At 54.9% G+C, this 137,714-nt stretch overlaps 5 protein-coding genes across 7 annotated transcripts; 1 reads left to right on the top strand and 4 right to left on the bottom strand.

Annotated features, from left to right (window-relative positions):
* Nucleotides 1–21,456: 21,456 nt before the first annotated feature.
* Socs3 (suppressor of cytokine signaling 3) lies at nucleotides 21,457–24,776 on the bottom strand. The gene is made up of 2 exons (XM_021640128.2): nucleotides 24,238–24,776; nucleotides 21,457–23,687 (listed from the first exon to the last, which is right to left on the bottom strand). The coding sequence occupies exon 2, from the start codon at nucleotides 23,597–23,599 to the stop codon at nucleotides 22,922–22,924; it is 678 nt and encodes a 225-aa protein (XP_021495803.1). The 5' UTR covers nucleotides 23,600–23,687; nucleotides 24,238–24,776; the 3' UTR covers nucleotides 21,457–22,921.
* Nucleotides 24,777–41,612: 16,836 nt separating this feature from the next.
* On the top strand, nucleotides 41,613–78,293 carry Pgs1 (phosphatidylglycerophosphate synthase 1). Of its 3 annotated transcripts, none has more exons than XM_060386310.1 (10): nucleotides 41,613–41,782; nucleotides 52,896–53,085; nucleotides 55,955–56,032; nucleotides 57,336–57,435; nucleotides 58,136–58,325; nucleotides 58,880–59,058; nucleotides 61,032–61,553; nucleotides 70,289–70,437; nucleotides 74,377–74,506; nucleotides 78,160–78,290. In XM_060386310.1, the coding sequence occupies exons 1-9, from the start codon at nucleotides 41,649–41,651 to the stop codon at nucleotides 74,494–74,496; spliced, it is 1,662 nt and encodes a 553-aa protein (XP_060242293.1). In that variant the 5' UTR covers nucleotides 41,613–41,648; the 3' UTR covers nucleotides 74,497–74,506; nucleotides 78,160–78,290. The 3 variants fall into 3 exon arrangements, with proteins under 3 accessions (XP_060242293.1, XP_060242294.1, XP_021495753.2); XM_021640078.2 differs by having other exon boundaries at nucleotides 41,614–41,782; nucleotides 74,377–74,502; nucleotides 78,160–78,293; XM_060386311.1 differs by lacking the exon at nucleotides 78,160–78,290 and having other exon boundaries at nucleotides 70,362–70,437; nucleotides 74,377–74,502.
* Nucleotides 76,716–126,102, bottom strand: LOC110549932 (dynein axonemal heavy chain 17). Its single transcript, XM_021639429.2, is given in 42 exon segments — nucleotides 76,716–78,252; nucleotides 79,416–79,641; nucleotides 79,983–80,126; nucleotides 80,395–80,577; nucleotides 81,516–81,698; nucleotides 82,015–82,194; nucleotides 86,694–86,885; nucleotides 88,106–88,333; nucleotides 88,580–88,707; nucleotides 90,398–90,546; nucleotides 92,197–92,390; nucleotides 92,945–93,067; nucleotides 93,937–94,107; nucleotides 94,295–94,435; nucleotides 94,946–95,110; nucleotides 95,958–96,050; nucleotides 96,052–96,134; nucleotides 96,137–96,162; nucleotides 97,587–97,709; nucleotides 98,238–98,473; nucleotides 99,334–99,526; nucleotides 100,998–101,113; nucleotides 101,347–101,554; nucleotides 102,872–103,089; nucleotides 103,170–103,265; nucleotides 103,974–104,138; nucleotides 104,903–105,136; nucleotides 106,417–106,578; nucleotides 108,348–108,614; nucleotides 113,298–113,489; nucleotides 113,846–114,010; nucleotides 114,402–114,563; nucleotides 115,499–115,590; nucleotides 115,960–116,107; nucleotides 116,887–116,989; nucleotides 118,411–118,576; nucleotides 119,022–119,229; nucleotides 119,358–119,531; nucleotides 119,626–119,908; nucleotides 123,991–124,139; nucleotides 124,924–125,051; nucleotides 125,974–126,102. Coding segments are annotated over 41 exon segments (6,828 nt in total). The 5' UTR covers nucleotides 125,035–125,051; nucleotides 125,974–126,102; the 3' UTR covers nucleotides 76,716–78,004.
* Nucleotides 126,103–126,340: 238 nt separating this feature from the next.
* Nucleotides 126,341–133,035, bottom strand: LOC132655069 (dynein axonemal heavy chain 17-like). The gene is made up of 7 exons (XM_060386197.1): nucleotides 132,851–133,035; nucleotides 132,155–132,311; nucleotides 131,158–131,262; nucleotides 128,119–128,276; nucleotides 127,623–127,761; nucleotides 127,224–127,451; nucleotides 126,341–127,070 (listed from the first exon to the last, which is right to left on the bottom strand). The coding sequence occupies exons 1-7, from the start codon at nucleotides 133,033–133,035 to the stop codon at nucleotides 126,759–126,761; spliced, it is 1,284 nt and encodes a 427-aa protein (XP_060242180.1). The 3' UTR covers nucleotides 126,341–126,758.
* Nucleotides 133,036–133,517: 482 nt separating this feature from the next.
* On the bottom strand, nucleotides 133,518–137,010 carry LOC132655068 (dynein axonemal heavy chain 17-like). The gene is made up of 5 exons (XM_060386196.1): nucleotides 136,804–137,010; nucleotides 136,531–136,683; nucleotides 135,554–135,679; nucleotides 135,002–135,109; nucleotides 133,518–133,784 (listed from the first exon to the last, which is right to left on the bottom strand). The coding sequence occupies exons 1-5, from the start codon at nucleotides 136,963–136,965 to the stop codon at nucleotides 133,518–133,520; spliced, it is 816 nt and encodes a 271-aa protein (XP_060242179.1). The 5' UTR covers nucleotides 136,966–137,010.
* Nucleotides 137,011–137,714: the final 704 nt, after the last annotated feature.

Here is a 137,714-nt window from a genome sequence, read left to right as displayed (position 1 = left end):
ATTTTGTGTGTGAAGGAGCATGGTTGCCTTCATATATGTTTGGGTACCCTATGCACAGTGCCATGGAGGCCAGAAAAGGGCATTGAATCCTTCTGGGTTTGGAATTCCAGATGGTTGTGAACCACCATGTGGTGCTGGAATTGAACCTGGGTCCTCTGAATAAGCAGCCAGTGCTCTTGACCCCAGAGCCACCTCTCCAGCCCCCTCAGTTAGGTTTTAAGTATTACAACGTGTGTCTGTGTGTGAAAGCGAGCGAGCGAGTGCGTGCAGATGTGTGGAGGCTGCTTGTCTCCCCTGCATGCTCTGCTTGCAGAGAGGACTGGTGACTGGTGACAGAACCCAGGTGTGAGGGGCACATCACCCTCCTGTCCCAGGTGGGTCCACCTAGCCCAGCCCAGCCCAGCCCTTCGCTGGTGCTGGGGCGTTGTCAGGGTCTCCTCCCAGCCTTGGGCTTTAGTCTACCCTGCCCTTCTTCCTTCTGAGTGTGCCCGAGATGCCAGACAGAGTCTAAGGTGTGGCTGCACCCGTGAGGGGCAATTGATGTCACTTCCCTTGTAGAAGGATGCCATAGCCTCTACTGCGGCAGAGCCTTGTACTTGAGTATGCAGTGTGTGTGTGGACCCTTGTATATGAATGTGCAGTGCGCAGACGCTTGTGCGCAGTACGCACTGTGCAGACCCTTGTACAGAGTGTGCAGTGCATGCTCAGTGAGAACAGTTTCCATTCTTTCTTCCTCTGTCCCTTGAAGTGATTGGTCTTCTCACCCCAGACTGGACCTGTCTTGGGCTCCTTTTCCAGCCTTGACTTAGCACTCCATGTTGCTTTGTCTTCCTGGAACCTTAATGACACTCTCCACCCTGCAGCACCCTCCACCCTGCAGCACCCTCCACCCTGCAGCACCCTCCACCCTGAAGCACCCCCACCCGGCAGTGCCCTCACTACAGCACCCCCACCCTGCAGCGCCCTCACCCTGCAGCGCCCCCACTACAGCACCCTCAATGCTTCACATTTAGTCCAGGGTCTTCATTCTTTCCTTTTCTCCCTTGTCATTCTTACTTCCCTCTCCTTCACTTCCTTTCCTCCTGCTCTTCCCCCTCCCTTCTCCATTTCTTCCTCCGCTTTCTTCCCTTCCCATCATTCTGAAGTTTGCTCTCTCACCCCTGGCTATCAGTGTTCCCCCCACCCAGCATTACAAACATAGATGCTTTTTTCTCACAGACATTTTCTGATTGGATTGTCTTGATTGTCTGATCCTTCCCCCCTCCAGTCTTCTATTTCCCCTGTTAGGACCTATAGCTTTTGTTTTGTCCCCCTTCCCCCAGAGTTCCCTGGACTTTCATGGGGAAAATTCCCCCCAAAGATTTTCAACTTGCAGTCTCTCTTTCCTGAGCTGTCACCCACAGGGACTCACCCTGCATGTAAGGGCAATCCTCAATGGAATTCCTGCCAAGGCGTCAGATGGGTGACAAGTCATTAGATGGAAGGTTTGCCCTCTGCCAACCAGGCAATACCAGAATGCCAGAGTCCTCTGGGAGGCTCTGGGCCCAAGATGGCTGAAGCAGGGGCCAGTTAGTTATCAAGGAGGAAGGCTGTGGTGACTAGCCTTCTAGAGCAGACTCTGAACGAATACAATAGGGTGCACTGAGCACCTCCGGGAAGACAGGAGGCCAGGAAGAGCCAGGAAGACAGAGAGGCTTTGTCACACTGGAAGACCTTTGAACCTTTGGCCTAAGCTTTCCGATCTGGGGCTGGGGAAAATGATCTGCCGTAAAGGAGGGACACAGCTCCTGGGGTAGAGAGCTTACTGGAAGAACTCTGAGTCCCAGCTTTTGCCCTGGATAAATAAGGTGTGGAGGGGCACCACTGTAATCCCAGCACCTCAGATAGCAGAGGCAGGAGTTCAAACTCAGCCTCAGCTACCCAGTGTGTTTCAGGTCAGCCTGTGCTACAGACCCTGCCTATAATAAAGGAAGAGGAAGGAAGGAAGGAAGGAAGGAAGGAAGGAAGGAAGGAAGGAAGGAAGGAAGGAAAAAAAGCCAACTATTGTGGTTAACCAATGATCTTAGCACTTGGGAGGCAGAGGTAGACAGATGTTCATAAGGTCACGACCAATCGGGTCTACATAGAGAGTTCCAGGCCAATTGGGGTTCCATAGAAAGACCAGAGACCCTGGCCTAAAAACGAAGGGAAGGCATAGCTGGGCTCCTGGCTAATACTTGAAATACAGCATTGAGCAGGAATATGACGGACCGGTTCAGGTCAGCCTAGGCTACATATTGCATTCCAGGCCACCTGGGCTACCTGAGGAAACTCCATCTCAAAAAGAAAACAATTTAAAAAGAAAAAACAAACAAACAAAAAACCAAAAACTGAACGAATGTGAAGACTGGAGGGGTGTCTCTGAGTAGTTTCTTTGTCCTTGAGAATATAAAACTGCTGTATTCCTATTTCTTCGTAAGGGCTTAGTAATTTCCAGTCAAACCCCAGGACAAGAGCTGTGGAGCAGGCATGCAGGAGGCCCACTCCCAGGAGGCAAGTGCTGTGCTCTGGGGGAAACAAATGGACTGTATATCAATTTCATAGGGCAAGTACCCAGACTTAACAGTGTGTGTGTGAGGGTCACCTCGAGTTCCATGTGAGGGGCTCAGGGTTGGGTAATCAAGAGTGGAAATCTCTGGGAAAACCCTAACACCCCTGTCGCAACATTCTAGGAAAGTGGCCCGTCTGTCGAATATGAGTGAATGACTCAGGGGAAGGCTCTGGCGGTCAGCTCTGTCATACACTGCTCATCTCCACCCTTGGTTCCCCAGTGATGTTCCGAGGACCTCTTGGGGCCTCAGGAGAAGTGGGGAAAAGCTCTGGTTCGGATTTCAGTGAAGACACATGCAAATGGACCTTTGGAGGAAGTTATGAGACCAGAGAGCTGTGGGCAGCCAGTGTTTATGGCCTGAAAAACAGAAGTGAGACCCAGTGAGATTTCCCAGCGCCTCTCCCTCCCCCTCCGGGCCTCCCCCATAGGCCTCTCATTCCTTCCCTCTTGGAAATGAGACCTGACGCTACTCAGAAAATGCCCATCTTAAAATGAAACCAGCCTGGTAGGGCCCCTTGCAGCCCTCAAACTGAGTTATAGATTTGGGGGACCAGAGAGCAGAGAAAGGGAGCCAATCCCCCTTGTCAAGCCCAAGGTCTCTCCAGAGCCCCCACTTTGTAGATGGCAGCCTAGTGGATGAATGAGAACCAAGACCTAGCCACAGAGATGAGGGAGGTCCAACCAACTTCTCAGGTTGCACCCCTGACCTGTTAGCCACCCCCCCAACACACACACACACACACACACACACACACACACACACACACACGCTGGGCAGACACACTGATGTACTGCAGCTGCACCTGCTGCTCCAGCACACCCACACCCCTGCAGGGCCCTGCCCACACCTGATAACTTCCATTAATCGCCCATTGATCCCCCTTTCTTGTAGAATGAGGCTTCCGACTTCTCAGTGAGGAAGCTAATTCCTGCTGATGAATGAGTCAAAGCGCTAGGTGGCTGTTTGTTAATCAGAAGGAGGGTGTTGGCCAGGCCTGTGGGTTTCCAGTCACCTTCTTAGGCTCACCCAGAGACAGAGGAAGGGCCCTCCCTGGGGAGAAAGTGGTTTCCCCTCTTCCTGAGCCCTCAAACACTCACACTCTCTCATAAACCCCTCCCACCTTCTCCTCCCAGGAGACTTCCATCCCAGGTCTTAGCTAGATTTTTTTTTTTTTTTTAACCCATATACTGCAACATTCAATGCTTTATTTTGAGATAGGTTTTATGTAACCCAGGCTGGCTGGCTAACCCTGAACTCTGACCCTCCTGCTGTTTCCTCCTTCTCCTCTGGCACAGTGTTGGGGCTACCATGCTTACCTTAGATCAAACCCAGGGTTTCTGGCATAGCAGGTAAGTGCTCTACCCAAGGAGCCACTGCCCGAAAGGGTTTCATTTTTAGCTCATATAGAACTTTCTCTTGTCCACATTCAGGATAGCAGTGTTAGTTTAGCACTCGTGCATTTACTGATTCCCACACATTACTGTTCCTTGAAAACAAAAAGGAAAGCTGCAGACATGGGTCAGTAGTTAGGAGCGCCTGGCTGCCTTTGCACAGGACCTGGGTTTGGTTCCCAGCATCCACATGGCTGCTCACAACTGTCTTTAACTCCAGTTCCAGAGGCTGACGCCCCTTCTGGGCTCAGTGGGTACTGCATACACATGGGGGAGCACATACATAAGAGAAGGATAGAAACTGCCAGGGCAGGAGAGAGGCTCCCATCCCCTGGTTGCTGTGGCTCTGAGGACTCTCTCTGAGGACCAGTTATCACTCAGCACTTGCAGGAGCCACACCTTCCTCTTGACCTCAGGATTTTCATCGGAAGACCAGGTGATGTGTACATGGCCCTGCCTTGGCAATTCTCCCAGCAGCTCCACAGACACAACTTAGTACCAGAGTACACGCCTAACATGTATGAGGTCCTGTGCTCCATCCCAGGCACAGGGGGCAGGGGCGCACCGGGACAGGCTGCAAATGTAGTATGACTGCCTGGGGCTGGTGGATCAGACTCCAGAAGAGTCATCTGCCTGGGGCTAACGTCCAGGCGTATGGAGGAAAGCAACTTGCTTGACTATGGAAAACATTTGCCAAAGGGCCGGGGCTAGGCTGGGTGGGTAGACCTTGCTGAGCATGTGCAAAGCCCTGGGCTCCATTTCCAGCCTTGTCATGAACCAAGTGCAATTGTGCCTGCTTGTAATCCCAGTGGTGTGGAGGTAGAAGCAGGAAGATCAGGAGTTCATGGTCATTCTAGGCTACCTAGTGAATTCAAGGTTAGCCTAGGTTACACGAGACCTGGTCTCTTAATAAAAATAATTGAAATAGTGAATTTTCTTATTAATTCTCTTTAAATATAATTTATTTTTTTATGTACATTGGTGTTTTGCCTGTATGAGGGTGTCAGACTTTGGTGTTATAGACAGATGTGAGCTGCCATGTGGCTGCTGGGAATTGAACTTGGGTCTTCTGGAAGAGCATTCAATGCTCTTAACCTCTGTGCCATCTCTCCAGCCCTGAAACACTGAGTTTTAAAGCAAATGAAAGCAACGACAAAGAATCTAAATACCTAACCTCTAGTGTTCTGGAATGCATCTGGCTTAGTCTTGGGCAGCCATTTGCTTTCTGGTGACAGTGGCAGATGTTTGGTCTCCTCCCAACCCCTGATGGAAATGAGCAGTCCCAGAGAGTCCAGCCAGGGACCCCTGTGTCAGTAAGTGAACCCTAAGGGACCGGTGTTCCTTGTATAGGGGCCGTACATAGAGGTGGACTCTCGGAGCTGAGCATCAAACTATCCTGACCCGTGGAAGGTACAGTCAGAAAGCGCAAGTAAACAGGTATGGGGCAAAGATCAGGCCAGGTAGGGTGCAGAGGCCTGTGCAGAGTGGACCTGGAGGCGGAACCGAGTGGCTGAAGGCTCTGGACACCTGGTGTTGGGGAGCAGGGAATGTTTTAACCTAGGAAAGGTCCTGGGTCTAGAAACAAATAAACAAAACTACCCCCCAAAACAAAACAAAAAACCGGGAGGAAGCTGGGCGCGGCCTGGGAGAAAGGTGAAGTGGCGGGGAGGGAGGGGAGCCCTGCCCTAGCGTGCCCTCTGTCCCCAGCACGCACCCTGCCGGGAAGCCCTGGGGTCGCAGCTACTCCGGCGGCCCAGCCCAGAATAGCTTTCCTTCCGGGCAGGGCTGCCCGGCCCGCAGTGCCAGCTCCCGAAATAGGGCCGGGAGGCGAGGGTGGCAAGGGCGGGAGGGGCCGCCCCAGCTCGCAGGCTCACTAAGCCGCTGGGACCCTGGCACCAGATTTGAGTGCACGGACCAAGAAGGGGCTGCGCGCAGAGGCCGAGACCCAGGCTCGGACACTAGGAGGCACGGGCTAGGATGGAGAAGAGTGGGCTGGCAGGAAGTGTCGAAGGCGGGGACCCCGGTGCAGGGACCTCGGAGGAGGGGCGGGCAGTAGAGACCCGGGGCCGGGATCCCCGGCGAGGCGCGGGGCCAGCACCGAGGCGGGTGGAGCGGGCGCTGACCTCACAGCTTGCGAGGAAGCCCGTCGGGGCTGGCTGATGGAAGGCCTGAGGAATTCGCAGCTGGCGGCCGGGTCGGGTGTGAATGCGTTCCCTTCAGCTCTCAGCGTGGCGAGGCGATGGAACAACAGCTTAGCAGTTGCCATGGCCACGGATTTAGGCCAGGGGGACCAGCGCCCGCCCAGGCAGGCACTGGAAAATCCCCTCGGTCCTGTGGGATTCCAGGTCCCCAAAAGTGCCTAGTTGTTAAGGGGCTGTAACCCCAACCCTGGGGAGGTGGAGACACCAGGATCCAGAAATTCAAGGTCATCGCCTAGTAGTGAGTTCGAGGTCAGTCTGGGCCTATCTCAAAAAGCAGAACAGAGGGATGGACATGATGGTGCTTATCTTTAACCCAGGCCCTCAGAGCTCATATCAGATGGATCTCAATATGAGTTAGAGACTAGCCAGGCCTCCATAGTGAGTTCCAGGAGAGGTGGGCCAACCTGAGGTCAATGCCTGGGGCCCTCTTCAAGATGGAAGGAGAGAACTGAAGCCACAGTGTCATCATCCTCTGAGCTCCAGATGAACAAGACAGCACGAGCTCCCGCATGCATCCCTCACAGATACACACACACACACACACACACACACACACACACACAGGTCGATAGTCTTGAGGCAGAGCCAGGAGGATGGATCTCTGTGAATTCCAGGGCAGTGTGGTTTACTTAGAGAGAACCTGTCTCAAAAAGAAAAAAAGGGTTTTAAATTAAAAAAAAAAAAAAACAAAAAAAAAACAGTGGGGCTAAAGAGCTGGCTCACGGTTAAGACCACTGGCTGCTCTTCTGGAGGACCCAGGTTCAGTTAACAGCACCCTCAAGACGGTTCACAACCACCTGTGACTCCAGCTCCTGGAGATCTAATGCTCTCTTCTGACAGCCAGTGTTCCCTCTTCACCCTCCCATAGATGCTAATGGTTGGAACTCCCGTAATGGACAGCTGGCACTTCAGCGACCCAGCCCAAGTAAACAGGACCCAAGGGGGAATCACAGAGAAAACCACTGGGCAGTCACGCCCATCGCCTCTCTCCCCCATTGGCTCACCTCTAACCTCTCGGCTTCCTCAATAACTAGCCAGGGATCAGTCCGAACTGCCTTCCAGGGGCCTACGATGCAAATAGCCTGCTTGTATCATATGCTCTGCACTCTGTGCATGTGGTCCTCTATCCCCGGGGCCCTGCCTGCTTCTCTTCCATCTTGTCCAGCTATGAGTAGGCCCCACCCAAGTGTGCGTGTGTCCTCATGAGTGTGTGTATATATGTATGTGAGGGGGTGGGAGGGTAGCCTGGAGATGTCTTACTCCAGAAGACAGCCTAGCTTGCTGTCAGAACACGCAGGGATCCCAGGATGAGGTCCAAGTCTGCGAAGGGCAGGTCACCTGGCTGGAGTGGGGCAGCCTGCCCTTCTGAAGCTAGTTGCAGCAGCTCCAGCTGTCCTTTGCAGCTGGGGCTACCAGGATGTCACAGCCCCCTGGAAGTGACTCCAAAGGCCATTGTGTCCTGGGAGTGTGGGATTAACAATAGTGGGCTGGGAAGGGGCTCTGAATGTCAGCCTCCTCCTCAGACAGCCAAGTCTTGGGACAGCAGCAGTCCCTGGATAAAGCAGGGCGGGCCTGACTTACTGTAATTCCCTGGCTGCGAGCCTGATGGCACCGAGGTTGGGCAAGCCAGGGGGAGAGGCCCCTGGTGGAGGGAGGCCTTCCATCCCATTACCAGGGTTCAGCATGTGACCTGCAGAGTGGAGGGAGTTGCTTCAGTGCCTTGCTGTGGAAATCTGCCTGGGGGACAGAGGATGGGGGTGGGGAGAAAATTCTAACCTGAGCAGGCCAGGTCATCATTGTAAGGGAAAAGAGGAAAACAGTCCAGGGACCCTGAGGGCTTTGGAACTCCTCATGGTGACAGAGCACTCGCTGTGACACTGGCTCACCCAACTGTCGCCATCATGCCTGGACGTAGGAGTTATTATCCCCAGGATCAACCCAGGGAACAGATCAAGCAGGTAGAAAGCCAGGCTCTCACTCCCACTCCATCTGGCCTTCTGAGTGTGGGAACCAGTGAAGCCAGGCGGAGCAGTGAGTGGCCCAGTTGACTGCCTGGTGCCTGCCACCTCCAGTCACAGCACCTGCTGGCTTGGCACTCAGCTGCCTTCCTGTCCCTGTTGGGGGGGGGGGCAGGGCAGTCCCCTTCCTGTGCTTCAGGGAGGGCATAACACCATGCCTCTTCCCAAGCTCTGTAAGCCAGACCTGGATACCCCCAGGGAGCCTCTCCAGGCCAGGCATGTGTCCAGCATCCTGAGCTACATATGAGGGACAGACTGGGCAGAAAGAGGGCCATAGGGTTAGGAGTAAGCTTGGAGGGAACCTCTGTCAGCTATCCAAGGTCACGTAGAGGCCTTCTGCCCCTCTGCCGAGCTCAAGGATGCAGAAGTGAATGGTGCTCACGTAGGTGTGTAGGTGTGTGTATACGTGTGTGTGTGTGTGTGTGTGTGTGTGTGTACGCATGTGAGCATGCCAGTGGGTGCCACAGGATCGCCTCAGTACCATCACCTGGTTGCTGTTCGCTCGCCCTTCGTTGTTTTAAAGGTTCGTTTGTTATTATATATGTGTGTATGTGTGTATGGTGCTCCTCCTGGATGTACGTCTGTGTACACTTGCTGGTGTTCACGGAGGCCAGAAATGGTCACTGGATCCTGGAACTGGAGTCACAGATGTTTGTGAGCTGCCAGGTGGGTGCTGGGATTCAAACCTGGGTTCTCTGGAAGAGGGGCCAATGCTCTTACCTGCTACACCTCTCAAGCTTTGCCTACCCTTTATTTGAGACAGGGTCTTGCCCAGCACTGGGACACGCAAATCCACCACACCTGGATTTTTTGTTTTTTTTTTTGAGACAAGGTTTGTCACCCACATCCTCAATTCAGCATCTTGAACACCTGGAAAAAGTCTCACACCTGGACTTTTCTAAGGGGATCCTGGGACTAGAACTCAGGTCCCCACGCTTGCAAAGCAAGAACTTTACTGACTACCTCTCCAACCCAAAAGATGATTTTTCTAAAAAATATTTTTATGCACATTGACCTTTTTGCCTGTATGTATGTCTGTCAAGGGTGCTAGAGCCTTTGGAGCTGGAGTTACAGACAGTTGTGAGCTGTCATGTGGGAAATGAACCTGTGTCTTCTAGAACAGCCAGTGCACTTAATGGCTGAGCCACCTCTCTGCACTCCCCTCCCAAAAGGTGCTTTAAAGAAATAATTTAACCAAGTATAGTGGCTTTAAGCAGTTGGTAGTCAGAGGCAGGCTGATCTCTGTGAGTTCAAGGACTGCCTGGTCTACATAGTGAGTTCCAGAGAATCAGGGCTACGTAGAGAGACACTGTCTCAAGAAATAAACAAACACAAATTTAGATTTATTTGTTTTTATTCTATTTTATGTGTATGAGCCTGCTCTTGTGCATCATGTGCATGGCTGTGCCCGAGTTGGTCAGAAAAGGGTATTGGATACCCTGGAAATGGAGTTAGGCCTTTGTGTCCCCAACAGCTGTGAGCCACCTTGTGGGTGCTAGCAGCTGAGCCTCTGGAAGGACAAGCATTCCTAACCACTCAGCCATCTCTCCAGCCCTCTCCCCCAAAGGCGCTCTTGAAACCCCTGAATCCCCTCTCCCCAGCGCTTCCCACCCTGGCTGTCTTGATTCAGCAGGAGCCATGAGTGTGCCACCTCACACCACCTACACCGACCAGGCAGGCCTCTGGGGAGATCTGGCTGTCTGCTGATGGTCACCTCAACGTTCAGTGACATTGTCACAACAAGTGTGGCTCTGTCTGTTTCCTGTGTGTGGCTCCTGGGTTCCTCCTCCCTCCCTCTTGCCTCGGGAGCTCAGCACTTGGAGGCTGACGCTCCTGTGAGGGGTCATCTGAGGAGACCGGAGCTCCAGAGAAGCACAGGAAGCACCCCTGTGGTGAGGTGAGGCAATGTCTGGGCAGCGCAGCCATGCCAGGCGGGCTGTAGATGTGGGCTCCCTCCCCCACATAAGCTTGCCTCCTCCCTGCTGCAGCCATGCTACCTGCCTGCACCTTCCTGTGACGCCATGTCAGCCTGTCCTGGGTACCCAAGGCTTCTCTAGTGGGGATAAGAACAAAGAAGAGTGTAATTTTTCAGAGCTTCCTGAAAGACACATGAAGATGTGAAAAAGACGTGGTCCCTCTACAATACAGGCAGGCAGCAGGTTTAGAGACAGTAGCTGAGGCTGGCCTTGAACTCACACTCTCCTCCCAAGTGCTGGCATCTCTGTGTCTGCCTCTCCTTGTCTCTATCTTCCTTCCCTGATGTCCCCCTCATAGACAAATGGGTTTTCTTGAACTCCTGGGCTCAAGAGATCCTCTTGCCTCCAACCTCTAGTTTCTGGGACTGCAGGTGCATATTAACCCAGAGAGAGAGAGAGAGAGAGAGAGAGAGAGAGAGAGAGAGAGAGAGAGAACTATGTAGACCAGAATAGGCCTGGAGCCTCACAACCAATATGAATACTGGAAATTGAACCCAGGTCCTCTGCAGGAGCAGTAAGGTTTTTTAACAGTTGAACCATCTCTCCAGCCCTGACAGGAGATCTTGAACAGATCCTACAGGATGGCTCTTGTGGGTTGGCCCTGTCCTCATTTGCACATGCCTTTGGGGTCTTTACAGATGTGCTAAGGTGGGATTGGGCTGACTTGGCCCTAAGCCAGTGGCTAGTGTCTTTCTAAGGGGGGCAGGGATGAGGGGCTGGAGAAATGGGTATTGTGTTTCCTGCACAAGCATGGGGACCTTCATTCAGATCCCAACACCAGTGTGAAAGGTGAGGCAAGGACATAATCCCAGCACTGGGGGATGAAGACAGGGGAATCTCCGGGGTTTGGTGGCCAGCCATTCCAGCCAATTGGTAAACTCCAGGTTCAGTGAGACAGCCTGTCTCAAAAAATAACAGTAATAACAGGGGATGACAAGATGGCTCAGCAGAGGGGCTGGAGAGATGGCTCAGAGGTTAAGAACACTCGCTGTTCTTCCGAAGGTCCTGAGTTCAATTCCCAGCAACCACATGGTGGCTCAGAACCATCTATAGTGAGATTTGGTGTGCAGGCAGAATGTATAAATAATAAATAAATCTTAAAAAAAAAAAAAAAGATGGCTCAGCAGAGAAAGGCACTTGCCACAAAACCTGATGACCTGAATTTGACCCCCAGGGTTCATAAGGTAGAAGGAGAGAACTGGTTCCCAAAGTTCTCCGATCCCCACAAGAGCACCATGACAAATGTCTACCTTCCCCATACACAAATTGAATAGGGCTGACAGTGATAGAGAAAGACACTTGATGTGGTCTTTGGCCTCTACCCTCACACACGTAGAGACAGCCAAGCCTGGGAGAAAGCCGTGAGACTGGAGTGGTGGGTACCAAAAGCCAGGGCATGCAAGGACTCCTAACAGCCTCCTAAAGCTGGGCAGGGCAGGGCAGGGCAGAAAAGGACCACACTGGGTTTGGAACTTCTGACCTCTCGAGTGGAGAGGGGACTTTCTGTTGTCTTAAGCCGCCTAGTTGGTGACACTCTGCGATGGCAGCCCCTGGATGGTGGTACTGTGACTCCAGGTCAAGCGGGTCCAGTAAGGAAAACAAGAAGGAAATGCATCAGACCATGAAGCAGAGGCTTGAAAGGGAAAAGCAGGGAACCAAAGGGATGTTCTGCAGCTTACTCCTCACCCCTCAGACAGGAAACACCTTAGAAGAAGCGGCTGCTTCCTTCCACATGGACAGGGAGGCAGGGGGTATCTGGGTCTGGCTGAACCCTTGCGATCATAAACTCCCACATTGCCTCATCCACACCGCAGCCCAAGAGTCAGGTTTTGCTGACACCCCCAGGACCTGCCCAAGGTCATGTGCCTCACGTGGGTGTGGGGCACACCTGAAACCCATTGAGTCTCCTGGGCCCAGTGACACAGTGAGTCCTCTGGCCATGGTGAAGGTGCTGAAGCGGAGATGCAGCGTTGGGCCCCAGATTTACCTGAGTTTGCCTAAGCAACCTTAGGCCGGCTATACTGTCTCCCCATTCCACAGTCTCCTCCACCGAAAATGTAGGCACAGGATGGGCACAGTGACTCATACCCGTAATCTCAGTACTCAAAAGGCTTGAGGCAGGAGGATTGTCTCAAGGGAGGCAAGATTGTCTCAAGGATTGTCTCATGGTTTACATATGGAGTCCCAGGCCAGCGAGGACTCCATACAGACTCTGTCTCAAAATACAAATCCAAGCAAACAAGAGCGATGAGGTGGTTAACACGGTAATCCCCGCACTCAGCAGGTGGAGGCAAGAAGGACCATGAGTTCAAAGCCAGCCTCCGCTCCCATAGCCTAGTAATACTTGACTCTTGGCAAAGAGTGAGGACAAGTACTGGGTTTGGTGACGTGCATCTTTGATCCCAGAACTCTGGAGGCAGAAGCTGGAGGATCTCCTTGAGTTTGAGGCCAGCTCAGTCTATATAGTGAGTTCAGGGCCAGCCAGGGGATCCACAGTAAGACCCTGTTGAGAGAGAGAAAGAGAGACAGACAGACAGACAGACAGAGGTGTAACTCATACATTGACTGGAGAGTCACATGTTTCAAGTACTGAAAGTAGAGCTGCCCACATCGGGAGCACAGCTGCAGAAATATTTGGAAAATAAACAAAGCAGGCTGGGTGAGCAGGGTTAGGACCAAGAAGGGCTGTGTCATGGTGACCTATCTTCTCCCTCCACGGGCCAAGAGGAGACCAGGGCCAATGATATTCTCCCACACTTCTCATCAGTTTCTAATGGAATCTTCCATAGGCAGGAAACAGAACACTCAAGCCTGAGCAGCCAGGTTAGCTGCCTAACCTGAGGTGGGGTGGGGGTGGGCTGGGGCGTGTGCATATATATGTATGGAGGGCGGAGAACAGCACCACTGTTGTTCATCATGATGAACATCATGAACCTTCAATTTATCATCACCACCATCACCATCATCAGCACCACCACCATCATCACTACCATCACCATCATCAGCACCACCACCATCATCACCACCATCACCATCATCATCACCACCGCCATCACATCATCACCACCATCACCATCATCACCACCATCACCACCACCATCAGCAGCAGCATCACCATCATCATAACCACCATCATCATCACCACCACTACTATTTGAGACAATGTCTCAGTATGTAGCTCTGTCTCTCCTGAAACTCACTCAGTAGACCAGGGTGGCCTGGAACTCACAGAGATTTGCCTGCCTCTGCCTCCCAAGTGCTAGAATTAAAGGCATAGGCCACTATACTCAGCTTCTTTTTTTTCGGTGAGGGGGGGTTCTCACTGACTCTGGAGTTCACTGATTTGACCATACTAGCTGACCAGTGAGCCCCAGAGACCCCCCCCTGCATCTGCCTCCCACCGCTGTGATTATATGTGAGTCGTGCTGTGCCTGGCTGTTTACACGTGTGTTGGGAATCTGAACATGGTTCTCATACTAGCATGGTAAGCACATTACCAACTGAGCCAGCGCCCCAGAGTTCCTGAGGTTCCTTTTTGATCCTGCTCTGAGCCAGCTTTCTCCTCCCAATGGAAAGCCTGGACCCCTGCCAGAGCCTCCACCTGAATGCTGGCTGGTGTCTCGGGTTGGCTGTCCTGCCCACAAAGGGAGCTTAGACCAGGGTGATTCATAACCACTCACTGCCAGTAGAAAGATCATGCAGAGTGAGTGCCCTGTCTGTCTGTCACCTTTACACAGGCTCTCAGAATGCGCTGAGCAGCAATGTGGGTGCAGCCGCATGCGTGAACACCTCGGAGCCTTGCCTGGCCTCCGGGAACTTCTGTCATCCCGGCCACTTCCCCATCTTTCTGCCAGGGTACTGCAGCCTCTGCCTGGCATCTGGCTCTATGAGTTGGCTGCTGTCCAGAGTCTGGCCTGGTGACCCCAGGGCCTTGCTGTGTTTCGCACTCAAGACTGACAGCTCAGGCCCTGTCCTGAGTATAGGCACGGTGTCTCTTCCTGCAGCTAGGACCCACAGCTCACCTTTTGGTTCTTTCTCTTAGGCTGGAGAGGCCTGGAAGAGGGCCCAGGGGAAGGTCTCATCTGGGCCCTTGCCCCAACCTTTCCGCTGCAAGGCTCTAGCCCAAGCCTGTTCAGGGTCCTTGCTGAGTTGTGAGTCAAGTCTTGGCTCTGCAGTGGCCTGAAAAGTCCAGGAAGGAAAGCTGGGCCTGTGATTTGCAGAAATGTAGTCCAGCGCCACTCACAGCCCTCCCTGTTCCTGGGTGGTGCTGACTGAGCAGCCGCCCTGCCAGACCCCCTCGCCTACTTTCACCAGGTGCCAAGAGAATCTGAAAGGACAATGAATGACTGGGGACCACGCTTGGAAGCCAGCCCGCCTCCATGCAGGACTGGCCAGCTCCTCTGCCACTCACTGCTTTGGAGGTTTCTAGAATGGTTAGGAATTTGGAGGTCATTTCCCAAGCCCCACCTTGGTCTTCAGAAAAAATAACTTAGAGGGGCTTGGGATTCCCTGGGGCTTTGAGCCAAGTTCCAGATAATGGGTGGCCAGAACCCTTGCTGGGGGAGGGGTAGATTTTTTTTTTTTTTTTTGCCTGTTGGGAGCTGCTGAGGCCCCCACTAATAAGACCAGCTGGCAGTTCTTCTGTTATCACCCAAGGTCCAGGAGGGCAGGGCTTGCATCTAAGGCTGACCAAGGCATCAGTGACAGCCAGCTGCGCCAAGCCATCACCTGGAGTGCTGAGAGGAACCCCTGGCTGGTGTGGATGGAGGATCTCCATGCGGGTGCAAGCTGCCGTGGGAAGGGTCTGAATACTACGTCAGATCACAGACTTGTCTGTGATGGGAGGCATGTCCAAACCTCTACAGATGCTGGTCTGGAAAATGCCGTATTCTCTTCTTATTGGCGACCGAGATGACCTGTTAATACCCCGTCCCCGTGCCACCGATAACGAAGAGTGAACCAAGGGCCTCGCAAATGCTTTGGCAAGGCACCCTACCACAGGACTGTGCCCCTGGCCCTTTGTTTTGTTTGTTCTTTTGAGACAGGGTCTTGCTATGTGGCTCTGACTGGCCTGTAGCACATAATCCTCCTGCCTCAGCCTCCCAAGTGCTAGAATTTACAGCCTTGTAAATTTGACCCCTTCAACACCTGACTTTTTTTTTTTTCCACTGCGCTATGGTCCTAGCACTTAGAGTAGACGTGACCTGGTAGGACATGGATGCTGCCGGTACACACGTGGGAGGCTTGCGGTGGAGAGAGGTCTCCAGGGCTGTGACCAGAAGGGCAGGGCCCGGCTGTAGGATGGGAAGGCTGGGCAGCAAAGGATGTGCGTGTGTGCGTGTGGGACACAGGTATGGAGACCATCTCGTTGTGAGGACTTGTGTCTCACGGTGCAGGACGGAGTAGGATGGCAGGGGGAGGCAGCAGAAAGCTTTCTTCGGTGTTTAGAGCCTGCAGGGTTTGGAAACTTGGCTAGGTAGACAGTGTCAAGAGGACCAGCACTGTGGATTCCATGGGCTGGGCTGCGCGTGTGCCATGACAGAAGCAGTATTTTTAGAAGGTGAGGTGTCATGAAGGTGTTGTGGATATGCCCGCGCCTGGGTCATACCAAACTTCTCCAAGTCCTCCGGGCTTCCCCTTCCTGGCGTTTCCCCCGTTTTGTGTTTCGAGTGCCTTTTCTTCCCCCAGGCACGTGGAAAGAGAACCTGCTGACTGTCTCAGCTGAGCGTCTGTTTCTGGGAAGCTGCTGTAGGTCACTTCCTTCTGGACACCCCAAGCTGTACCCTGTACACTGTTTTATTTTTATACCCATTCCCTTTTAGGGTACTTCTCAGCTTTCATTCTGGTTCCCCTTTCAGGCTGTGAGCCTGAAGTTAGGAGAATAGACTGCTGTCGCTCAGCTCCCACATCGAAAGGGAAGTCTACATGTAGTTATGTCCATGCGTGCATGCGTGTGTGCGTGTGTGCATGCATATGCATGCATCTATGGCCATCTGAGACTGTATGTGCACCTTAAAGCTCAGGGCTGCAGCGCACACCTCCGAGCCTCTTAGTATCCCGGCCGCAAAGATTCTGCTGTGAATAGCACTCCTGGTGGCTGTGTGGCCTGGCAGCTTCCTGGAGGACAGGGTCCTAGTGGCTTTCATATTGACACCTTTAATAGTCTGTGCTCTGCTGACTAGTGTTTCTCAGGCTGGGGTGCGGCTCGGCTGGTAGATGCCTTCTCTACCACGCATGAAGCCCTTGATTTAACTCCCAACAAGCATGAACTGGATGCGGAGGTAGAAGCCTATAATCCCATCACTCACGGACATCCTCGGGGGGCCAGCCTGCGCTAGCTGTAACAAACCTGCATGTAATGTTCTTTCTTTTTTTTTTTAATCCTTTTAAATTTAGGGGCTAGGGAGATTTCTCAATAAGTAAAGTGCTTGCTGTAAGCCTGAGAACCTGAATTCACATCCCCAGCACCATGTAAAAGCCAGGTGTGGTAAAGAGTGCCTGTGGCCCCAGCACTGGGAAGTGAAACAAACAGCCAGAGTCCCAGAGTTCACTGGGAAGCCAGTGTTACCAAACTGGTCAGTTCTGAGGCAGTGGAGAAATCCATCTCCAAGAGGGTCACGGAAATGGCTCAGCAGGTAGAGGCCCCTGACACCAAGCCTGATGACCTGTGCTCCACTCCTCAGACCCACAAGAGGTAAGGTAACAGTTGCCTTCCGATCTCTGCACACACACACACACACACACACACACACACACACACATGGACGCATGTGCACACACGCAAACATAATAAATAAATGTAATTTTTTGTTAGATGTAATTTTTTGTTAGATGTAGAGCCAGGTGTGGTGGCACACGCCTTTAATCCCAGCACTCCGGAGGCAGAAGCAGAAGAATCTCTGAGTTTGATGACAGCCTGGTCTACATAATGAGTTCAAGAAAAGCCAGAGCTACACAGAGAAACCCTGTCTCAAAAAGCTAAAAAAAAAAAAAAAGTAATAGGAGCTGCAGAAGAGAGCCAACTCAATGTTAATCTCTACACGTGTATAATGCACATAAAAAAAAACATTTTGAAATTTAACTATTTATTTATCTATGTTTTAGTTCTAGGAGAAAAGGTCTCACTGTGTAGCTTTGGGTGACCTGAAACTCACCTTGTAGGTCTGGAACTCACAGCGATCTCCCTTCCTCTCTCTCCTGTGTGCTGGAATGAAAAGGCCTACACCACCACAGCTGGCAGATAGACAGACAGACAGACAGACTGACATGATTTTTTAAATCTGGGTGTTTCTAGGGCCAGTGAGATGGCTCAGCCAGTAAAGGCATTGCTGCCAAGCCTGGCAATCTGAATTCTACCCAGAACCCAGACTGTAGAGGGAGAAAACTGACTTTTGAAAGTTGTCCTCTGACCTCTCCAGGCCCACTGTGGCACAAATAGGCAAATTCGCAGCGGATGGCAACAGTTACTGCCCACAGTTCCTGCATCCAGAACCCTGGCTTTGTTTTTGGAAAAGCCTGGGGTCTCAGCTTCTTTCTGCAAGCTGCCTTCCAGGCTGCAGCAATTGCTTAAGTCTGTGCTGCAATCCAGAGAGCCCAGGAGTGGGAAGTCCAGAGTTCTCCCTGCTTCTGGGAACAGCCCCCCATCCCCCCTCAGCACAGCTTCCACAGGCCGTCCTCATGAGAGTGGGTCAGGCTCACCCAAGGATTTCACAAACGCCTGGCCTGTTCCCAGCACAGCACAGCTGGGAGGGCTCAGCGCCTGAGGAGGATGGACCATCCTCCACAGCTCCTGCTGTCCTTGGGCTCGGGGCCTCTGGGTCTGGAGCCTGGGGACAGAAAAGGGCTGTGCCTGTCCAGGCTTGCCACAGCTGTGGTGAACTTCAGGCCTCCCCTCCCTACTTCACTTCCCAGCTTGAGCTTAGTCAAGGTGCTAGGAGGAAATTCCCTTTCCAGGAAGAGCGGAAACACAGGCTTGGCTTCCCCAAAGTGAGCAGCAGGTGGGTCAGCTAGGAGGGCCTGGGATTCTCAGACTCTGATTCTCAGGCCCCCTGATTCACAAGAGCTGTGGTTGGAGTTCGGGAAATCAGCCCCGGGGACCAGCCGTGGTTCTCTTTGCCTTCACGAGGCCCGGGAGGCACTGGGAAAGCTAGGCAGACTGAAAGTGGCTTCAGGTCGTCTCATTGACTCTGTCACCCTCTTCCACGATCCTGGAGGGGTTGCCCTTGGATTCAGCACCTTACTTTCTCTATCAGGAGTGTTCTGACTGAAGGTGGCTCAGACCCTTTGTCAGGCTTTGGGGGATAACTCAAAACAAGCCAGTGGCTTTCCATGGCCAAGTTGTGGGTGTGTAGTGAAGAGTTGATTTGATAGCCATTTACACGCTTACTAGTTTATTGTTGGCTTTCTCTCTCTCAGACTTAACTCCGGTCGTCTCCCGGAGGGGGTCAGTGACTCTTGTGACCAATGACAGGCTCCCTCCCGCCCCCACCCAGGGAGGTGCGCCGGCCGCCTCGCGGCCGAGTTTCCTGGCACTAGGCTGAGAATAAACAGCGCTCTCTGCGCCTGTAATCCCGTTGCCGTGGCGACGGCGCTCCGCGGGAGGGGGCGTGTCGGAGGCGTATCTTGGTCGAGTGGGCGTGTTGGGAGCCGGGCCTGAAGGGACCGCCCTCCCTGCGCACAACGCGGACATTCTTCGCATAGCTGCTCCCGGGCTCCCGCGGTGGCCGGGAAGTGACTCTTCCTGGCAGAGGGTGGCTCTCAGCGCGGAGCTCGAAGCGGGAGGAGGATGGGCGGAGCGCAGAAAGGGGCTCTGAGGGGCTCTGCCCACTCTGGGCCTCGGTGGGCACCTCACGTCCTCGTGCATGTTGCCCCCAATCACTACCCAGCCGTCGTTTCTGGGGCCCTGACTGCCTTGCTTCTTCGTACCCCTGCGGTGGCCCCTCCCTGACTGACATCCTTACTCATTCTGTACGCGAGGACACTTCGCGAGGGCTTATTTTCCATCGCCAGCTGCCTGTCTGTGGCCTCCCTCTCTCCCTCTTATCCCAAAAGCAGGCTTTGGATTTCCCATTCCTGGCTCAAGTCTTCAGGAGGCCAGCCCAAAGCAGCACCAGCAGGGAGAACGGGGCCTCTCGGGTGGATTCTTGCAGTCCTGGAAGCGCGGTAATAGAATACAGAGGCAGAGGGCAGCTTCATTTTCTGCCGCTCCAAGTACATGGATTTGCCCCACCCCTTGCAAGCCCTTTATGGAGCATTTTGGGTCCAGGAGCACCTCTCTGGAAAGCAAGACCCCCAGGTCCCCACATTAGGAGGAGAGTTTTACCCTGAAAAGACTGAGCCACAGAAGGGCTGTGTGACAGGGATGAGAGGAGGAGGGCTCAGGGAGGGATGGAGTGACTGTGGCCGGTTGCTCGCTGTGAGGGTGTAAGTTGCTCTGCTCTTCTGAACACTGATTTTCCTGGTGTGCGCCGGTCCTGGGGTGTGCTCTGAGCTGGCGACACAGAAGACCCAGGTAGGCAAGGAGCTGCAGGCAGGGAAAACAAGCCCCTTCTTTGTTCTGAGAACCCCCACCCCAAACTAAACTGAGCTTCCGGGCCATAGGCAGAGAGAAAGAGGACCCATGTCCGATGCACACAGACACGTGGCTAAACAGCCACCTTCTGGCTCAAGGATAGGGGCCAGCTGCATGGCCAGGTTCCCTGGGTCCGTGGAGGCTGTAATTTCCACAAAAGTGGACCTCTCCAGCAAGTGGCAGGTGGACACCACTGGGCAGGCTTCAGGACAGGAAGGTTTCCTGAGACCCTGGGAACTCCAGGCGAGATGTGCGCTTGCTGTAGCCTGCAGTCCTGGTTTCAGGGTTGACAGCCCTCATGGAGGGTCTGGGATTCTGTCTACCCGGGTCTCATGCCTGCTCCAGCCCCTTATCTCTTTGGATCGTTTCCCCCCACGGCCCAGGAAACGGGTAAGCAAACAGGTCTGTTTATTCTTCCAGTTGCCTTTTAAACACTTGACTCTTGAGGCAGCTGTTTCTCAGGTGTGCTGAGGGACCAGAGGAGGCTCTGGCACCTTTCAGGTACTTGAGTATCAGACAGGGAGACTGAGGAGCCCCGTGCTGGGAATAACACTCAAACCTCAGAGCTCTTTGGGTCTGGGCAGCCGGAGAAAAAGCACCACGGAACAGTGTTTGTTTTCGTAGCAGAATCTTACCACAAAACCTGTGTGTAGGAGGGACATCAAGCACTTGCTTTTGTTGTGTTTGTTTGTTTGTTTTTCTGTGTAGCTCTGGCTGTCCTGGAACTCACTCGGTAGACCAGGCTGGCCTCGAACTCACAGAGATTCTGCCTGGCTCTGCCTCCTGAGTGCTGGAACTAAAGGCATGAGCCACCACTACCCAGTTTAGCTCTTGGTTTAGGAGACAGTGTGGGAAATCAATGCCCCTAAGCACCAATCCTTTGTTGTTCCCACATTCCTGGTGCTGTGTCCTTGGCAGGTTGCTTAACTTCCCTGAACCCGAGTCTGCCCCAAACTCAATGAATAAATATTTACAGATCACCTCTTCAGGCACCAGAAATGACGAATCCAAGTCGTGCTGCGTCCTGCTCACACAGAAGCACAGCTATGTCATGGGGTTGCCTGGGAGACTCAGCCTCCTTAGTGCCCAGAGGTAGCATGAATCCACGTGTGGTTTTCCAGAAGCCAGGTAGTCCATGGCCCAGTTGGGACTTTTAAGAATACAAAATGAATGTATGGAGGAGCATGGCCAGAAAGCCAAAACACCATCCCAGGGCCCCACCTGCTTTCCAGCTTTGTATGGGGATTACCCCTCCCCCTCCGTGCCATGATGTCTGTGACGCTGTGCTTAGGTCACGAGTCACCGTCAGGACCCCACATCCAGGCTTTCTGGGAACCCCTCCCTGCCAAGCAGCCCAGCCGGGACTGATCCCAGCCGGACTGATCACTAATAGCTCGGCGCCTCTAACAGCTTTTGACCACAGCGCAGCCTGCTCCCTGTAAGCCCTTTGAAGCAGGCACTTCCTTCGCAAACTTGCTTTGCATATTCTGGTCAGAGCTGAATCAGACTGGCAGGAATTACCCATCGGTAACAGTCTAGGTGGCTGCCTTAGCTTGCCAGTGACACAGAAGGGCTGCTGGTGACGTGAGGGCCCATCTGATTCTACCTCAGAGCTGGAGGCAGGGATCCAGAAAGCACAGTCAGACTCGACCCCTCCCCTCGTTTGCACGTGGGCGGAAGAGAAAAGCAGGAAAAGAAGGATCAAGCCTTTTTTCATTAAAAAATAGTGCTCTTTATTATAAATTACTGAAATGTTTCTTTTTGAGTATAAATATAAATATATGTGCAAAGTCTGAGTTGAACTGGGATTTGGTTGAGTTTTTCAAGCATCTTCAAACAGCCTCAAAGGCCTGAGTGGGGAGTAGGGGCGACTGGAGGTGGATCTTTAAAAAAGTGATTGAGGCAAATTGTAAACATTATTCAAAAACAACAGAGGGAAAATGCCACCCCAACACACAGCTGCCCCACCCAGCCCCATACCTGACTCAGAAAACTTTGTTGTTTCTCCCCAAAACAAGACCAGTTCCAGGTTAATTCCATGGCTGCTGCATTCCTGTGAGTGGCCACCGTGGGCAGCCCCTGAAGGCTTCTCCATCACCTTCCCCTCCCCCAGGTGAGAAGGGGTAAGGTTGTGCAGGGCCTTAAGGACCCGGGACCTGCTGATCCCCCTGACCAAGAGGACTGGCCAGTTTCTTCCCAGCACTCACCAATAAGTCTGAGTGACTGGCTCTCCTCTCTGCACCCACTTCCCCTGGCCTGCAGCCACCTGGTGAACCCCTCAACTCTCTGCCTGTTGGCTGTGTTTGGCTCCTCGTGTGCCAATCCCCATCCATGGGACAGAGGGCATTTAAGGCAAGTCTCCCAGCCTGACACAGGAGAAACAAAGTAGAAGCCCCATCCGCTCTGGAAACCTTGGCTCCAAGGCAGCTCATCTGTTTACCTGCCTCCCTCTGGTGCTGGAAAAGGTAGCCAACCACCAGCCCCATCCATCTCTCTTCCAAAAGCCTCTGCCTCCTTACAAAGGGGCTTTGGGATCTATCTGGGAGGTTTCATTAGCTGCCCCAAGGGAGAGGGGCCTGGCACCAGAATGGCTCTCTTCAGGTCACCCCTTCCTTGCCTCTCCCTAGAGGCAGTAGTCACCACTCCTCACCTAGGCTGGGCAGTGGGAGTGGTCATTTCTTTGGCCAGCTGAAAACCCTTCACACACCCTCTTCTCTCCCATCTTTCCCCCAGGCCTGGCGCCTGCTCAGGATTAAACCAAATCAAAGCGCAAACAAGTTCCGTGGGAAAGTTTGAAGATTCCCCTCACAGTTCTCATTAAGTCCAGCACTTAGAGGTGTCTTCCCCCTCTCCCTTGGGAAGGAAGCAGAGGGGGGTGTGGAGGCAGGGGAGAAGAGAGTCCACTTGTCAATGCTATTGTCCCAGCAGGCCAGCTGGACTCTCCAGAGAGAAGCTGGAGCTGAGGGAGAGAAAGCAGGTGGCAACTCTCCCTCCCCTCAGACACATTCCAGGTCCTGCCTGTCCCACTCGGCAGAGCGGAGGCCCCCAGGAAGAAGCCTTCCGCCCCAAGCTCACTGGGAGCTACCGCCCATCGGGGCTGGATTTTTGTGCTTGTGCCATGTGCCTCGGGGGAGAGGCGACCGACCCAGGCCCCCCTCTGACCCCTTTGCTCTTTAAAGCGGAGCATCATACTGGTCCAGGAACTCCCGAATGGGTCCAGGCAGCTGGGTCACTTTCTCATAGGAGTCCAGGTGGCCGTTGACAGTCTTGCGGCAGAGATGCTGGAGGGTGGCCACGTTGGAGGAGAGAGGTCGGCTCAGTACCAGCGGAATCTTCTCCCCCCCTGAATAGATGTAGTAAGCTCTCTTGGGGGTGCTCCCGGGGAGCGCCTGGGCAGGTGGCTGCTCCGGCACCTCAGAGGAGGGTTCCGTGGGTGGCAAAGAGAAGGAGGGGGCCCCCGACGGCGGCATGTAGTGGTGCACCAGCTTGAGTACACAGTCGAAGCGGGGCACTGGCTGCGTGCTCCGGGGGTCACTCTGCAGCGAAAAGCTGCCCCCCTCGCACTGGATGCGTAGGTTCTTGGTCCCCGACTGGGTCTTGACGCTCAGCGTGAAGAAGTGGCGCTGGTCCGAGCTGTCGCGGATTAGAAAGGTGCCCGCGGGCTCGGCGCTGAGCAGCAGGTTCGCCTCGCCGCCGGTCACCGCGCTCCAGTAGAATCCGCTCTCCTGCAGCTTGCGCACGGCGTTCACCACCAGCTGGTATTCGCTCTTGGAGCTGAAGGTCTTGAGGCGCAGGCTGGTGTCCAGGGGACGGCTCATCCCGGCGGCGGGAAACTTGCTGTGGGTGACCATGGCGCACGGAGCCAGCGTGGATCTGCGCGGCGGTGGCTGCAGCTGCTTCGCGGCCTCCGCACAGCGGCCGCTACCGCATCCCGGGGTGCTGTGGAGAGCAAAGCGCGAGGCGCGTGAGTGCCCGGAACTCTCCAGCGTGCCCGGCCCTCCAGTCCCCGCCGAGCGCCCGGGGCTCCCCCCGGCCTCGCAGAAGGCCGTGTCTCGGACCCAGCCACCTCACAGAGCTCTCCGGGCCTCGGTCCTGGTGGGCCGACCCCAGACAGTCCCTTCTCCAGCGCGCCCAGGGAGGACGCCCGAGAGAAACTCGCGCGTGAAAGTTGGGTCTCCAGGAGCACGGCCAGGATGGGGAGAGACAAGAGCCCCAGGGACGCTCAAGGCGCCGCTCAGTCCGGTGCCCTCGGCGGCGAGGACGAAAGAGGGGTGACAAACACAAGATCCGAGGGAGAGGGGACTGCAGAAGCCCGAGGGCCCAGTCTGAGTGTTACGGGAACCCGGGATCTTCGGTTCTCATCCGCTCTGCCCCCTACCTCGTCCCCTCCCTACCGGGAATGACCCGGGAAGGGGAGGAGAAACCGGGAAAAGCTCCCGAGCTGGATCGAGGCCCCCACCCTTCCCCACACCGCGCCCCTCCTTCCTACCTAGTCCCGCAGCGAAGTCTCCGGCCTTGGGGTTGCGCCTCCTACGGTCCCCAAGGCGAGGCGGCGGCCAGCAGTGGCCCGCGCTGCGCCCAGATGTTGGCGGTCGTGAAGTCCACAAAGGGGCTCCCCGGGCGTGCGTCCCCTCCGGTTTCGCTGCCCCGGGGGCCGATCAGGCGTGCCCCGAGATGGATTAGGCAAAAGACCCCGGGCGAGGGGCCACGACAGAGAGCTGGGCCGGGCAGGGGCCGTCCGGGAGTCCGGAGAGACAGCGGCGGTGGTGAGAGCAGGCGAACCAAGAGTCGGAGTTGAGAGCCGCCCCGGAGGCCGCGCGCGCGGGTATTTACCCGGCCAGCACGCCCCGCCCCCCCGATTCCTGGAACTGCCCGGCCGGCCTTCTTGTAATGTTTAGTCACTACTCTGCACTGAAAGGCTGTGCGCGGAGGGCGAGGGAGGGGCCGCGGGCGGCCGAGGGCGGGCCTGGAAGCTGGGGGCCTCCAGGACCCGCGAGACGCACGGAGAGGGAGACAAAGCGCGGCGCGAGGCTGCCCGAGCGGCGGGCGCGGCGCCAGCCGCGGCCGAGCGTTCCTGGCAGCGGCCCCTCCCCCCCGCGCTCCGCCCCCAACTTCTCATTCACACTTTCCCCCCCACCCCCTCCCTTCTAAGAAGGCTGGTTTCTGGCAGAGGCGGGGTGCCGCGATGGGAGCGCGCGGGCAGTTCTAGGAGGCCGGCCGGGAGAGACTCCCGGCACCCCTTCCCTTTTTCTTGGACCCCTGCGGGGACGCTCCCCTCGCCCCCACCCAAGCCACCCCGAGGTCCGCGTTTACAGTTTCAAGCATCCCATGCCAGCCAAAAGGGAGGGAGGGCCGTTCCGCAGCCAGCTCACTAAGGACCTGGGAAGTGGAGGTGGGGGGTGCGAGACGGTTACCTGTGGACAGGTCCGAACGACGAAGCTGGGAGATCAAAAGTGGAGGCAGCTGCGGGGCCTCGGCTCATCCACCCATTGCCTGGCTCTTTGGTGACAGACGTGGGTGCTGATGCCCTTTGCAGGGGTGGGGGCGGGGGAAGCAGCTAACTGCCACCCTATCACTCATCTGGGCCTCCCAACCTGCGTGGTGAATGGTGGGTCCGCCCAGGTGCTCTCGGCGCGTCCTGAGAGCTTGAGGAAAGAAACCATGATTCCCCCCCGCCCCCCGCCCCGCGCCCCGGCTCGCGCCCGAGTCCACTAGAGGGCGCGCTGGAGTCTTGTAGGCACGCAGCGTTTTGGCTGTGTTTCCCAGACCCTGGAGAGAGAGGTTGTGGGACTCCTTATTCAAGAGCAGGAGTAGGGAACCCCTCGGAGAAGGGAGGTTCACCTCCCAGGCCAGCAGGCATGCCCACTGAGCAGTTGTTATGGGTTCAGCCCACTGCCAGACGGTCGCTGAAGTGTTCGGATGGGCCCTCCCTTGCCTGTGAGTGTTAGGGTATCTGAACTTTTGAGAAGGCAGGGTGGAGGAGGGAGTATTGATAACAGCAGGTTATTGGGGTGAAAGGTTGACTTACTCCTGGTCACGTGAGTACCTATAAAAGCCTAGTGGCGAGTTTTGCAACAGGCAGCAGGATGCTGGTGTGCTACCTCAGAACCAGCGCAGTGACGCCCAGAGTGGCTGCTCTCTGTGGGCTTTCTGCCCCAGGGCTCTTAGATACCACAGGCTTGGTGTTGCACCGGCCTGAGGGGAAAGTGCTGATGACACGCAGTAGCTCGGGCTTGCAGGGAGGAGGGCCACCTGCTCCCTTCTGGGGAATTGGTAGGCGGTAGGCACGTCAGTATCTTGGCTCCCTGTATGCTCCTCGGATGCTGAGGAACTGACAGAGGCTCCTGCCCAGCCTCTCGGCTTAGTCTTATCAACGGTTAAAAAAGAGTAGGTGATTCAGTGGGACAGTCCCAAGAGGCTCAAGGGCCTTACTGAAAATATTTCACAGGCTGATGACCAGACATTGTTCACATGTGGGGATACCTCAAGTGAGGTCCGGGCCTTGCCTTCCGGTCATTTGCAGGCTCCCCTGAAATGGATTCTCTCTTTCTCCGCGAACAAGGCCTCCTGGTTCTCATTCGGGGAGTGTTAGGCAGCAGCTGCCTGGCCCATACATGTCTGTGCTGAGGGCAGTGGAGGACAGGGAGGACTCTTAGGAAATAGCCTGGAGTTAATGGATGGAAAAGTGCTTTGTAAATTACAATGCTCTGACACAAGTCAAGTTCATTCATCCATTTCACAAACCCTCACTTCAAGCCTGCTTCTGTCAGGCCTGGGGATAGCACTGCTGCTGGGAAAACCCTGCCTCGGGGCAGAGACCTTGAGCCAAGAGGGAAGACTAGCCTTGGCTGGAACCCATTGAAACCCTGGGACGGGTCCTGAGGTGGGTGCGAGAGGGAAGTGAGGAGGCCAGAGAGCTGGCTCAGCAGGTAAGAACACGTGCTGCCCTTCCAGAAGACTGGGTGTGATTCCCAGCACCCAGGTGGGTGGGTCACAACTGCTGTAACTCCAGCTCTGAGGCATCCTTGGCCTCCATGGGAACCCACACTCACATGCACACAACCCCCCCCCCCACATACACATAATAGATAAAGCTCAGGGCCTTGTGTTGGTAGTGCACGCCTTTAATCACAGCACTCTGGAAGCAGAAATGGACAGATCTCTGAATTCAAGGGCAGCCTGGCCTACGTTCCAGGCCAGCCAGGGCTACATAGACCTTATATAAATCAACTGAATGAGTTTGAGAAAGGGAAAGGAGAAGAAATGGTGCCGAAGCTTTAGGAATCCTGGCCTGGTTGGAGAGATTCATTTTTCTGAACAAGTCCTAACAGGAGTTGATGCTCAAGAGAGCCTTGGCTCTGCAGGGTCAGCAGGGAACTTCACTCAGAATAGAGGCCGAGAGTGTAGGGCTGTTTGGAGAGGTAGGACAGGAGCTATCAGGCACGTCTCTGCGGCTGGCTGCTGCAGCCTGAGACTGATGGGTAAGCTGGGCGCCACGCATGTTTTTAGGAACCTAAGCTGCTCCTAGGCTCCGCTGCACAGTAGCCTTGTGAGTCCAATCCACCAATCCTGTGTAAACTGGCCTAATGAGAGCACCTCCATGAGTTGCCGTGAGGACTAAGGTGCTTAGAACGGTGCCTTCGAGGCTTCAGACGTCCCCCAGTTGAGAGGGTGCTTACCCAGCATGCAGGAAGCCCGTCCTTAGCTCCTGCCTCCCATCCTGCAGGTGGCATTTCTCCAGGTAGCCCTGGCTGTCCTGGAACTGGCTCTGTAAACCAGGCTAGCGTGAAACTCAGAGATCCACCTGCCTCCGACTCCTGAGTGCTGGGATTAAAGGTGTGCTCCACCACACCCGGCTCAACCGCTTAAAATATTGAAGATTCTTTCCAGATTCTGTAGAGACGCCTTGAGGTGGATTTTAGGTGGCCAGGTCTTTTAATAAGGTTGTCGCTTGCACTGGGAGAAGCTGAAAAAACCCACAACAAAATAAATTCCTCATGTTTATAGGCTTTCAAGATAAACCTCCTGAGCTCAGTGGGAGAAGGGGCTGAGTTTAGCAGCCCAGCAAAAATCCTAGGTGGGGCCTAAGATTATAATTTAGGAAGCTAACCCTACCATCCCTCCCTACCTTTCAAAGGCTTGGACTCCAGAAGTTTAGGGTGGGTGTTAAGGAGGGTACGAGGCTGACCTCCTTTATAAGGTCAGCCTCCAGGATTTAACAGGCATCACGTGGAACCCATACTGGTGGCTCAAGTCTGCAGTCCCCAAAATCAAAAGGTCCATGCCAAGTTTGAGGCCAGCTTGAGCTTTGTGAGTCCCTTCCTCAAACAAAACAACCAAAGAGCACACTCCCAGGGCCTGGAGAAACGGTACTGATTGCTCTAGCAGAGGATTCAGGTTCAATTCCCAACACCTACATAACAGCTAACAAATGTCTGCTAACTCTAATTCTAGGGGATCCAATATCTTCTTTTGGCCTCTACAGGTATCAGATATGAATGTAATGCATGCAGCCAAAACACCCACACACATAAATTAAAGATGAGAAAAATGAAAAACAAAAACAAACAAACAAAAACCTCGCAACCCTGTGTCAAGATGAAGCCAAATATCTCCTTTCCCGGTGCCAACTTTTAGAAAGTGGTATCACTGAAGTGGCATGTGAACACAAAGCTCGTACTTTCTCTGAGAAGGGCATGTGGCCAACGGTCTGGGTGAAGAGCAGAAGGGGTCTTCAGTCCGAATCAGCGGTGGGAATAACAAACCAGGCTTTTCTGTGGAGTAAGTTTGACCTAGGGTAAAGTGTGTCTGCTGTTGAGTCAGGGGCATTCCTGTTACAGACCAAGGAGAACTGGAGAGAGGAAGCCCAAGTCTGTGAGATGCATTGTGTGTGCCAGTCTGAATGTTCCTTCTCAACTTGGTTATTGTAAAAAGAAAAAAAAAAAAAAAAGGAGAGAAGGAAGGAGATTTCTGGACTGAGAGATCTACTGAGCCTCCACAGTTAGAGCCTAAAAGAGCTTGCAGAATCTGAAAACTTCAGTCTCTCTAAAGACAATTTCCACCAATTTGCAGTCAGACAGCCCTTTAAAAAAGTAGGAAGCTCAGGCCCAAGGCACCCAAGAGTCAGCGTCCTATTACTCCCACGTCCTGCAACACAAACATTGATGTATGGCTCTGAAGAAACAAAGCACCAAGACACAACAAGGAGGAGGCTGCAAAACATGCAGAAACTTTTGGCCAAGAGAATGAAGGAAGCCAAAGAAAGACACCAGGAACAGATTGCCAAGAGACAGACACAGGCTGTCCTTGCTGAGAGATTCTGCTTCGAAGTCTGAGTCCAGTCAAAAATAAGTTTTTAAGAGGAGCAGATGAACAATCAGGACCTGACAAGAAAAAGAGAACCTCCTCCTCCGTGGAGTGCTAGGCTCCTGTGGGAGCCTTGCCCCATCTCTGTCCACCTCCAGGTGTCCCGACGTGTGCTGTGTGGGCTGGGCTGCCTCTGTCAGCTGGCTTAGCCTACCTGCTCCCCTGGGGTAAAACTGACTTTCCAGCTTGGTTGATTTGTGTTTTCCCGTCACAATAGGTGTTGAAACTGCTGTACTCATCAAAGTGTTTTGACCTCTCAGTCAGTGAGAATCTTGAGAATCTTAAAGGAAGGGGTTGAATATATTGTCCTTTTTTTCTATACATTTTGAAATTACCATTGTTTTAAAATTATGAGTATATGTGTGTGCCTGTGTGTAGATGTGTGTGGTATGTGCACGGAGGCCAGAGGCATCTGGACCTCTGGAGTTTACAGGGCACTGTGAACGGTTATGGCTCTTCACCACTGAGCCCTATTTCCTTTGTAAACCTGGGGCCTGGTGGACAGGGCGCCCTCAGTGAATCTAATTCCACCTTGCGTGGACTTGTATTGTCTATCAGTCTTGGATACCACAGGCAGCTTTCTTCTTGAGTGGTTGGTTTCTGAAGCCTCTGCGCGGACAGGCTAGGCGGCATGGGTTCTGGGAAGACCCAGCAATGGTTTACCGGAGATTATTACCCTGCTAATCTGAAGACAAACAGCCCAGGAAAGTGGGAAGAGACCCTGGTTAATGCAGGCGCATTTCCAGAGACCCACTTTCAGACAAGGACTAGAACTAGAGATGACAGACCACGGCAGAACCCAAACCCTGTTTGCATCCTCCTCTTATCTGCTGGGTAGCTGAAGGGGGAAAAGAGCCAGCTATCTAGATCTGGCCCTTTAGCTCCACCTAGCCTTTTCCCGTCTCAGGGATTGGGAGGCTACCACCTTCTAATCTCTCCACTGCAGAAGTTGGATGCATTCAGAATCCCATTTCCAGGCAAAGGTGGGGGTCATAAAGATAATAAAGATAAGCGTTTGACACGGACAGGAAGAGCTCTGTGGTTTCAGCTGCCAGCCTGTGGCAAGTGACATCTGCTGAGCTCACTCTCTGAGCCCAGATAGGAAGGAATGCTGGCGCCTAGGCAGGCAGAAGCAACAGCGTGGCTTGGTGGCCCCAGGTACCATACTTAGCCTGGGCACGGATGTTGTGATGTGATTGCTATTCTTGATGACTAGATCTGCAGTCACAGGGTTGGGAGCCCTGCCTCATCCCATGATCGTGCTGAGAATCAAGTGCAAGGTCTCTGTCTTCAAAGCTGTGAAAGGTTGTTTGAGTGTGGGCATCAGGTAGCCTGACATGGGTCATTGTTTTGTCAGCTCTGTGTTAACTTGTCACCTAGGCCTGGGAACACAAGATGGGAATCCAGATGCCCTGAAACACAGTCTAGTGTGAGGCAGGAGCCTGTTTCCCTTTTACTCCTTCTCTGGGTCAACTTGGAAAGTCTCTCCTTTACCCCCTGAAGCTGTAGTGAGTACAGGCCTGCCATGGTCCCTGAGGGTGCGGCTCTTAGCTGTAGCCCAGCCTCTCTCTCTCTCTGCCCTTCAGGACGTCTTGAGGAACAGAGGGAAGGCTGGGATGAGCTTGTCACAGATAACCTCTTCCCTTCTAGGAGAAGGGCTCAGGGGTCACCGATCAAGTTGACCCCAGTTTCTTGTTTTCCGGTTGCTGACAGTCTCACAGGGTGGAGGGTGTCTAGGACAATGGCCTGAGGCCAGGAAGTAGCATTCCAGTTGTCGGGCCTTTGTTGCAGTCAGGCGGGGCCTGAAGCTAATGAAAAGGTCTGCGGGTCCAATGTTTGCGAGGCGGCAGCTAAAGAGTCTTTTCAAGCCTGACATTCCAAGCCAGGCGGGCCTCTGGCGTTTCCCAGAAAACTCAGAGGAGGGGAAGAAAAAGAAAACACTTCACCAACCCACCGCCCACTCACTCAATCCTCACTTCTCAAATTCCTGGTACCCTCCGGGGACTGGGTTGGCCTGAGTGCCAGGACCCTTGCCTCTGCCCACAGAGGACTTGGGGGTGGGTATTGGGTATGTGTGGGGCGGGTGTTGGAGGAGGTGCAGAGTGAATGGAATGGGGTCCTGAGGAGTTACTTCCTGCCTATTGGAGTCCATAAATTCTGAGTTGGGGGTAGAGGATGGGCTTCCAACACTTTTCCTGCCATCCCACCCTCCATTTCTGTCCAGGGCCAGGGTGGGAAGCACCCACAAGGCCAAGCTGGCGCTGGGCTGGGGAACAGACAACAGGGCAGCTGGGCAGTTCTGGGAAGCCAGGCTGCGGTGAGCCATCTGGGTTGCAATGCAAATGAGGCCTGGCCACAAGCCGAGAGCAGAAGTGGCTGTACCCAGAGAGGAGAGCCCAGCCTGCGAGGAGTGATGAGGTAAAACCAGCTGGGAAGCACCTCCTGAGAGACCAAGGCTGGAGGGAGAGCAGGTGAACTCTGCTGCCCGGCTCTGTGCAGCGCACGGCTGGGACCCTTGTGTTCCTCAGCTGGGTGAGCCTGACCTACCTTCTGCAGGTGAATCTCAGGTAGCCTCAGGAGCCCCTGACCTCTGCGGACATCCGCAGAGGTATGCTGATTATCTGGGCAAGTTCAAAGCAGAAAGATAGACCTGTCTGCCTCCCAAGGTCCCCAGCTTTAGGGTAGACAAGGGGGTCAGGAATGAGGATAGAGTTCTCCATCAAGGATAGGGAGGAGTCTAAGAGCTGACCTTGAAATGGATGTTGTTTAGGAGTCTTAATATATTTATTTGTACATGTGCACATGTATCTGTATGGCATTTGCATATGAGGGCAGTGCCTCAAGGGGGCAAGAAGAGGGCCTGGAATCCCTGCAACCAGAGTTTGGGTCATGAGGCACCTGATCTTGGGTGCCTGGAACTGAACTCAGGTCCTCTGGAAGAGCAATGTGAACTCCTAACCCCTGAGCCATCTTTTTAGTCCCCATAGAGTGTTTTTGAATTCTTAAAAAAAAAATCCCAGCGCGTCCTTGAACTCAGAGATCCTCTTGTGCCTGTCTCCCGAGTGCTGGGATTAAAGATGTGCGCCACCACTGCCCAGCTGTTCTTTTTATTGTTTGAGACAGGCCGTCTCTCACTTTGCATCCCTGGCTGTCCTGGAACTCACTCTGTAGCCCTGGCTCACCTCACACCCACAGAGATCCACCTGCCTCTGCGCCACTAGTGCCAGGATTACAGGCATGTGCCTGGCTTACAGTCATTTCTTGCCTCTTGTTTCACACTTACTTTACAAAATCAATCATTTATTCCTTAAGTGGTTGTGTGGGTCAGGGATTGGGCTCGTGCCAGTAATTTATCAGTCTGGGCTTAGGTTTTTCCTGGCAGGACAGGAGTCCTCCACAGTTGATATCCTAGTTGATTAATTTGGAGCTCGATAAGTGCCATAAAGATGTCATAAGGCTGGCTGGGTGAACTGAGTCTGTCATCCCTGTTCCTGGGGAGGCTGAGGCAGGAGGGTTGAAAGTTCAAGGCCAGTTTGAGACCCTGTCTTAAAAAGAAAAGTAAGAAGAGGGCTCTCTCTCTTTCCCTCTCCCTCTGTGTTTGTGTGTGTGTGTGTGTGTGTGTGTATGTGAGTGTGACTGCCTGTGTGTTAGAGGGCTTGCCTAGCATGCAGGAGGCTCTAGAATCTAGACTCTAGATTCAATACTTCATGGAAAAAGAAGTCAGAGTTGTTCCCATTATAAGGAACCATGCAAAGGGGCTTCCCTGAGGAAGTGACAGAGATAGACTGATGGGAAGCTGGGGTCTAGAGAAGAGTCCGAGCGAGGACCGCCCTGGGCTCCAGCCTGCTGACCAAACCCCTGGGCTTTTCCCGCAGCCTTGCTCCTCTGTTCAGGCTGACCCGCATGCCTAGGCAGGGGAGAGACTCAAAGGGCACCCAGGACTGGCTCGGCAGCAGCTCCCAGGACTCTGAGCTCTGTTGTCCGGTGTCTTCCAGGCTCACATCTGCGCTCGCGCCCCTCCCACTTGCTAGGCAGCTTCCTGCTTCCATGAGAAGCTTCAACTTCGTTCCGTGTGTGGGTGTGGTCCTGGCCCTCTGTAGCTTAGTCAACTGAAAATGCAGTGGGGAAAACAGCCTCTTGGGAGTAAATTTTTGTTTTTTGAGACAGGGTGTCTTTGTGTAGCCTCGGATGTCCTGGACTCTCTTTGTAGACCAGGCTGGCCTTGAACTCGCAGACATCCTCCTGCCTCTGCCTCCCTGAGTGCTGGGATTACAGGCTGCACCACCATGCTCGGCAGTGGGAGTGTATTTTAAAGCAACAAACTAGTGGCTAAGTTCTGTTCAGTTGTGTGCTTCTGTCGTGTGACAGCCAGAATATAAGTGGATTCCATGGTACATACAGGAATAAAAACTAACTTTTTAAGAAAGCATTTAAAATATAGAAATGAGCCAGCAAGAAGGCTCAGCAGGTCAAGGAGCTTGCTGCCTGATGATTTGAACCTGACAAACTGGGTTTGATCCTTAAACTTGTGTAAGGGTGGAAGGAGAGAACCAGTTTCACAAAACTGTCTTCTGACCTCCCTGTTTATGCTGTCCACGTTTGTACACACACATGCACACACACAGAGAGACAGAGACAGCGACAGAGAGAGAACAAGCTGGGAATGGTGCTACGTATCTGTAATCCCTGGAGTTCAAAGTCACCCTTGACTACACTGAGGGTGAGCCAGCCTGGACTACATCTACACATAAAATAAGGATGAATAAATCCTCAGGAAACAAGGCAATGACGAAAGGCTGGAAACCTCACACTTATGTTCTGGGGCTTTGGCCTCTGATGGGAGGTCTGTACTCCAGCACAGTCTCTTGACCCTCTGGTGGGACATTGGGGTCTTTAGCCTTGGGCCTTCCCCAACCCAACTGTCCTGTCCTTGCTCTCCCTTCTTTGTCAGGAGCTGCAGGGAGCCAGACAACCTCGGCCTGGCCCTCTCCATGCTGAAAGTTCTGTCATTCCTCCTGCCTCGGCCTGGCCTGCCCTGCCTCTCAAGCCAGACCATTGCTAAGAAGCCTCTCCTGCTTCACTGCATGGGCCAGGTGGGCCAAACTGGGGAAGGTGGTGGCAGGGTGGGGTGCTGAGGGGACCCCCTTAGATTGCTCCTTAGCTACGGAGTGGGAGGCCTTGGGACAACTGGCCACAGACGGCCGTGTTTCCCATGTGCTGGGCTGCTGGGTCATGAGGCGCTATGGGGCTGGCTGTCTGCCACACCACAAGAGGCCAAGATTCCCCTGAAACCAATGGTTGCAGTTATCCTCACACTGACAGGGAAACGAGCAGGATGCTTGGCCCCGGAGGCATTTCCAGAAATTTGGGTTCTGACTTCTGGTTGATTAAATGCCAGAAAGCCCACGGCTGCTCTGTGGTGAGGCAGCCATTGAGCAATAGATGTTTTGTTTTGCTGATGACAAGATTTTTTTCAACACTGAAAAGCTGTAATGATAAGTGGACAAACCTTGACTGGTCTCTTCTCCCGCCAGGGAGGTAGCTGATTTAAACCTATATGCTGGGAAGGAATTTTTTTTATGGTCTTGGGCTCCTTCAGACATTCCTACAGCTTTGAAGGACACAGGCCCTGGTCCCAGAATTCTAGAAGGCCTCTCTAATTTCTCCATTCTGGAGCTGCAGGCCAGAAGGGTCCTTGAGAGGCACCAGGATATAGATATGGGAGAGCATCACCCTTTCATTTGTGTGTGAGTGAGTGTGTATGTGACACAGGTCAGAAGAGCGTGAGGAGTTTGCTCTCCCCTTCAGCCCTGTGGGTCCTGGGGACCAACCAAGGTTGCTTGGCTTGAGAGCTTGGCTGGACGGTGCCCTTACCTGATGAGCTATCTCTCTGGAGCCAAATATGAACGACCAAATAGAAGGGGTTTCAGGCTGCCCTGAATATCACATTGTGATCAAAATTCTCATTGGGGGTGGAGGGACTGGAGTTCAAGCCCCAGAACCCACATAAAGGTGGAAAGAGAGAAATGACTTTATAAAATAGTCTTCTGACTTCCACACACATGCTATGACATGTGTGTTGTGTGGGTCATTCCCACAGGCATACATACGACAGGGATAATTACAATAAAATGAAGAAAAAATTGATTTTTTTGACAGATTCTCTTGGAGCCCAGGCTGGCCTCAAAGTTTCTATGTTCTCCCAGTGCTGGGAGCATGTGTTTTATTCCATGCTGGAGATGGGACCCAGGGCTGGTGATTGACATGCTCTTTCTCTCAGGAGCTATAGCTATCTGTAGCCCATTTCTTTTTTCTTTTCAATTTAATTAAATTGTGTTTATGCGTACGAGTGTTTGCCTGCACTGTGTTCACGGCTGGTGCCAGTGGAGGCCAGAAGAAGGTGTCAGATCCTCTGGGGCAGGAATTACAGATTGTTGTGGTTGCTGGGAATGGAGCCTGGGTCCTCTGGAAGAGCAGCCAGTGCTTTTAACTGCTGAGCCTTCTCTCCAGCCCCAAAGCCCATTTCTTGAGGTGTTTATTGTTATAGAACAGAAGAAAGCTGTAAGCCACAGTGCTTATTGGTGGGAGCTTCAGGGAGGTGGGTTATGGCAATGGGGAATTCTCTGCTGTAGGTTTCGGGTGTGGTCTGATGACAGTTAGCTTTTGGATCAGTGGAATTTAGGGCTCTGTTAAATGAATGTGTCCCCAAAGGTTGCATGTCGTAGCCACAGGTATGTTAGGCCAAGCACACAGGCGGATGATGAGTTGCTACTAACAAGGCTAGAGCCAGCCCAAGATGATGTTACTGGATATGCAGCATTCCAACTTTCCATAGTCTGTTGGTTCTAGTCAGTCAGTAGGTCTGGTAGAAGCCTTCACAGAAATGCCAAGTTTTTTTGTTTTTGTTTTTATTTTTTCTGGCAATTAACCAGTCTGCCCCCTCCTCCCCCCCCCCTTCCTCAGCATCTATTCTGTAGCCCAGGCTGACCTTAAACTTGTGGCAATATTCCTGCCAGGTGCTGGAATTTATAGGTGTAGGTAGCCATGCCTGGCTTTGGCAAGCTATTTTTTGTTTTTGTTTTTCAAGATAGCATTTCTCTGTGTAGCTCTGGCTGTGTTGGAACTTGTTTTGTAGGCCAGGCTGGCCTCAAACTCAAACTTTGCCTCCTAGGATTAAAGGCATGTGCACCATGTCCAGCTTGGCGAAGCTGACAATTTCTGATATGGACATTAGAGTGCTTTAAAAGATTCATTCATTCATTCATTCATTCATTCATTTGTAGACAAGATCTCACTGAGTAGCCAGACTGGCCTGGAACTTGATATGTAGACCAAAGTGGCCCCTAAATTTACAGAGACCCACTTGCCTCTCAAGGGCTGAGATTAAAGGTGTGCCCCTGGCGTATATGGTGCTGGTATTGACCCGAAGGCCTCATGCATGCCAGGCCAGCACTGAACCATCCCCCACCCCAGCACCTTATTTTTGCTAGTAGCTCTTGTCCGGGAGTGATTGCTCTCAGGCTTGGGAGCAATGGCCTTCCTTCAGCATTGGTGTGGATGTTGGGCCAGGGAATGAATCAATGGGCCATTGGCTCAGGATTTCCTGGCGCTTCCTGCCTGGGAGAGCAGCCTGATCTGGGGGCATCAGCCACTGCTCCTTGACGTCAACTCTGCTTCCAGTGAATGGCTTTCCTCTTCCGTTTGGGAAGACATACTGTCTGTCATCAGGCCCACTGACCGTCTTTCTCATCCTGGCATCTCCTGTTTGGGAAAGAGTGAGGGAGCTAACGAGAAGGCAGTGGGAAGAGGCAGGGGGTTGAGCAGGACTCAGTGGAGGTGTGAGTGGCTCTCCCAGGACCACACTTTCCTGTCTGGGCTCAAGCTGCGCATCAGGGAACCCCAGGCACAGTAGTGAGCTCTGCCCTACCTCACGCAGCTCATCTCGGCCCCGTTGTCATCTGGGCAAGTCTCATCTCTCACCAACCAACTCAGACAAGGTCTTGGAGCAGAAAGAATGTACTTTCTGTCACTGTGCAAATGGAAGCAGTTAAAAATTGACCCAGGGACGATGCCGGCCTTTAATTCTAGCACTCTAAACCCCCTGTGAGTTCAAGGACAGCTTGGTCTACAGAGCAAATTCCAGGACATCCAAGGCTACACAGAGAAACCCTGTTTCAAAAAACAAAACAAAACAAATAAAATTGCTCCAAGATCAGAGGATCCTATTCTGGTTCCCAGCTCTCACAGGGTGGCTTACACCAACCGGAACCCCAGTTCTAGGGACTCTTAGCCCTCCGGACAGCAGGCGTGCAAGGTACACATAAACGTGCAGACAAGACACTCATAAATAACAAATAATTTTTGGAGGGTGGGCTTTGAGACTGGGTTTTTCTGTGTAGCTCTGCTGTCCTGGAACTCTCTCTGTAGAGCAGGCTGGCCTTGAACTCAGACATCTGCTTGCCTCTGCCTCCTGAGTGCTGAGATTAAAAGTACACCATCAGCCCCGAATTTCGAAAACAAAATTTAAAGATTATTTCGTGAGTGTTGACAGTTAATAGCTGCCGAGGTAGCAGGTGTCATTATCGTCAATGGTGAGACCACTAACAAGTTGCCCCGAGGCAACTCAGGGGCTAACAGACATGAGAGTAGGAGGGGCCGTGTTGGGAAGAAGGCTTTCAGTGGGAGAAGAAAGAGGAGGGGAGACAGGGTGACACGGAAGAAGGACTAACATCTACTGTTTATGTGTGTGAAACTGTCAATGGAAAAAAAAAAGATTATTTTAAAAATAAAGGCTTTGCTGAGTGTGGTGATGCAGGCCTTTAATCCCAGCACTCAGGAGGCAGAGGCAGGTAGCTCTCTGAGTTTGAGGCCAGCCTAGTCTACAGAGTGAGCTCCAGGACAGCCAGGGCTACACAGAGAAATCTTCTCTGGAAAAGCCAAAAATAGATAGATACATGATAGCTAGATTGCTAGCTAGCTAGCTAGCTAGCTAGCTAGATACAGATATAGATAGATAGATGACAGATAGATAAGATAGCTGGAGAGATAGCTTAGCAGTTAACAGCACCTGTTGCTCTTGCAAAGGACCAGGGTTTAGTCCCCAGCATGCACCGGATGGCTCAAAACCATCTATAATTCCAGCTCCGGGGGATCTGATGCCGTCCTCTAACGTACATAGGCACAAGGCATGTGTGTATGTATATGTGTGTGTGTGTTTGTGCACATCATGCATACAGACATGCAGCAAAACCCTCTACATATAAAATAAATCAAAAAAAATTAAAAATGAATTTTAAAAGTTGCTTCATCTTTGAAAGTCAGCATGTAAGATTTGGAATCTCTAAGATATCCATGTCCTGGAAGAGTCATGGCTGCTTCACTCTGCTTATGACTCTTGTTTCAGAGTACCCATGAAGCTAGAGGCTCTTGGTATATGGTTTTGGAAGGGGCTGGGACCATCTCCTTCTCCTGTGTTTACACAAAATGGAACCATTTATCAGTTTCATTTGCCATGCAGTCAATATCATTGTTTTGAATTACAATTTGTTTTAAAGGAGAATTTCCCAGCGAGCCAACCCTATGGTCCAGGTGCCGCCTCACACAGCAAAGAACCACCAAGAAAGCAGTGAACCTTCTTCTCTTTCAGGGTGATGAGGATGCTCTGTGGTCCCCTACCCCCACCCCTGAGCATGGTGGCGACAGTGCAGCTGTTAGCTGTGTGTTTACTCTGTATCTCCCGTGACAGGCTGAAGGCACCGACATCTCATCCTGGTTACTGGAAGTTAGGAAATCTGATGATTCACCATCTCTAATATGGAAGAGCTAAATCAGATTCTACCTGGTATTTGTACAACTATATGTGCTTAAAAATTAAAGGCAATCTGAAGTAATCACTGCCTGTAACTGATCCAGAAGGTCACAGACATCACTAGCTGATCCTTGAGAACATCCCAGTCTCCTAAATGAAGTGGATGAAGTGGTTTTCTATCTATCTATCTATCTATCTATCTATCTATCTATCTATCTATCTATCTATCTATCTATCTATCTGTTTTTTGAGGTTTCTCTGTGTAGCCTTGGCTGTCCTGGAATTCTCTTTGTAGATCAGGCTGGCCTCGAACTCTCAGAGATCTGTTCTCCTACGTCTGCCTCCCTGAGTTCTGGGATTAAAGGCCTGTGCCACCACTGCCCAGCTTGTTCTGTTTGTTTGTTTCCTTGCTTTTTGAGACAGGGTCTTATTATATAGCTCTGGCTGTCCTGGAGCTTACTTATGTAGGCCAGGCTGGCCTCAGACTCAAAGTGCTCTGCCTGCTTCTGTCTGTCATGTGCCAAGATTTAATTTTTTCAAAATTACATTTTTTTAGGTAGAGGTTCATGCATCCCTAGCTGGTTTTGAACTCACTTTGTTGCAACAAATGATTTTTAACTCCTCATCCTCTTGTCTTCTATCTCCCAAGTTCTGGGTTCTGCCCTATTCTTTCTTTTGTTCTTCCTTTTCTTTTTTTCTTTTCCTTTTCTTTTTTCTTTTTTGCCTCCTTAGGGCTGGTGAGGGGCTAGAATTACAATTGTGGGCTACTATGCTTGCATGAGATTGTCTTTGTACTACTTTTTGCTAATATTTTTGTTATTTTAAAAATCAGCATAACATTTAAAAACCAGTATAACATATATTGTTGTTGTTAGGTGTGTACATGTGTGATCTGAAGGAGGTCAGAGCACAGTTTCACATGGCAAGCACATTTATCCATTGAGCTACCTTGCTGGCCTCTCCCTTTTTATTTTATTTCATTTAAATTCCTCCATGTTCGTTTGTTTCCTGTGAGAAGCAGGCACACACAGGCTGTGGAAAGCATGTGGAGCAATGGTAAGCTGGTGAGGCAGCTCTCTTTCCTACTGTATGTGTTCTGGGCTCAAACTCAAGTTTTTAGCCTTGGCAGCAAGCACCTTTATCTACTGAACCATTTTGCCAGCCCCTGGCAGTTTTGTAAGTAATGCCACTAAGTAGCCTTTTAGGATACCACTTTTCACGGAGATATGACCATCCAATGTACTGATACACCTCAGCGTATCTAACCAACTCCTTTAAAAATTATTTTATGCACATTAATGTGAAGGTGTCAGATCCCTTGGTATTGGGGTTACAGACAGTTGTGAGCTGCCATGTAGGTGCATGGAAATTGAACCCAGGTTCTTTGGAAGAGCAGACAGTGCTCTTAACCACTGAGCCATCTCTCCAGTCCCTAACCAGCCCCTTTACTGCGATTATTTCTACATTTTTTTTTTTTTTGAGACAGAGTTTCGCTGTGTAGCTTTGGCTGTCCCGGAACTTGCTCTACAGAGCTGAGAGCCAGGCTGTCCTGGAACTCATGCTCATGCTGCTGGAATTAAAGATGTGCACTGCCATCTGGGCCAGCACCACCATCTTCATGCTGTTTCCACTTTTTCTTTCTTTCTTTCTTTCTTTCTTTCTTTCTTTCTTTCTTTCTTTCTTTCTCTCTCTTTCTTTCTCTTTCTCTCTCTTTCTTTCCCCTTCCTTCCTTTCTCTCTCTCTCTCTCTTTTTTTTTTTTAAATAGGGTTTCTCTGTGTAACAGCCTTGGCTGTCTGGAACTCACTTTGTAGACCAGGTTGGCCTCAAACTCACAGAGATCCGCCTGCTGCTGCCTCCTAAATGCTGGGATTAAAGGCGTGTGCCACCACCGCCTGCCTCCGCACTTTCAATAATGGGAGAAATGCTGAGATAAATATTCTTGTGCGAATGTGTCGTTAATTCCCTGGGATATTTTGGTGGAAGTTAATTCAGACTTTTAGCGTGAGAGTCACAGTTTTAACCCCACATCGTCTTTGGGGTAAACAGAATTCTGATGTTTTATAATGTTTCTAGTTTCTAAGTTCCAGCCTAAGTAAGCCAGGGAAGGAATCAGTGGCAGTAGGTCTGACAGGTGGCAGAGGAGGGTCAGGCCTCAGGTGCTTAGCTGACACCATCCTGGGGCGATGCAGGCGAATTCGGAGCGCAAGTCAGGTTAGGGTGCTGGGCTGTCACTAGAATCCTTCCTCTGGGAGTCAGGCAGGTAAGTGCAGGGCGCAAGGCGGCCAGCTGTCAACATGACAGATGTCAGGGCGCTGGGATGTCACTAACACCCTCCCTCCTGGACCCTCGTGTGAGCGCAGGGCAGCAGTTGAGTCTGACGGGTGTCAGGGAGCTGAGCATCCTTCCTTCCTCTTGGAGCAAGGTCGGTGAGTGCAGGGCGCAGGGCAGCAGCTATCAATCTGACAGAATTCGGGGCACTGAGCTGTCACCAGCATCCTCCCTCTTGTACCCTCAGGTGAGTCAGGACCGGGGCCTACTCTGCCTGCCCTTGACCTCCGTCCCTGGAGCTACACCGTGCCCCAGAAAGGACACAGAGGCTAGGACTAGGCAGTACAGTCTCAGCGCAGCCCCTGTGGTCGCTCCTGCGCCTGCGCACTGGATCCGTGTCCGCGCTCCCACTGTCAATAAAGTTCTCGCGCGCCGGAAGCGGAAGCGGCGGGTCTCCATGGCGGCGCCGGCAGCGGGCCCGGTGTTCTGGAGGCGGCTGCTGGGTCTGCTGCCTGGTCGGCCCGGGCTGGCTGCACTCCTGGGCCGCCTCTCCGACCGTCTGGGCAGGAGTCGGGAGCGCCGGCGCCGGAGGTGAGGGATCGGACGGGACGGGACGGGCAGGGGCCTCGCCGCCTCCTCGCGTGCTGGCGGCTCAGCCGTGGTCCCCGTGGGCGTGCACCGTGCAGGAGCCACCCGCGGCGCGCTTGGGGCTGCGGCCGGGGACCCCGGGGCGAAGGCTGTTATCCTCCGGCCCCGCGGGGTGAGTGGCAGGCAGTCTGTGTTAACGCGGTGACTTGGCGGGAGTGAATCAGCCTGGCGGGGACCGGGTGCGAGCGGCCTTTCTCACATCCTGCCGGGGACGTTTCTCAATCCTGACTCAGTCGGCACTCAGGCTGGTGAAGAGGAAACTCTCGGAACCCTTTCTACGCGCTTTCAAAAGGCCTGTTTCTGGAAAAGTACTGAAGTGGGTTGTGTAAGCGCTGAAGTAGGCTTTGAAGCAGCTTGTTCGGGCTGTGGTCCTTCAGAGTAAACATTTGCTAAGAACAAGCTCAACCAAGAGGCCCGATGCTGTTGTTAATATTTAGAAAAAAGAAAAAAAAAAAAACTGTGATTCTCTTGTGAGCATATGTTTAGAGACATTGGTTTGAACGAAAGCTTTGAACCTACTTCATTAGTTGAAGTATTGTTCAGCGTTTTAATTTTATAGGTATATATCTTTTGGTGTTGGGTCTCAAACCCAGACTCTTATGGACGCTATCACAGAGACACATCTGGCACTCACTCTCTCTTTCTCAAATAATTAATTTTTGCATGCGTCATGCCGCTCAGGTGGTGGCAGGGGATGACTTTTGGAAGTTGGTTCTCTTTTACCATGTGAGTTCAGGCAAGCTCGCTAGCCCCCAGTTCTCATGTATCCCAGACTGGCCTGAAACTGGCTAAGTAACTCAGGCTAGCCTATCGCTCCTGATGCTCTGGAAACACAGGTGTGACCAATAATGGTCTATGTTTGTTCATGGGTACAATCTCTTGTGTTGGTTCTAGATGTGCAGCGCAGAGTAACAGAGGGAACTTGCCAGCCAAAGCCCAGATTTGACTTAGAGGAACTTCCAGGTGACAGAATCGAGGCAGAAAGGAAGTCTTGGATGCCTACAGATCAGAATGGCTCAAGTTTCCCTCTGGAGAGGGCCCCCTGGAGGTGGCCACTCTGTTCCCTAACTGGCTCAGCCAAAGACCTGGTCACTTTATAAAGTCAGGTGATGCTTACATCATGCTGTCAGACCACTGAAAAGTGGAGTTTAAGGTTTTGAAAGTTGAGCCTGATGAAAGATGGGCGCTTTAGGAAGCCTTGTTAATTTCCCCTATGTTTTTAGACATTACCAATCATTGTTCAGCATTGGTGTTGATGACTGACCTTTTCTTTTTAAAGGACCGGGACTCTTGTAGCCCAGGTTAGTTTCAGACTTGCTTTGTAGCTGAAGATGATTTTGAACTTTTAATCTTTTTGTCTACAACCCGAGTGCTGGGATTATAGGCATGTTTCAGTGTGTCACTGTGCCCAATTTATGTTGTGCTAGGGGTCATTTCCAGGGCTAGGCAGATACTTTACCAACTGAGCCTTGTCCCCATGTCTTGTAACCCAGGTTAGCCTTAAACTGTGTCCTCCTCCTCTTAGACTAAGAGAGGACTAAGACTCCTTAGCACAGGGGTCACAGGCTTGTCCCACCAGCTGAAAATGTCTTTCTCTCCCCTGTTCTATCTTTTTTTTTTTTTTAAATTGGAAAGTCTTTATTGTGTGTGCATATGTGCATCCCAGGAATTGAACATAGGTCATCAGGCTTGGTTGCAGACACCTTTACCTCATTGGCCCCTTTGAAAGATAGAGGAAAAAAAAAAGCTAATTAGTTTGTTTGCAGGTATATAGCTGGCTGAACTCTGTGTAGACCAGGGTGGCCTTAAACTCTTACCTTTCTCTGCCACAGAGTCTGGGGTTAAAGGTGGGTGCCACCGCACTCAGACCAAGCTTTTATTTTTATTTTTAATTATGTGTGTCTCTGTGTTATTGCATGTGAGTGCAGAGTCCCCTGGAAAAGGACACTGGATCCCATGGAGCTAAAGTTACAGGCAGTTCTAAGACTCAAAGTTAAGTCCTCAAGAGCAGTGGCCACTGTTAACCACTGTGCTCTCTCCAGCCTGTTAATGTATGTTAAGACAGGATCTCACTATGGAGCTGTGAGGGCTGTCCTAGGGCTGTCCTAGAACTCTGAAGTAGTCCGGGCTGTCTTCTTAAATTGTTTTTCTCTTTTTTTTGAGGCAGGGTTGAAGGTAGCCCAGCCCGACTCAGTCTAGCTGTGTAGTTAAGGGCGGCCCACCTCACCTTCTGGATGGGGGTTGCAGGTGCAGTGAGGGTAGTGTACCTTGGTTTTACAGGACTCTTGTTTGTTTGAGACAGCATCTCCTTTTCCTAGGCTGGCCTTGAACTAGCTGTGGCTGAAGGTGCCCTGGAACTCCTGATTTTGGGATTGCAGACATGCGCCCCACACTCACTGACCTTCCCACAGCGGTTGCAGCACATGTGGCTCCGTATTTCTAAGCCAGAAGATCAAGTCTACAGTTAGTGGGGTCTCGGCGGGGCTTTGAGTGACAGGTTTCTCTGAGTCAGAGAATGAGTTCTTGGCTATGCATTCAGAAGCTCTTGTTTTACAGTTCTTGTGGGTAAGGATGGGGATTCCTGTTTCCACCAGTGAGTGACCCTGCAGGTTTTTGACCCCGCCTCTGCCTTGTTTGGCTTGCAGCTTTTTCTGGTTCTCTGGGGCCCTCGTGTTTGGCATTATTCATGTCAGTTGTGGCCACTCACTCTCAGCTGCTGGCTTTCGAATCTTCTCCATTGTTCCACAGCACCTCCCAAGCCCTCGTTCCCCGAATGGTGTGGTTTCTTGTAATTCTGTGATCACTGATTCATTGATAATAACTCTGTGTAGTCATGAGCTTAAGTTATTTTAGATTCTGGCTTGCCAGTCTGACTCAGCCGTTGGGGGCTTGGTGAATCCTTGTGGCCAGCAGGAGGAACGGTTTTTCACCGCGTGGTTTCCTTTCAGGCTTAGAGGTGCCTGTAGAGACTGGAGAACAGAGAAAATCATTTCTTATTAGTGATCTTGAAATACTGTTGCTTTCTCTGAAGCCAGTGTCTGACTCACCATCAGCAGGAGAAGTAGATAGTTCATTTCTTCCTCATGGGGTTGGGTCACTGCTCCTCTAGGTTCTCAGTGAGAGAACGACACAGCCCTGCCTTTAAAGTGCCCTGACCTGTGAGCAGACAGTTCCAGGAAAGCGGGGTGGAAGGTCTTGGTGGCACCCAGGAAACGCTTCTGAGGTTATAGAAGGCCCCTGGTGGCAGATCCCAGAGCTGTTTGGAGTGAAGGGAAGAAGGGAGAGTAGAGAGTTCAGGGGGAATGATGTGAACAAGAGGGACAGACAGTATTTGAAACGTTTTTAGCAGCTGATGAAGGGTTGCTAGGTAGGAGAGGAGCTTGGAGCAAGTCAGCCTCCCGGGCCAGAGACCTAGGGAGGCAAATTTTAGTCCTTGTGTTATTTCTTTTGTGAATAGTACAGGCCTGAGATTTGGGGGTGGAGGTGCTATGTTTCAGGGACAGTGGCAGTAGAAGAGTCAGTCCTGCACTGGGTGTGTGGAGTGATGTTGAGGTAGGTCAGGTGACCAAGTGCTTGGATTGTAGCACCTCACTGAACTGGATGATGGTAAGGTCATCTGTGGCTCCTGAGCTGCATCCATGCAGGTGGACGTGCTCAGTGCTCAGGAGAGGCCTAGGCCTCGATGGAGGGGTTTGGGGCTAGTAGTGCACAAAACGGGCTCCTTAACGAGAGCAGATGGGAAATGAGAGGTTGTTTGTTTACCATCTTGAGTTTGTTTGCCACACAAGGGCCTGTCCCTTTGGGGCTATAGATTTCCCTTTAAGACTATGTTTAGTTTAGCTACAGGTATAACAAAATCTTGTTTTCTTTTGTTTTTCGAGACAGGGTTTCTCTCTGTAGCCTTGGCTGTCCTGGACTCGCTTTGTAGACCAGGCTGACCTTGAACTCATAGAGATTTGCCTGCCTCTGCCCAGTTGCTGGTATTACAGGCACATTCCACCGTGCACAGCTGTATAACAGAATCTTGATCTTTTAAACTTAAGCCTGTTTTCTTTATGGAGGGACCAGAGAGACAGAGACACTGACTGTTCCTAATTTTTCTGACTTGTGAGAGGGAAACAGGTACGACAGAAGGGTCTTTCAATGGGAGCTTCTTACGTTGTGATGGAAGGTTAGTGGACATTCTGACAAACTTCTACGCTGAGGAACCATCACATTCCAGCAGTTACTGTTCTTTGACCATTTCTGATGTGGGGGCTTAGCCTTTCCAACTCACTAGAGCTCTGTCTCTTTGTTTCAGTTTGTGACAAAAGGTCTCAGGTAGCCCAGGCTAGCTTCAAACTCGGTATGTCATTGAGGATGACCATGAATAACTGATCCACTTGGCCTGCGAGTGCTTATGCTTTAGTGGACGTATGGCTTTAGTGAGTTCGTCAAAGTTTTTTGGTTGCACTGGCTTTGAACACAGGGCCTTTGCACATGCTGAACCAGCACTGTACCAACGAGCTTGTCCTCAGTCTCAGTCCACTCTTGGTGTATTATTTATGGCAGTTAGAGAGGGTTGGTGGGAAATGATCTGGAATCAGAGAGTTCAGATGTGACCTTGTTTGAGCTAATCCTAGTACTGGAGTTTCAGCTGCCTCACTTGCTGTGGCTTGGTAAGTTGCTATGACAGTGCCCCTGAGTGTGCTTTAGCTGGGGTAAATGGCTTCCAGCTGGACATGTGCTGCCAGGCAGATGGAGAACAACCTGGGATTAAAATGCTCCGATAGCTAAGCCTCTTGTAAATACTGAGAAATGAGGAAGGGAGGCAGCCTGGCGGGAGCCCAGAGCCAGTGGACATGGCTGCTGCTGGCATGCCTCATTAGCTTTGAGGACGGTTCAGCTCTCCAGTCCCCCAATGCCATTGATTTCCTTTTGGCTTGTGGTCAGTGTGTAGCTGGGTGCTGGCAGCTGGGCCTCTGGAGCAGTACTTGCTGGGGGAGTCCAGCGGCCACGGTCTTGAGTAACCTGCAGCATCACTTCCCTTGCTGGGGCTTAGACTGCAGAAGCCAGGAAGGGCCTCTGCTGTCAGGGCTGCAGGAAGTGCAGACTTCTCAGGAAGTTATGACTGTTGCTCTTCTCATCAGTTACATTTTACATTTAAATGTATGACGGGTAGGGGGGCGGGCAGAGGGTGGACTTTTCTTAAAAAGTAGTTTCTGAAAATGGGATGACCAAATACCACAGTTTCTTCTAAAGACTTTTTTTCCCTCGGGGGAAAGCATTTGGGCAGATTTGACTGGGATCCTGTCAGTATGTGCCAGGAACCCTCTTGTTTCCCAGAGGGAGTGAACCCTGAGGCCTGTGTGCAGGACAAAGCATTCTTGGCCATGGTGGGTTCTATGTTAGGCTCAGCAGGCAGGCTGGCCTCTAGCTTCACAGCACTCTGTCCAAAGCTGTGCACGTTGACTACAGCTTGTGCCTGTCTGAAGGCCTGTCCTCAGTCCAACAAACGCCATCTTGGGGCATTCAGCTGTGCCCGCTTGAGAAGATCATCCCGGCTGGGCTTGTTGACTGGCCACACTCCTCACAGAAGGTCAGGGAGGGTCAAGAGACCCCACCTGAGTAAACAGTCCCTCCATTAACACCTGCTGCACGCACTGGTGCTCACGCTGCACACGGCCTTGGAGAGGGCAGGGGCTGTAGCTGGGGAAGGCTACGGATGGGGGCTCCAGCCATTTTCCTTGCTTCTGGTGGGGGCTTTGTGGCGAGCACACACACTTCAGTGAGTAACCTCTCCCCTGTGCTCTGTCAGGAAGCCCACTAAATTCATTTACTCACCTAGACTGCCCTTTGGTGCTTTTGTGTCTTGGTTTGTTGTTGGGACTTTGCATCTCCCTGGGAAGGAACTTTAGTCCCAGTGTTCCACTGGTGGTAGGTAGCACTAGGGACTATGGCTGCAGGGGTGTTGAGGGGCCACAGAGGGTAAAGTGAGACAGTAGTGTGCCTGTAGGGTTTGCCTTTCTGCATTGCCTCCCTCTACTGAGAATGGAGGAGCTAGGCTGGGTCTTGCCATGGCCCACCCACGGGCAAGGCAAGCAGGAAGCCCTCAGTGCCCCCGTCCACTCAAGGGCATGTGGCTTTCTGTTGGCTGGCAGGTTGGCAGTTCTGAGCTCATTGATGCTCTCGGAGGGGTGTTGAGGGGGATGCCGTCCTGCCTGGACTCTGGCACACCAGGCTGATTCCGTCGTTGTTGGGGCCCAGAGAAGACTGTCCATACTGTGCTCTGGGCTCTGTGCCCTGTAGATCTTGGGATGGTGGGGAGAAGCCTCTTTCTCTGCTTAGCCCACTCTTCTGCTCACCGTGCCCCTTCTGCAGGACCTTGCTGGTAGGGTTTCCTGGTCATTCCTGAGTTCAGGGAGTTTGTTTGCAGTGTCTACGGGAAGCTTTAAATCTGTTGGCTGAACCTTCGCCTAGAGTCAGGTATCCTATGGGTGTGGCCTGAGCAACTAATTGTGAGACCATGCTGTCCTCTGTCCTTGGGCTTCAGGCTGAGGGTGGCTTTGTGCTGTTGGTCCCTAATGCTGAGACGCCTATCATGTATGCTCCTAGGCGTCAGGTGGAGGGGTCACCAGCCTGCAGGCCCTGTTTTCTGTTCCCTGGGCATTCCAGGGGGAAGGAGGGGCCTTCAGAGAGACAAGGCCCACAGTACCTTCCTTTTCCGAGTGATTAGAACTGGGTGCCACTTCCTTCTTCGAGTGCTTAGAACTGGGTGTTAGATGGTATCTAGAAAGAGATGACTTAGGGGAATCAGCTGTAGATGTGGAAACTGCCTGTGTGGTGGCTTGCTTCCCTGAACGTGAGCATGATGGTTCAGTTCTTTGTAATCATGCCTCTGCCTCAGAGCTCCCAGGCTTAGTTTTCAACGGGACATGTTTGCTTGTTTGTTTGTTTGTTTTTCCTAAATTCCTTTTTTATATTGTGTTTGTCTTTCTATGTATGAGTACCACCAACTCACTATAGCCAGTTCCCTCCTTCTGGCATACGAGTTCCAGGGTATTGAACTCAGGTTGTCCAGCTCAGCAGCAAGGGGCCTTTACCACTGACTCAGGGCGTACGGCGTGTGGTTTCTTAGTAAACCTCCTGGCTCAGGAATCACTTGTGCAGGTGGGTGGCCCCTGGAGACTTGATTCCTGTACAGTGGGGCTGCTGCTGGTGTGGGGACAAGCAGGAGTTTCATTATGGGAAGCCAGGAGTCGGCCTCCACGATTCTGGTCCTAGAGTGGACGGAGCTGCTGCCTTTCACTAGGACTTGAGCTCCTCCAGTCCAGATGGGTCTCTTGTGTGTGCTGTAGGGGGCTCTTGATGCTCACTGCCTTTGCTGATGTGCTGCTCCGTGAACGTTTGAAAGCCACATCAAGTCTGGGGTGCCTCCACAGTGAATTGGCAAACCCTAATTGGCTCACAGCTCCTTCTTGCTCACAGAAATAAACCTGTCAGTACACAGATTAAACAGGAAGCCAGTACAGAGCCTGCAACTTTTGGACTGAGGCCCTGGTGGAACATTCCCAGGGAGAGCTCGCCGGCAAGGGAGAGACCTGCTCAAGGTTGCCACCCCTTCAGCCACTGCCTGCCGTGCTGGCTGTTTAGGCCTGCCCTGATACTGTGTGGGATATGAGTATGGGTGCATACCGTCACTGGACTGCTTTCTGGACCTTTCCTTCTTTGTTTTCTTTCTTTCTTTCTCTCTTTCTCTCTTTCTCTCTTTCTTTCTCTTTCTCTCTTTCTCTCTCTCTTTCTCTCTTTCTTTCTTTCTTTCTTTCTTTCTTTCTTTCTTTCTTTCTTTCTTTCCTAATCTTTTCTTTCTTTTCTATATATATATATATTTTTTTTTTTTTTTCCTTGAGACAGGGTTTCTTTCTGTAGCCCTGCTATCCTGGACTAACTTTGTAGACCAGGCTGGCCTCAAACTCATAGAGATCTGCCTGCCTCGGCCTCTGGAGTGCTGGGATTAATGGCGTGTGTCACCACCTGGCTAGAAGTTTTCTGTTACTCAAGTTTCACCTTGCCCATAGCCCCCTCTCTTCAACGTGCAGTTTGAAACTTGCTGGTTTTTAAGATACTTTGAAGGTCGGCTGCCACAAGCCTCCAGCAGCTCCAGGTGTCTCCTGCCCCCTTTCCTTTGACCATATGTATCTTGACATTCATCCAGTCACCTTTAGAGTTTCCTCTTTGAGCTCTGTAATCCCAGGTGTGTGAGTTGGTGAGGCCTTCACAAGAAGGGGAGGCAGATGCTACCAGCTCTTCTTGGCTGTTTCCATAATGTGTGGTGAGTATTCACTCGATGACTTGAGTTTGGTTCCTACGCACTCTGGCCCTGTTCTGGATTGCCTGGTGTGGATGGGAGTTCCTCGTCTTTCTCTCTGTGAGCTGGTTGGCATCTCTCTGCTCACATGGTAGCCGTGTGGGGACTAAGGACTAGGCCCGGAGTGAAGCAGGAGAGCCCTGGTTCTTCCCCATACGATCTGCAGGGTGAGGGTGTGCTGTGGGATGGAGGCTCCTGCTGCACAGACAGGTTCCACTCACACATGTACCCAGTGGGGGCCTCCCAGGTTAGCTGTGACATTTTCCTATTTCCATGTCTCCCTCTTCCCTTTAAGGCCGGTCAGTGTGTGGGATATGGAGCAGCAGTCTCTTGTTCACGCTGTGGACTTTTATTTGCAAGCCAGCACCAAGGTGTGCCCTCACCTGCCATAGTGAGAGCAGGGAAACTGCTGCCCTCGTTCTCACCTCTGCATGAGTGGCCAAGGGCCCAGAGAGCTAGCATCTTCCACTGTTGACTAAAGTTTTCTTGGCAGTGAGTTGGCCATGACAGGCCGGTGGGCTTTCTGGGAAGTGCAGCTGGGGGCCATCTGGAGTGCAGCGCTGGAGCCCTGGGAGAGTCATTGCTGGAGCATGGGCCGAGCAGTGAGGTCATCTTCCTGGAATCCTCATTGAGCCCCAGGGTGCTATGGACATGCTGGACATGCTGCCCAGAACCCTCCTTGGCCACAGCTGGAAAGTGCTTCCTGCTGCTGTGCACAGCCTGGGATTTAGAGCAGTGTGTGTGGTTTTGGGGATGTGGGGGCAGGAGAGGCATGACTCAGTCTGGACACCTGAGGCCTTCCTGGGGTGTAGCTTTGTCTTTGTGCTGACAGGCTGGTGTTGGTGGAACCCTGGGAGGATGTGTGTCCAATAGCCAAGAGGCCCCTTGTCAAGCCAACACCTCGTAAGAAAACTCTTTCCCACTGTGTACTGCACACCTTCTTCCAAATCTGTGTAGTAAAGAGAAAATTTAATCTTTTTAGGTCCTTTAACAGAAGCCCTGTGAGTCATGAGTTTCTTCCAGGCTAACCTTGTTTCCAGTATCTGTAGGCAGGATTTAAAAAAAGAAAAAAAAAGTGTCTGAACCTGGCACAGTGGCGCATGCATGTAAACACAGCACTCTGGGAAGCAGAGGCACGTGGAACTATGTGAGTTTGAGGCCAACCTGGTCTACAAAGCAATTCTAGGACAGCCAAGACTACCCAGAGAAACCCTGTCTTCAAAACAAAACAAAACAAACAAGAAAGTCTATCTTTTATTTCTTCTTTGGCAATTTCATACTTTTATATACTGTGTCTTGACCTTGTCTATTCCCCAGAGGATCTTCATATCCTTTCCTTTTTTATTTTGATTATCTGAGCCTGTGTGTGCATGGGCCTGCAATGGACAGAAGAGGGTGTCGGATCCACTGGGCTGGAGTTGCAGCTGCTATGAGCTGCCTGGTGTGGCTCCTGCGCTGTCCCCCTAGCTGTTGAGCTGCACCCCAGCCCCCCTCTTCCCACTTCTCCTTTGTTGATATGAAGACCGAGTCCTTAGTGCTGCCTGCTGGAATGCTGACTGATCTTGGTGGTTTGATCTTGTGCTGGTAACTGTGGCTGCTGTGAGCAACTTCAGGGGTGCAGCAGCCATGTCACGTCCAGAAGACAGTATGTCACAGCACTCCTCATCACCAGCTCTTCAGTCCTTTCTGCTGGCTTCCTGGATGTTATGTTCTCTGAGCCTTGGTGGGATTGATAGAGATGTCCATTTTAGGGTTGAACACTCAGCAGTCACTTATTCTCAGCTCTCCTGTCAGTTACAGGTCTCTTCATTAACAGGTGGCCACTACAGAAAGGTTTCTTTGGCCAAGGCTGAGAGCAAGCCATGGATATTTAGAAGGCTATTTAAAAGCATTTCCATTTAGTAAATAAAACAAAAACAACAAGACCAAGAAAACAGTAATAGTTTCTCCTTAGGACCCATGACTTCCCAAGCCATGGGAAGACCTTTGATCAGGTTTACAGGACCTCGAATGAATTCCTTCCAGTGGCACAGGTCTCACATCTGAACATAAGGTTTCCCCTAACTTTTATGCCACTGTTGCATGGTGGGCACATTTTGCCCTACAGGTCAGTATAGTAGCCTGCAGGAGTCACTCCTGGGTAAGACTGTTGATGCTTTTTCTTCCCCAGAGATAAGCATAGCACCTTTCAGCACTGTTAAAGCCACCCGGAAATGGGGGTGGGGGGGGCGTTTCAGGTCAGTTCCAGATGGGTTTCTTTATGTCCTACAGCGAAGTGTCCTCAGCACTAGGGTCTTGCTATGTGGTTATGGGGACAACTAAGAACAGAACAATAGCCTGTGTTATTTGGGGGCCTCTGGGTCTTCCCTGACCAATAACCAATATAAGAGGTAGCCCACCAGTAGGCAGGGTTTTTCTGAGGTGGATTTGTGTTGAGGGGAAGATGGAATCGGGCAGGAACTTTGTGAGCTTTCTTGTTGCTGCTCTCAGTTGGTCCCTGAGTTATTGGGGAGTGACTTTATTTGGGTTTGTATGTAGGCATTGCTGCTTTGTTTGTGTAACACTGACCACTTAAGGTGCTGGGAAGAAGGAGGGCTTAAATTATATGGAAAAAAATCTGAAATGGCCAAAATTCTGTCTTCTGACAGAAATGGTCAGTCCTCAGAGGTATTTGACAGAGGTAACTCACTTGCGTGTTTCTTTAAACAGGTCACCATGGCTGTTACTGGCTCCCCTGTTGTCCCCAACTGTCCCTCAGGTGACCTCCCCTCCTTGCTGCCTTTGTCCCGAGGGCGTGCACAGGTTCCAGTGGATCAGAAACCTGGTCCCAGAGTTTGGAGTCTCCAGCTCGCACGTGAGGGTGCTTTCTTCCCCTGCAGAGTTCTTCGAGCTCATGAAGGTGAGTTGTGTGAGGGACCACGGACAGGAATTGGAGTGGGCTTTCAGGGTTTGGCATGTCCCGAACCCCTGTTGTAGACACTTGTGACACCCCTCTACTTAGCTGTGAGGTTTCACCCTCATCTGGAGTTGACTTGAGCTCCAGGCAGAAGCCTCCCTGGGTGGCTAGTGTCCCAGAGCAGGGAGGAATGACAGGACTAGACCCTGAGACTGGTGGCCAGCAGTCCCTCCATGCTAAGGATGATGGGGTCGTGCGTGAGGACTCTGCCCGGGTGGCAGCTTCATTATGGTAGCTGTACTGACTGGGAGATTCGAGGTGGGATCAGGTGAGTGTGTGCAGTGCCGCCTGGTGACTTCAAGTCAGGAGACATGTACTTTTTGGCCTCGAGTCCTGGCATCCTGCATCGCTGGGAGTCTGTCAGTGGTGTGTGCTTCCCTTTTTTTCCCGGTGGTGTCACCTATGGTTTGCTTTCTGTCATACTCAGGTTCACATCACGTGTCTAGTTCATGGTTTGACTACTAGCTAGAGTGAGGTAGTTCAACACTGATTAATCTTAACTATGTGAACTCTGAATCCATATTAGCAGTAGCTCTAGAATGGGGGTCTGCTGAGGCCGGTGGCCAGCAGGGTCCTGGGAGACCGCAGCACGGGGGTCACGGGGTGGTTCATCTCTGTAGAAAGTGAGCGCTTATCTGTGGAAAGCCCGCTGTCTCTCTCCTCTCATCCTCTGTCTGTGCTGATACACTTAGCTCCATTTCTGCCTGGTTTGTTCTTTCTCTTTTGTTTTTCTAGTCAGGCTTTCTCTGTGTAGCCTTGGCTGTCCTTGACTTACTTGGTAGACCAGGCTGTCCTTGAACTCATAGAGATCCATCTGCCTCTTCCTCTGCCTCCCCAAGTGCTGGGATTAAAAGGGTATGTCACCACGCCCGGCTGGCTGGTTCATTCTTTATGTGTGTGCCCATGGGCAGGGCTGAGCTGGGTTCATGCAGCATGGACCACAGACCATGGGTGTTTGCTGTCCTCACACCCTGCTTCTCTACCCTCTTCCTCATTGTGAGGACGATCCTGCAGTGTGCTCTCTGCTTGTCACTTGGAGAAACGGGTTATTCCAGGTGGTGGCTGACTGACAGCCTCTGTTGTCACATGGTGCTCTTCTGGTCAGGAGGCCGTGCTCTGCACTTGCCCACAGTGGTGAAGTGGAAGAATCCAAGGAGCAGCAGGGGCTGGCTCTGGGCTGAGAAGAGGCAAGGCCTTCTTTTCTTGTCCTTGTTCAAGAGGGCAGGCTGGAGGCCAGCAGGCTCTCATCACCTCAGGGCATGTGTGTGTGAAATGCCCTGGACAGACACTGCTCCCACTGGCCTCTGGCTGGTCCTGTGCCTGCCTTATGCAGGGGTTGACTGGGGTCCTGCTGTGATGTATACTTTGGTGGCTGGGGCCAAATTGACTGTGCTTATTGCTTTTTTCTTCACCTTCATTTCTACAAACTACATTTTAATAGACAACAAAACAAAGGAAGTAGCAGCCTGAGGATGTTGTTTGCTTTTTCCTGTGCCTAAGCATTTTCCAGGGGTGTGTTCATGCGTCTGTCTGGTCAGTGTGCCCAGCTTCCTGTGTGGGCAGTACTAGCTGGGGTGACATCGCTCCTTGAGATGCAGGCATGAGCCAGGCTGCTTGGCTCCCTCCTTCTAATTATGCTCTCCTGTGTCCTTTGACGTTGGTCTTATGCTGAGTCTTAAGCTGCCCCATCTGGCCCCTAACACAGTGTTAGCTGATCCTGTCTTGTCTTCCAAGAGCTGGTGTGACAGGTGTGATAGGTGTGCACTGCTGTCCTTTGTGTGCTTGCTGCCACCTCTGGGCGTCAGCTGCCTAGGATCTTGGAGGTGGAGTCTTTATTCTCCTGGGCTGGAGCAGAGCCTAGGGAGACTGGCTCTTGAGACAACTTGGGATGTGTTGGTTGTATTTTCCTGTGTGTGTGTGTGTGTGTGTGTGTGTGTGTGTGTGTGTGTGCGTGTGCGTGTGTGCGCGCGCGCGCGCGCGCATGCATTCATGCACCCATGCTTGATTACAGACAGCTGGGCCTCAGAGGAAGGCAGAGGCAGCTGCATACACACTCTTCTTCCTGCCAGTCCTGCAGCTCAGAGCCTCCATGCTCCTTTGGACCCGGATGTGCATACACGCATGTGTGTGCAGCTGTGTGCCTGTAGGATTTATAGGTGAGGTTGTGTGTAATTAACCTCTCTTAGCTCATTGTGGGGTGAGTTCTCATCAGGGTGCACAGACCTCATTCATCCTGGGGTTGGAGAGAATGCTCAGTTGGTGGGGTGCTTGCCTCACAAGTGTGAGGATTTGAGTTCCACCCTAGCACTTCGGGAAAAGGCTGGGCCTGGTCATGTGCGCTCCTAACCCCAGTGCTGGCCTGCAGAGGTGGGTGGACTCCTAGGGCGTGCTGACCAGCCAGCCTGCTTGGTGAGTTCTAGGCTAGTGACACCCTGTCCCTAAAGTAAACAAAACACATGGTGGAACAACCCAAGGTAGCTCTGTGTCCTCTATGCATGTCTACACACTTGTATGTGGCCAGCACTTACATGCATGCACATAAATATATAACACACACACACACGATCTCCCTCACCCATGAGTGGTTTGTATTGTATTTGGTTGTTGGATTAGACTGTGCCTTGCTTTGCAGAATAAATGTTTTGACTTAGGGTTGAGGGTCCTTTGGGAAGTGGCTGTGTCTGTGCTGGGCACATTGGGGTGTTATGTGAGGATGTGGAGCTGTTCACAGCTGTTCACTGTTTAAGTGTGATCTGCCTCCAAGTGGGCTGTGAAAACGGAATATAATGTGGAGTTGTTTCTCCTCTTCCAGGGGCAGATACAAATAGCCAAGAGGCGAGTTGTGATGGCGTCACTGTACTTGGGGACGGGACCTTTGGAACAAGAGCTGGTAAGATGGTCCCAGCAGCCGATGGAGCCAGCTTCACAGTGTCACAGCTGACCTCCAGATGTATGTGTGTTAGTAGTGCTTGAAGATGGGGTAGGAGGCCCAGTTAGGTGCTGGCCAGTACCGCCCCAGCCTCACAGGGCTCTCTGGGCTGCTCTGCCTGGCTGTAACTCAGAGGCTGTATCAGGTTGATGGCCCGCTCTTGTCTAGTTTCTGAAGAATGGCACCTGGTTTCCAGGAGACTGGAAGAAACCCAAAGGAGGTGCAGGATGTTTCCCTGTCAGTACACTTGTAGGGGCGTGGCCGCACTCCTCCTCTCCTGTGACAGTACAGCTGCAGTGGGGCGTGTCATCTTCTGTGACAGCCACACAACTGAATCATCCTGACAGAGACCGTCTCTGGCTCACAGAACCTGAAATATTTACTCCATAGCCCTTTTTAGAAAACGTTTTCTGACTGTGTCCTAGGCGGATGATCCCAAATGCAGCTAGGGTTGTCTGGCTAGCTGCTGGGTTTGCCAAGGCTGGCATTGGGTGCCAGGGCTTGGCCAGCCTTGTTGTACCTGGACGGACTGACATGCCGTAGCTGTTTCTTTTGGTGAGGAAGACAGGGCTGGGAGGAGCTAAAGCCACTCAGTATGTCCAGAGATGCTGGCTGGCTGTGTCTGGATGGAGTTGGAGCCTGTGAACATGGCTTATCTGTCCTGTCGCTGGGCATGTTTTTCTTGGAGAGATGGAAGGAGTATTGCCTATGGTATATATTTTTTTTGATTTATTATAGTTAGAAACTGGTGGGTAGGAGCTAGGAAGTGATGCAGGTGTTGGTGTGTGGAACAAGGGGAAAAGGTAGGCTAGTTTGAGCACTCCCCATGTTTTTTACTTAGATCAAGGAGGCCTCCCTCTCTTTCCCAGTCATCCTGTCAGCTGCCAGCTTGGGAAGCTTATCTCTCATGGGAGAGGGATGTAATGTCTAAACCATAGGCAGGCCGTACCTCAGATTTATTCATCTTCAGCAGATGCCCACCTAGTACCCCAGCAGGGAGGGCCCTGGTGCTGTGTCTGGCAGAAAATGTTTGTGGAGATGTGAGGGTTGGTTTCTTGGAGGCTGAGACCCAGGTACGCAGTGTGTTGCGCACAGTGCAGCCCAGGCTTCTTGGGGCCCAGGCTGGAGAGGGAGTGTGGTGGTGGCTAAGCCCTCGGGGAGAGTGGCTCTGTGTTTCCAGGTGGGGTAGTGAGCTGATTGCTCTCTCAGGTGTGCAGACAGCCCTTTGGTCTCACTGCTTTTCCTTTGATTCTTTCTCTTGTAGGTGGATTGTCTGGAGAGCTCTCTAGAAAAGTCGTTACAAGCAAAGTTTCCCTCAGACCTCAAGGTCTCCATTCTCCTGGACTTCACTCGGGGCTCAAGAGGTGGGTGCTCCGCACTTCTCTCTGTACATTGGTTTGAGGACCTGCCCAGGGCTGCCTGCTTGTCCCAGTCACCATTCCTTCTGCAGCAGCCAGCTGTCTGGTAGCCCAGCTGGTGCTGGGCTGTCTGGTAGCCCAGGAATGGTGTAGGGCAGAAAAAGAGCTTTCCTGAGTCAGCTCCTGAGGGTCTGTCTCCTGGCCCTGCTTCCTTTGGGCTTGCTTCATTTGAAGGCTTTGTTTGGGGGTGCGGGGTCTAGGGGGCTTGGGGGGGGGGGTTCGCCGCTCCTAGTGCCTGAGGCTAAGTTCTGGGCACACCTGTTTTTTGGAAGTCAGTCTGCTTCCCTCCCTGAGACTTAGGCCACAGTTCCTGAGTAACTGCTGCAGGCTGTGGATGAGATAGATCTGAGGGAATGTTGTCAGTCTGCCGCAGTCTGATGGTTTTCTTCTGGAGTCGGGTGAGAGGTCAGGGCACGGAGCGGGAGTGTCACCCCAGGAGGCAGTCGATGGAGTTACCAGAAGGAGGGGGCGCTAGTGTGGCTGAGTACCACTTTCTCCTGGAGTGTGACTGGCATGGTCAGGAGCAGCAGCTTTGCTAGACTGCCCAGGAAAAGTGAGGCTCCCAGGGAGGTGGTCTGCCCGGCAGTCAGGACAGCCTCTTTCAGGTAGGAATGAGTTTCGTGTTTCCTCTGCCCTTCACATGCAGGTAGGAAGAACTCTCGCACTATGCTGCTCCCACTCCTGCAGAGGTTTCCAGAGCGTGTACGCGTCTCCCTATTCCACACGCCGAACCTCCGTGGACTCCTCCGGCTTCTTATCCCCGAGCGCTTCAATGAGACTATCGGCCTCCAGCACATCAAGGTGTACCTCTTTGACAACAACGTCATTCTGAGTGGGTGAGCGCTCTGTCATGCTCTCTAGCTGGGAGCCCAGGTGAAGGGCCAAGGCCAGTTTATCCCGTGTCCTTAGAGAAGCTGCTGCTTGCAGTGGCATTTGCCGTGTAGTGGCCCATCCTTGGAAAGGCTGTTTGGAAGAGCAGCCACCACTCAGTACTAGCACTGAGTGCTCTGCTGAGCCTCAGCGCCATCATTTCACTGTTCCTCATGGTGACCTTGGCGACTGTGCGCCTCACTTCATGTGAGGAGAGTAATCAGGGAAGACCCCTAACTGCTGGACAGGGCCCGGGAATCACACAATGAGCCATGGGCGCTCAGGTCTGTGGGCTGTGACATCACTGAGAGACAGCTGTGTGGATACAGTGCCTGATCTCTGGCTCCTTTTGTGGGTGCTGTCTGTTGTCTTCCTGTTACTCAGTGTCATCCTGGCTGGTGTCCTGCATGTGCCAGGCACTCAGTGGGTGCTCTGGTCCTTCTTCACCCACCCACCCCAAGGCCTGGCAGTAGGCCGCACACAGTCTTGGCTGCATCCTCATCTGATTCTCCCTCTCCAGTGCAAACCTGAGTGACTCCTACTTCACCAACCGTCAGGACCGCTATGTGTTCCTGCAAGACTGCGCTGAGATCGCAGACTTCTTCACAGAGCTGGTGGATGCGGTGGGGGACGTGTCCCTGCAGCTGCAGGGCGATGACACGGTGCAGGTTGTCGACGGGATGGTGCACCCTTACAAAGGTAGGCCCCTCCCACAGTTTCTGCTGCCTGCGCACTCAAGGACAGAGGGCCTGTTACCTGACGAGGGCTGGGAAATGGGGTCGAGGACGGTAGGTATCAACTGCTGCCTCTTATGTGTCTGTAAGCGAGGGCTAGCCTGGGATGGTGGGAGTTTGAGCTCAGGTCCTGCATGTTGGGCGGGTGGGCAAGGAGACTGCCCTGTTCTTACAGGAAGCAGGCTGCCCAATGACCACCCCCCACTTCAGCCTCTTCCCCAAATCTTCCATCACAGCAGCCTCCTTGAGGTCTGTGGTCTCTTGCCTGGAAAGTGCAGTGGGAGAGCTCAGCTCTGCTGCAGGCAAGCCCACGTGCAGCATTTCTGGGCACTTGCATTCCTGTGATTCCTGTGGCGGTGGCTTCTTACAGGGCTACTGCTGAGTGTGCAACCGTCCCCACAGCTTAGGGACTACTTGGGGAAGGGGTGAAACCTGGACCTTGTGAGGAGAAGAGCTCCTCATGTCCTGTGGTCTTCCTAATGGCAACCCTGCCTGGTGTCAGGGAGCCAGGACCACTTAGCCATGCTGTACTCCACTCCAGGAATGCTTACTTGGTAAACTGTGCCTCAGTTAAACATTCTGTGGAGAGTTTCTTTCCCTTTGCGTATCCTTAGATTTGTCTTTTGGTCCCCAGACAGTATATATTTTAAGCTTGGAGACTGAGCCCTGGCATGTTGTGCCAGGGCAGGCACGACCAGTACCTGTGTTTAGGGATGGCTGAGATGTGTCATGTTTGGGGCAGGAACAGGGACATTTTGCTTGTTGTCTGGCTGCTGCTCTCTCTGGCAGGGTGGATTCCTTGCACACTGGTATCTTTTCTGTTCTTAGTCCAGCCCTAAGAGGCACCCAAGGGTCTGTCCCTGTCCTCAGTGCAGACAGTGTGGGATTGTGGTGACCCACCAAGCCCTGCTTCGTGCTGCCGTGCGCTCTGAGCAGCCTTGCCAAGACCTGCTGCCTGAGTCTTCATGCTGACCTTCTGCTTCTGGACTTGGACTCTGCTCCCCTGCCTCATACCACACGGCAGCGTTGCTCTGCTCTTGCCCCAGACATCAGGGACTGTCTGTCGGTTTCCAGCTTCTCTTGTCTAGTGACAGCACCTGAGCTTGTCCTTGTCTCCAGTGTGTCTGTAGCATGTGTCCTGTCCACACGGGCCCCTGCAGAGCCTGCCCTCAGGGCTTCTGCACGTGGTGACCATGCTTCCCTGCAGTGTGCCTTCTGTGCTGTGTGTTTTTCCTTTGTTCTTCATGTGAACATATATGTTTTTCGTAATTCATCTGCATGTACTTTCAAAATTTCCTTTGAGACGGTCTCATGGAGCTCGTGTTGGCCTTGACATTATCCTCCCACGTGCTAACCAGGTACCACCACACCTGACATGCCTTTTCTTTAAATAACCTTTCTTACAGAAGTACACAGCATGCCTACCAGACAGCCACCACAGAGGTGCAGCTCACGCCTGTCATAGTGGCCACTACAAGCTGGGGTTTTGACACCCCACGTCTCTCTGTTTTTGAGGGTTTTTTCTTTTTCTTTTAATTTCCAAGACAGGGTTTCTCTGTGTAGCCTTGGCTGTCCTGCACTCACTTTGGCCTGCACCACTCGTCTGGCTTTGTTTTGAGTTTTCAATAGCTGGAATTACCTGTGTCATGCCTGCCGTGTCTGCTTGCATGGGTTGTGTGGGCAGGCCCTTGTTGGTTGCTGCCTCCCTTGCTTCTTGAGCTTAGTCTGTGCTCTGTCATTTACCCTTACAGGAACACAGTGCGTGCCTTGAGCCGACAGTCTCCATGCTTTTCAGCTGGTTTTTAGCTCAGGCTGGCTCTGGACTCACTGTGTAGCCAAGGATGATCTCACCCCCTGATCCTCCCAGTGCTGGGATTACAGGTGTGCAGCTCTACTCCTGGTTCTCCATGTTCTCTCTCCTCTTTCTGTCTTCTGTAGGCGACCGGGCTGCGTACTGCAGAGCGGCCAACAAGCGGGTCATGGACGTGATCCACTCAGCCAGGACCCGGCAGCAGATGCTGCACGCCCAGACCTTCCACAGTGACTCTCTGCTGAGGCAGGAAGAGGCTGCAGCTGCTGGTGATCGGAGGCCAGTGCCTGATACCTGGATTTACCCACTGATCCAGATGAAGCCCTTCGAGATTCAGATCGATGAGATAGTCACCGAGACCCTGTTGACGGAAGCTGAGCGCGGAGCCAAGGTCTTCCTCACCACTGGCTACTTCAACCTGACGCAGGCTTACATGGACCTGGTGCTGGGCACACGAGCCGAGTACCAGATCCTTCTAGCCTCACCCGAGGTGAATGGCTTCTTTGGGGCCAAGGGAGTGGCCGGTGCCATCCCAGCTGCTTATGTGCACATTGAGCGACAGTTCTACAGTGAAGTGTGTAGCCTGGGGCAGCAGGATCGGGTCCAGCTTCAGGAATACTGGCGCAGGGGCTGGACCTTTCATGCCAAAGGTACGTGGTGGCTGGTCAGCAGGCCCTCCACACAGTGGGATGCTCCACACTCCTGGCTCACAGGGGCTGGGTGTTTGTGTCTACATGTGGGAGAGGGCCCTGCCCTGGTTTATCCTCCCAACTGCCCATGTAGGGACTTCCCGGTCAGCCCACGCCCTGCTTAGGTTTTGATTGTGCAGAATACTTTCCCTTTATGTGAACAAAACTTTAAAAATGGAAATTATTTGATGGTTTTCTTTCCCTGCCTCTGGTGCTGGGGACCAATCCCAAGGCTTTTACTTCTGCTAGGACCTAAATTTAGTGCTCTGTCCTTTGGTGGCTGTTGAGGAGGAACGTTTGCCGTAAGAAACACAAAGGGATGTGGAAGGCTTGTTCCGCCTCAGGCATACGTCTTCCTGCTGTGCAGAGGACTTAATACAGATGGCTGCTTTGTTGTGAATAGCCTATTTCTGCTGTCCTGTCCTCATTTTGATGTATTCTCTTCCTGTTTGCCAGTTTCTCTGCTTTTTTCCCTACACCCTAGAAGATGGAGGCTGCATATTCAGTGTATAGCCCTTACATAGTGGAAGTCATACAGACTTTAGCTTTTTCTCTGCGGTTCTGAGGTGGCGCCAGGGCTGGCCAGGTGTACTCTGCTGAGCTGTGCTCTGGGTCACCCATGCAGCCCTGTGGTGAAGATTGTGTGTGTGGGTATTTAAGGATTGCAGCCCAGCTGAGGTACCCTTGCTGCTGCCCACTTCAGGGTGGCTGTGCCTGAAGAACACCTTACCCCCCAGGCTGCTCTTGTGTCTGCAGAGGTGTGGACAGTATCTGGGGAGCCCTGGGTTCTTCTGGCCTCTCCAGCTCGTGCACAAAGTTGCTGTGCCTGGCCTCTCAGCACATGTCTGGCTCTTGACATTTGAGAGATCTGCCTCCTCAGGTGGGACTTTTTTTGCTCTCTGGAACCAGTATTTTCTGTGGGGATTACTTTGTTGTTGCTGCTGCTGCTTGAGACAGGGTCACTCTGTAACCCTGACTGGTCTGCAGTTCATAAAGATCACGTGCCATCACCTCAGTGCCGCAGTTAAAGGTGTTCACAACCATGCCTGGCTAGTGGGGATATAGTTTAAGAAGCAATGAAGTCCCTAAGTTTAACGTGGTCTTTTTATTTTACTTTTTGTTGTTGTTGTTTTGTTTTGGCATTTATTTGTGTGTGTTGGCAGAGTTTGCACATGCCGTGGCATGTTTATAAAGGTTAGAAGACAGTGGTGGGGATGAGTTTTCTCCTTCTAACAGGTGAATTCCATCAATCACAGTTAGGTTTGAGGCTTGGTGGCAAGCGTCTTTTCGCACCGACCCAGGGCACTGAGCTTTGCTTTATTTACATTTTGTGGTGCTGGAGTGTGTCCTAGTACCTTGTGCATTCCTTGAGTCCTCTACCTCTGTCTGAGTGCCATCAGCCCTAACAGGACATAACACCCCAGAGGCTTTGGCTCCTCCACTCAAGAACTGGGAATCCAGCAGGGAATGGTGAAGTGGGTTGCCTGCCTAGCAGGCCCTGCTTGTGCATGGAATCCCTCATTCTTGCCCAGGCAGGCAGCGTAGTTTATGTGGGAAGCAACTGCCTCATCTTAACCACGTGGGCCAAGTGAAGCCTGTGGTCAGGTATCTCCCGGCAGGTAGAGCTGGCCAGAGGGTGTGTGTGGAAAGTCTTTTCAGCTTGGCCTAGTTCCTTCTGGGAATGACAGAAGAGCCCAAGGGTGGGGCATGGAGGGGAGAGCTGAGCAGCTGGGTGAAGCCAGAGCTTTGGAGAGCCTTGCAGTTCATAGGTCTCTTCACAGCTATAGGCAGGTCAGAGCACATGCCTCTCCAGGCACACACTGTGGCCTCAGGACCTAGCCAGCCTCAGCGTGGGAGGCTGGGTCTCAGGTGTGACTTCTGTGCTTCGGGTGTTCCCCTGAAGCCTCACTAATAAATGTGCATGTGTGTGTTGACTCCCCAGGTACACCCAACTGGCTTTTCCAGTGCGTCTCGCCTCACCTTTTCCTGGACTGTGCTCTTGGCCTCTGTTCCTTCCTCCCCTCCCTGCCTCCCTCCCTTCCTCCCTTCTGCTTGTCCTAGTGTGGGTGGGACCCTGCCCCCTTGAGTGCTGGATTAGTGGGAAGGCGTGGAGAGCCTGATAGCTGGATCTTAGAGTGTGAGTGAGCGAGTGAGTAAGTGAGTGTGTATGTGTGAGTGTAAGAAGCGGGAAGGAGGAAGAGATGGTAGAGCTAAGTGGGGGTAGATGTTGAAAATTTGGTTCCGAAATAAGGTTCTTAATGTGACCTGAGCTACTTGTTGTGTAACTGAGGATGACCTTGAACTTCTGATCCTCCTCAGTGTTGAGATTACAGCTGGCTTGAAGCAGTTTCTTTTGAGTAGTTTTTGCCCTAGAGCCAGGAACCGGAGGTCAGAGGTTACTCTGCCAAGGTGAAAGGCCAGCACCCTTTCCTGTTCAGTGGCTGCTGTGGTAGGTCACAGCCTTTTCTGGAACACCTGCTGACAGTTCCAGCAGCCTGTGTCTACAGTGTGAGCAGGCAGTCCACAGGGAGCTTCTGGGTTTGGATGGTTGCTGGACCATTTCCTTCAGGGCCTGTGCTGCATACAGGACGTGGGCCTGTTTGTTTGTGTCTATTTTGGGCCCCTGGAAAACTCCTGCTGATTACCATGTAGCTGGTACCAGAGTTCTCTCGCCAAGCTCCTACAGGACAAGCTCTGGTCTCAACTCTTCCTGATCCCAAAAAGCCTCGGCTGAAGGGCAGCAGCAGCACTGTGGGGCCTTGCAGCTTTCTTGCAGAGCTCTGGAAGGCTGTGGTTTGCTCTGTAGTATTTGCTGGCGGGCTGTGTGACTCCAGCAGTGGGGGCAAAAGTAGGGATCAAGGCCAGCCTGGAGTGGATGGTGAGGCCTGCCTAAACAACAGCAGCACTTGATTACTCGCTGCTGCCTTGCAGGGAATTTCATTGCAGCCTGATAGAGTTCATGTCAGTCACAGGCTTTGCTGGCATCTTAACGCTCTTCATTTTCCAGGGGTTGCCCAGTGTCTGGATGCATGCTCTGGACTCTTCTTTTGTAGCATGGCTTATCCATTGAGTTCTTATGCAGATGTTTTTGGAAATGGCCTATGTGACCTATGCACCTAGAAGCATAGGTCACAGAACTTCGGTAGAACCTTCTGTAGAATGGGATTATGGCACAGTGTTGTCTGGAGAGAGCAGCAGCAGTTCACCTGGCGGGTGTGTGTAAGTGACCAGCAGCCCACAGGCAGTGAGGGCTCCCTGGGAGGAGGCTCTGAGCAGAGTGGATGCCTGGTGTGTACACAGGAGATGCCTGGGATCCCCGGATGGATGCTCTGGCCTCATCACCTGCGCACAGAGTGTCTTATTTTAGCTCACAGTGGTGGTAGCTAAGCCACACAGAGTGCTGTAGAGCATGGGGCTTCTCTTACCAGCCAAGAGCACTGTGACCTGTGCTGCCATCAGGAGTGAGGGGTCCCTGTCCACAGTAGAAAGGTAAGAGGCTTGGGGAGAGCTCAGAGCTGGCATCTTTGCCCACATTTAGGTGCAGGCAGGTTCCATCCTCAGCACCGCAGAGCCTCCCCGCCCCATCTGGAGTATAATTTCTACTGAGTATGTCTTGCTCTCCCACCATCAGGAAGCCAAACGCTTGTGAATTCCTAGGTGTCCATCCTAAGCTGTCTGTCTGCAGCTCTGTTGCTGTGCCTTTGCTGAAAGACAGCTCTGTCCTTGGCTGGGGAGAGGCCTCGGGAGCAGGCTATGCCACTGGCTGGCGGTTGCTGGTCTCTGGCGTGGCCTGTAGGTATAGTGGGACAGGGCTGGGAGAGTATTACTGCATCTCAGATTGTCAGTGGATTTAGCTGGCAGGTGCTGTGGGTTCACTGGCGACCCACCTGGTCCTGGTGGAGCGTGGAACATGGGTGTTAGGGACAGGTGTTAGTTCGGAGGAGTCTGTGTGGAGCTCCCCCATGCTTACCTTGGTGCCCAAGGGGCAGCTTTAGCCGCACCGGGGTGTGAGGCACAAGTGTGAAGTCAGTTGTGGCTCAGCTCTGCCCCATGGTGAAGCCTGTGGGGTTGTTCAGGCCATCACTTTGACTTCTTGCCCTGAGCAAGACATGTGTCAGTCTTGTCCCTGTTCTGCCCTGAGAGCCAGCAGCCCTGTCGGGCAGGGTCCACACCCATGGTCTCTGTGTACTAAGCTGCTCTGTCCATCTGCCAGGGCCACAGGCTTAGCAGGGGATGGGGGGTTGGAAGAGGTGAGGGTACCTTTGTGGAAGATTGGAAAGGACTGAGCATGTTGATTTCTTTTGGATGAAGTGTTCTAGATTAACAAAACCCTTTGTGTGGTCAGGGATCTTTGGATTAAAAGACTTCCCGCTCTGTAGATGGAATCTGTTAATGACTGACAAGATGCCATTATTTTTATTGTCTTCCCGACAGGCTGGTTGGCATCTTGCCCGAAGGTGAGCTGATGAGGCAGCCTGGCAGCCCCACCCTGTTCACCTGGGCTCCATGTGGGGTGGCTGTCACCTGGAATCAGCAGATGTACTTTGGGGTAGTGGGGGCTGTGTGGTGCACGTGGCCACCTCAAGCAGCAGACTCCAGCCCTGAGGCCTCAGAATCCCTCTGACACCAGAATAGAGGACTGGTGCTCATCTGTGGGAGATCTGTGATGTCTTCTGGGACCTCAGAGACTGGAGGGTCTCACAGAACACTGGGGCTGTGAGAGGGTCTGGGAGCTCATGTGTCTGAGAGGTCCTCAGAAAAGACTGCCCTGCAAGTGCAGAGCTCCTGATTGGCTCTTAGGGTTATTTGTTGTATTGCTGTGGCACCCGTGTGCCTTGCATGGTCCGTGGAAGCACGGAGCTGGAAGAGGGGCCTGTGCAGATTGTGGCAGGCGAAAACCCTAAACAGAAGGGGTCCACACTGGTAGGGGCCTGGCTCAGGAAGGGTCTCTCAGTGCAGAGGCCTGAGTGACGAGGGCACATCATGCCTGTCCAGGGCAGATGGGACAGTGAAGTCCTCAGGCTTCCGCTTGCATTGCTGAATGCAGTGGAAGTACAGTCTGTGCCAGGGAAGAGGGTGGCCAGAGCCTGTCTGAAAGTGCTGGGGGCCTCTGTTTTGTGAGGTATAAGGTGCCTAGAAAAGGATGGATATGTGGCCTCACTTGTTTTTGACACGGTCTCATTCTGCAGCCCAGACAGGCCTTTGCTTCAAAACGCCTGGTATGTTGGTGCACACCTTTATTCTGAGCACTTGGGAGGTTAGAGACAGGCTGATCGCTGTGAGTTCGAGGCCAGCCTGGTCTACAAAGTTCAGGACAGCCAACGATACACAAGGAAACCCTGTCTTGAAAAACCAAACCAAACGAAAAGAATCCTTCCCTAGCCTCCTGAGTATTCGGATTGCAGGTGTGAGCCACCACTCCCGGTAAGGTGGCTCCCTTTTGAAGAGACAGAGTGAGGAGACAGCAGGGTTACTTGGCCTCTGAGTCTGGGTCACCCTCTAGTGTTCCAGGCATGGCAGTAGCTGCATTGACCTCCCTGTTCCCTGCTGTCACTGGGACTCAGGACTACTGAGTTTTCCCTTGGCTGCAAAACACCCTAGCCCCAGACTACTCCTCAAAACACTTCCCTTCCCCAGGTCAGTGGTTCCTGGAATTATAGAGGTGTTGAGCACAAAGGTCAGGCTTTGGGGTTAGGAATTGGGGCTTGATGACTGCTTTACAGGCCCCTTGCTGGAAATGTGCTTCCTCCTCCTGCCCTCAGAGCCTCCCCTGTGTATGCAGAGTGGTGTATGTAGAGGCAGCTGCAGCTGCTGGGCACGCTAAGGGCCCAACCAAGGGAGGGAGATGAGTCTCCAGGGCACCAGCCAGTGGGTAGAGCTCCTGATTTGGAACCTAAATGAGGAGACTCCTGGCATGCTGGCCTCACAGGCTTCCTGGACTCAGCAGCAGTGACCACTGCCCAGAGCATGGGCAGTGCCTCTCAGCAGCGCTTCATCTGTCTCTCTTTGGCTAGTCTCTCAGTCTGAGTGTGTGTGCGTGCTTGCACATTGTCTTTTGCAGCCTAGGCTGGCTGTGAACTCTTGAGGGAATCTGACCTTGAACATCCATTCCTATTTTACCCATTTTGCAAGTTCTGGGATTATAGGTCTAGCCCCAGCTAGCCTGCAACTTGAATCTATAGCTCAGAGTGGTCCCAAACATGAAATTGAGGGCAGGGTTTGCGGGTATGTGCCACCATGCTCAAGCTGCTTTTCAGCTTTTTTTGAGTCAGGGTCTTTTGTATCTCGGGCTGGCCCTGAGCTTGGTTTGTAGGCACTGGCAAGATGACTCAGAGGCAGGGATGCTTGTTGTGCAAGCCTGATGACCCGAGCTCTATCCCCAGGACCACATAAAGGTGGAAGGAGAGAAACAACTCTCAGTATGGTGTTTCCTTGTTTGTTTTGACTTTGATGTTCGGATCCTCCTGCCTCCTGCCTCCGCCTCCTGAGTGCTGGACTCCCACTGTATGCTGAGATCAAAACCAGGCCTTCCTTCTTCGGAGTAGGCCAGCACTCTGCCAACTGAGCCACACCCTCAGCTTCCAGTTTCATCTTGATTGAGGAACAAGACTGTAGGGCCACTAGGTAGGGCATTCCCAGGCCTCAGGCCGAAAGGGTCTCTGGGCCCTGAGTCCCCGTCATTGTGTTATGCTAGCTTTGCATATTGTGGTGAGTGTCAAGACCAGTAGTGGCTGCAGTGGCTTCCTGTCCCTAGATGTCCCTGGTATTCAGTGCTACAGTATTTCTCTTGGCTAGGAATAGCCTTTTCCCTGTCCACTCCCCAAACCTCTTTTCCTTCTTGGACTTGTCTTTCTTGCTGGTTCCTGGAATGAGGGACACATTAAGGCCATGGGTCAGGCTCTGGGGTTAGGAGCTGGGGCTTAACGGTAGGTTAGAAATGTCTCTAGAGAGGGTCCACATGAAGGTCAGTCTAGGAGCTTGGGCTTGGTGATGGTAGGCACTGGATGGTCAGCCTAGCTGTGTGAGGAGGAGTGGAGGGAGCGGTGGTCTTAGCTTTCCCACAGGGTCATAGTGTCTCAGGGTTTGGTGCTTAGGGAGTGAGTGCTAGAAGAAAATCTTACTGTTCAGATATGGAAATCAGCCTGGCCCACCGTTGTGGGGTGTGGGGTGTCCCTCTTCCTTCTTTGAGCAGGATCAGGAAGGTGGCTACCAAGCAGATCCAATGTGGGAAGCAGAGGCAACGGTCCCCACGGTGGCAAGTGGAAGGGATGCTCTGTCTTCTGAGACTTCTAGGATTTCTGTCTTGGCTTCTTTATCCCAGTTCCATGCCCTAGAGAAAGCTGAGGTGGGGACATAGGGAAGCTTAAGTACATGAAAAGCCAGAGGTGTGGGAGAGCAGACAGAGCCTGGGTCCCTGGGTAGGGTGAGTTGTCTGGAGCAGAGCTGCCAGCAGGCGGGTGTGGAGGGACTGTCTCTCTGGCCCCTTGATTTACTGTGTAAGTAGAGGCCTGCTGATGGAGCAGGCAGTGGGCTTTGATGTGGCCTTCTAGGGCAGCGCACCAGCCATGGGAGTAAGCAGCAGCCCTTGTCAGCTCTTGCCTGAGGTGTTCTTGTAAAGTCTGTGCTATGTGGACATGAGGAAGGGAAGCCGTCTTCTGGTGTAGCGGCATGTGTGTCACACACAGGCCACCATGTCCATGATGTCTGTGGGCCTCTGTGAGCATCCCGTTGATGGAGGAGCTGAGGTGGAGGCCGCAGGGAGCTGGCCCAGTGCAGGCCTGTGGAGGCCTTTGAGTGCTCCATCTCCCTGGAACTGGCTGGGTTTCCCCGATAAGCCTTCTCTGGCTAGTGAGGAGAAGGGTAGAAGCAAGGCTAGGCCTGGGGAGGATGCTCAGGACTAGTTCTTGGTAGGCTGGGCTGGGAAGCCTTGGAGCTTGAGAGCATGGAAAAGGGCGCAGAATGGGACCTGCTATGGGCATAGCTGGTGGTACTTATGATTCTGCTAGAACCCATGACCTTCATTACAGAAATGCCCCACTGTGTAGTGTAGTGTGACATGGAAGCTTCTGTGGCACAGTGCCCTCTGGTACCCACCAGCAGCAGTGTTCCTCTGTACAGATGGTAACTAGCGAGACAGGTGAACTCCTGGGTGTGCTGAGGAAGAAAAGGTGGACAGCTTGTGTGCAGGCAGACCTGGTCCTACCAAATATGTCTACCGTACCCACGTGATAGCCGCCCCTGCTGGCTAGGTAGGCCAGAGCCCACTTGCCTGCTTGTTCTGGGCTCCCAGGAGGGATGGCAGGTTCTGGCCTGCAGGGACCTTGAGCTGCAGTTTGCCAGCAGATGCTTCAGGCCAGTGAAAGAGTTGGGGCTATAGTGGCCTCTGGAGAGGAGCCTAGGGAGTGGTTAGGGCCAGAGGTGTCAGAGAAGACCCCAAGGACCGCATTGCCAAAGCTCCCTCAAAGGAGTTAGCCCTCTGCTAGGGACATGACCCACAGCAGAAGTGGCAGAGAGCAGAACGGCCTTGCACTCAGTGGCCTGGAATACCCTGGCAGGAGCAGGCAGAAGGGAGCCTGGTTTGGCCAGCCGCCTTATGTCGCCCCTGTGGGCTGCTTTCCTCCTAGGTTGAGACTGTGTGGTGAAGACCTGGCAGATGCTGAGCTCACTTCCTGTCTGCACGTTTCCTTTTCCTGCAGGCCTCTGGCTGTACCTGGCAGGGAGCAGCCTGCCCTGCCTCACGCTGATTGGCTCTCCTAATTTTGGGTACAGGTCAGTTCACCGGGACCTGGAGGCCCAGATTGCCATCGTGACGGAGAGCCGAGCCCTGCAGCAGCAGCTCCATCAGGTGGGTTGGAGTGGTGGGGTTCTTGGGTGCGTGGGGCGCAGTCGGTGCTGTCACTGTTGACCTCACCGGAGTCTGTTACAACAGTAAATGAGACTCAGCAGAGTGAAAGCGACCCTGCGTCCCTCAGGTCTAAGAGAAACCTTTGACCTCACCTGGGGACTTTCTCTCTTTCTGTGCTAGAGAGGCTACCATTTCTTCACTGGGGCGTGGGTATTGCAGAATGGGGTCCAGTGATAGGGAATCCCAGGGTTGGTAGTGGCTTTGGCCCTCCCTGTGGAGCAGGCAACAGAAAGCTCAGGACTCACACATGCTATGCTGTGAATTGTTCTGCTCTGTGCTCTTGGAAGCTTGTGCCCTGTATAGGAGCCCCTGTGTGGTTAGACCCTTGTTCCCAGGCAGGCCTCAGGAGCCCCACCCATTGGCTTTTATTTTGATATTTTTGTGTGTGGTTTTTCCAGACAAGGGTTCTCTGGGTATTCTTGGCTGTCCTGGACTTGCCTTGTAGATCAGACTGGCCTGAGACTCAGAGAGATCCCCCTGCTTGTGCCTCTCTGAGTGCTGGGATCACAGGTGTGCGCCACCCTCGGCCTAGTTTGACTATTTTTAACTGAATATATTATATGTGGGTGAGATATGCGTGAATGGGATGTGCATGTGGCATGGTACCTGTGTGAAAGTTAGAGGTCAGTTTATAGCAGTGATTCTCTTACTGTGGATTTAGAGAGCAAACTGGTATCTCAGGCTTTTGGGGGTCAAGCTCTTTACGTATGCGCTCCGCCAGCCGCATACTGCCATTTAGATTTCAGTGTTTGAGAATCACAGCTACCGAACTCTCAGAGCCTTGCTGATGTGTGAGGAAGTGGCCGTTGCTTTGTTCTTTGGACCTGCTACTGTGCCTGGGAACCTTGTCACTGAGGGCCAAGTGCCAGTAAGGGCTTTGTGACTGGGCAAGAGGAAGTGACAACAGCCATGCCCTGTGGCCAGTGGGGTGACTGGGTGTACTAGCAGATTTCCTTCTGAGAAAGGCTTATGGCAAATGACTGGGGAAGCTCTCAAGCTCAGGGCTTCTCATAACAGAGCAAGTGCTGGCCTTGGAGCCAGGCTCTGGGGACGGGTTGAGCTTGCGGCTCAGTACAGTGGGGTCTCCTGGACTGTTCTCACTGGTGTAGAAGTTGTGTGTGCAGAGGTCCACGGAGAGAGCTGTTAGTGATGCTGGCCCGGCCAGGATGAGTTCTGGGAGACCTGGGCAAGCACGTGCCCTGGGTCCTAGTACTGACCAGGCTCCGCTTCCCGAGATGGGCAGCTAAACCCACATCCTGGATCCTGAGGAAGGACAGGCTGGTTGTGGTCTGAGTGATTTTTCAGATGACATACTTGGGATATTTTGATCCCAAACCTGCCTCCCAGGGGTTTTGGATGGTGGGAAGGTGGCAGCTCATGCTGCTGGAGTGCTTCCACCCTTACGGTGTATTGATTCAGGGTCTGTAGACATGTGCTTCATACTCTTTCAGGCCTGCATCGGGCCTCCTTACTCTTCAGTGTCTGCTGCTGAGTGCCATGCGCTGCTGCGCATGCCCAGCCTCGGCTTGTGGTCCCTGTGCTTAGAAGGTCTGCTAGAGTTCTCTTGGGACCCAGGGAAGGCCCTGTCTGTATATCAAGCCTTGAAAATGGAAGATATTTTTATCAGAAGCCTGAGTCCCCCTCTTGTAGAGCAAACAATAAAAACTGAAAGCTTCCTGGTTTTGTTCAGAGAACACAGCTTTCCACTTGTGACCTAAGACAGACTCCTGGCACAGCGCTGTGACCTCTACCAGCTGACTTCCTTCTCCATCCCTGTCGTGGCGTCTGTGAGGACACCGAAGCGTTTCTGGTAATCTAATTGAGATCCTGGCCGAGTGTTTACTAAAGAGCAGAGCTGGAGCTGGGTCTGTGGAAACTTGCAGACCAGTCCCCTCCCCCAGACCAGAGCTGGCTCCTCTGCAGGCACAGCCCTTAGAAGGGTAGGCGGGTGTCCATGACATGCGGGAACTGTCGTGATGGGGGAGCCACTGTGGGGACAGAGTTTGAAAGTTTGCTGTGGATAGAGGCCTCAGGATGCTGCCTTTGTGGTGAAGGTCACAAGTTTGGGGAAGGTGCAGGAGAGGTGAAGCCAGGCCCTGGGTCACCTCTGTGTGAGCAAAGCCTGTGATACCCGCGCAGGGTCTCAGGTGTGGCATCGTCTCACTGTGCTGCTTCGGGGAGCTGCTTCGGGGAGGAGTCTGGCCCTTGCCGTGTGGGATGATGCCCTGTGAAGTTCTGTCAGGGCCTCCTATGCGTGCTGCAGCTCACCCAGCTGTGACCCTCGGCAGGGAGTCAGTGTGGCTCCCACTGCTCAGGGAAACCGCTGCCAGCGTGGGAGGGCCTGAGAGGAGAAGGTACCAGCATGGTACATACACGGTACAGTCATACAGCCTAGCATGCTTGGAAGCAAGCTTATACATGTTAGTTTTCTTGTTACCACCCTCCTGTGTGTGCCCGTGCATGCGTGCCACAGTGTGGTGCAGAGGTCAGAGGCAACTTGAAGGAGTCGGGGGCAGGTGTCTGCCAGCAGCCGCCCACCAGTCCGCGTGTATCTTCTGCATCTTCTAAACACTGTGTGGCAGAAGAAACTGTCTTCACGGGGCTCACCTGGATTGTTCTGTCTTTGTTCTGGAAGCCTAGAGGCCCGACTCCTAGCCTTCCACCCTGGATGTACTCCATCCAAGGAGCCAGCTGCCGTGGATGGGAAATACTTAGGGCGGCTGCTGTCTGACTTAATGTGCTCAGCTTTGTCTTTTGTTCCCTGACAAGTGAGATCAAACGTTCGACATGGCACCGACTACATAATAGTTACAACTATGTTAGATATTTTAAATAACCCTAATTGAAAAGTCTGTGAGACTGGGCTAGAGAGGAGAGTGTGTGCTGTTCCTGTGGAGGACCCAGCACCCACATCTGGAGGCTCCCAACTGCCTGTAACATCAGCTCCAGGGAATGCCCTTCTCCTGGCCTCATGTGCACTGCATGTACCCATATCTGTGTGCACATATATACATAAAAAGTATGTGTGAGAGGCAGGACAGATGGTTCGGGCCTGTAATCCCAGCAGCTGTGGAAGCTGACACAGGACTGCCCCGTTCATGGTCAGCCTAGGTAGCTTAGCGAGATCTGTCTCAGAGGTTTAAAGACATGGGCAACTGGACCTGTAGCGGGGTGGTGGAGCGCTCACGGAGCATGCATACTGCAGCCCCAGCTGACAGCACTGAAAGGAGAGATGCATTCTCCACCGCTGGGCGCGGGCCTGGAGGGCCTGTGGTGGCCACGGAGCCGAGGGCTAGCTGCATGGTGCCTGTATCTAGTTCTGCCACTTCGTCACTTTCCTCTGTGACATTGCTGTGTCAGCCGGTTAATTTAGAAGCTAATGTTGGATAGTTAGGTGGTAAACGTGGCCACTGCAAGTGACTGAAGATCTGTGTGTGGGGGAGAGTGGAGTGGCTTTCCTGGGATGTAAGTTCTGGCGAGTGTCACTTTCCATCAGTCGCACTGGCTGATACTAACAGCACAGAGTGACCTGCAGTTTGGTAGAGGGGAAACTGCCGTGTTTAAAAGACTTTGTCTGTTGGTGATGGAACTCAGGGCTGTGGACTTGCTGGGCTGCTACTACCCCTGACACCCCACACCAGACCCGTTTCTTGTTACGTTAATGTATGCTAACTTATTTCACGAGGGGTAAATATGGAAAATAGTTTTCCCACCAGCTATAATTCTTCAGCCAAATCAGCGATGTGCAGAGATGGAGCGCCTCAACGGGAGTCCTCAGGAAGCCGTGTGGATGCCATCTCAGACTGGCCTGTGGGCAACGCTGGTGTGCCAGGTGGTGGTCTGGGAGGCAGGGCCTGACTGTCCCTTTGTCTTCCTCAGGAACAAGAGCAGCTCTACCTGCGGTCGGGTGTGGTGTCCTCGTCCACCTTCGAGCAGCCGGGTCGGCAGGTGAAGCTGTGGGTGAAGATGGTGACCCCGCTGATCAAGAACTTCTTCTGAGCACAGGCAGGTATTTCAGACTGGGCACTCGAAGGTCAGAGGTGTTCCACTGCTTCCTTCATTTGGCACAGAGCATAGTTTTATGGTTGTGGAGAGCAGTTTTGAAGCAGGTACTGAATGTTGCAGGTTGTTCCCTCCCCGCAGGTGCTGCTGCCCAGGCCGGGGGCCACCTGCGTGCAGTGTGGCCAGCAGCACCTGTCCCCTTCTGATCTCCCTGCTCAGGTGTCTAGGGGGGCCCTGGAGTGAGGGCACAGTGGGGGTTCTTTCCTTCCCTGCTCTCTGCTGAGCATGGTGTGGCCCTGTGGGAGGCGGCACGCAAGGGTGGAAGGGCTGTTCTAGAGGGAGCTGTGGTTGTGTGTGTGCGCGTTCATTCATGCGTGTATGCGATGGAACAGGGCACAGCACAGTGGATGACTGTCTCCGACACGCAGCAGGTTAGTGTGCTGTTGGATCCACGCCGCCTGCCCAGGAGCCTGAGCGCTGGAGCATGTGGCAGCTGTGCTTGAGCTGCCCTGCTGTGCCGGCCGCTGTGAGCCATGGGGTCTCTGGATGCATGGTGCAGCCTTGAGGGCCAAGGGCTCTGTCTCTGGCTCCTTGCTTCTCCTGCTCCTTCTTCATTTTCACTTTATTTATTTACTTTGAGACAAGGTCTCACTAGCCCTGGCTGGCCAGGAGCTCACAGAGATCCACCTGCCTCTGCCTAGGACTGCTGGAACTAAAGGGCTGCACCACCACACCTGGCCCAACACTTCATTTGTTTGTTTTGTTTTTTTGAGACAGGGTTTCTCTGTGTAGCCTTGGCTGGCCTGGAAATCAGTCTGCAGACCAGGCTGGCCTGGAACTCAAAAGATCCACCTGCCTCCCAAGTGCTGGGATTAAAGGCATGGATCACCAGGCCTAGCAAAAATCATTTATCAAAAATCCTTTTATCATCTGGGCATGGAGGCACACACCTTTAATCCCAGCACTTGGAAGGCAGAGACAAGTGGATTGAGGCCAGCCTGGTCTACAGAGTTTCAGGATAGCCAGGGAAATTATACAGAGAAACCTTATCTCAAAAAACCAAAACAAACAAAAAAATAAAAACAAAAACAAAACCCAACAAACCCAAACCAATATCATACATATTCAGAGTGAAATAGTTCTCAGGCATCAGCCATGTGCCGCTCACCCCACCTCCCTCTCAAGCAACCGCTCTGTCCTGGTGACACACATTCAAGTACACACAATTTCTCCCTTGAGGTGACTCCAACCAGCATAATAATTTATACAGATTAATTCCTAACCAGATGATATAAACCCAGTGAAATAAGCCCAGGCTGACTTTGAACTCATGGTGATCCTTCTGCCTAAGCTCCTCAAGTGCTGGGATTACTAGCATGCGCCACTGTACCTGGCTCATTTTAGTGTTTTTGGTTTGACATGTGATCCAAAGCTGCTGGTGCTGAGTTTTTGGTTATTTTCAAGGCAGGGTTTCTCTGTGTAGTCCTGGCTGCTCTAGAACTCATTCTTTATAGACCAGGCTGGCCTTGAACTCACAGAAATCCAACTGGCTACTTGGGTTAAAGGCTTGCGCCACCACGCCTGGTCAGGTCTTTCGCTTCTATGTGCTGGTTCACATTTGGGGTACCTACTCGCAGCAGGTCACCTCAGCACACGTCCTGTGTACTAACAGAAGCCTGCTCGACAATCCTGTGCTCCCCAGGGTCTCTGGGAGGAAGCCTGGAAGTTGCTGCCAGTACAGCCTGCTGTGCAAAGAACAGCCATGGGGGCGCCCCACAGCAGTGCTGGCACTTCTGTTAAGATCGAAACATCTGTGGCTGGCGTCTTGCCACCACCACTTGGCTGTAGCAGGTGGGGTTCCAGAGTCAGGAACACCTGGCCTTAGCCAGGACAGTGGCCCAAGGCCACCTGACAGCAGCAGAGGAACGGCAAGGGACTGACTGGGTTTCTGTCTGCAGAGGCTTACACAGCACTTGCCTTCCTGCACTCTCTGCATGCAGAGGAAGCAGCGCTGGGCTAAGTAGCCCTCTGCTCTGCTCAGGCCTTTTGGGAATCCTGGGAGGCTCTCCCAGATCTGGGCTCTAATTCTGACTCTAGCACTTTGTTCCGGATCCCTACAGGTAGCTTGGCCTTTTGGAAGTTTGGAGATAATTTTGTCAGCTACCCACAATTTGTACATGTGGATTACTGGTTTATTTCAGGCTTCAAAGGCAAAATTGGAGAAACTCATTTTATTATGAGGGATCGGAATAAGGTGCTGGGAGCGTCTGGCTGTGCAATCTGAGGGACTGCAGTGACCCCTCCTGGCCAGTGGGAGGCACTTCCCCACAGCTCGGGTTTCTTGAAACTCCTGTCCTTCCTTGGTTCCCAGGGTTAGTTAGGTTCCCTCTGTCCCTGGTTGGGGCTCAGGTACCAGGACCTCTTTCCTTAGGTGACTGTCCTTCAGGGACATGTAACTTCACAGAAGATCAGACAGGCTGGTGTGGACAGCGTCCTGGCAGGGTTCTTCTCCTTCGCTTTCAACCTCGAAGTCTTAGAAACCTGGAAAGTGGGGCCTTGTTCCTCAGAAAGCCCCTTTACTGGAGTTACAGGCTTTGCTGGCTGCTTCCGATCACCCTCTTGTCTTCCTCCCCACCTCCTGCCAGGCCATCCTGCTACATGGCCGTCAATGCCGCCAGTCTGTGAGGCCTGGCTTTCTTCTCTTTCCTGCTCATGGTTCTCATGCAAACACACTTCTCAGCCAGCCAGTGAGCAAGGCTTCAGCCCACCTATCTGCCCATGATAACCTGGGGCAGGTGCCTCCCGGATGAAGAGGGCTGCTGGCTCTGCTGGGCTCCCAGGTGTGTGTGTCAGGTGGGAAAACACCACTGAGTAGCCCTCGCAGGCACCCCACAGTTGGTGTGGAGTATGGGCCGAGGGGTCGGGGGAGTGGAACAGAAAAGAATCCCAGGCATGGGCCCGGAAAGAGGGTGCTGCTTGCCTCACTGCAGGCAGGAGAAACCCCTGACCCCGGAGCACAGCCATGTGGCAACAGTCTCTCCTCACTGTGTCTGTGAAGTGGCTTCAGTGGGAAAGGGTGGCACCTGTGTCATGGTTTGCTCTTTGCGGTGCTGGGACAGAGGTTGGGGAGGAAGGCGTAAGTTACGATAGGCTTGCTTGCTGAGGCGCTTTGTGTGCAGTACCTACTGCTTGCATGAGCCTGATGGGCTCTCGGGAAGTCAGGTTCAGTGGTTGCTTCTCAGGATGCGTGCTCCTAACTGTTGGGAATCAGGCTTCACTGCTGTCTGGGTTAGGCCCTGGATGACGTCAGGCATCGAACGGACTCAGACTGGCACAGTGACTGCAATTGTTTTAATCTGTTTCACCCACCTCTGCCCTCCACCTAGTCCAGTTTTTAAGAAGTCAAAAAATTGGCACTTTCTCTAAGAAGTGACAGTGTCAAGGCTCGTTTCCTGCCAGGACCCAAGCAGGGCCGGGCTGCAGTCTGGGCCTGCTGCAGGAGCAGCTACGCCTGCAGGAGCAGCGCCACTGCTGCCAGGATCCACTTGGCTGCCTTCTCTTTAGTCTTCAGGTTAAAAGTCCAGACATAGGTGGGTCCTCGGATGCGCGTCTTGTACACAGGACATTCATAGATGTTCTTGGTCTCCATTCGGTCCACAGGAATGGCCTTGATGAAGATGACGGGCATGACTGGGGTCAGATCCTTCAGCCTTGCTTCAGCAATAACTCCGGTCTGGGTGTCCCAGCGAGCTCCTGTGGGGACAATGTAGCTGAGTATCTGGGCGCGTTAGGGAGGCTGAACCTGCTGTTTGGAGTGCTGACTGTGAAATAAGGGAGGCCTAGGCCTGGCCTCCCCAATCTTTTCAGAGACGGGCCAGCTAACCGGGAGCCCTGAAGATTTCAGGCCAGGTGCCAGGGTCTAAGAGTGCCAAACAGAGGGATGCACTGAGCACTTGGAGGTGATGCTGCATGCCATAGTGGCTGTGAGGCTGCATCTTTTCAGAGCTTCATCTCGGCCTTCTAAATGTCAGTGGCAGAGACACTGACCGCAGCTGAAGACTCCAACAATACTCCTTCCTGACCTTTCATGTGTAATGTCTGCCCTCATGTACATAGGGAATAAGTTATCTGTCTTTGTCCTTAAGCAAACTGCTGTCTCCCCTCATCCTATGTATCCAGTGGTGTCCTGTGTGGCATTCGAATCAATAAACATGGAGAATGGCTGCTTTGTATTGTCTCAATTGATGTGGGGAAAGGGGGCATGAAGCTCAGGAGGTCTGTTTGGACATAGCACACGTGGAACTGGCTGGAGTGATTCCGAGAAAACAGCCTTCTTATGCTTCTGCCTGGCTGGAAAGTGGCTTCTAACGGGTACCTTTCCCTTCGGCCCTCCTGCTGTCCTGGCTCGGTGGGCAGCCTGGCCAGTCTTCCCCCTTGAAGCCTTTGCCTGGGGGAACCTCAGTAGGAGTGCTGGCAGAGGTGGGTCCCGGCTGAGGGTCAGCGCACATGCCCTGGAGCTGCCGCACTCCTCGTTCTGCTGACTGAGTAGAGGTTTGGTATTTTTGGAAGGGGGTGGAGTTTGAGACAATTTTTCTGTGTAGCCCTGGGTGTCCTGGAACTCGCCTGGTAGACTGCACTGGCCTCAAACTCAAGAGACCCACCTGCCTCTGCCTCCCAAGTGCTGGGGTTAAGGGTGTGCTCTACCACACCCTGCACACCACATCCTGAAGGTTTTGCTTTGTTTGAGATGGGATTTTCTCACTGGCCTGGGAACTTCCCACTCACAGAATCCCAGCAGTCCTCCCAGCCTCCTCCCGCCAGTCCCTGGTAGGGCTCGGTGTGGCTCTAAGCCCACCCTGCCTCCTCGGCAGTGTGGTGGTAGTGGCTCCTGACCCTTCCCAGACAGAAGGTGTTACCTTCCATGAAGAGGCCGTACACGTAGGAGCCCTCTCGGGGAGGAGCCGTCATGTCCTCCCGGTTCTTCTTGGTCACCTCCACAGACAGACACATCTTGTCCAGGGGCCACTCGTTTTTCCTGGCCATGGACTGCATGATGGCAGTGAGAAACGACTGTGGGTTGAAGAACCCAGCCAGCCACACAGTGGTGGGCAGGACGAAGTCTGTTGTCCAGGCTTCGAGCTCCTAGAATGAAACAGGAACCGCTGAGGGTGCAGACTAGGGACGGGGAGGGGTCTTGGCTGTGGCTGGCCTCACACAAGAGCCTACAGCATTCTGTGAGGGGATGGCTCAAGCCTGGGCAGGAACCCGGGGCCCAGAAGCAGGCTTTGTGTTTGCTGTATAGATAGGCTTCCTGAGGGACTCCCCTGAGCTTCTGCCGTTTCCCCCCTTGGGAAGTCATGCCCACTTAAGCAGACCTCTGAAGGGCTAGCCCAGGCCTTCCCACTTCTCAGAGGCCCCACCAGCCACCGCCACTGAAGGTGTGGCACACAGGTTCCTGGAGGGCCTAGGGCCCTGCAACTTACCCTGATCCGTAGCAGCAGGTCGGCGTACCAGGCTGCCAAGCCCATCATGGAGGGGTAGGCCCGGGCCACCCACATGTCAGGCACAGTGTCGTAGAACAGAGCTGTGGACAGGTCTTCCATGTCTGTTGTGATGGTCAGCTCACCCTAAGGGACACGGTCACATTCTGGAGTTTGGATGTGGTCAGCGTGGGGAAGAGCCCTCTGCTGTGTGTCCCGAGTTATCTGCATGGTGGCGCCTCCAGAGGTCATGGCCAGGCAGTAGCCAACCTCTGTGGCCTTCGTGGGAGGGTGCAGGATTTCAGACCGGGGAAGGAGGGCCTCAGATGAGGGTCGGACAGTCACACAGCGCTGTCCCTCTGCAGACCGGCCCGTTGGCATGAGCCCCCGCCCCGGGCGGCCCAGGGTTTTTAACCTTCAGTCCAAGGTTCAGCTCCTTGAGTGAGCGCCGCATCTCGTTGGTGAGGATGTTCATCCTTTCACATTCTTGGAAGGCAACGACCACGTAGGGAGTCTTCTCAGCAGCTTTCGCCATGATCTCTGTCATGTTGAAGGTCTCCGGAATCTTCTCAAGGATGTCATCCAGCACGGCCTTCACCTGGAAGCCAGTGCCGGGCGAGTCCGTGATGGCAGTGCCCCCCAACCCAGACGGCATCCCCAACAGCGTCAGGGGCGGGGAGGGGCTGCTCAAACCTGAAGTCATAGCTCACAGGCCGAGGCTTAGGGAAGAGGAGTGCAGCTGTAGGGAGCAGCCACGCCTGCCAGAGCCAGGAGCGCATCAGGCCTGGCAGCCTGGTGCCTCCAGCAGGAATGCCCCCCCTTCCTGCCCGTCGGGTGCGGGCACGGGACTCATTTAGCCCTCTGTGGGAACTCTACTATCACTGCCCTCCCCCATAAAGGGAGTGACACACAGTGGTCACCCCCACCATCCAACAGTAGACCTTTTTTTTCTCAGTCCAACCTGGAACGTCATACCATGCCACCCAGACTGACGCTGAACTTGAGATTACAGGTGTGTGTGCTACACCTGTCTCAGGAGCAGATTTCTGGTTTCAATTGCGAGGTTGGTAGAAGTTCCAGACCCACTCCGCTGTTGGCCTTTTAACTCCACTTTGGCCTGTTTACCGCTGAGCACCAAGTTTAGCTGATGCGTGGCAGAGCTTTTCCACCATGTGAGGAAGTGGGAAAGGTGCTAGAGCCTCGGGTGCCGAGGCAAGCCGGGCAAAAGAGCCCCCACATGCTCTCATAGGCAGCCTCTGACGGTCTGTGCCCAGGCTGTCCTCTGAGCTCCTTGTCCTAGGGAGCACTCTGCTGTGCCCCAGAGTTCTGTGCCCAAAGTGCTAGGCCAGTGACGCCTAGGACCAGTTGTAGACCACACCTTGATCCCAGAGTTTAGTTCCCAAGGCAGGGGACAGAGTGCCTGACTCAGAAGCCACCCAGGCGCCGTCCCCAGCCATGGCTGAGTTGGCTGCAGCGTGCCACCCTCTGCTGCAGGCCCTGCCCGTCCCTGTTGCCGGGGGCATGGACAGGCCCTACCTTTTCCTCTCGGGACACCCCCGTGCCCGCTCCCGAGTCTGTCTCCTTGGGCTGCATTTCCAGGACCGTGCGGAACAGCTTCTCCGAGGTGACCGTCAGGAAGCCGATCTCCGCGTTGGGGTGCAGGCCGTACAGGTAAGGACTCTCGGGGGGAAGGTTCTCATCGATGTACTCATGGTAGCCCTGCGAAAGGCGGTTTGTAATGGAGCCGCTGGCGCCCGCTGGCTTCTAGGCGTTTCTTAGCGGCACCTCCCTCGTACTCTACCACCTTGGGCTCCTAGGTCAGCCCTCCCCAGTGTGTCGGCCACCACGACAGGTTTCTGCTGTGTTGGAACCCAGGGCCTCGTGCATGCTAAGCACTCTTGTCACCCCATCGACACCCTGGCGTCTGATAGGGCCCCTTTGGGAGTGGTCAGGATGGATTGGTCTCTGCTGATCTGGTCACATGTGAGGGACTTCCTTCCCTGCACCCCCCCCAAGCAGTGGCACCTCTGCCTACCTTATAGTCCAGGTTTGGGGGGATCTGAAAGCCGGGGGCCAGCTGCACTTCCCCTTCCAGCATCTCCACACGGATGTACTCCCCCAGGTAGGTCCTGCACAGCCGGCGGTCCCAGTCATCGGTGATGTGGCCTCCGTACATGATCTCCCCAAAAAGGTAGCGGAGGTCATCCCAGGGCACCTTGGGAAGGGGAGCAGTGTCAGGAGTGCCCCGCCCCCACCCTTCTAGCCTATGAGGCCAGATCCCTCAGCAGTGCCTGCTCCCGGGCTGCTGGGTTCCAGGGTCACCTGTGACTGCCCCCGCTCCACCCCTGCTCTGCAGTGACTGACTGAGGCTAGCCCCTCCGACACTCTCTGCTCTGGCTACCGTCATTTCCTCCCTCATAGGGACATCCTGGGGGCTCTTCTGCTGGTGCCCTGGGCGCCACGGCCTCTGTCTGCCCTAACCACCTGTCTACACGCCACACAGCAGTTGGCTTCGGCCCCTGAGAGAGTTGGTGCTGGCCCCAACTTTGGCTAAAAGTCAGTTGTGTCTCTAACACGGCCCAGGGTCTCCTGACCCATCTCAACTGGCTTGGCCTCTCTTAGTCGCTATTGTATATATACACATACGTATGTGTGTGTGTGTGTGTGTGTGTGTGTGTGTGTGTGTATATATATATATAAAACATATATAAATTATATATTATATATAAATATTTATATAGTATATTAACTGCCAGGAGCTCTCCCTTGTAGAGCCTTGCAGGCCTCTGTGGGAGCTGGGACTCAGGAAAATCCAGCCAGAACCTTGCCTTCCTGGGGCTTCCAGAGCAGATGTGCCCGCACATCCACACAGCCTGGCACTGGCTCCCCCATTGGGTCAGGCGGACTCCCACCCTATCTCTCCTTGTTGCCCTTCTTCTGTGGTGTCCCTCGCCCTTGTCCTAGGGTCACTGGCCGAGACACACACAGTCTTTCAAAGCCTGGTTCACATGTCCCTTTATCTACAAAGCTACAGCATGTGGCCCGTTCCCAGCCCTCCCAGGTGGGGGAGGGGACTGCTTCTGCACACTGCCCTTTTCTGGCAGCCACTTCTTCACAAAATGTTGGAGGCTCCCTGGCCTGTGCAGGTGAGTCTTGTTCCTGAGTCTCTTTTTGTTTGGTTGAGCCTGTGGACCTGGCACCTGTTCAGCCTAACTCTCGGGGCTGCTGTGTGAGCACCGCTGGGCCGGCCATGTTCACTTTGCCAGCTGCAGCTTGGACGCGTGTGCCTTTTCCCTGAGATAATGGCCGCCATTTCTGCACCCACCACAGCGCCTGGCCTGAGAGCTTTTGGTGGCATTTCAGTGAAACTGGCCAGTGTGAACTTTCAGTCAAAACACCTGCTGCTCTGAAGTCTCATTTCAAGGAGTCTTGTGTATGCGAGAGATGTGTGTGTGCTGTGTGCACGTGTGTAAGCTTGTGTGAGGGCCAGTATGTGCAGTGGCACGCAGGTGGAGGTCAGAGGTCAACCACCGGTATCGGTCCTCACCGACTACCTTGTTTGAGACGCGATCTCTCTGTTGTGTGCCCCAGCGTAACTGACCTGAATTTCTGGGGCGATCCTGTTTCTCTGGAGGAGTGCTGAGATTACAGGTATATGCCACTGTGGCTTTAGGTGGGTGCTGGGGTCTGAACTCCAGTTCTCACACTTGGACAATCAGATCTTCAGCCCCTGAGCCATCTCTCAAGACCTGTATTTTGCCATTTTCTAACCTCAGAGGTTTTTGTCTTGTTTTGTTTTAAAACTATTTTTACAAATATGTGTGGGTGGATGTTGCTGTAACCGAATCTAAGTCTGTGCATCACATGTATGCCTGGTGCCGTGGAGGCCGGAAGAGGATATTGGGGCCCCTGGAACTGGAGTTAGAGTTGTGAGCCACCATGTGGGTGCTGGGATCGAACCCTGGTCTTCTTGACCCCTGGCTGCCTCTCCAGCCCTCAGCCAAGTTTTCTTTTCTGGTCTTCTCATTTTTCTCAGCAGCTGGGCTCAGAGACTGGTCACCAGAGAGAGGGGGTGGGTCCCCCACCTGCTGCACAGGGCAGGGATGAGGGACGAGGTGGTGACTACCGGAGACATTACCAGCAGAAGTTGCTCAGCGTCGGACGTGACCTGTGTACTGAGGGGGAGAGTCCAGGACTTCCCCAGCCTTGAGCTCGGATGGAGGAAGGTCGGCCAGCGCGGGCTGGGCAGAACTCCATGCTTGTCAGGGCGTGCCTGTCACTGTGGGATGCCATGTTCTTCTCAGCAGGTCGGAATTGGTGTGCGTGTGTGCGCGTATGCATGGCGGGACCACCCCTCTCCTGGCACCTCATGTTTGCATTTCCTTGGAGTGTCATGGGTGAAATGGAGCCAGGATGGTCTCATTGCCCACGGGGAGGGCTCTGTCCATAAAGGCAGTGACATCTCCCCAGTCTGCGTTCCTGCTGCAGCCACGCTGGGGGTGTCACCAGGACAACGAACCATGCCTGGGCTGGCTGCCTTGACCATGGTCTAGGCAGCGTCTTCTTGCCCAGTCTCCGTCAAGGAAGCTCTGTGGTGGCCTCCTAGGCAGGGGAGATGGGATGGGTTCTTCCAGACGCCTAATCACTTGAATGGTCCTCAGAGGGATGCTGGCAAGGATTTTGTGAGGACGGCTGTATTAGATGGTGACTGCCATTGTCGCTGGAGACTGCTCAGTGTCAGGCCTGACCTGTGCATTGAGGGAGTGTGGGGGCCCCCGAGACTCAGGCCAGATCCCTTTGGCTGCCCACAGGGAGTGTCCTCCTCTCCTGACCCTGGGCTTCGTGTTGTTTCTCTTGCATTTGACCATTCATTCCCTCTCCTCTCTCTCTCTGGTCTCATGTACCCCATGCCAACCTTGGACTTGAGGTGTAGCTAGAGACGACCTTGCACTGCAGGTCCTCTTCCTGGTGCCTCTCCCGAGTGCTGGGATCACAGGCAAGCAACACCATGCCATTTACTGAGCTTCCTTTAAGGGGGTGGTGAGTAGGAGACGCTCCTGAGACACATGCGATCCGGGCTGACTTCCGTTTGACCTCATCTGACCCTGGGGTTTGGATGTAAGCTGCTGGGCCTCAGTGAAGACACCGGCTCAGGGGCTGAGTGGCTCGCCTGAGATAGCCCAGTCTGTAAGCAGACACTCACACCCTCTCCCCATTGGCTCAGTATGGCTCATCACCCTGGAGCGGTCCTGGGCTGGGCTGGGCTGCCCTGCCATGTTCTCTGCAGGTCAAGTTCACGGCTGCCACACATCTTGCATGGCTTGCTGCCCTTGGCCTCTTAGCCTGTGGGAAGAAGTTCGGGGCCTTGTTCTCTTGGGACCCACAGTCTCTGTTGCTGTTGAAATGCAGGCCAAGAGTGAAGTAGAGAAGTCCTCAGTATGCATGGCCCTCTGGTCTTTTCTGGAGAGGGTGCTGAGCCTGAGTCCGCTTCTGTGGTGGCAAGCTCTGTTAGCCATGGGAGGTGGGGTGGCCGCTAGATCTGGCTTCTGAGTGGCCAAGCCCCGGGACTTAAGGATGTATGGGGCCACCAGACCCAATTGGATATCTGCACTTACAGAGGGGCTGCTGTTCAGCAGACAGCAGAGTGTTCAGACTCCACAGTCTCCTCCCAAACCAGGTCACAAGTTCCCCAGTTTTCACCCAGACTAGCCCCTGCTGGTGGACAGTCAGACCCCTATACCTGCCTGCCAGAGTTTCTGGAGGTTGGCATCCAGGGTCCTGTTTATGTCAGGCAAACATCTGACCACTCAGCCACAGCCCTAGTTTTTTGTTGTTGTTTTTAAGAAAAGGTCACCCATGCTATTCTCAAACTGGAAATCCTCCCGCCTCAGCCTTTTGAGCACTAGGATTATGGATGTACACCTGCACACCCACCTGACATCAACACCTGCCTGCCACCTGCAGCCCCTTGCATGTTTGCTGAGTTTATTCCCATTAGTTGTAAGAACCCAAAGAAGCACCCTGTCTCTCTCAGGGATCTTTGGGGATCTCCTTCCCCAAACCTGGATCTGACTCTAGACACTGGCGGACCTGTAGCCTGGGAAGCCCTGGAGTTTCTGGGGATGAGGTTCTCAAGATGGGAGCTGCAGCTGCAGGGGTGAGGGGGTGTGTGTGTGTGTGTGTGTGTGTATAGATCGCCCAGCACAGGTGACCCGTGAGCCTCACTGTTATGAGTGCTGGGAACTGAACTTGGATCCTCTGAAAGAGCAGCAAGTGCTTTTAACCCCTGAGCCATCTCTCCAGCCCTCCACCATTTTACTCCTGTGCATGGCTGGGCCTGTGTATAGTTCAAGCAAGATGCATCACGGGGAAGAACGGGTGTGCTAGAGAAGCACATGACCTAACCTGGCCACCAAAATGGAGACGCGTTCTTACTCTGCCCTTAGCAAGTTCCTCCCTTTCTACATGGCATAAAGGAAGGCCTGGACAAAGGCTGGGGGCCCACGGGCACTCTGATTCTCGGAGCTCACAGCCGCTTTCGCTTCTGCATATACTGGCTTTGCCACCCTCCCATCCGTGTGCGCCTTTTCCAGTTGTCTGGTGATGAAGCCAGGAACTGGCGAGGCCGAGGCCGGTCTAGAAGCAGCCCCGAGGAAAGGAAGCAGCGGTCCTGCCCCGTGCTGGGTTGTTGTGGGCTCTCAGCCCCGCCCTCACCTTGGAGTTGGCCTCCAGGTAATTGTAGAGCACGTTGATGGAGATGGTCAGGTCCCCGTTGTTGAAGGGGTAGGAGCGGTTCCAGCCCTGGGCGCCAAACTTGCGCCTCTCAGCCACAACGGCGTGGAAGTAGCACAGGGCGAAGAGGATGCACTTGAACTCGATCTCCTTGGTGCACATCTCCAGGGTGTCCTGCAGGCGGATGAGATGGGTCAGGAGGGGCGAGTCCACGGAGATGCTCAGCTCTGTCTCTGCTAACACCATTGGCTGACCCTCACGGCAGCTGCAGCCATGGGCCGCCCATTGAGGGCCCAGAGAGGGGGATGGAAGCTTATTTCCCCGGAAATCTACACAGCCGTGCTCCTGGCTTGCATGTTTCCTATATGACACGCTTTTTATGTACTTATTTTTGCCCCTGGGTCTTGCCACGCAGCTCGGGCCCAGCTGGAACTTGATCCCCTCAGGACTTTCGGGTGCTGAGGTTACAGGCGTGCATACCCATCCTTAAAATATATTCAAACCCAATTTACTGTGAGTCCATGTGGCGTGGGGTATGTGGGCATGTGCGCATACATGCTTACCTGCACGGGAGTGCATGGGTCAGTCAGTTCTCTGCACGCTGCATGCTTTGTTACCAGGATTGGGGGGAAGCACCCCTGCCTGCCAAGCCAGCTCGCTGGCCTCCCTCTACGGTTATAAACAGCTTTAGCGTGCTGTTCATGAAAGGAGCTGGCCGTGCACGGGCTCCAGGAGCTGGGAGGCTGCAGCTGGCTGGAGGTGCAGGGCGCCCGGCTCTGCCCACCTGCCACCCAGGCTTGTGCAAGAGTAAGAACGAAGCGCCCTACAGCGTTCACCCCTAACCCGAGCAGGGCCGCCCCGCCCCCGCCCTGTGTGCTCCCACACCCCCGCCAGATGGCCACAGCCCGGGTCACAGCCTGGAGAAGGATCGTGTGCTCCCAGCACAGGCTGGTTAGGGGAGGAGAGTGCTGGGGGCTTGTGGGAGCAGTGGCCACAGGGATGACAGGGTTGCAGGCCCACAGAGCTGAGGGGCTGAGAGGCTGGCTCAGAGGAGCCCTGTGTGCAGAGGCTATATGCCTGAGGGTGGGGTCAGGGGTCGGAGTACTGTGACCCAGGATGGGACAGGGCCTCTGGAGCCACAGCAATGATGGGCACCCTGCCAGCCGACGGGGTCCAGAAGCTGATCAGAGGCCATGCCACGTGTGTGGCGTTGGTGGCTGGTAAGTTTGTCCAGCCACAGGGACATACTTGACGTGAGCGTGCGGGTGTGCTGGTGTGGCGTGGATGGGCGGCCAGCACGGAGGAACTCTGGAACTCAGTCAGCCTTAGCTTTCTGGGCCTGTGTTTCCAGCTTTGCCTGGCCGTGGGGAGCCACCCGGTCTCACCCCACCTACCTGAGTGAAAAGGTCCAGGGCCTTGTGCAGGTTGGCGTACATGCCCGTGGGTGGCTCGTTGGTGATTTTGATGGCGTTTTCCAGGATGCCCTGGGGGATGATGTGTGCCTCGGGGGTCGGGGCGGGCTCAGCGCTGATGAACACCCGGTAGTCCTCATGGCTGCCCGAGCTGTAGCGCTCCACCTTCTTGTCCAGGGTGCCTAGCCATCTTGCCACCAGGTGAATGTTCTGTAGCAAAGGAGCCTTGCCTCAGGCCCGGATGGACCCTGCTGCGCCCGCCCGCTAAGGTGGCAGCCCTACCCCACCCTGCTAGTTAGCCTTGCGATGAGCTTTGTTTGTCCCCGTGGGCTCACAGCACAGACACTGTGGTCCCCAGAACCCCCAACCCCCAGCCACAAGGGCGGAGGTATGGTGCCCCACCAAGGCTCTGCCCCATCCCCAGTGACACGGCCATGGAGGCCGAGCAGCCCTCACCTGCAGAATGACCCAGTGTCCCTTCTCGGCAGCCACGTCCAGGGCATTCTCGGCCACCACCTCTTGTCCTTGCCCCAGGGACACGTTATGGAGTTTCCCATTGTCAATGGTAAATCCCAGTTTTTTCCCTAAAGAGGGGAAAAACAGGAAAAGTACAGGGTGATTCAGAGCAGTGGTTCAGGCCCTTCGTTCCATACCGGGAACATCACATGCTTGCCTTCTTGTTTATTGTGGGGAAAACACATCCCGGAACACGACCATGCTTCAGCCATCTGGAAAGGTGGGGCCCAGTGACGGTCGGGAACCCGGCCACACCGTGCAGCTGTGGCAGCACCATCACCATCCCAGAATACCTCGTGACCTTGAACCGTGGTGCCGTCTCACGCCCCCTGCCTGACAACTGCCCTCTGCTCTCCAACCCTGTGGATCGGCCTGTCACGGACATTTCATGGTAATGGGCTTACACGCTCTGAGACCTTCGTGAGCTCTGTGCTTTTGAGTTTCATCCAGGAGGTAGCATGGACTTGGTTGTTAGTGGAGTAATTGCAAGCTCTTGTTGCACTGTCTTAATCCAGTGTGTGCGCGTGTGTGTGCGTGTGTGCGCGTGTGTGTTTGCAATTTTGATTGCCAACACGACTGGGTATAGATTCATCTCGGAAACTCCCTACTAGATATGTCTGTGAGGGTGTTTCAAAAAAGGAGGAATGGCCTGAGTGTGAGTTGTCCCACGCCTATGGCCTGGTGTCTAAGGCTGAATAACAAAGATGGTGGTTCTCAACCTGTGGGTCACAACCCCTTTGGGGGTGGAACAACCTTTTCACGGGTTACCTAAGACCACCGTAAAACACAGATATTTATATTACGATTCATAACAGTAGGAAAATTACAGTTATGAATTAGCGACAAAGAAGTTATGGTTGGGGTCACCGCAACGTGAGAAACTGTGTTAAAGGGTCCCAGCATCAGGAAGGAGACCTGAACTGAGCACCTGACTGCAGGTACAGTGTCGCCAGCCGCCTCAGGCCCTGCCACTGCCCTCCCCTCCACGACAGACTGAGCCCTCAGCCTGTGCCCAGATAACCCTTCTCGAGTTAACCTTTTTCAAGTTTTTTGTTTTGTTTTGTCCCAGCAATGATCTAAGTAAGCCGGCCAGGGCTGTTTGTAGTTTTCGGGTGTTGGGAGAGAACAGGTGGGAGGTGTCTTAGCCGGGGTTTCTGTTGCTGCCTGTCACACTATGACCCAAGGCATCTTGGGGAGGAAGGGTTCATTCCATTTACACATCCCAATGACAGCCCGCTGTGAGGGAAGTCAGGGCTCAACACAGGAGCCTGGAGGCGGAGGCGGGAGCCGAAGCCGAGGCCACAGAGGGGTGCTGTTCCCTGGCCTGCTCAGTCTGCTTTCTTACAGCACCCAGGACCACCAGCCGCAGTGGCCTGGCCCCTCCCGGGTCAGTCACCAGCCGTGAAAATGCCTCAAAGGCTGTCCACGGGCCAGTCTTGGGGAAGCAGCTTCTCAGTTGAGGGTCCCTCTTCCCAATGGCTTAGTTTGTGTCAGTTGACATAAAACCAGCCAGCGCGAGGCTTGTTGGCAGACCTGCTTTCTAAGCCGTTAGGGACAGGCCCAGTCTCGGGCGCTGTCGTGACTGCACAGAGGGACCTCCCTTCTGCCCCCTCCTCGTTCTCACTGGCAGGCTTGTTCCTCTGCCCCAGCGCCCCTTGCTAGTCTGGCTTTGATCTAGCAGTGCCCATGGGAGGTCGAGGTCCCTCTCTGTGGTTCTGAATTGCATTTCTGAGGGCCCATTTCTGCAGCTGTGCTTACCCAGGGCCTCCACGTCTTTGAGGGGGTCCACCCCGGGGGACAGGATGAAGAAGATTGGTGTGGAGGGGCTGCTCTCCTCGTAGGACTTGGAGAATTCCACGCTCCGGCCTTCTACAAACTTATTGCCCATCTTCTCTTCCACAAAATTCCTGAGGGGAACACGTTCTGTGGGGCCGCAGGCAGCCGGGCCCTGCTTGGGACAGGGACAGGGCTGTGCGGGTGCCTTTGGCCCGGGTGGGTGAACGTCCTCTGAAGAAATTGAGGGGGGGAAGTGGCATCTTGCCTTTTAAGTTTTTAATCAATGAATGGGTCAATGGCCCTCCTGCTTCCATCTCCAAGTGCTGGGATTGCAGGGACCTGTGTGTTAGGCACACAGTGCTGGGGATTGACCCGAAGCCCCACCTTGCCTTCCTCGGCGTTGCCCACCCAGCAGCGTGCTCCTCCCTCAATCCCAGGGGGCCAGGGACTGGTGTGAAGGTTGCCGCCCTTGATGTGAAATGCCTATGGGGTCCATGCGGGATGTTGGAGGGAGGAGCAGGCGCTGCCTGGAAGGCCACTTCGGAGCTGCTGGACCCATCTTTCTAACCCGGCCCCAGAGTTCCAGGTCCCTTGGGTGGGCCTCTCGTGTGGTCCAGCGGTTGGGGTGACCTTTGTGTCTCAATGTCTGCACGTTTCCCTTCGTCATGAGTGGCTAATGCTGTAAGTCTCCCAAGCTGGTGAGGTGCCCCTGCCCAGCAGCTGTGAAAGCAGGACCACGGCTGTATGCCCGGGCGGGGGGCTGGCTCTGGGGGGTCTCACTGCCCATTTAAGACGGTCAGGCAGCGTTGCCTGCCCAACACCCCTCACTATGTCGGGACTCTTCTCTCACTCCCCCTAGCTCAGCCATAGACATGTAGTCTTTCACTGTCCCCTTCTTCCCCACCAGTCCTGGCCCTGTTCTTTTCCAGCTGAGAAAAACAAAACAGAAAAAGTCCTCGAATAGTGAGCATGCTTGTGTGAGAGCCCATCTTTGTCAGAGGGGAGTTCTGTGGGGGTGTGCCTGGCTTTGAGGAAACCCGCCTGTGTGCTGGCTGCATGGATCGATGGAGAGGGCAGAAGTCAGCCCATCCACCCTGAGCCCAGGTGTGGGGTCCGCGCTAAGTTCCTCCCTTCCTTCATCTACCCCCCACCCGGGAGGGCTCAGGTCTTAAAATTATAGCTCCTCCTTTATTATTGGTGTCCAGGCAACACTATATTGAGGCATGGAAAGTTTCCCAGTGCTGATGGCCTTTCTTTTTCCTTCCCCAAACACCCTGTAAGGGACCCTGTCTGTGTGGCTAGGGAGGACTATGCTTTCAACCCTAGTGCCTGGTGTGGGAAACTCTGCTCCCCCACCTGTGTCACGGGGTATTTCCCTACATAGCCCAGCAGGGCCAGAGTCAGCCAGCGTCAGCCGATATCACATCCCGAGACACCAACAGTCAGCAAGAACCCGGGATCAGGGCTGAGAATGATGGTCAGACAGTCAAGTGCTTGCCAAGCATGTACAAGGCCTGGGGTTCAGTCCTCAGCACCACATAAAACTGGGTGTGCACACCCGTAGCCCTAGCTCCGCAGGCAGACAGGAGGATCAAAGTTTAGAGTTTTTGGCAACATGATGAGTTCGAGTTCAGGGTCAGTCAGGGCTGCCTGCGACCACATCTCTGGCTCTCGAGGCCCGAGCACCCCACCAGCGGCCGTGCCAGCAGAGGGCGCCCCTGGCTCAGCCCTGTCCTCTGTGGACTGAGGTCGGAGGGGAAGGCGGGGCCCGGGCTGCTTACTTGACGGCGTAGGTCATGCGGTCCGGCCTCATGCAGCGCACCATGCACAGCTTCTGCAGCGCCGTCTTGTTCTTCCACTCCTTGGGGAAGATCTCCTTCTCCGGGGCTTCCGACTCCACCAGCTTCTTCCACCGCTTGGCGGAGCCCTCGATGTCATTGTCCAGGTTTTTGAACTCATCCATCTCCGCCAGGGCCTAAGGCAGATGTGGCGGTGCAGTGATCACAGGCGTGTCCTAGGTCAGTGGGCCCCTTACCTGGTGGCCCTTAGTGGGGGCCTGGGGAGAGGCGTCCGGAAGCTGGGCGCTCTGGGGGGGGGGTTGGCCTGTTGTTAAGATCAAGGCTGTTCTTCCCATCAGCTGCGGCCCAAGCTTCTGTGGGGCATGTGGCCTGGGGACTCGTCTGTCCCTCTCCCTCCAAGGAGGGTGCTGTCAGGGCTGTCTTGCGTCAGGCCGCGCCTTCCTCCGGTCAGTTTGGATTGCAGCTTGGAACCTGGGACCCAAGGTCTGTTGGCCGTGACCAGACCCAGAATGGGGCGAGGCACGGGGTGGCCTGGGACTGGTTGCAGGTCCCTGTCGTTGCCACCCTCCTGGGCCTGAGCAGGTCAGTGGAGACCCAGGACAGTGCAAGCGCAGGGCTGTCTGTGAGCTGCCGTGATCCTGGCTTCCGCCCTCTTCCGGCCCCTCACCCGCCGTGGGGCACAGCCCTCAGCACTGGTCGCAAGGGTCTGATGCTGACCGTGAGGACCCACCTTGATCCCCCCCCAGCTCTGGTGCTGCAGGAAGTCCACGGGTGACATGACGCCGGCCTTGAAGGGGAACCTTAAGAGAAAGTCCAGCTCAGACGGGTTCAGCTCCTTCTTCGTGGAGAGGACCTGGGGGTTGAGGGGGCGTGAGAGACAGGTGCTCTTCGGTTCTGTGTTTGAAATCAGGGAGGAACCTACGTAAAGCGCGTGTGCTAATCACAGTAAAGTGCACGGCCCAGTGGCATCAGCCACTCATGAGGGGCTGCAGTGCAGTTTAGATCCAGAACGTTCCCACGAACCTGAAAGGAAAGCCCGTCCACCGCAGCGGTTCCAGGCTGCACACACATGTATTGGAGGTGGCAGTCGTGTGTACTGCACAAGCAGCCTGCACTGGAGTGTGTGTGTGTGTGGGAGGGGTGTAGTGGGGTAGGAGGATGGGCTGAGACAGGCTCCCACTGTATAGCCCTGGCTAACCTGGAGCTCACTTAGACCAGGCTGGCCTTGAACTCAGCACTCTGCCTGCTTCTGCCCACTGCGTGCTGGAATTAAAGGGGTGTACCATCTCAACTGGCCCACGTGAGGATCCTGATCTAGACCTTGGTCTTCCCAGTTTCCAGAACCAGGACACGTAAAGCTCGGTCACCTTGGGCAGTGCTTTCAGAAGGGACAGAGGCCACTGTCCATCTGTCTATGTGTCCTTCTTTCCTTTCCCCTTCCTTCCTTCCTGACACCTTTGTTGACGCCCCTGGGCTCTATGCTCCTCCTGCCTCAGCCTCCTGAGTGCCTTGCTGAGACCGGCTGTAGAGCCAAGGGAACACCATGCCAACCTTTCAGTACTTCTGGCATGACTGCCGGCACACGTTAGCAAATGCCCTCCCAGGCTGCACTGCAGTGCCGAGCTGGCATGTTCATCAGACCGCGACAGGGGTCCCCGAGAGCCTGGGGCTCCCCAGTGCAGGCCCACAGGCTGCAGTATGAGCAGAAAGGCAGCGCGCTACCTGGAAGGTGACCTGAGCCAGGAAGATGAGCTTGTCCCGTTCGAAGAGCCCACGCGCCGTGTACATGTACACAGAGTAGGTGATCTCGTCCGTGAGGTTCACCACACGCTGCTTCACCTCGTCGGCAGGCGCCGTCTTCTGGATGGCTTTCTCAAACACCACGTTGAAGGCCTGGGGAGCGGCCAGTGTGAACGTGGGGGGCCACTGGCAGCTTCTGGGTAACTCCCCGGGGCACCAGGGAAAGGGGGGTAGAGGGCCGTACCCCCCCCATCACGGTGATGGGCCTCTTCCTCACATCCTGTGAGCTCCCTCATGACCCCGGCTGGACCACCCGCCCGGCGCCCCTCGCCTCGCTGACCTTAAGGGAGAACTGGTAGATGGGGTTGATCTTGTTGAGGTCATTCAGGATGAAGTAGAGCAGGGAGGCCCGTTCTGCCGCTGGGCGATAGTTCTCTCGTGCCTCGTTGATCTTGGCTTCCGTGATCTTTGCCTCTTGGACCTCAGGACAGACAAAAGGGGCAATGCACTCATACGGGGGCCCCCTGTCCCAGGCCTTCATTCCTCCCAAATCCCCTAGAAGGCCTTCAGACAGTGAGATGCCAACTCTCCCTGTCTGCTGCTGCGCTGGAATATCCTGACCAAGGTAACCTAGCAGGAGGAGGGAGTTTGTTTGGCTCAGCTCCAGGCTGCAGCCTATTACTGTGGGAACTCAAGGCAGGAACTTAGAACATCACACCCAAAGTCAAGAGCCAGGAGAGAGGCGAGTTCTTGCTCGTTTGTGCAAATGCTCAGCTAGCTTTTTCCTCGCTTTTGATTCTTTGGGAATCCCTACCTAGGGAATGGAGCTACCCACAGTGGGCTGGGCTGTCCCCCACAGAAATTACCCACAGGCCAACCTGGCCTACGTAATTCCTCATTTCAACTTTGTTGAAAGTCACAAAAAACTGTTACTGGCGCCCAGGTGTACCCATGCTGTGGGCTGCCAAGCCTTCCACAGGGTTGGGCCTACCTTCTCTTCAATCTCATTGGCTGTGTGCTTGGTGGTCTCCAGGTTTTCCACCAAGGCGGTGTCTCCCAGAAAGTTCCCCGACGCAGCCGACAGCCGAGCCAGGAGAGAATCCTCCAGCTCCTTCAGCACAATCTTGAACTCATTCTGAGATTTGGTGAGGTTCGCCTACAGGGAGCAGCAGGGCCCAGGGGGTAGCAGAGCAGCGTCAGCCGGTGACAGCCAGGTGGAGCAGAATAGAGGCCCGGCCCCCCGGCAGAAGAAACGACAGCCAGCAGGGAGGGGGCCCACCCACCCCGGCTGTCAAGGCCTCTTGCTGTAGAGACTGAGAGCCACATGTGTGGCTGAGGCAGAGCTGTGCAAGTGGCTGGTACACAGTTGCTCATGCATACCCTTCCTTGTGTGTCCATGCTTGCAGTCATGTATGTATCCGCGTGTATGTGTGAAGGCCAGAGCACTGGGCTCAGTTCAGGGTCTCTCACTGGGATCTCAGGCTTACCCATTGGGCTAGACTGTCTGGCCAGGGAGTCCCAGAGCCCTCCTTCCTTCACCTTCCCATCCCTGGGATTGCAAGTACACGATAACTTTTTCTGGGTTCCGGTGTGTGTGTGTGTGTGTGTGTGTGTGTGTCAAACTCAGGTCTTCATGCTTACGCTGCAAACATGTTACTGTATTGAGCCAAATCCCTGGCCAAGATCCCTAAGTTTTCTTTATGATGCTGAGAGATGAACCAGGAGTTTCACACATGCTCGACCAGTGCTCGGCTAAGGAGCCCAGCACCAGCCTGGTATGACTTGCTTCTGGGGGTGCTCTTTGATCCTTAGGCTTTTGGAAGGCTCTGAGCCCCTGGTCTGGGTGCAGTGGCTGCCGGTTTAGAACCGAGTTTGGGGTAGGAGGAAGGACTGGTGTTGTTGGCTGAGGTCCCAGGAGCGTGAACATGTGGGGCCCACTGAGGCAGCGCGAGGTTCACGGTGGCCCGCGGGCCCCAGCCTGGCCCATTTCTGATGTCTGTCACCTTGAGCTGTTCGAGGTCTGGGCGCTCTTTGGCCACCACGGCGGCCAGGAGTTGGTCCTCCAGCCCGTCCCTGGTCACCAGGAAGTTGATGAGCGTGCACTGGGCCTGCATCTCGGGTTTGTAGTGGGGGTTGAAGTACTTGGTGTGAAGGATCAGCCGGAATTTGGGGTGGTACTCTACCTCCTTGTCACCGATCTTGATGTACCTGGCAGGAGGGGCAGAGGCGGCGCAAAGCTCAGCCACAGGGCCATCGCACCCGGCTGGGTGGCCCACCAGTGCCTCCTCGATACTCCTCACGGCAGTCCTGGGATATCAGCATTCATGTCAGGTCCTTGTCAGGGTCCAGGACGTCAGGGTGCTCGAGTCACCCTCGTCTGGGACTTCTGCGCATGCCCTGGCACCTAGCTGCTCTAAAAGCAGATTATTAGAAACCAGCTGGGGTAGGTCCAGGCAATGGGAGGTCACGCAGCCTCGGAAGGAAGGTAGTACTGACAGGTGCCTGAGTGTGGCTAGTCCTTGACAATGTGATGCTAAGTGGGAAAACAGACACAAAGCGGTTCGTGCTTCGCGTTTACTGTCCAGAGTGGGCAAAGCCGCAGACACAGAAAGATGCTTAGTCAGCGTGAGGCTTCCTTGTGCGAGTCCCGCAGTCTGGCCGACTGCCATTGAGATGCCCACTTTACTATGGTAAAAATAGGGGGCCAGCAAGATGGCTCAGTGGGCAACGGGGCTTTCTGCCAAGCTTCACATCCTGAATTCAATCCCTGGGACTCACACCGGAGGAGACAGCCGACACCCATGAGTTGGCCTTTGACCTGCATATCCTGTGGCATGCACATGGACACACACACACACACACACACACACGTAAAGTAAATAAAGGCAATTAAAAGTATTTTGAAAATTTAAAAAAAAATTGAAAATGGGAGAAGGAATTCCCGAGGCCTCACCCCTCACTGAGGAGGGTTGGCAGCTAATGGCTGCTCAGGGAAGGAGGGCCACTTCCTCTAGTGGCGTGATCACTGGGCGGTTGCCCGAGCTCATAGGCCCACACCCGTGCTCATGCGAGCAACCCTAATTAAACTCAGTGGGCCATTAAAACAGAGGACATAAAGCCAGGCTGGAGAGATGGCCCAGCAGTTAAGGGCACTTGCCGTTCTTCCAGAGGACCCGGGTTCAGGTCCCAGAACCCGCCTGGTGGCTCACAACTGCCTCTGACTCTAGCTCCAAGGGATCTGACACCCTCTGCTGGCCTCCACAGGCAGCAGGCACACACACGGTGCCCACAGTCATGCAGGCAAGGCATCCTTCCGTGGGTGGACAGGTGGATGGATGGATGGAGACAGACAGAGCAGATAAGGCAGAAGGGGAACGGGAAGAAAAGCCACCCAGGGGGCGTGGCAGTGGGACAAGGCAGGGGAAAGGGAGAAATATGAGTTGTGAGGGAGTTTTGCAAAAGGACTGTTATATCTCAAGATTTTCAAATGCGTATGAAAGGGGCCCCTCTCACCGGCTGCCCCCTCCTGCGTGGGGTGGCGCTGGCCTTTCCGGTCCCTCAAGCCCTGGGTCCCTTCCGGCACCTCGGCCCTTCACTGTGCCCCCCTGCCCTGGGTGGGGGTGACGACTTACCTCCCCTTTTTGATTGTGTTCCTGCCCAGCAGCGGGTCCAGCACAGGTTCTACCGTCTCGCCAATGTTCTCAATGAGCAAGGTGTCACCCTCTGAGATGGCTTGCTCAATAATGTCCAGATAGCTGAGGACGGAAGGGAGACAGGGCGCGGCTTGGGGAGCCATGGGGAGCATTGCTCGTCTCTCTTGCGGAGCAGAATGTAGGCCACACACGAGATGACAGATGCCCAGCCTAGCCAAGAGCCTGCCAGTGACACGACGGCCAAGAGGACACAAAGAGCCCAGGCCTAGCTCCCCTCTCCCGGTTAGTGAGATGGGAGGAAAGGCACCCGGTCGAGTCTCTGCTGCTGGGCCAGCGTTCCTATAACTCCCAGGAACTGGAATTACAGATGGTTGTGGGCCTCCGTGTGTGTGCTGGGAACCAAACCCAGTTAGCTCCGGGCTCAAGACGTGAGCGGGGCAAGCCTGGGCTACTTCCCGAGGCCCCAGCCATGTTCCCATGTGCAGGGAGCGAGGCATGTGTCAGTGTGGGCTGCACCCTTGCCCCCCGGCTCTCTAACAACACGTGTGCCCGAGGCACGTGTGCCCGCACAGGACCTGGTGCAGGTGTGTGCACAGGCCCCTACTGACCGCTGTCCGGCCCCAGCCGCACCTCTTCTGCCCCAGGCGAATGGCCTTCAGCTCACTGCCGTATTTGTTTTTGATCCACTTGATGCCCTGAAGCTGGGCATCCACAATCAGCGGCCAGCGCTCTGTGTTGCACAGGATGGTGGCGTTCTCCGTGGACATGCGGTCGCTGGGCAGACCCTGGTTGTTCCAGGAGGCCACATCCGCGTCATCTGTGAGCAGGGTCAAGGGGTCCAGGCCTGGCGTGATGGGGATCGGGACCTGCAAGGGAAGGAACCTGGCTTGCTTTCAGTGTGCGTGCGTGTGAGCACGTGTGTATGTGCTCAAACGCCATGAGGTCAGAGGACAATTTGCAGAGTTGGCTCTCTCCTTCTACCACATGGGTCCTGGGGCTCAGATCTAGATTTTTAGGCTTGACAGCATGTTGCTTTACCCACTAAGCCATTTTGCCAACCTTCTTATTTTTTAATTTACTTTGGTTGATGTATGTAGTGTTTCACCTGCTTGTCTGTGTGCAGCGAGGGTGTGTATGTGGTCCCCAGAGGACAGAAGAGGGCCTCAGAGTCCCAGAAATTGCAGTCACAGACGGTCGTGAGCCTCCAAGTGTGTGCTGGGGGCCAAACCCAGGTCCTCTGCAAGTGCTCTTAACCACCGAGCCACCTCTCCAGGCCCACTCTGGTGTACACTTTGAGGCAGGGTCTCTTGCTGAACTTGGAGTGCACTGATTTGGCGGGTCTGGATGCCAGCAAGCCCCAGAAATCCTGTCTTCACCCCCACACCCCCAACATCAGCACCCGAGCTACAGATACATGCCGCCATGCCTGGATTTTATGAATTCACAGGTCTCCACAACACTTCACTGACGGAGCTCCCGTTTTTTACTGACACTGTTCACCTTGCTTGCATGTCCTGAAGTTGGTATTGACCACTTCGAAGAGCGAGCTAGCAGAGGAGGCACGCCCTCACGCTGCTGCATGGAGAAGCAGCTTTGCGAACATGCCAGAGATGACGTCAGCCCCAGCAGATGGGGTTGACCGAGCCCAGGCGGGGGTGCAGTGTGGCTGCGTCTGCCCTGCAGGAGGCCCTCGGTAGCCCTGAGTCATGGCTGCCGCGGTACTTACCTTTAGTTTATCTATGTAGGGGATCCAGAACTTTTCCATGAGTTCGTTGCGGTACTTTTTGGTGAAGTAGCCCACGTAGGAGACAAAGGCAGAGATGAGCAGGACGTCCCCACACAGGGTGACACCCTGTTCCTTGAAGTTCTCCACCGACTCTGCCCAGCGCACATTTTCTGAAGCCAGGCCTCCCACGAGTCTGCGAGAGGACAGGGAACGGGGTGGGGGTGGGTGGGTGGCCTGCCAGCCAGCAGACAAAGTGGCCAGCGGACTCTGTAGACAGCAAGGTCACCTGACAAGCCTAGCCCGGAGTCCGTGGCTCGGAGTAACCGGGCTTTGGAGGGAACTCGGGAAACAGCCCGGCCCTTCCTGGCAACACATGGGGGTGCTGCATCTGCCTCTCCCTGCTCAGGCCACCTGTGCCACATCCCTTCCCTGCGTCAAGGCCGCTGTGCCCCACAGGCACGCCTGGCTGCCAGGGGAGCCGGATTGAGAACATGGTGCCTGTGGGGCAATGCAGCATGTGGGGGGACCCTGCTGGCCGCGCAGGAGTGGGGCCCCAGCCTGTGTGTGGCCCTTCCTAGGCCGCAAGCTGGAAGACTGGTACCGAGTCTTAACCGGTGCCCCGTGGGTCTGAGAGTGCCGCCCCTGGGTGCCGTGCCCAGCGGCCTTGCTTCCCCACCGTCTGGAGGCACTTCTGATTTTCTTGACCGATGAGGTCACCTCCCTCAGACAGATGGTGGGTAGGGTTGCCACCAATGAAGGGGGCTGGGGCCTTCCCAGAGCTCCCAAGTGGTGCCGATGGGTCAATGGCTGCCAGTCCCCAGGCTGAGAGGAAACAGGTGTTCACATAATGCGCTCTGCCACCCAAACTGCAGAGCCGTGCCGTCCACCACAGGCCATGAACCCTGTGTGCTGGCTCCAGACCTGTGGGTGGCAGGCCTGTGCGAGGGAATGCATGCTGGGGCCAGGCGCTGTGGGCACACACCCGCCATCCCAGCTAAGCTGTGGCTGTGGCACACACAAGGCCCCGGCTTCCATCCCCAGCACCGCGCCTGTGACACCAGCATCTGGGGAGGAGTGGCGGGGGTGGGGGGAGGGGGGAGCAGAAGGTTCATCTTCTGATACATAGAAGTTTGGGAGACACACCGCCTCAACAACAGCAGAACTGTGCTTGGAGCAACAAGAGAACTCGGTGTGTGTTCGCCACCGAGCACGTGATTTAGATATGGGGCACACAATCAGTTTCTCTCACACCCCTGCGCTTTCCAGTGGGGCTGCCCGAGTGAGCAAAGTGCGGGCTATTAACACGGGCCCTGGGCACAGCCATGTCACTCACGCCTCAGCCCCACGGGAGTGGCAGAGCCCTCCCAGTGAGGCTCAGGGCGCTGGCAAAGCTCTCCTCTGGCGCACTGTGAGTGTTGACAGTGTGTGCAGAGACTGTCAGAAACACTCTGTCCCCCCATAGTTATGGCCTTGGCGCTAACTCTACTGAGGTGGACTTTGTTGCTCTTGGAAGGCCTAGACGGCATTTCCCAAGGACGCTGGGGTGCCTACAGTCTGAGAGCAAGGGATTCTGGGTCACTGGAAATTCTGCCCCTTCTAACAGCGTGTCCTTTCCGGGGCCTGGGAGACAGGAGGTGTGGCCAGGGTGAGGGGTCAGCAGCTACCTGTTAGCTAGTGAGATCACCCTGTTGGTGGCGTCGGCCTCCTGCTGACACTTGATTTTCTCAGCTGTCGCTTTCTCGAATGCTGAGGTCAGGTTGCTCAGGTTGGCATTCAGTTCCTGCAATACCAAGTCGGGGGTGTTCTCAGCTCCAGGAGGCTCAGGGCCTCGAGGCCCGGCATCTGTCCCCTCCCATCCCTCACCCCTACCCCAAGCATGCTCTGGGGCACCACCCTCTGTCTGTGCCAGTGACCGTGGGCTGTGCCAGTGAGTTTTAAAGCAGACGCACTGGCTGGTAGGGAGCGTGTGTGGGGCACGGTGTCTCACGGGGCCTCGGGCTGGCGAGCACTTACGGCGATCTTGTTTTTGATCCGGGTCAGTTTGTCCTGCGCCTCAGCCAGCTCGGCGTTGGCCTCCTCCAGGGCCTGCCTCTTGGGGGCCACGTCGCAGTAGACCTCGTAGAAACGCACGATGTTGATGCACCAGGAGCACAGGCCCGCGGCCGCCGTGGACTTGGAGCGGATGAACTCAGGGTCAAAGGTGGGGTTGCCCTGGTACGGCCTGGAAGGAAACCGCGGGTGCCGAGCTGGGCTAGGCCAGAACGCAGGCCCTGGTTCCTGCTGCCTGTGGCTGGCTCTGCATCTCAGGCCACCCTAGCCATGTTTACAGCAGCGGGAAATACTGACATCTCTTCTTTTTCAGTCTCTGTGGTGTGTGTGTGCTGAGGCAGGGTCTCTCTGTGTAGTCCTGGCTGTCCTGGAACCCTCTCTGTAGACCAGGCTGGCCTCGGGCTCAGAGCTGCCTACCTCTGGGATTAAAGGTGTACACTACTATGCCCAGCCTAAAAATGCTATTAGGAGCTGGAGAGCTGGCTCAGAGGTTAAGAGCACTGGCTGCTCTTCTGAAGGTCTTGAGTTCAACTCCCAGCAACCACATGGTGGCTCAAACCATCCACAGTGAGATCTGGTGCCCTCTTTTGGCCTTCAGGCACACGTACTGTATAAATCTTTTAAAAATGTTATTATATTTTATTTGTGCCTATATGCAGGTTTTTGTGCACGTGCCCATGGTGTGGAGGACAGAGGGCAAGCTGTGGGAGTCATTTCTCTCCTCCTGCCCTACCACATGAGTCCTGGAGCGTGAACTCAGCTGTCAGGCTCCGTGGCAAGCGCCTTTACCTGCTGAGCCATCTCACCAGCGCCTGCAGCACACACTTCTTGCGCCTTAAATAATTCCATATTGGCCAAATAGTTTTAGCATCTGAGCCGTCTCCTTCACAAACAGGGGCTGGAGATACTGCGGTCACAGTTGTGGCCTTCTTTTCTAGCCTGAGACAAGTGGCACCACAAGGGTCACCAGAGAGTTTGAAGGACACATGGCTGGGAGCATCACAAAAATGGGAGCGCCTTGTAAATGTCAGCGGGGTCCCCAAGATACCTTCCAAGTTCCAACGTTATCCCCCAGAAAGGCCCAACACCCAGTGAGAACCCCAGTGGGTGCTCAAGGTGTGGTGAGCACACACACACCTGTGTGCATGACAACAACAGGTGCTTATACACCCTGGGGTGTTCGTGTGGTGTGTGTGTGTGTGTGTGTGTGTGTGTGTGTGTGTGTGTGGCCAGCTGCTCTGGCAGGGGCAGGTCTCTGGGCAGGGCTGGCCTCTCCCCAGTCCTGTGGCCCTTGGCTGCTTGTGTTGTGTTCCCGGCCCCTCTCCCCCTCCTCCCCCCCCCAGCCTACCAGTTGTGTGTGGGAGAAGCTGTGGTTTAAATTCAAAGTTGCAGGGCTTCCTACCCGCCTCAGCTCTCTGCCTGTGGGTGGGAGACAGAGGTGGCAGGCTCTCCGGACTGGAAGTGAGGCTGGCCCTGCCCTGCTGCTTACTTGAAGGCCTTCAGGCAGGCCTCGGGGATGTGTTCCTTGTCGAACCTCTTCAGCGAGTCCAGGAACGTGTCCACCTTGCCCATCATAATCTTTGCCGCCTTCCAGCTCTTGTCCTTGGGGATCTTGCCCCCGGGTGCTGTCAGGATCATGACAGCGGCTGTGACATTGACCACGGCGTCCGGCGGGGAACCAAAGGACTTCAGCTCTGTCAGGTTGTTCTGTGGAGACCAGACTGGGAGGGTCAGCACTGACTTGGCCTGGCCACCCCAGCCCCTCTCCTTCCCGCTCGGTGGGTCACCTTGTTCAGAGTATCCAGGGCCTCTTGGGCGGCCAACAGGGCTGGCTCGGCCTTCGCCAGGTCTGTTTCGCAGGCTTTCTGTTTCTCAGTGACGTTCTAGAAGGGGGACCAGCAGGAAAAGCTCAGCGGAGGTCTGTGCAAACATTCATACACATATCCATCCATCCATCTGTCCATCCATACACCCAACTAGGGCAGGCAGGGGAATGGGGAGCATGGGGTTAACTCTCTTCCTCGCTAAAGCCAAGGCCCAGTGCCTCTGAGTCCCGTCACCAGATACCGGGGACCACTGTCTTTGTCGGATGTTCCAGTCACTGGTGTGTCTGTGTGTGCTCACTTATGAGACTGGACTCTTTTGCCTTGTCTCCTTGACCCTCAACTCTTGCTCCCAAATGAGACCAACCACACGCCATGCTGAGGGACCTGGGGTGCTCAGCTGGGATCGGGTCCCTCTGTCCACTCCAGCTCCCAGGACTGACTCCATGGTTAGCATCGTGGGGTCCTAGGCTCGATGCTCTAAACCAGAACACCACAAATAACAGCACGCCAAAGATGATGGCGAAGCGGGTGAGGTAGTGCCCTGTGGAGGGCCAGGCCAGATTGGGCATGGCCAGCTCCTGGGGTCGGGGGACTCTGTGAGGAGCTTGGCTGCCTGTGGGCATTCTCTAAGGAGACCCCTCCTAGAATCCAGCCTGGACTCGGGCCGGGCCTGCTCTCCCGGGGTTGCCTGGGTCGGGAGGTTTGTCCTTGTACAAACCTTGCTTTGGTGGCACCCGGCCCCTCAGGGAGGCCCGAGAGACCCACCTTATTGATGACCTCGACCTTGATCTCCTCCTCATCCGCAATGGCCTTCTCCTTGCTGACCTTCTCGGTCTCCACGCCCACCACCTGGATCAGCTTGTCCGCGTTCTCATTCTTCTGTTTCAGCTCGATCTCCTGGACCGCCAGCTTGGCTTTCAGGTCATCCACCTGGGGGTGGGGGGCAGCCAGGAGACCTCGCACGCCTTGAGGACAGCATGTGCTGCTTGCCATGGGTGGCTGGCTCCCCACTCCCAGGGCCTCTTTCTGGAGTCTTTTTTAATATATCAAAGGAGATCTTATATTGAGCAACTAGCGTATGCATGAAGGTACCTATGTGAGACCCTACCCCTGGGGTGCTGGAGTCAAGGTGACCACATAGAAAAAATGTCAGCTGAACTTGGTGGTGTTGGGGGAGGCATTTGCACAAATCTGTGATCCAGGTGATTGGGAGACAGGCAGGGAGACTACCAAGAGTTCCAGGCTAACCTGGTCTACATAGGGAGTCCCAGGCCAGACAGGACCCCCTTAATAAGAATTGTCAGTTGAGAGTTGTTGAAGGCCTTGGGGTGGGGGTGGGGTGTTTGGAAGAGTGGGAGAGACGCTGGTACTGGTACTGGGACTCCAGGACTCCCAGGAGCTGCTAAGAGGCCCATCTTGGCCCAACTTATGTAGGGAGGAGGAGGCTGGGAAGAATGGCTGCATTTTCATGGGCGGCCTTGGACCTGAGAAGTGGGCCTTCCTGGACACAAGGCATGACGTCATCACAGGAGCAAGAGTCCACTGTAATGCTGACGTCAGCAAAGTGGCTTTGGTTGCTCATCCATTCTCCGGTCTGCAAAGGCCGGAGCCAGGCCCGGGTGTGACTGACCCCCGCCCCCAGCCCCTGTGGCGAGAAGGTTCCACAGCCGCGGCCCAGGTGCCAACGCCCCTACCTGAGAGGCTGTGCTCTGCAGCTTCATGAGGCCGTTCTCCAGCCGCTCAATCTTGGCCACCAGCTCCAGCCTCTTCTTGGCCAGCAGGTTCTGATAGAGTTTGATCTGCTCCAGAAAGGTCTTGGGTGTGGTGTAGTTGTAGCGCCTCTCGGTCGCCAGGTATACCTTGGACATCTCGTTCACGGTGGTGTGCACGTACGACATGAAGAGGCTGATGGAGGTCTTCACCTCGGGCTGCAAGCCAGGAGACACGAGACGGGCGGGGTGGGGCGTCTCTGGGCCCCCATGACACACCCACTCCTCCTGGGGGCCCAGCTCACTACGGAGGGCCCAGGAGACTCACTCAGGGCCTCGAGGAGTGGAACCAAGGCCTGCCCTGTCTCGGTCATCAAGAGATGCGGGAGAGGGGCTGAGGAGGTGGCTCATTTCAGACATGAGCCGAGTTCCAGCTCGAACCCGTGTAACAAGTGTGGCGGCACTCGCTTCTGATCCCGGGGATGAGGGGGTGGGGACGGGGGCAGGAACACCCCGGGGCTCGCTGTCCAGCCAGCCTCTAGATAATCACCAACTTCCAGGGCAGGGAGGGACCTTTTCCCAGAGGAAGTGGATTGCGCTCCTGAAGCTGGGACCCAAGGTAGCTCTGACTCACACACGCAGAAGCGCACGCACGGACGGACACACACGGACACACGCATGCACACACCTGTGCCTCCCCCACATACGTGTGCACACACATACAAGTGCACACACAAAAAGAGGGTTTTCAAGAGGCCTCAGTGGGTAAAGCTGGTTGCTACCAAGCCTGAAGAACTGAATTCGGTCCCTTTGGGCCCACCCTCAAGTTCCCTCTGACCCCCACCCCTGCGCAGTGGTATGTGTGCGCCATCCCCCAGATACAGACAAGTGCACATGCGCATGCATGCACACACCCACAAAGTGAATGATTTTTTTTTTTTAAGGCGAGAGAAGGAACTGAAAAGAGACGCAGGGGAGCAATGCCGTTGAGCTGGGTGGAGTGTCAGGTGACCGCATCACCTCACTACGGCTTCATCCCAGCACTTGGGGCCCAGCAGAGCCTTTCCTTGGACACACATGTGCACAGATGCCCATGCATTCATGTTTGCATACGGGGAAAGTGCAGAGCTGAGGTTTGGGGGTCCACCCTCTCGTGTAGCCCAGGCTGAGCTCAGACTCGCTGCCTAGCTGAGGCTGGGTCTTGAACTCCTGAACCTCCTGCCTCCGTCTCACAAGAGAACACGCTTCCCTACGCCAGTCACACCCACAGGCACTGTGGGCGTTTCCTAGGTTGGTTCCCTGGGCTCGGTGACTCTCTGCTGTCCTCCCTGAGTCCTCCCTAAGGATGAGCCCTTCAAGCCTCTGCCCCACAGAGGGTCCAGGCACCTCTCTTTCAGTCTTGGTTGATTTGCAAACATGGCCACCTACGCCAGAGGCCTGGCAAGGAAGCACGCCTGTGTCAGGGACCGGAGCCCAGATCGGGGTATGCTCTGCCTCACCTCGATGCCCCCCGTCTCCTCCAGGAAGCGAGCACTGACGGACACCAGGGCGTTTTCTGGCCACTCATGAAACCAGTTGATGCTTGTGCAGTTGACCACAGCAGGGAACTTCCGGGCTCGCACTCGCAGGACAGAGCCCACCGGGGAGAAACACAGAATCACCTGCATGTAGGAGAAACCAATGTCTGTGTGTGTGTGTGCGCGCGCGCGTGCGCTGAGGTTAGACCTGCCATTTTGGCAGATGGCTCCTAGCACAGTGCTCTCCGGGCCCCAGTGTCCACAGGGTGCCTCTTCAGAGCGGTATGAGGCATGGCTGGGTCCCTCAGTGAGTCAGTACTCAGCTCCATAGCTCTAACTACTGCTGTGAGGTACAGGATAGCCCACACCTGGCTGGGTGAGGAAGGGGTGGGGATGGGTCCTGTCCTGGGCAGACTAAGGCTTAACAACCAGGAAACTGTGATTTGAGTTCAGCTGGACATGGAACATCTCCTTCAGGCCCAGAAGGCCAGTTTCCATACAGGGCACTGGCTTCCTGGGCCTCCCCGGGAGCCAGCCTGAGAGAGCTGTGGGGAAATGTCCAGGGCTCTCCTGATGGACAGGGACATAGCCTCTCGTGGTCTCAGCCTTCCCTTTGCTCACTTTCTGGCCCTTTCTCTCAGGGGCACAGTGTTTGGTTGGATGGGCTGGGCTGCCGTGTGGGTCAGCCCAATGGCTCGACCTCCCATCTCTCTAGAGATGACCAGCATTGGCAGCCCTTGGTGGCTAGGGCCTTGACGGGCTGTGGGAGTGCGCTGCAGCCATCAGGAACTCAAGTCCCACAGGCACCATCCATTGCCAGGCCTGTGAGAGCCAGAGGGACACAGAGGGGACATTGTCTTGCTGGGGAACATGCGGGCACTGATGCTCAGCATGGCGGCGGGGCTGGCTCACTCCAGCTGAACCCTGTTTTCGGGAGTTTAGCTTTCCTACGGGCAATGCTCAGGGTCAGGGGCTGCTTTCCTGCTCTAAAAGTTTTATGTATGTTTGTGTGTGTGTGTGTGTGTGTGTGTGTGTGATGCGTGTAGATATCAGAGGGCAACTTTGTGGAGCAGGGCCTTTCCTTCCACCTTCTTCTTGGTTCTGAGAATTGAACTTGGGTCATTAGGCTCATGTGGCAAGTGCTTTTAGCTACCCTAGCCAGCTTTCCACCCCTGAAGAAGTGCTCGTCAATTTTTAGAAATTACTATTTATGAGAGTGGGGAAGAAGAGGAGGGAGGGGGAGAGGGGAAAAAGGAGAGAAAGAGGGAGAGGAGGGAGGAAAGGGGAGAGAGAGGGAGAGGGAAAGAGAGGAGAGGAGAGGAGAGGAGGGAAAGAGAGATAAGAGAGGGAGGGGAGAGAGAGGGAAAGGGAAAAAGAGGAGAAGGAGGGAAGAGAGGGAGAGAGACAGGAAAGAGGGAGGGAGAGAGACAGGAGAGAGGGGGGACAGAGAGGGATAAGGAGGGAAAGAAGGGAGAGAGGAAAGAGAGAGAGAGAGAGAGAGAGAGAGAGAGAGAGAGAGAGAATATATGCCTGCAGGTGCCTCTGGAGCCAGAAGAAAGGTTTGGAACATGCCCTGGAGTTATGGGTGGTTGTGAGCTACCTGATGTGGGTGCTGGGAACGGAACTCGGGTCCTCTGGAAGAACAGCCAGCGCTCTCAATTGTTCTCTCTCTGGCCCCTCAAGGTATTTCAATCTATTTACACTCGATGCACACATCTGGACACAGTTTCCTCTAGCTCCAGGATACTCCCATCAGCCATTTGAAATGACCCCAGGCCCCAGCGCCTCGGCTGCTCCCCATCACCACCACCCTTTCCTCCTGGGAAGAGAGAGTCCCAGCTCTGTAGAGAAAGATCCAGGCTAGAGGGGGAAGAGCCCCGGGCCCCGCCCTGCGCGCGGCGTGCCCCGCCTACCTTGAGCTGCTTGCGCACTTTGTCAATGAAGAACTTCCAGCAGGCCTCTCGGGTGTCGTTCATGCCGAGGGACTTCACCTGTGGCCGCATGGAGGAGATGATATTCTCCAGGTCGTCGTCCCCAAACAGCCCCGGGATCTCCCCGGAGGCCAGCAGGTCGTTGATCAGCACCAGGAACTGCTCCTCGGCCACCTGGGAGTCCGTCATCAGGAACACCGAGGGCACGTTCTTCACCGCGGCCTTGATGTACTGGGTAGCCAGGTCCACCTGGATTGGGTGAGGACCACGGACTGAGTGCCCTCCTCTGGGGTGCCCTCACCATACTCACGTAGCGAGCACACGCCTGGGCCAGCTTCCTGGGAGCACACAGACAGGTCTGTAGACGAGGCCCGGAGACCTCGAGGGCAGCCATCAGCGGCTGCCTGTGCAGGAGGGGAGGTTATCCAGCCCCAGGAAGGATGGACACAAACCCAAAGGCACCATGATTCCAACAAGCAGAGAGAGTCCGCTTGCATGAGGTCCCAAGAGCTGTCACATTCGCAGAGAAGGAAAGGGCGAAGGGCAATGGCCAGGGCTGAGGAAGGGGAGCCGGGGAAGTTTCGACTTTAAGGCTTTCTGTTGTTATCGCTGCCATTCTATTGATTTTTAAATGTGTATTTGCCACAGCACTTGTGTGGAGGTCAGAGGACAACTTGTGAGAATCACTTTTCTCCTTCTCCACATGTCTTCTCTTCATGTGGGGCCCTGGCATTGAATTTAGGAGTGCGGAGCCATCTCACCTGCCATGTTGGTTTTGACACAGGGCGTCATACAGCCCAGGATAGCCGTGAGCTTGGTAAGGCTTGGCATAGCTAAGGCTGAACTTGAACTGCTGATCCTCCCACCTCCACCTGGCAAGTTCTGGGGATGCCACTTACACCTCAGCCTCCGGCTAAGTCTGTAAGCTTCTGGAGACAGACGGTTGGCCAACAAGGTCCACGTGCAGAATTGCAGGACCAGCCAAATAAAACTAGTCTGCACTCAGGCTCTAGGGCCTGATCCTGGGAGGAGTGATCAGTCCTCTGAGTGGCCTGACCATGGCATTCTCCTTCCAATTTCCTGGGAGAGGTCAAAGAAGTAAGTATGCCTGCGCCAGTGGCCTCTCCTGGGGACTCCATGCCGAGCTTCAGCTGCCCCCCATGACCCCTTTCTACCTTCAAAATCAGCAGCACGAAGGCAACTCTTCCACAGCAACCAAGTTTGGCCGACAGCATGAGATGCAGCCGCAGCCCCCTCTGAACCACAGTGTGTGTGTGTGTGTGTGTGCGCGCACGCGCATGTGTGTGAGGAGTTACTCCAGAAGACTTCATGTTGACAATTCCAGGCTCTTCCTAATTCTGGCTTCTCCTCCAGCCTCAGCATCGAATGTCCCCACAGTCTTTACCCCAGTGCTTCTGGTCTCCTGCTAATTACAGCTACTCTTCACTGCCAGCTGACAGGCTCCTAGCTCACAGCATCACCCACAAAAAGCTGGTAAAGTCTTTAAGGGAATCTCAAATTCTTCTCTCAAGTGTCACAAGCGAGGCCTTTTACCATCTCAGCATGCTTACCCTTCCAAGATCCATAGACCAGCCCTCTGAGCTCTGAGCGCTCCATGGCTTCTCTAGCCCAAAGTTCAAATGCCACCATGATCCTCTCCCAAATGACACACACGTCTGTCACAGAGATGAACCCACGGCCTAGAACCGATGTCCATGTTAGTTAAGGTTTCTATTGCTGTGATCAAACACCATGACTGAAAGCAATTTGGCGCATGCCTTTGATGCCAGCTCTTGGGAGGCAGAGGCAGGTGGATCTCTCTGAGTTTGAGGACAGATGTTGTTAAAAAGAAAAAGGTAAGAAAGGGTTTATTCCAGTTTACAGCTCTCAAAGGAAGCTAGGGAAACAGGAATTAAGGGCAGGAACTGAAGCAAAAGCCATGGAAGGATGCTGCTCACTGGAATGCTTCTTGTGGTTTGCTCAGCACCACCCTCTCCCCGCTTCTTTCTTGTGAGACCTTACTATGTAGCTCTGGCTGCCCTGGAACTATGTTATGTAGACCAGGCTGGCCTTGAACTCACAGTCAACTGCCTGCCTGTTTCCCAAGTGCTGGGATTAAAGGCGTGTACCTCCACGGCAGCCTGGGCTCAGCCTGCTTCCCTAGAGCACCAGAACCACCATTGCAGGGAGACACAGGCCCAGTGAGCCAGGCCTCCCTGTATCAATCATCAGTCAAGAACATGACATGCATCACAGGCCAACCTTGACAGAGCATCTTCCCGACGAAGCTTCCCTCTTCCAAAGCGACATGGCTTATGCCATGTTGATAAAATGAGCCAGCGCATCCTCTTCTCCTCATTTGTAGGGCTTGGGATGGAACCAGAGGCCTTCTGTTGCACATGCCAGTAGCGGCTCCACTAGGGTACTCCAAGCAGTGGGCTTGTTCTGTTATTGTTTGTTTTAAATTGGGTCTTACTGTAACTCGGAACACCCAAGCCTTCTGTCTGTCTTGCCTCTTAATCGTCAGGATGACCGGTAAATGCCACCATGCTGGGCCTAGTTTCTTCTTCATGAACAGATGTTCATGAAGGGCCCCGAGTGGCTAGCTCACCTATTGCACAGGAGCCCACGTCTCTGAAATCTCTCAGTTTAGAGAAATGTCACTGAGGTTCCTCTTTGAGGGTTGATTGGTGTCAAACTTCATATTTTTGGCAAGCTAATTTTTTGTTTGAAAGGGAGAAAAAAAAAAAAGCTCCAAATTTTTGAAAAGCCTCAGAACAGCCTCAGGGTGAGGGCCTGCCATGACAGCCAGCGAGGTGGGATCGAGGATGCGTTATCTTTCGGGCAGCCCGCGATGTCTAGCGTCTGAATCCAGCACTCACCCCGAGGGGCAGGAAGGGCAGCCCTTTCCAGACGACACACCTTGTCGGCCGGCAAGGTCCACGTGCAGGATAAGGAGCCAGCCAAACAAAACTAACCCACACTCGGGTTCTGGGGCCTGATCCTGACCCCACGGTCCGCAGGCTGGACTGCCAAGAATGAAGGCTTTGAATCTGGTTATCCGGAGAAAGCAAGGGTCCTGTCCACTCATTGCCGTGGCCAAAATGGTAGATCCTGGAAAAGCTGTTGGGCCACAGATGCCTGGGGTTGCTGCTGGGTGGCTTGCTTGCATCCTTTTGAGAATTGTCTCCCAGGTGCCCCTGGAGAACCCGCTACATTAGGGAACACCCGCCCCCACTCGGGCCTGCCCAGAACCTCTGCAGCTCTGACCTTATGGGGAGCTACCTAAAGCATCTTCTGTTGACTGGTTCTGTCCAGTATCTTCTCCTGCAAGGTGGGCCACCCTGGCATCTGTCCCTTCCTCTGGGGCATTGTCACTACCCCCCCCCACCAGTCCTCCACCTGGCTCTCCTGTGCTGCTGAGCCCACCTGCCTCTCCCCCTCTGTGGCACTCACAGACCCCATGTGGGCCATGCTTACAGGACCCCTCTTGTGTGGCTGCCCCTGCCACAGCTTCCCCACAGGTCCATCAGTCTGTCTTGCATGATTCTCCTTTGTTCTAGGGTACGGCAGGCCTGCCCCTCCCTCTGCTCACACATCTTCCTTGGGATTCCTGAATCTCCTCTTCACCTGTCTCCAGCCTCTGGCGGGTGTCCCCTATCTAGGACTCCCTTTGAAGAACTGTGGTACAGCATCACGGACGCACCAGGCCGCCTTGGCACCATACCTCCACCGTAAGACACTGAACGGCTCATGAGCCTGCTCTCCTCACGTGATGTGGGGTCTGTTCCCCAGCTCTTCTTCCACTCGTGGCTCTCGGTGTGCAGAGGGAGGAAGCTAGCCTACCCCGGGTGTGGACCGACCGATGGCTGGTACAGGGCTGCCCTGGCTGGTGTCCACCCGTTATCAGCTCTAAGGCAGACTCGGCGATCAAGTTCCCCACAGGGACAGAATGCTCGTGAGCTGACAGATGGGGCGAAACCTTCGGAAACACGCGACTCCTGAGGGTGGGGTTGGGGGGGGTCCAAACAGCACTTGAGCTGAGGCATTGACATCACTAAAGACAAACGCTTGTGTGAGGGTGTGGTGCAGAAAGCCCCCTGTGAGAGGCGCTGGCTCTCCATACTAGGATTTGACGCTAAAGTTGGCTGGTCCTTTCACATGCAAAATGGAAGCCAGCAGAAAGTACAGGCCAGCAGCCAGCAGCCGGCCAACTGGTCCCTAGGTAGTGGCTCCTGGCCTATACTCCCAATCCCCCAGTCCCCACCAGAGTCTCCTGTCCCCTTCAGAGCCTCACCTGTACCCCCCACCTCCCCATCCCATGCAACTAGACTAGGGGCTGCTGAGCTTGCTGTGGGAGCTGGTCTGGCATCGCCCAAGCCCTGCTGGGGCTGCTCCGGCATGAACATAGATATGGTCGGGCAGTGGGCTCTGACCAATCCCAGTCTCTCCCACTGCACTCCGATAACTCCACCCGGCTTAACAGTGTTTGACTGACACACACCCTCCTGTGAGACCGGCTTTCGGGAAGCAGAGATCAATCCCAAGGCCGAGCAGCATGCCTGGGGCAGACCTCCTTCACTAATGTGAGCTCAGTCAATGCAGGAGGCGTCTTCCTCAGGGCCTGCCATGCAGCAAGACGCCTAGAAGGGGCTCAGAACTCTCTAACCTGCAGAACTGGGGGCAGCTGAGGACACCCAGAGACCAAGGCAGGAATCTCACCCTCTACCCTTCCGGCCCAGTCTCCCCTCTGCCCTCCGATGCTGGGGTCCCTTGTCTCAGGAGCTCTCATGCCAGCTACCCCATTCGCTGGCAGTTTTTGTTTGTTTGTTTTTGAGGACGCTGGTGGCATCTGCTTTCTTTTCTGGTTGCCCTCACTTCGGGAAGGGGCGCGGTGGGCCTTTGCACTCGCCTCTCTTGGGGGCCCCTCACCTTGAGGTCTGAAACCCCATAGCCTTTCTTGAGGGTGATCTGGAAAACATCCAGGGCGCTGATGTAGGCCGCTAGGCGTGACAGGCTCTGCTTCCCGCTGCCGCCCACGCCCACCAGCAGGGCATTTCCCCGAGGAGACTCCAGGATACGGTTGATCTTGCAGATGTGGGCTACTGCATCCTCAAACAGCACCTGCAGAGGTCAGAGGGGCCGCGCGTGACCGCCTTTACCCCTTCCGAGAGCACAGGCCCTCGCCGGGGTCATGGGGTCGCGCTTACCAAGATCACGTGACCCCTCACGCGTGCTCAGAGGGAGTGCCTGCTCGGGCCAACCCCGTGGAGAAAGGGGCCCTCGCTGCCTCTTGGCAGGCGCCCCCTGTTGAGCCATGTGGTTGTGCTTGTTGTAAATTACACTTATGGTGCATGCGTGTGGTGGAAAAGGCACAGCAGGTCTGGGTGCCCACCAGGGGCCGCGGAAGGTCTCTGGATGAGGGATGCGTGGCGCCGTGCCTCAGGAAGGGCAGCTACTGCCAAGTGCTGCTCCCTCACCAGGTTCATGACTGCGTTGACTTCGTTGTAACTGTCCAGGACGTCCACGAGAAGCTTGTTCAGGTGAGCCACGACCGTGACAGGGATGTATTTGGGGTCACCGATCCCTTGGGTAAAGTGGCAGAAGATGTTGGGTCTGGCGAACAAGTTCTCCTCCCCTAGATCCTGGGGCCGAGACAAGACGCTCTGCTTCTCTGCCACCTCGGACAGGCAGTGCCCACCAGCGCGCAGCACACCGGTCCCAGGAGGCCTGGAGGAGGCCGGGTGTGTCTCCAAGGACCCAAACCGTGGCCGTGTCAGCCCCTCCACACCTTTGGACTCTCCCTCCCCACAGGGTGGCCCACGATGGGGGATGAACAGATGGTGGGAAAGTATAGGGGATGAGCTGGCGGGGGACAGGACTGAGGCAGCTGTGCCCACTCCAGGTGGAGGGCAGGCGTGCACTTCCTGAATTTGTTTTTTAATCTCCAACAAAGGGCCTTCCTGGAGGCTGGGGGCATCCTTGGCCCTAACTGCCTCTGATGGCATGGAAGGGGGACCTGATGGCTTCACGTACGTCAAAGAACTTCTTGGTGGACGCCATGGTGACCCTGCGCAGCGTGTCCTTGTCTTTCTCGTCAACCATCTTATCCCCGTACACCCGCTCGGCCTCATGTAGCCACAGGCGGACTAGGTCCAGGGGAGTTTTCAGAATCTCCAGCGTGGAGAACAGGATGCCCTGCCAGGGACACACAGTGCGTGGTCAGCTCTGCCTCGCCTCGGGGTGGTCGGCAGCTCTGCCTGTGCGGGTTCCCCAGGGGGCCCCCCCTTAGGCTACTGAGCCACGTCTGCCTGCGGCCAGCAGCGGGTGGCTGTGGCTCTCAGAGGCCGGAGGTGGGAGCTTCCCCCAGGGCAGGGTTAGGGGTTCGTTTGTTTTCTGATGGGGACAGGGAGGCGAGTTGTGGCTGGGTGCATTCAAGGTGATGAGGGCAGGTGTGAGTCCAGTCCGGGGAGGGCTTGGTACAGGCTAAGCCACACTGCCTTAGGAGCGTGAGCACAAAGGCTTCCTTCTGTGAGGCACCCTCTGACCCTGGGGCTGTTGTGGTGGTGGGAGAGACCCTGTTTGTGTGGAGCTTGTATCCCACGGGGTGATGGGAAGAGAGTGAGGAAATGCTACCCTTTTTCTGTGAGTGCCGAAGCGGGATGGTGGGATGGCAGGGGGTGTGCGGAGGCCTCTGTGAGGGCATGGCATCTGAGCCGCCGACAGTCTGAGGGGGAAGGGACCAGCACGGATTTAACCCTGGGCTTTGGATTTTCCATGTTAGGTGGAGGGCGTGAGCTCTAAGTTTATGTGTGGTAGGGGAGGCGGCGATGGGTGTATGACTTGCTAAACATAATGCCTGGTTCAGACCGAGCAGTCCTTAAACAAGAGGGACTGTGATGGCCATTGTCGCATTCATCATCTTCAGCATGACCTAGATCACTGCCGCCATCACCACCCTTACCGTCACCGCTGCTACCTTCACCATCACCGCCACCAATTTCACCGCCATCAGCTGCCATCCTCACCACCGTCAGCAGCCCACACTCATTTTTTTCTTTTCTTTCCTCCCCACCCTCCATGGGCCATGGACTGAGCCATGGGCAGTGTGACATAAAGATGGACAGTGGTACCTGGAAAATATTGGAGAGGTCCCTGAGGTTGAAGATGTAATGAAACTTAATGGCCGTGGGAAGGAACGTCGTTGCGATTTTCTGGTGCAAGGCTGTTACCGGAGAAAGACGCATCGATTCTTATGGACTCTAATGGCCTCAGGAAGTGCAGGGCTTATAGTTCCCAAAGCAAATGGACTATGAAACAGTGACAATTTAACCAAGAAATCTGCACTGCTCTCTGAGAAGGGCGGGCACTTGCGGCTATGGAAAATCACCCCTCCGTTCCCTCCCCTCCCCCAGGCAACTGGATCTCATGATCCTCAGAGCTGCAAGCAACACAGCACCATTTTAAAAATATATATATCGATTCCAAAGACTAGATAAACTATTTACCAGGGGGAAAGAAAAAGGCCCGCGTCAGCCCGTAAAGCGGCAGGCCTCACTGGCCGGCTGGCCAGAGAGGAGAGGTTCTGGCTTACCCAGGGCTGCAGTCACCAGCTGGTTGCTCAGCCGCTGGACCACCAAGGGGACTGACCGGTATGACAGGTGCTGTGCCAGGATTGTGTTGTAGATGGTGATGAGGGCCTCCTGGCCGGGGAAGCTCACCGCAAACACGCAGAAGTGACGCTGCAGGCAGTCACAGGCCTCTGTCAGGCTGCTGGGTCACAAGCCGGTGGCCCTGGCTAACCCTCTTGGGAGAGCAGACCCTGTCACCGTCACCACTAAATAGCGTTTTTTTTTTTTTTTTGGGGGGGGTGGTTATAGTCAGGACGCGCTGGAAATCACTGGAAACACACATTCCGTGTGAAGCAGCCATGCCTACTGTCCTGAAAAAATATTCCCAGAGGCATAGTGTGACATGAAGTGCCCAGGTCCTTGCAGTTTTTTGTGATTGGAGAGGTCAGCCTGGGCACGGTGGCAGATGTAAATCTGGACCCCAGGTACCCCACAATACATCCTGGAGTTTAAGTTTGTCTCCAGTGTCATATGAGAAAAGCTTATATTAGAACGGTATCGTGGATTGCCTGAGAGTCAGGTGTAGCTGGGCATCTCTGGAGATGAACCCCGGGGCCTGAGCACGCTAGACAAGCATGCTTTGAAGCTACAACCCCCAGACTTTCCATGCTCTGAGGAGCCTGCAATGCGGCCCATGCAGCCCTGATCCTCCTGCTTCCGAGTCCCGAGGGCTGGGATTACAGGTGTGCACCAGCACACCTGGCACATCTGGCAGCCTTCCGGGGTCACGGGGAAGGCTGTGTGGCCTCTCACCCTTCCTGCTCCCCTCAGTGTCCTGACACCGAAAGGCTGGGGGTGGGGAGGGGTTCTTCATGGTGTCAGCCCAAGCTCTATCACCTGGAACCAGGGCGAGAGCTGCCAAGGCCTGGGAGTGACTGAGCCCCGCTTACCTGTAGCCTGGGGTCAATGGTGAAGGAGCCGGAAGTGGGGTTCATGCAAGCCACATACTGACAGTTGTGCACATCCTTCAGCGTCAGCTTCTGCCTGTCGTACCTGTGTGTGTATGTGGGGGGCAGTGTGAGCGCCACACCACAGGCCCAGAGAAGCCCCTCCCTAATCGCCCTGTCATGCTCCTAAGGAAGACAAGCAGAGCAGGGCAGCAGGGTGGCGTGTGAGAGAGCCAGCCGTGTGCTGTGCGCCGAGGGAGGCTTTGATGGGAGGCAGAAGCGCCTCTGAGCAGAGCTGTGAGTTCCAGTCCTGCTCTCCAGGGGAGGTTGGTTAGCCCCGTCGGACCGGATAGCCGCCTGGTACTCCCGCCTTCACTCAGCGTCTCGACAAGGACGCAGAAGCCAGTGCAGGCAAGCGTACCTGCAAGGGCACCTGCAGTGAGGCAAGCCAAAACTGCTTCCTGCCCTCTGACTCCCCACGTAGCCAAGGCTGACCCCAAACTTGTGATCCTCCTGCTCCCACCTGCCAAGTGCTGGAATCACAGGCGTATACCTCTAGGCCTGGTTTTTATGGCCTGGAGACTGAGCCCAGGGTCTCCTGCCTATGAGGCAAGCCGGGTACCCAGCGAGCCACACCCTCAGAAGCCACGCCTCCAGGCTCTGTTTATTGGTGCGTTTCCCACTTTTTCTCCTGGTGGCTGCTGCCGCTTGGGGGTACTGGTATTCTCCAGCGACTCCTCCATCACCTGAGCACTGGTCAGGATTTCCTGCCTCTTAACTACTGTGGTAGCCTACGCTCTGGCTGAACAAAATCCCACAACTCCAACATTAACCACAGGGGCAGCAGCTTTTCAGCCTCCAGCTTTGCTTTTACAAAGCTTTGTCTGAGAAGCACCTCCCATGGGCCCTCGGAACCCCGAGACTGACTTCCGGTGTCCCAGCCCTGTCTGTGGGTCAGGCACCTTAAAGTGCCTTTTCCCTGACTCAACTGCTCCCAGCTCTGGCCTGGGCTGCTTCCTGAAGAGGTAAGTGACCTGAACCCCGATTATTGTTAAGTGTGCCACCAGGGCAGGGTCCCCTGTGTCATGCTCCCCTCCCTTCTTCCTCCTCCTCTGTCCCTCCTTGGGCCACACTCCCTCCTGCCACAGGGTCTTGGCATGTGGCCTTCTTTCAGCCCAGGCTGCTCTCCTCAGCAGCCCCAACAGTGTCCAGCTCTTAGCTCCCTACAGCTCTCTAGAGGGGCGTCTTTGACCTGCCGGGGGCTGCTCTGTGATGGACCTAGGGCTTTTCCTCAGGGCGCTCCCTGGGTCTCTTGCTGCAGAGTGGGGACCTGGCTCTTTGCTCTCGTGGGGGGTCTTGACCACAGTTCCTGACATGTTTCTGGGGTGGCAACAGGACAGACCCAGGGTGACCCTTCTGCTGGCCCTATGACCCCATGGTCTCAATGCCAGCCCCTGCCCAGCCCCCTGTTGCCTTCCCTATTACACGGCTGCCCAGCCCCAGCCTCACCCTCGCCCCACCCCTCACCAGTGCCCGTGGTCCATGTGCTGGCGGATGAGGGTGTGTGGGGCCACCGTGCCGTACTTGTCCACCTCAGGCATATTCATGTCATCGATGAAGTAGATTAGCTTCTTGGTGCCTGGGGGGCCATAGTTCCTTCCCGACTTCTTTTCCAGGGGCTTCTCCAGCACCCCTGGGGAGGACAGAAGCTTACCTACTGCCCCCATGCCCTGAGCTGGTGCCTGTTGGATAGGGCAGGACCCGACGGCCTCCCAGCAGGGGAAGGAGGTCAAAGGTGAGCAGTCAGGATCATCGGATGTGCCTGTCCCAGAGACTCTTGCCTATGGTCCATCACCCTCCACTCAACTTAGGCTCCGTATTAAAACACCAGTCAGAGGTGGAGGGTGGAGGGTGGAGAGTGGCTGGGCCTCTGCTTCAGCCTTGGTTAAACCCCTAATTGGTTCACAGCCCTAACTGGTGCGAGATGCTTTCAGCCGGTCCAGCCAGGACCCTCAGTGACCCTCCCTGACCACTGCTGCAGCATCTGCCCGGGATGTGGCTCCGAGTACCCCCGTGGGGACAGGCCCACCGTTGGGGAGGTGGCGGGTGGGCGTGAGGATGGGGCCAGGCCCTCTCACCCTGCAGCATGGCCGAGGTGGTGTAGAAGTTGAAGGGCACAGCCTGCACCAAGTAGTCGTCCGTGCCGAGGCTGTCCAGCTTGTCCCCCATGAGCACCGACTTGCCGGTGCCCGCATTGCCCACCAGCATCACAGGCCAGGCCTTCTCCATGAGCAGGTCCATGAAGTACCGGATGCGGATGGTTTCTGTGGTGTGCACCAGGGAGGCCTGGGGATGGACGGCAGGGGGGTGGTGGGAGGGGAAGGGAACACAGAGCCGGTTCTAAGTCCCCAGCGGGTCCTGCTCTAACTTAGCTGGGGCTGGGCTGAGCCCCGCCCGGCTCAGGGGCCGTTTACCTGCAGCGGGACGTCAGGGTCTAGCTCGAAATTGGGCACTTTATCTGTCCAAGGCAGGAACTTCTTTGTTTCGGGGTCAATGTAGTAGTCAAATATGGTCCCCTGCGAGGGTAACTTGATTGTTTTAAACTCATTGATCCACCACTTGCTGAACTCCACTCGATAATCAATGAGCTGTTAGGAAAGGAGAAGGGAGAAAGACAGGTTCAGGTGAGAGAGCTGCCGGGTGGCCCTGTGCGGACAGCCAGGTCCTCGGGGCGCCCGTCACCTGGTCCTGGAACATGGCTCCGCCGAAGGCCCAGAAGCAGGCAAACACGAAGTAGAGCTCGTATAGCTCCTTGGGGGAGTCGGGCGGGGCGTTCTTCTCCGTGAGCAGGCACTCCAGCAGGTACAGGATGGTCTGGATGACCGTGATCTCGGGCACCGGGGTGATCCTCTTGAAGCCCACGCGCAGCTTGTCCAGGCATGTGGGCAGGTACTTGTCGAAGAGGATGGTCAGGTTGGCCTTCTCCGACTGCACCTTGCGCCTCTCAATCCAGCTGCTCACCACCCTGAGAGGGAGGGTGGCTGTGGTCAGGTCAATCCACTTGACGAGCACCGGCCTACATCACTGCTGGGCCGGGGCGGGGGGGGCGTCGCAGGGAAACGGATGAGACAGCTTCCCGTGTGGCAGTGCCAAATGAGGGCACTTGTCAGGCCCTCAGAGGGCCTGAGGCAGAGGCCGGGCCAGTGGGGAGTCTGTGTTCTTTCTCTGGATTGGTAGCGTTCGGGGTGAAGTGAATCCAGGGCAACTGGGCCATGCCTGCTTCCTTCATTCCTTCCTTCCCGTTCTTTTTTTCTTTCCACTGTATGTATCTTTTGAGACCCATCCCACATCCTCCCTCCCTCTCTCCCTCCCTTCTCCCCCCATCCCCCAACAGTGTCTCTTGAATCTCAAGTTGTCTTTAAACTATGCAGGCTGACCTTGAACTCCCGGTCCCCCTGCCTGCACTTCTCATTACAGGCGTCCAGGGACACATAAAGCACGCACACATAAAGCACACATAAAGCACGCACTTCCCACGGAACCACAGCTCTGTGTCCCGAGAGCCAGTCTCGCTGCTACTTGGGAAGTATCTTCCCCAGCTGAAGCTGATGCTGATGGCTGGGGGCTAGGAGAAGAGAAGAGCCCCTGAGGTGATGGGGAGGGGGCACGGTGACAGCTAAGGACGGAAGGGAGGAGCGAAGCTGGGACCCTCACCGTCATTTGGACCTCTGTGTCCGGCCGTGCTTGGAGGACCCACTTAGCGGCTGGAGCGTACATATGTGCGTACATACATGCATAAGTAGACCAAGCCTGAGCTCCAGCCAGCTGAAGTTGAACCTGACATCGGAGGAGTGCAGGTCCACATCCTGGGTGACCCGTGGGAACCACCCCAGGCTGTGTGGCACAGCTTCATGCCCCAGACCGGGGTAGGGAAGCTGCGGCCAGCTGCCTGGGCTTGCGTGGTGGACCGAAGCCAGCTGCAGCCCAAGGCGAGTCGCGGAACACCTCTGGCTCCCAGACTCTCGTCCGTAATCTGGCCATGCTTACATCACCCCCGAGCCAGAGGACCACGTGGTCCTCCGCTCTCTAAGGGAGACCGGTCCACGGTGACTGCCGGAGGAGCATCCGCTAAAAGCATAAATAGTGCTGGGCTCCCTCCAGGGTGAGCGAGCTGAGGGTGTGCGTCATTTCCAGGATGCCTGAGGCATAAGCAGAAGCCCATGTTAGGAACCACGAGGCAACAGTCCACAGCCAGGACCCCATGGGCCTCGCCATGAGCGCACTGGAGGCACTGCCGCTCCTGCTCTGCGGTGGGGACACAGGACAGGAGACCAAAGCCGGGGGTCCCCAACGCCTGTGCCTGTGTGCCAGTGTGGCAGGGAAGCCTTTGCCATCTACATCTCCAGGCAGGATGCAGCGCAGGTGCGTGCCACACCCAGGTGGTCCTCAGTGGGGACCCGAGCTGAGCACTCTGTGTCATACTGCAACATTCATTGCCTTGGTGATGTCACACAGCGCAGCCCGGTGTGTGCTGGCCTCCATCTGTGCACAAACTCAGGTAGACACACCTGGAGACACAGGTCAGCCTTCCTAAGGGTCCGGGCACTTCCTGCTTCACTCCCAGAGGCAACTGGGGCATGCCGTTGGCCCAGGTCCCGCGGGCTGGCTGTAGCCATCTGCCTGAGGACTGCTGCTCCTCCACCTGGGTGCCTGTACCTGCCTCTCTTCTCTCCTGCAGCAGGATTCGTCATCTTCTGATTCCTCTGGACACCCCAGGAGTGTCTAATACCTGCCCTTGCCAGTTTTACCTCTGGCTCCTTCCTCCTGGCTCTCACAGCTGTGCGCCATGACCCTACCTCCTGAATCCTAGGCTGGTCATGTGAGCTGACGTCTCCCTTCTCTTCGTGTGCCCACGACTCACTAGTTTTCTCTCTCCTTTCTCTTCTTCTACCCGGGCTTCGCTTCCATTCCCATCCTGCCTTCTGCTCTCCCTGAAGACTCAAGCTGCTGCGGAGGACAGAAGAGCAGCCCTGACGCAGCCACCCAGAAACTAAGAGTGTGGGCTCACACAGGAGAGGAGCTTGTGGCTGTAATCAAGATATGGGTCTCAAGATCTCATCCTGGGTTACAGTGGACCCTGAACCCGGTGCCTGGCTGAGGGCTGTGTGGAGACAGCGTGGGTGGTCATGAGCCACCAAGAGCCAGCAGAAGTGGGACCAAGCCTGCCCTCTAGCCTCCAAGGGCCCAGTGCGCCACCATGGGGACCTCGGGCTCCTGGCCTCAGCTCTCGGAGATGGGCTTGCTGTTAGTGGCTGCCTTGCACACGGTGCTTCCTTACGGCGGTGCCAGCAACCTGGCAAGTGCTGGTGGGCAAATGACCCAGAGGTTCCTGTCTAAGCGGCTCCCAGTCTCCTGGTGTCCGGCCAACTCCAGGTCCTGTGCCTGCCAGGGCCATCCTCCTTAGTGCCCTGTGGGCCTTGGCCTCAGGCTGCTGCCTGCCTCCCCACAGACACTTCACCTCTCGGCAGCCTTCTCATTCCCCACTGAGGACGACAAGGGACTGAGGCATGAACTCATATCCTCTTCTCTCTACCGCAGAGCCTGGTGTACACCCGCACACCTCTGGCCTGATCCTTGTGCCCAAGATTGTGTCTCACCTTGACAAGCTTCCCTTCTCTTGCTGCAGTGCCCCCCGAGCCCTTAATCTTCATGGCTTCCACTGTGCCTGTCGCCTGCCTTCAGCCCCGCTGCTCCACGGATCTATCTTGAGTGATTGATGGGTACCTGGCTGCCAAGTCCGGCTATTTTGAGTGATTGATGGCTGCCAAGTCCGGGCCAGCGTCCTTCCTTGAGCCTTGCCATCTCTCAGGTGTGAGTGATCCTGTCAGCTCCCCGCTCCCCACTCCCTGCGCTTCTCCTCAGAGCGTCCACAGCTCACCACTGCTCCCTGCGTCTCCTCTGAAATCGCTTTTGGGTCTGTATGCTTTTCTTCCACCCCAAAACAGTGTGGGTTTTGTTAGGGACATTAACTTCTGCAGTCACGATCCATTATGTTTCCTGGAAAACCAACTCCCCCAGCCTAGAATGCTCAGGGTCCAACAGACACAGAAACTGTGCAGGAACATCGGTTGGATAGATGGGGGATCGGCGAATTGGATAGATGGGTTAGTGGATAGAGGATGGATGGATGGATGGATGGATGGATGGAAGGGGGTGAGTTGATGATTGGGCAGATAAATGGATGGACAGATGGATAGATAAGTAGGTAGGCAGGTGAATTATTGAGTGTGTGGATGGGTGGGAGGATGGATGGGTGGGAGAATGGATAGGTGAGGGGGTGGATGGATGGGTGGGTGGATGGACTGATAAGTGAATGCTCATCTCTAGCTCAGATACTCATCCTGAGCCTGTGGTTCCTAGAACATGCCCTGGATTTCTATTCCAGCTGTCTAAGGACCTTGGCTCCAAGCTGTTCTATGTTTCCTCTCAAGTTTGACTATTCTGCCAATCACTGGCCACATGTCCAAGCAGTAATACCTCAACATCAAATCTTCTGTTCCTCCAGGCTACCCCCCCCCCCCATTGCCACAGGTAAGGCAGGAACCACTCTTCGCCTCTTGAACGGTTCTTCCCTCCTGGTCCTCAGCCTTCACTCCGCGTCCATCCCGGGGCTTCCCTGCCAGCTCCACTCCTCGTCTGGAATGCCGGCACAGACCCTGTGCTTCCTGGGTGCTCCCTCTCCTCTCGGGTGGCAGCTCTGACTTCAGTGCTCTGGGACAGCAGCACCCACGCAGCCTGGACGTCTCCTCACCCCAGCACCCTGAACTACCATCTCTGGCACCAACATGTCTCACCAGCTGCCACGCTGCGGTGTCACTCTGAGTTCCCCTCATAGTCTCACCCCCCTCCCCTGCTTCAGCTGGCAGTGAGGTGACCCAGCATGATGCAAAGAAGCCGCTCGGCTACAGCCCACTGAACGTGAGGAGAAATGGCAGGGGGCACTTAGGTGAGTGGACGGGTACACGCCAGCATGTGCCACTGTGACACAGCCCATCGCTTGCCTTCTCTGCCGCAGCGAGGAAGGGGAAGAGCCCCAGCCCTACTCACGGGTTCCATCCTAGGTCGGCGGGATTGATGTAGAGTATACCAGCCCTGGAGACGGTGGCCGGCGTGGCTGTCCTCAGGTGGCTGATCTCGAACACCAGCCTCATGGTGCGGTTCAGGGGAATTCGCTCATTGCTGGCCAGGGTGAGGACCTGGGGAGGACAAAGCAAGCCTGTTGGCCAGTCCCCAAATGAGCCACGGGGGAAGGCAGACACGGTCACGTGAACCTGCGTCTCTCGGCTCTCCCTGCACACCTGGCCAGCACAGCCCCCTTCAGAAGCAAAACCCTCCGCTCTGCCGGGATCCTTTTGTGTGTCTTTCTACCCAACTGAGAAGCCCTGTTTTTGAGACAGGGCAGCCCAGGCAGGCCTTAAACTCATGGTCCCCTTCCTTTCCCCTCCCCAGTTCTGGGAGAAATCATTCTCTCTCTTTCTCTCTCTCTTTTTTTTTTCCTTGAGACAGTATTTCTCTGTGTAGCCCTGGCTGTCCTGGAACTCTCTCTGTAGACCAGGCTGGCCTCGAACTCAGAGCTCTGCCTCCCTCCCATCCTCTGGGATCAAAGGCATGCACCACCACTGTCCAGTAGGAATCATTTCCTTAGGCTGCCTCTGGACTGTCCCGGAGGCCATTCCTGGCTCCCCAAATGCCACCTCTATGCTGGGCATGGGTGAGTCGGAGAAAGCCCTGAGCTTCACTCCAGCCCACGTAGAGGCGGAAACACAGGCAGTCCAGGAGCACACGGATCTGTGTCCCCCATGGAGAGCGCCTCGTGGCAGCTGCTGTCTGCAGTTCACGACTTTCTGTGTGGGGTGCTTGGCCGGCTCCGTCCAGCTACGCTCCCGCTGCCCGCAACGCCCCCTGCCCTCAGCACTGTGCATCTACACTGTGCCTTCTCGTGGTGACTGCGGCTCAGCTGGGAACCCGGGGCACGCGTACCTTGTTGTCATCCATGACTGTGTTGAGGGACTCAATCCACATGGGATCTATGTCCCCGTCCAGCACAATCCACTTGGGGCCATCGTGTGTGATGTTGGCCAGGTCCCTCATGATGGTCGAGAACAGGCCTGGAGGGAGGCAGGCTGGTGACTGACACTTGCGCTCACTTCTGAGGGGCTAAATGGCACGCCAGGCACTCTGGGGCCTTTACTCCTTCAAGCCCAGTGGGCCTGACCTGGGCCCTACCGTCAGCTTCTCAGAGGATGACAGTGGTCCTCTTGCTCTCCTTTGTGGTTCCTATGCTAGATCCTGGGCTTGGCGTCCTCCGACCCTCCCACCCCTTTTCCACCATTGACCCCTCTGTTGAGGCTTTTGCCTGCCTCAGCTCTCCAAGGTACAGCAGCCTTGTGGTGAGTGTCACTGCCACACTTGGGAGCCACCTCATTCATTCATTCATTCATTCATTTGCTTGCTCGCTCGCTCGCTCACTGGAGGATACATGGCATGAACAGGGGCAGGAGGACACCATGGGGACAAAGCCAGGGCTGATCAAAGCTGTCTCCCTCACAGGGCTTGCCCATGCAGAAATGTGTGCACAGGAGGTGGGCAGGGAAACCGGAAAGAGAAAGAAAGTGGGGTTGGATGGTGCTGCCTCCCAGGGGCGGGGAGGAGAACCTGCCCTTCGCTCCCAGCCAGGAAGTGCTGACATGGGCAACACCTCAGCCCCACTTTCTCTGGGCCATTCCCCAGTTCTCTCATATGGCCAACCTGATGGAGCCTCTGCCAGAAGCTTCTATCTCAGAACCTGTGGACAGAGGCCCACCCGGAGGTGCTTTGCCTGTGGGTCCCCCTGCTCTGAGTCAGTCTCAGCCCCCACTTCCTTCCCAGCTGCTGGTTACAGGTTCCCTGTGCCTCGAGTGCCCCAGCCCCGGCTCAGCCCTTCTGCAGTGGCCGGGACCCACACAGGCTGTGACCCATTCTCAGGGAGCCTCCCTGCACTGAGTACAGCAAGCACCCTGGAGGTGACTCCCCAAACCCCAGTCCACCTACCATCCTTCCACTCCCTGGTCGCAGGGTTGATGATGCCAAACAGCTCGTCGCAGGTGACAGCCTTTGGGTCCAGGTCGATGGCCACTGGCTTCCTCTTCAGGTTCTGGTAGGTCTTGTTGAGGGATTTGAGGACCTGGCAAGGGTGGGGAGCACTCGCTGGCTCAGTGCCCACAGCACCTGTGCCAGGGCCTGGCACCCCTGCAGTCTGCTTGGGGCGGCCCCCTCGGCAGACCCAGGTGCTTCTATTAAGTGGGAAGCAGGTGCTGCAAAGTCTCTGTCCCCTAGACCTAGTGGTGCAGGCTGGGTAAGGGAGCTGACGCCAGCCCACTGATCCCAGGGAGCACCGGAGACTGTTAGGACCTGGCAAAACACGTGTGCTTCACTCTTAGAACACAAGTAATGCACTAAAAACCAAACCACTCATGTTTGTTTCTTTTTTTTTTTTTTTCACTCAGAGAAACTGGTTTTAAGAGCACTGGAGGAAATTCTGTGTATTTCTACATGTTTACATACGCACACTTATTTTTTCTCTAAAGACCAAGTACAGTTTTTGCCTTTTAAGCAATGACTTGCTGCCAGGCCCCTTTGTAACTTGTTTTTAAACAGGCTCTCACCGTGCAGCTCGGCTGGCCATGAACTCACTATATTGACCAGGCTGGCCCCAAATTCACAGGGATATACCTGCTTCTGCCTCCTAAGTGCTAGGATTTAAGATACGTGCCACCACACCCGGCTACTCTATCCCCTAGCCCATGTGTCTTCCGAAATGGGCTTTGGTAAGGGGGTCAGGCTCCCGCCCTGACACTTTCTGGCTTAGTGCTACTGGCATCAGTGGTATTGGCTGCTACCCTACAGGGCTCCCCATGGCCCTGGGCAATGCTGGGGGACAGGAATGTGAGTGGGGGTGGGTCGTTGGGGATGCGGGTGGCGGAGGGGACGGGCTGGTGCTGGTGACGTGCCTGGGATTTGCCACTGCCGGCGTTCCCGATGACGAACACCGAGTGTCGGACTTGGAGAAGCTCCTCCAGCTGTACCACCTTCAGCACGAAGCTGTCCTCCGCCTGCAGCTTGAGCTCCACGATGCTCTGCTTGATGACCTGGGTTAGGAAGGTGGCTCGGGAAGAGGACCGCTCTGAAAACTGAGGCTGTCTGGGGAGCATGGGAGCAGCTCGTGGCCCCGGAAACCCTTGCAGCCAAGTTCGGGTTTCTCAGGACAGATGGAGGAGGTGGGGTTGGGGCAGGAGAATTACCTTCTCAAAGTTCAGGTCCCGCTTCCGGGGCACGTCCAGAGCGGGGAAGAGATCCCCGATCAGCCCCATGAACACGGGCAGGTCATCCGTCACGATCTTGGGGATGTTGAAGTCCCTCAGTGCCCTCATGAGCACCTGGTCCTCTGCCCGGGTGGGGTCCCCCCTCTTCAGGGAGCCGGCTACCACCAGCACGGACTTGATGGCCCGCAGGCCCCAGTCGTAATGGTCCTGTGGGGAGCGGGAACGGGGGATGTGAACTTGCCTTTCTACAGTGCTCGCCTGGCACTGCCTGGCTCAGAGTGGCTCTCAGGGCTCTGGGGGGCAGAGGCAGAAGTGTGGGTCCCCCTCCCCTGTCCCCCGAGGCTGGGCCAGGAGCCCCAGGGGCAGGGAAGAGCTCACCTGCTTTGAGAGGAGCTCCTTGCAGAGGGTGTAGAGCGTGATGAACTTCCGGGCCAGCAGGCGGGCTTCCAGGAAGCCCTCTGCCACCAGCATGATCTCACAGATCAGCTCGAAGTCGGGGACCACCATCGCACAGGGCCTGAGAGAAGAGCAAGCGAGCAGCTGCCTCTCCTGCCCGTCAGCCACCGCCTGTCCCTCTTCACCTGGGACACGAGTCTCTGCCAGGCAACTTCCTGGTCACATGGAGCTGGGGTCTAGCCTCTCTCCATCACTCCTCACACCCAGACTAGGAAGCTCCAGGCCTCACCCCTGCTCTGACCGACTGACAGTGTCTCAGCTGGGGACTGCCCCGACATGGAGAGTCCCAGGGCTTCTGAAGGACCTGCCTGCTGTCCTGTTTCCCCTACTCCATCTTAGGAGCTAGCCTTGAGCTCCTCCACTTCCTCTGCTCGCTCTTTAGTCCCAGACACTGCACGGGGGAGGGCAGGGCTTTCACCTGAATAGGGCCTTCAGGTTCTCCGGCAGCTCTGTGCGTCCAGCATAGCCAGGGTTCATTGTGATGAAGATGCCCACGGTGGGAATGAGGCTTATTATCTCTCCCAGGAAGTTAAACTTCTTTTTCTTGGCCCGAATTGCATCTTGGACACATTTTACCTAGATGGTTGGTACACACACACATTAAAATGAAACCATTTGTGTGTGCATATGTGTGTGTGTTGGAGGATATGCATGTATGTGAAAGCCAGTCGGCAATGGGTGTCTTCCTTTATTGCTCAACGCTTGCTTTTTTGAGGCAGGGTCTCTCACTGATCTTGGAGCTCACCAATGGACTGGACTGGCTGGACAGCGAGCCCCAGGGGTCCTCCTGTCTCCCCGTCCACGGCGCTGGGACCAAACACCGCTTCTGGTTTTGTTTGTGTTTTGAAACAGGCTCTCACTGTATAGCTCTGGCTGTCCTTGGACTCAGAGCAATCCGCCTGCCTCGGCCTTCTGAGTTCCAAGATTAAAGGTGCATACCACCACCCCTGGCAGCATCTGGCTCCCCCGCCCCTTCTTTTAAAAAAAAGATTTATGCGTCTGCTTGGGTCTGTCCATGCGTGTGTTTGGTTGCCTGGGGAGGCCAGAAGAGGGTGTTGGGTCCCCTGGAGCGGTGAGCCAGCTGGCACAGGTGTTGGGAACTGACCATCTCACTTTCCCCAACGTCTGACCTTTTATATGAGTTCTGGGGATCAAGCTCACATCCATGAGTTTGTGTGGCAAGAACTTTACTGAAGGGATCATCACCTCTCCCCCACACCCCAACCTCAGTTACAGAATTCGGAGGCTGTGGATTAGCAATGGCTCTCACACTGTCACCTGACTTCCGCCAGTGCTAAGCTGTATGTTTTGTTTCCTCGTGTTCTATAGCTGACCTTAGGCGGGCTTTTGTCTCAAGCCATGACCCTGGCTGAATTCTGTCAATTCTCTGATAGGAACACATCACAGCCCCATTAGCAGCCATGTCTAAGAGTGTCTGAGGCCGCCTCCTGCTGACCAGGATGGAGGACGGAGGACCATGGGAATCTGGGCTGCACTTAGGATTTTAGAAAAGCCTTTGGAAGGTAGCTGCAAAGCATGAGATCGCCACTGGGTGGCGCTCGAGGCCTGCGACAGAAATTGCTCAGCTGCCTGCTCTTTCCCCAGCACACAGCTTGCCTGCCTGGTCATGCTGAGTTTGCCTCCCGATTTGTAGCTCACGGCTGGGCAGGACTAGAAGGCAAGAACTGGGAACATCTGCAGCTAGGACCTTCCTAGCTCTCTGGTCCCTGCTTCTTGTGTCCACAAACGTGGGCACCGTGGAACAGGGTTTGTCCCCTGACCTTGGAGTGGGGCAGGAACTCTGGGTGTGTCCTGGGTCCGGGGTGGGTTGGCCTCTCTCAGACTGCAGAACGGGGAGCTGCTGAGAGCCCTGGAGGGCCCCCAGGCGGTGGGTCCTCGTGGGTGCTCAGGAACCTTGCCCCTGCATCCCCGCCCCCTTCTACGGGAACTCCTGACTAGCAGCTACTTTTGTGATAAGCACAGATTTATCACTCTGCGGACAAGCGGCTGAGGGGTAGCAAACAGCAGGATGAGAGCTGGGCACCCCACCTTTCTTAGGTTCGCTTTGATGGTCAACGTCTGCGCCAAGGACTTGAAGGCCCAATGTCTTAACAAGAGTGGAAACCCCAATCCCACTAGAGTGCTGAGTGCACACACCCAGTACCCTGCCTGTGCAACCTTGGAGCTCCTGCTAACACCCCCCCACACACACACCTGCACACCCTGCCACACCTGGGACAAGAACACTGTTCCTCATCTCCCTGGTACACCGTCTTCCTTTCCCTTTTCCCACCATTCCTTTCTCTGAGTTTGGTGTAAGTAGCTAGGCCTGGTTTGTTAGGACCTTCAAAGTCAGGCCTCTGGCCTAGGGCTCCAGGGACAAGATCTCAAGCTGACCTGGGACCGGAGAGCCCACGGTTTCTCCAGCCTATTGGGCACCAGGATTGCTGGGGCTCCTGTTTGAAATGCCCATCCAGGGCTGTGGAGGTGAGCTTAAAGCTGGGTCGCTGCCCTGTCCTGCTTCCCCTATTCCCCTCCACACACACACACACACACACACACACACACACACACACACACACATCTATTCTATGCCAAAGCGCTTCGCTCTCCTCTATCAATCTCAGGGGCCTAGCCTAAGGCCACCGCTGCCCAGCGTTTAAGCCTAGTCAAGGGTTTCTCCCTACGTGGGTATCTAGGACCGTAACCCCAACCAATGCAGAAAGACCTTGGAACCTAAGTCTTGAAGCCCGTGGCTGAGGCCCAGCCAACTGCAGGCAGCCAGCTACTCAAATTGTGCTCAGGTAAGGCAGAGCCCGGCTGTGGTCGACCAGAGCTCTCTATTCTGCAGTCACCGCCTTTCCGCAGACTGCACGTACAGCCTGCCTCTGTGGTGGTGGGCTGGTACACCCTGGGCCAGCTCAGTCTGCTACTCAACTGCACAGTCACAAAGCCATCTAAGTAAGGGCTGTCAAATATTCTCTTTCCCCTCCTTCCTTCTTCCCTTCCCCCCTTCTCTCTCTCTCTCTCTCTCTCTCTTTTTCTCAAAACACAGTCTTAATCTATAGTCTTGGCTAATCTAGAGTTTGTTATATAGAGCAGACTGGCCTTGAACTTGTGGCAACCCTCCTGGCTTTGCATCACAAAGCTGGGCTTATAGGCACGTGCTGCCACACCCAACAGAACCATCTATGCTGGCGCCCCGAAGAATCTATTGCGCCTCCCTGTCTCCCGTGGCACAAGGGTTACCATCAGGCTCTTGCTGCTTCCCCTGTGGGTGAGTTCCTAGGGGCCCCTGGGAGCCAGGGCAGGGGTCGAGGGCATCTTTGGGTCACCCCATCGTTCAGGGCCTGGTTGTTGGGGATGGACAGACAGGAGCGTCGGCGGCATCTGAGGCACCATGAAGCCACCCCCATCCCTGCCCCGCCCACCGGCCCAGCGGAAGGGCCCTGCCTACCTGCACAGCGATCACAGACAACACCTCCACTGAGATCCGGTTAAACTCGTCGAAGCAGCCCCAGGCTCCCGTCTGGGCCAGGCCCTTGTAGATGTTTCCACAGGACTACAAGAGCAAAGTCCCGTCAGAGGGAGGGGGCGGCTTCTGGGGGCCTGCAGGAAGCAGGTTCGTGTCCTAGCACACTCACACAGACTCTCACGGCAGCTGGCGATGCGTGGAGACCGCATTGTCCCAGCAGGTCTCTTCTCTCTAAGCAACAGGCTCCGGCATATGCCAGCTGAGAAACTCCCCAGGCAGTCCCCCTTCACCTTCTCATTTAGTGCATGCGAAGGAGGGGCCCCCTCCATGTTGGGCTGAGGCTACAAGCTCCTGGAGGACCCTCCCCTGTGAGTGTGAAATTCTGTCCCCCGCAGGGTAACCAACACGCCCATGGAGTCCAAACAGAAACCCCTTTTAGGATCAGTGGACTTTGGTCATCTAGGGCCCATGAGGGCATGAAGGTATGAGCAGTCAGCAGAGGACACAGGTACTGTCCTCAGCCTCAGGAGGGGACAGAGCCCTGGGCTGTGGGGCTCATCCAAGAGGGAGTCCCCTGCAGACTTCGGGCCCCACTCTCCTCCCTCTGATGCTGGAACTGCTCCTGCTCAAGCCTCTCCCTTCTGATTTAGTCCCCTGAGCAGAGATGGTGGCCCTGCAGTTGATGAAACTGACCCCTCCATCTCTTGTCCCCTTCGGAGTCCACCTGGACACTACTTTCATGCTGACCATGAGGGGGGTACTCACTCACTCCTATCTGTGGTCTCTAGCCATAGGGGCAATCTTGGAACTGAGGTCACAAGCCTTCCCCCTCCCCATCAGGACCCGTGGAGGTGAGACCCCCACCCTCCACAAGGGGGTGCTGGCAGGGCACTCTGGATGCCTCCTCACTGCCCCCCAGGGTTCTCTTTCTAGGGTCCACACATTCTGGGGTGGGGCAGCCCCGTCCCCGGCCACAGACCTTGTAGTCCATCTGCTCCGAGCAGTTGAAGACATAAACCATGGTGCCCAGGGCTCTGCCCAGGTCCTTGGTGGTCTCCGTCTTGCCCGTGCCAGCTGGGCCCGCAGGGGCTCCGCCCATGATCAGGTGCAGGGACTGCGTGAGCGTGATGTAGCACCTGCCAGGGACCCCCAGTCACCCGGGGCACCGTGACCCCACGACCCACACACAGTGCGCTATGCTTCGCCCTGTCAGCTGTGCGGCCATTGTACTTGCTCAGGCCCGAAGGGCAAAAGGTGGAGGGCAGGGACACTGTGCCGTGACTGAGGGACCAGCATGGTGCTAGCTCGGCCCTCCCGTGGGTTTGGGCAGGTTTTGGGGGGGGGGGCCCTTGGGACTCCTCAGACACGCACCGAGGGTGTCCTGGGAAGTTTCTGGGCTGAGTGTGGTTTATTGTCTGTAATTTACTCAGTCCTCATAAACTCTCCAGGATTCCTGCACCAGCCTCCCTGCTCTGCAGACCTCAGAGAGGGGAAGCGACTCCCCAGAGACACTAGCTAGTGTCAGGCCAAGGGCTCAGCCCAGAGCTGGGCTCCTGCCTGGTGACGCAGCTGGATCTGCCGCCTCACCCGGATGTGGGCTCTTCCAGCCTCAGCGCCAAGGCGGGGAGGTGCGAGGTGGAGAGGGATGGGCGCCGGGCTGCCTGGCGGCCCTCACCTGTCTGTGAGCGGCGTGATGACCAGCCTCGGCGTGTTACCCAGGTACTCGTAGGAGTAGCGGATCTGGGCATCGCAGATGTTGGCAAAGCAGTGCCTCTTCTCATCGTCCCAGCGGTGTCGGAGCTGTGACTGCCAGGTGAAAGCCTGGGAGCTCTCCACCTGCGGCAGAGAGGCGGCAGACATCAGCTCCAGGCCGGTCCCCGGCGGGGTGGGGGAGGCCCTCCTCTCCGTCCCAGACACCTCTGTTCAGTGCCCCTGGCCACATCCCACTACCCACAAGGAACTTCTGGGGTTGGGAGTTGGCCCAGCCAGTAAAGAACTTGCTGAGTAAAGTCCCTGGAACCCAGTCCTGGGGAGGCGGAGACAGGGGAACCTCTGGGGCTGCCTGGCCAGCCAGCCTTGCCTGTGTGCCGAGTTCCAGTGTGAGACCCTGTCTCTGTGAAGAAGGTGGCTGGCCCCTGAGAAACCACATCTAAGCTTGTCCTCTGGTCCCCACGTGTATGCACGCACACACACACACACACACACACACACACACACACACACACAGGAATGGACACACACAAAAGAATGTAAATGTTGGGTGCTCCGCTCATCTGCCTCCTATGAATTTTGTGTGTGTGTGTGTGTGTGTTGGGGGTGGGGAAGGACTGCCACTTCCCCAGTCAACACCCTGAGAAGAGGAGGCAATGGAAGCTGGAGCCCTTGACAGGGCGTATGGTCTCCAGGCCCTGCCTTAGGCCCCGCCCCCAGTCCAGGCCCCGCCCTGAGGGACAGCGGCGCCAGCGGGGCTCTCCTGCCTTGGCGATGATCATCTTGGCCACCACGTCCCGGGCGTGCACGTCGATGGTGCAGATGGTCATGATCTTCATCCTGTCGCCAGGGCTGAGGTTGCCGATGAGCAGGGTTATGAGCGCATTCAACTGGCTGATCTGCAGTGAGAGGCGCGTGCTGGGACCCCGCCTGCCACCCCCTGCCTTGGGGGGGGTGTCCCTGAGCTGGATGCTCAGGCTGTGGGGGCCACAGAAAATGGCGTGCGTGTGTGCGTTTGTGGGAGCGCGTAATTAGCCAGCCCTTGTTTACCACCACGAAGAAACAGAAAAGCTCCTCTCCCCGATGGGGATACCATGGCACCCCGACTGTTCAGTTAGAGCAGCTGCAGGTAGAGCCAGAGCCGAGGATCAGGTTACACACGCAGGAAGACTCCAGAGCCTCAGGAGAAAATGCTGACCCCACCCCCACCCCCGGGATGCTGCAGCCAGTCAAGTGCTGTCCTCACAAGCGCAAGGACCTGAGTTTGAGTCCCAAGATACGCCTCGCCAGGTGAGGTGTGGTGGCATGCGCTTGTGCTGCCAGCACCAGGGAGGCAGGGACAGAGGATCCTGGCACCCACTGACTAGCCAGCCTGGCCTCACGGGCAAGCCTCAGATCCTGACTCAGAAACAAGGTGGGCACCCACCCGAGGTTTATGTTGGCATCCACACACAAATGCACCGTGCGCGCACACACACACACAGACCTAATCAAGAATCTTAAGGGACAAGAGTACTACCAAAACGGCTTAGCAGATGGTGCCTGCCACCAAGCCTGGCAACCTGAGTTTGAACCAGGGAAGCCAAGAATTGACCCCCACACACTGTCCTCTCATCTCCTTATGCACACTGAGACACATGTTTACACACACGCACACACACACACAGAAATAGACAGAGGGGAGAGAGAGAAGCATGGAGCTCTGCCTTGGGAGTCAGCGGCCTGTGAGGCCCACTTCTGTGTCAGTTTGATACAAGCTAGAGTCATTTGAGAGAGAGAGAGAGTCTCCACTGAGGAAATGCCCCTAGTGGGTCCACCGGTGGTTCACTTCCCTAGCTGGTGACAGATGGGAGAGGGCCCCAGGGGGTGGGGAGTCCTGGGCTGTGTAAGTGAGCAGGCTGGGCGAGCCTGGAGGAGTGAGCCAATAAGCAGCAGTTCCCACGGCCTCTGCTTCAGCTCCTGCTTCTGGCCCTACCCCGACTTCCTGGGGCAACGGGCTACAGGTCGGAAGCTGTGAGCTGTGAGCCCATTCCTCCCCAGCTTTAGGTCATGGTGTTTTACTCCGGGGGCTTCTGGCTGCTGCCTAGTGCTTTCAGGGCCCCAGAGGTCCCCGCACCTGCTTTTTGTTGTAGTCTTTGATGGCATTTTCGTACCCTTCCTCCAGCCTCCCGAACGCCATGCCCACCTCCGTCGTCCACCAGATCTGGGTGCACGTCAGCGCCACCTGAAAATTACCCAGGGCGTGAGAGTCAGATGAGGCCATAGCCAGGCATGGTTGTGACACACACCTCTAATCCCGGCATTCAGGAGGCTGAGGTAGGTAGGTCTCAGAGTTGGAGGCTAGCCTGGTCTACAGAATGAGTTCCAGGAAAGCCAGGGCTATACAGAGAAACCCTGTCTTGAACCCTCATCCCCTTCCTCCACCTCCCCACCCCACCCCTCACCCCCAATAAAGAGAGCAAAGAAAAAGATGAGGTCAAGGGGCTGGTCAGACAGCTCTGTGCTAAGAGCCCTGGCTGCCCTTCCAGAGGACCTGGGTTTGGCCGTTTGTGACTCCAGCTCCAGGCGTGCTGACACCCTCTGCTGGCCTCCACAGGCCACACACACAATGAAAATAAAGGGGGGAGGGGGTCTCAGAGACACGAGAAGGTCCCTATGGGTGCCAGACCTGGGCTGGGTAGTCAAAGATCCACTGCTCCCTCGGCTTCTCCTCATACGTCACCACGGCTTCTGGGATCTCGTGGCGGAGCGTGGCGCACATCCGGTCCAGCACCCGGTTCAGCCACACTTCCACCTGTGGGGGACCGCACACGGACCTCGAAGGCCCCCTCCCCCGCAGTGAGCACAGGGACCCTGCCTGTCTCCACCTTCACACGTTCCTTCCCAACCAAGCAGCCGCTGACCTCGGACCTGCGCCTGCATGGTGCTCCAGCCACCATCCCGCTCACCTACAGTCACCTAACTTCCTTCCTGGGACCAAGCGCACCCCAGTCCCAAAGCAGAGGGCCGGTCAGGCGTGGACCGATGAGGGTGTGTGGTCAGAGGGGCAGGATGTACCCCGTTAGCCATCTCGTGGGGTTGCACGGCTGGGCGTGAGCACGACCGACTTTCAGGGACTAGCCACCTCCTCCGTGGGGCTCCACAAACGGAGGTGCTGGGACACCGCCAGTGCCCCGAGCCATCCTTAGCGCCCTCTGCCCCATAGTGTCTACTCTACGCCTTTGCTTTGCTTCTAAACAGTCGTCCCTCCCCTCCCCCAGCCCCCAGCCCCCCGCCCCCAGCCGGCTGTTTTTGCTCCTGTGTGAGCTGCTTCTTTGAACAAGACACCAAGAATTTGGAAGCTCAGTCCAGGCAGAGGCTGCCAGTCACAAGCCCGACAGCGGGCAGAAATGCTTAAGGGAGTGCGGGCATGCGACTGGCGACCTCGGTTGGGTACCCAGAATCCGCATGCGATGGAGGGAGAGAAGTGGGTCCGAAAAACTGTTCTCCAACCTCCGCTTGAGTGTCGTCTCTCTCACACACTCACTCACTCACTCACTCACTCACTCACTCACACCATAAATACATACATTTATAAAGCAGATGAGAGGTCCCCGGAAGGCTGCCCGCCCCTCCCCAGGCCCGCTGCCCGCTGCCCGGGCTCACCTGGCCCGAGAGGTCACACTCCTTATCAAAGTCCACATACTCGTCTTCCTTGCTGTACATGCCCAGCCCAAACTTGAGCGGTTTTCCGTTAGCGTCCAGACGGAACTTGAGCTTGCAGAGACTGTCGAAGAGTTTGGACAGGTGGCGGCTCACCTGGGGAGAGGCCCTAGAGTTGACAGCGGCTCCGGGCTCCTGGCCCTCTCTCCCCCGCTAGCCTTCCTCTTTTGTTTTCGGATTATTTGCCCCATCTCTGGTGTTGGCTGAGGCACCCACAGGCCTTGGGTGGACGCCGTTTCCAGAGCCCCCATCAGGGCTCCCAGCACGCCCCCTCCTCTGGGCCTCTCCTTCTGAGGAGCCCCGGGAAGTGTCTTCTTGGACCCCTGGCTGTGTATCAGGGCAAAGCTTGTGGAGGCCGCACTCGCACACACAGCTCATCAGCCCTGGAAGCCGCCCATTCCATAGCAGGAAACCAGCAGGGAGGGGTCAGCTGACTTGCCCAGAGCCACACTGTGTTCGTCGTGTGTTCGTCGTGGCTTTGCCCTCCAGCCCAGGGCTCAGGGGTTTGCCCAGCCACGGCCCCTCCTACCTCCACGGGGTCATTTCCGTTGGAGAGGATGTCCAGCAGGTCAGCTGAGGAGACAAAGTAGAACCTTGGGAAAGCCAGTCTCTTCGTCTCCAAATATTCGGCCAATGCCTTTTCACACACAGCCAAGCTGAGGGAGGAGGGGGAGGGGACCGGTTGGTCCTTTTCTGCAGGGCTCTTGGCCAACCCGCGTCCTCTCAGCTTACTGAAGGCCTCCAGCCTTTTCTCCACAGGCCAAGATCATCTCAGATATTCTGAGAAGACACTTGCTCCCCTTTCCCCCTCCCTGGCTCTCCCCCAGCTCTGACCACACAGGAGGCTGGGGCATTATCAGCCTGTGGCCTGTGCCTTTGCACAGCGGGCATCCCATGATGGTACCGTCAACACCTCAGCTGGACGTACAAGGTATGGGGGACCCACCTCTTCTTCAGCACCTCCAGTTTATCGTAGAGACCCGGCTTGTTGGTGGCCTCCACCACGTTTGGTGTTGTCACAGCGTCCGCCATCAAGGCCTTGGAGGAGAAGAGGGGGTCACAGAAGTGTTGGAGCCTGTCTCGGCCACGGTGGCCACTCCTGGGAGTGGCCGGCTGCCGGGCTCACC

The sequence above is a fragment of the Meriones unguiculatus genome, chromosome 7, assembly GCF_030254825.1.
Source record: "Meriones unguiculatus strain TT.TT164.6M chromosome 7, Bangor_MerUng_6.1, whole genome shotgun sequence".
Classification (NCBI taxonomy): domain Eukaryota; kingdom Metazoa; phylum Chordata; class Mammalia; order Rodentia; family Muridae; genus Meriones; species Meriones unguiculatus.
This window is presented reverse-complemented; position numbering and strand designations above follow the sequence as displayed.

Bases quoted from the DNA above. Each gene is read 5' to 3' on its own strand.
- Socs3 (XM_021640128.2), bottom strand. From the start codon at position 23,599: ATGGTCACCCACAGCAAGTTTCCCGCCGCCGGGATGAGCCGTCCCCTG.
- LOC132655069 (XM_060386197.1), bottom strand. From the start codon at position 133,035: ATGTCTGCCGCCTCTCTGCCGCAGGTGGAGAGCTCCCAGGCTTTCACC. The intron at 131,263-132,154 runs GTCTGTGGCCGG...TTGCTCTTGTAG, and splicing joins CGGAGCAGATGGACTACAAG to TCCTGTGGAAACATCTACAA. The intron at 127,452-127,622 runs GTGAGCTCTTCC...CGCTCCCCACAG, and splicing joins AGGAGCTCCTCTCAAAGCAG to GACCATTACGACTGGGGCCT.
- LOC132655068 (XM_060386196.1), bottom strand. From the start codon at position 136,965: ATGAGCTGTGTGTGCGAGTGCGGCCTCCACAAGCTTTGCCCTGATACA. The intron at 135,110-135,553 runs GTCTGGCACCCA...GGTAATTTTCAG, and splicing joins TCTTTGACTACCCAGCCCAG to GTGGCGCTGACGTGCACCCA. The intron at 133,785-135,001 runs GTGCGGGGACCT...CTCTCACTGCAG, and splicing joins AAGACTACAACAAAAAGCAG to ATCAGCCAGTTGAATGCGCT.
- Pgs1 (XM_021640078.2), top strand. From the start codon at position 41,649: ATGGCGGCGCCGGCAGCGGGCCCGGTGTTCTGGAGGCGGCTGCTGGGT. The intron at 56,033-57,335 runs GTAAGATGGTCC...TTTCTCTTGTAG, and splicing joins GACCTTTGGAACAAGAGCTG to GTGGATTGTCTGGAGAGCTC. The intron at 57,436-58,135 runs GTGGGTGCTCCG...CTTCACATGCAG, and splicing joins CTTCACTCGGGGCTCAAGAG to GTAGGAAGAACTCTCGCACT.